The sequence below is a fragment of the Suricata suricatta genome, chromosome 7 (assembly GCF_006229205.1).
Source record: "Suricata suricatta isolate VVHF042 chromosome 7, meerkat_22Aug2017_6uvM2_HiC, whole genome shotgun sequence".
Classification (NCBI taxonomy): domain Eukaryota; kingdom Metazoa; phylum Chordata; class Mammalia; order Carnivora; family Herpestidae; genus Suricata; species Suricata suricatta.
Genome location: NC_043706.1, coordinates 48,962,074 through 49,105,394, shown reverse-complemented (window position 1 = coordinate 49,105,394; position 143,321 = coordinate 48,962,074). Strand labels below are relative to the sequence as shown.

Below are 143,321 nucleotides of genomic sequence, written 5' to 3'. Positions count from 1 at the left end.
TCATGATCCCAGAATGGTGAGATTGAGGCTCCACACTCAGTGGAGAACTTGAGATTCTCTCTCTGTGCCCCCTCCCCCACTCACATCTCTCTCTAAAATAATTTTTTCAAAGTATGTTCTCAAACTGTTCATATACATGAACCTAAATCATTTAACATTCCTAAATCAGTTTTATCAGATTAAAAGAAAAACATATATCACCACTTTCATATAGGTGTGTGCAAGGTTCTACAGCATGCTTGAGTTCAAACAAAATAGCTTCTGGCCCCAATATAACTCAGATGAAATAATAATTTATGAGACAGGTTTGAAACTTTATTTCTTTAAAGCCAGGAGGGAATTGCATATATTAGATCTTATTTTTTCGTTTATTTCTTCATTTGGCAAGATTTACTAAGAAATGTCATTTATCAGGTACTCACTAGAGCCTATCAACATGGTCATGAATAAAATACACATGGTTATTTCCCTCACAAACTTGGAGTCTAGTGAGGGAGAAAGCAATATGGTTTGTAGGATGAAAATTAGGCAATAAAAATGGTATACTAGAGAAAAAAGTGAAGACTTAAAAGAACAATATGGATGACAATAGAAGTCAGGGAGAAGGATGGGGATGAAAAGTGAGTAAATGAGGAGTTATATAAAATATAAAGAGAAAAGACACAGCCATATTGAACAGAGATATAAAAATCTCCAATAGGGGGCACCTGGATGGTGCAGTTGGTTACGGGACCAACTCATCTCAGCTCAAGTCATGATCTCACAGTTCATGAGTTGGAGCACTGCATCAGGATATGGACTGATGGCGCGGTGCCTACTTGGGACCCCTACTTCTGCTCACTCACTCTAAATAAGCAAATTTTTAAAATCGATTTTAATTTTTTAAATCTCCTGGGGTACCTGCGTGGCTCAGTTGGTTAAGTGTCCAGCGTCGGCTCAGATCATGATCTCACGGTTTGTGAGTTTGAGCTCTGCGTCGGGCTCTGTGCTGATGACTTGGAACCTGGAGCCTGCTTCAGATACTGTGTCTCCCTGTCTCTCTCTGCCCCTTCCCCACTTGTGTTCTGTCTCTGTCTCTCTCTCTCTCTCAAAAATAAATAAACATAAAAAAATGTTAAGCCCCAATAAATTATTAACAAACCATATTCAACCATATATTAAAGGGATCATTAACCATGATCAAAAGGGATTTATCCTGGGGATGCAAGACTGGCTCAATATTCATAAAATCAATGTGATTCACCACATTAACAAAACTAAATGATATAAGTCATATTATCTTACTAGATGCAGAAAAAGCATTTGATAAAATTTCATGATAAAAACTCTCAACTCTCAAAGTGGGTTTTGAGGGACTATACTACATCATAATAAAGGCTATCTATAAAAATTACACAGGGCGCCTGGGTGGCTCAGTCGGTTAAGCCTCCGACTGTGGCTCAGGTCAGATCTCATGTTTGTGGGTTCGAGCCCCACATGAGGCTCTGTGCTGACAGCTAGCTCAGAACCTGGAGCCTGGTTCTGGTTCTGTGTTTCCTTCTCTCGCTGCCCCTCCCCTTCTCATGCTCTGTCTCTCTTTGTATCAAAATAAATTAAACATTTTTTTAAAGTTTAAAAAAATTACACAGCTAATATCAAAACCAATAGAGACAAACCGAGAGCTCGCCTCTAGGGAAAACAAAGATCTCCACTCTCATCACCTCCATTCAACACAGTACTGGAAATCCTAGCTGCAGCAATACAAGAAGGAATATAAATAGAAGGAACCCAAATTGGTAAAGAAGAAATTAAACTGTCATTATTTACAGATGATAGGATACTATACATAGAAACCCTGAAGACTCCACCAAAAAAAGATTAAAATTAATGAATTCAGCAAAATTGAGGATACAAAATTATTATATAGAAATCAGTTGTTTTGTATATGATAATAACAAAGTAGAAAGAGAAGTTAAGAAAATAATTCAATTTACAATTGCATCAAAAACAATAAAATGCCTAGGAATAAATTTAACCAAGCAGGTGAAAGATCTACACATTGAAACCTATAAGACACTAATGAAAGAAATTGAAGGCAACACAAAGAAATATTATGGCTTAGGAGTTTGAAGAATATTGATTGCTAAAATGTTCATACCACTCGAAGCAAACTACAGAGTCAGTGCAGTTCCTATCAAAATATCAACAGCAATTTTTCACAGAACTACAACAAATACTAAAATTTGTATGGAATCACAAAAACTCACTAAAGTAATCTTGAGACAGAAGAACAAAGCCAGAGGTATCACAATCCCAGATTTCAAGATACACTATCAAGGTATTGTAATCAAAACAGTATGGAACTAGTATAAAAAGAGATGCATAGATCAATGGAAGAGAATACAGAGCTCAATATGGTCACTTAAATGGCCAATTAACCCACAACAAAGGAGGCAAGAATATACAATGGGGAAAATTCACTCTCTGCTGGGAAAGCTGGAGACCTACATGCAAAAGACTGAAACGAGACCACTTTTGATAAAAAGATCAACAACCCAATTTTTCAAATGTTTACAAGACTAGAACAGACACTTCACAAAAGAAAACATATGAATGTCTAATAAACACACAAAGAGATACTCAAGAGGATTATTTGTTAGGGAAATGTAAGTTAACTTTAATAAGATATCATTGCAAATTCATGAGAAGGATTAAAATTTGAAGAGTGGAAATATTGCATACTAGCAAGGATGTGGAGGCAACAGAATTTTTTTCAAATAGAACTTTTATCACTGCTTGTGGGCACGTAAAATGCTACAACCACTTTGGAAAACTAAAAATTTCTTAAATAATTAAACATACACCTCATCCTATGACCCAGCAATGCTAATGCTAGTGTTTACCCAAAGGAAATAAGACATAGGTCCACAAAAAGCCTTATATGAGAATGTGCATACCAGCCTTATTCATAATAACCCAAAAATGGAAACAGTCCAAGTGTCCATGAATAGAATAACTTGTATATTCATACAATATAATACTATTCAATAATAAAAATTGACAAACTACTAAGAACATGAATGTCAAAAGCTTTATACCAAGTGTAAGAAGTCAGAAACAAAAGTGTACAAAATTTATAATTCCAAGTATACGAAGTCCTATAGCTGAAAAAAATCTATTTCTAGGAAATCAGAACTGTGGTTACTTCTGTAAGTATTGAATGTTGACTGGAAAAGAGTGTGAAGGACCTTCCTGGCTGATGGAAATATCCCTCTATCTTGATTATCTTGATAGAGGTGTGAGTTTTATGGGTATAAACATTTGTAAAACTGATTTAACTGTACACTTCAGATATGTGCATTTCACTGTATATGAATTCTATCTCCACCAAAAAACAACTCACTTCCAGCAAACAGCTACATTGTGCATTCCCTAGCACTTTAATACTTTTGCTTTCAATCAAGAGTACATAAAGATTTGAAGTCTATTCCCATCACACCCACTTCATCTTTTTGCCTTTTAGACCACGATGAAGGGAGTTATCAGGAACACCATGTGGAAAATAGGGGTCCCTCTGTCACTGGCTATAAGCCACAGCAGACTAGAAGATCAAGTAACATAAACTGAATTACCAATTTCAAATAGAGACATAAAATAAAAAGGAACACTGTATATTTACAAAGCACACGTAATAAAGGCTAATGAGCTAATATGTAACTGTTTTTAAATGATCAAGCTAGATATTTGAAAGCAAAGGTCACTTGCCTTCAGTTTTAAGGGAGCAATGTCTTAAATAACAAGTCAATCTGTAACACTACTTCTGTGCTTCATTGGGAACTAATTAACAATGTGCGTGGTATCTAAACTAAAATACCATTCACAATATTTTTATTCATTTTAGGAGACTAGATATAGATGAAGTAAACAATTTATTTGTTTGGATTTTAGCAGCATACCATATGGACAATAAACCTAGTTTTGGGGGGTTAGAATTTAGCATTCATTTTGGTGGGTGGTGTAATTAAAATTACCCCTTCTCTTGTTTCCTTATAGTGTTCCTCTCCTGGTCTCAAAACTTCCTATGGAGATCAGAGTAGACATTTTCTCACTTGTTCTTTATTTTCTTAACCTATTGACAAAGATTCTCTCCTTGATCCAAACTCTAGCCAGGTTTCTCTGAGCCTTCTTGGCCTATAAAGACTTGAACAAATATTAACATATTTCTTTAATTTTTTTACATTTATTTATTTTTGAGAGATAAAGAGACACAGCACAAGTAGGGGAGAGGCAGAGAGAGAATGAGACACAGAATCTGAAGCAGGCTTCAGGCTCCGAGCTGTCAGCACAGAACTTGACAAATCATGAGATTTGGGGCTTGAACTTACAAATCATGAGATCATGACCTGAGCCAAAGTCGGATGATTAACCAACTGAGTCACCCAGGCACCTCTAGTTTCTAACAGTTCAAAGCCAAATCCCTAGGACAACCCTGGCCCCTCTTTTTTTTTTTTTTTAAATTTTGAGAAAGAGAGCGCACCAGCAGGGGAGGGGCAGAGAGAGATGGAGAGAGAGAATCCCAAGCAGGCTGTTGGTGCAGAGCCCAATGCAGGGCTTGAACCCACAAACCATGAGATCATGAGCTGAGCCGAAACCAAGAGTGAGAAGCTTAACTGACTGAGCCACCCAGGTGCTCCATGAACCCCTCTTAAGGTCTTAAAGTCTGACTGAAAAAACTCAAGGCTGCTGAAAGAATTTGTTTGTTCCAGCCAACGCTTGTAGAACAGACCCATCTCCCAGTGTCTGTGGGAGCGTAGGAGCTTGACTTCAGTAAGCGCCAAGTAGCAAACCCCAATGGGTTTCACATGGACATGTCCCGATGTCCCAGGCTTTCTCTAAGCGTCACTTGCCTAATTATATAAAGCCCTCACTCATTCTCTTCCCTATTCCTTCCTTCTCTCTTTAAAATGCCCAACCACCTCTGAATAAATCAAAGGTGAGTTCAGTTCACACTGGACTCTTTTCCCTGTTGCAATAATATATTACTGTTTAAAATGTATCCTTACCATTTCAACTAATGTTTGCCTTTGAGACTATTCAGCTATCACCAAAAAGGGACTGAGCAGAGTAGAGCCTACCAGGGTCACAGTCAAACAACAGAGACAGGGCACACATACATAAATATAAACACCGCTACTCTAGCAGAGAGACAAAAAAGTGGGCCAGAGATTTTGTAAGAGAATGATAGATTTGGAGCAAGAAAGCTTTTCGGAAAGGAAAAAATTTTTTATTTTTAATAGTTTATTGTCAAATTGGTTTCCATATAATACCCAGTGCTTCTCCCCACAAGTGCCCCCCACGGTGACCATCACCCCTTTCCCCTCTCCCCCGCCCTCTTCAGCCCTTGGTTCGTTTTCAGTATTCAATAGTCTCTCTTTGTGTCCCTCTCTCTCCCCAACTCTCTTTCCCGCTTCTCCTCCCTATGGTCCTCTGTTAGGTTTCTCCTGTTAGACCTATGAGTGCAAACATATGGTATCTGTCCTTCTCCGACTGACTTATACAATCAAACAGAACAATATTCATATCATAGGAGTTCCTGAAGAAGAAAAAGAGAAAGGTCCTGAAGAGGAAAAATTTTGAGAAAGCAATGAGAGTATACACAAAGTTTTAAAAAGAGCAAACTTACATACTGCCTAACGCAGTCCTATCAGATGGAAACCAATGGTGTGCATGGATATTGTCTGAGTGACAGACAAGTTTAGCATGAGTTGGGGGAGTGGTAAGGGTTATAATGGAACGAAGGAGTACTGGGAGTTAATCCTGAATGTTAGAAAGTCTGTGAGTCTCCTCAACACCTGATTTTGGATTAGTCCCAGAGCATTCCCCAGTGGTCGCCATTCTTAGCTGCACTGGGCCCTTTCCCAATACGGGCAAGCAAAAGACCTACTCAATCCCGAAGAAAGACTGTGTACAAACTAGAAAAAACTTTCCTGCCTCACCAGAGACTCTTGGAAGCATACTCTAAGAAGCAGCTAGGGAGGCAGGGGAGAGGAGAAGCTGAATCAGACTCCCTGGGCATTTCAACCTGAAGCTTTTGTATTGGGACTCAGAACACAAAGGACCCAAACTACTTGAGGTCAGTTACTTGAGGTCCAGGTGGACGTAGCAATTCACTTTGTTTCCTTTTACTTTTCATAATCTCCTGTTATGGTTTTGTTGTGTTGTTTTATTTTGCTCCTCCCCTAGTTTGCTTGGCCAAGGTGGCAATCTGAAAACTTAGAGATTCTCCAGACCCATAGCACAGCCCATCTTCATGTCACCTCAAACAAACACTCCGAGGGCTTTCTGAAGTGCCCAAGCCCTTCCAACCAATGTACTTTGGAAGTATCTCTAAAACTATCTCTACTTCATTTTGAGCCCTTCATTACCTGTAACCATCAACTTCAAGGGTCTTCATTGTTCCACTGTTTCTAGTTCTCTTCTCGACCTCAATCCCAGTATGGCATCGATCCCATCAATCATCTAAGACACAGATCCTTTTCTGCTGAGAAACCCTCAGTGTCTCCCCACTACTTCACTGATAAATCCAAACCCACCGCACAGAGGCATCTGGCCCAAGACCATCTTCTGCTAACAGCCCATCACTCCTTCCCTCTTGGACCAGCTCTCATCACCTACATCTCTCCCCTTCTGTCCTCTAAGTGCAAGAGAGCTGCCATTTTTCAATCACACCAAGTGTCTTCAGTTCTGTCCTTTGCTTGCTTAGTATCCTCTGCCCCTGTTACCTTTCTCCCCACAGTCCACCTCTGATCAGTACTCTGTACATAGCTCTCCACACCAGCTAAAATACTCCTTCCTCCACAAAACCATGTCGACTTTTCCAGGCAAAATGAATTCTTCCAGTGTGCCTCCCAAACTCACCTCTCTATTGCCATTTTTATTGCTTCAGCCATTATTTAACACTGTAAATGCATCCTTTGTTTAAATAGTTTCTTACCAGATTATTAAATTTCCAAAGGTAGAAATGGAAATTACACACTGAATCTGACCCATAATGATCTATTGCCACAAAATGTTTACCATTTATTAGCTCATAGGTCTTTAATCTTTCCATCTAGATTGTCAACTCCTTGAAGAGTTAAATCATTTTGTTCCCTCTTTCACGTCTTCAACTCTTCCAAATGTGATGAACCTAGGTTATTCTATCTGTGAAGGGCAGATTGGGTCTAACATTTGGTAATTCTAAAAGCAAATGGTGGGAATCCAAGAAATACATCATCCTGACTTCACAAGGGCTGCTTAGGCAATATTTATACTCAGGAACCAAACAGTGATTACCTCTTTCAAGTAGAAAAGAGAAATAGGAGCAATGGAGATCCCTGTCCTGTATGCTTGTGTTAACTTGCAACCTACCAAGTGCCCAACACTGATCTAGGCACAAGGGATATGGCAGAGAAAAAAAAAAAAAAAACCACATGCAGGCCCTGCCAGGTGGGGAGACAGACAATAAACAACAGCATATGTGACATGTCCAGGTGGCCACAATGTGAGGAAACGAAAACATTACCCACTATACTACTATTAACAAGAGAAAGCTGGGTAAGCAGCTAGAGAGTGATGAAGGGCAACGATATTTGCAAATGACAACCATGTAGGTCGCTCCCTCTAAGGGAATGTTAACCTGTGCAGGAAATGCTGCCAGGAAGTCCCCAAGGCCATCCTCACCCAGGTCTGAAGAGTGAGTCACCGCAGTGTCCTTAGAGCCCAGAGCTTTGCCAGTAACAGGTACATTTGACTGTTTAAGTGATACAGGAAAAAAGCTTAAAATTTAGTGAAGAAACAGATGATGGGTAAACAAATTATACCATAGCCACAACTGAATATTATATAATCATAAATGGTGTTTTAGGTTTTCTTTAATCTGAAAAAACAGACTCAATAAAATGTGGTGTGATTAGCCATACATATGTATGCTCTCATCCAAAATACAATTATAATTATGTATGTATGTCTGCAGAACATACACTGGAAGGAACATCACAAAATATTAATAGTGGTTATCTCTAGTGGATAGACTCACATATGGATTCCATTTTTCTCCTTAGACTTCTTTACATTTTTAAGTTTCTACCTCAAACATGTCTCATTTGTGCTTTTTCTTTTATTTTATTGTGGTAAGAATATTTGAGATCTACCCTCTTAAATTTTTAAGTAGAGGATACAATATTGATAACTACAGATACAATGTTTCCTTTCTCTTTTAATTTTCATTTTAAAAATGGGATGTGTGGGGACACCTGGGTGGCCCAGTAGGTTGAGCATCTGACTTCAGCTCAGGTCATGATCTCAAGGTTTGTGAGTTCAAGCCCCACATCTGGCTCTCTGCTCTCAGTGCAGAACCCGCTTCAGATCCTCTGCCTCCCTCTCTCTGTATTCCTCCCTGGCTTGTGGTCACTCTCTCAAAAATAAACATTTTTTAATGTGTTCAAAGTAGTACAGATGTGCATAAGATAAAAAGTCAAAACCTGCCCTCTTCTTACATTCTCCCCTTCTCTCCTCAGAGCCCTCTCTACCATTATGTGCCAACAGGTTTTCTCTGTACCCTTAGAGGACTCGTATATGCAGGCACAGACATATATAGTATATTCTCCACTGCCACACACCCCCATGGAATCCTAACATATATACCATTAGGTAATCTATTCTTTTTTTGTTTTGTTTTGTTTAAAAATACACTTAAATACATTCCTGTGTCAGAACATAGAGAGACACCTCAATCTTTTTCAACCACCAGGTAGAATGCTCTTGTTTGTTCTCTTGTTCTATAATTTATCTCCGTGGACTGTCTCCAGCATTTTGCTATTGCAAAGAGGGCTGGAAACAGTGGCTGTCTGCAATTCAAGGGTTTCTCTGGCCACCGGTTATCCGATGTTCAAGGCATCTGAGAAGACCAGTTCAGCACTTGCATGCTGCCCTGACTTCAAGGAGGCTGACTATCTTTGCACTGGTGGTGTCCTCACACATCTGGCCTCTCCAGTGATTCCTAGGGTAAGAGGATTTCTCAGAGCCCTTCAGCTACAGAGTCATTTCTGAGACTGGCCAGAGCGTCTGCTGCTGTCGTGAGCCACATGGACACACCTGTGCCATGTTCTCTTCTAGTTTGCACTCAGTACAACACTAGAGAATGTTGGTATTTGCTATATTCTGTTATGGCATCTGTCTCTGTCAGGAAGTGAAGCACTCTTGAGCCAACACTGCACAGAAAACCAAAGTCAATGAAAACAAGAAATTTTGAAAACCTACGCTTTTTTTGTCTCAAGATTAACTATGGAAGAACATAATGGTTCCATTGGCAACTAAGTGGACATGGGTCATGGATTTGGCAATGGTGGTAGTTGACTTTATAGCCAGTTTCAGCTAAGCATAATGTTCTTCAAGGAGTAAGGCAAAAATGGGGACACTTTTGAATTTTAAGATATCCTTGCTTAGAAACTTCCAGATGTCAGTAGAGCTCAGAAATGGTCTTTTCCAGAAGGACTGGAGTCCCACGTGGCTCTCCAGGGGCTCTCTGTGTATCCGAGATGCTGGTTTCTCATGACCAGGTTTTTCATCGTGCTTCTCAGACAGCCCTGTATATCCTTGGCTAATTGCTTACCAGTGTGGCTACTCTCTGCTGTGCACACCAGGACTGGACACTATCTCCAGGAAGCTGAGTGCTGCCTTGTTCCCATTACTACACACCAGCCACAGAGATGTAGCTCGAGATGAAACTATGTGTGTTTGCGATTCTCCTAGCCAGGACAGCACTGGACACCTTCTTAATAATAAAATCTGCCCAAGACAGATATCATATGTTTTCACTTACTTGTGAAATCTGAGAAACTTAACAGAAGACCATGGAAAGGAAGGGAAGGAAAAATAAGTCGCAAAGACAGAGGCAAACCATAAGAGACTCTTAAATACAGAGAACAAACTGAGGGTTGATGGTGGTGGGGGTTTGGAGGGGCATAAAATGACAGCTGGGCACTGAAGAGGGTACTTGTTGGGATGAGCACTGGGTGTTATATGTAAATGATGAATCATAGGAATCTACTCCTGAAGCCAAGACTACACTGTATACACTGTATGTTAGCTAACATAATAAATTATTAAAAAAAAAAAAAAAAGAAATGGTCTTTTCCTTCTTTCCAGCTGAACCTGATAAGAACTGATCACTGTGACCCCTTATATATGGTTTTTAAAAACACAATCACACAACTGAAGTTCTAAGTCTGGGATCCACTGAAGTGACCATGAGTAAAGTTTCAAAAGAGAAAAAATGTGGAGGAGATGGTAGGTGATTCCCTTAATTGCATACTCTCTGTATGCACTAATCTCCACCCATGGCTGTAGCCAATCATCAACCAGGAGACTATTGGGTTATGAAAGTATGACAACAGCAACTGGAGATTCTGAGCATCTAATCAAACAATGATAAATTCTCTGAAAGTCATTTTTAAGGCATGCATTGGATGGATATGTTTGATGGAATAGCCTCTGGTCAGGTCAAAATCCTTTATGAAATTCACAGCTCCTGGTACAACTCAAAGTCTACGTTAGGCTATTAAAATGAAAGCTTCTGCACTAGGATACTTTGATCAGAATTGGAAAAGTGGTGTGATTCCCTTGTCCTGGGCGTTTGTCTTATTAATGAAATGTGGCCAAAGGTCCCATCCCGACCAGACACAAAGGTCTAGGTATTGAGTAAATGTGTAACAGAGGGAAACAAAGACAACTCCAAAGGTGACCGGGGTACAAAGGATCAGCTGTTTAAATGTCAAAAACACAAAAAACAAAAAATGTGCTAAGCAAAATTAGAAAGAAAAATTAGGAATATATATGGCTATGGAATAAGTATAAATTGTGTTTTTATAAATGAAAAGACAGGAAAGAAAACAATCGTTATGATAGGTAGTTTGGGTTCTTTTCTTCAAACTTCAGCACTCTATAATTCAAGCTTTCTACAATGAATCTATATTACTTTTATATACCAAACCATACAAAAAGGAAATGGGATTTTTAAAAACTAAACAGATGTTCAATTCAAATGGCTAGAATCAGTGGATTTTTTAAAATTTTTTGTTTGTGTCAAGTAGGTTTCCATATAACACCCAGTGCTCTTCCTCACAAGTGCCCTCCTCCATGACCATCACCTCCCTTTCCCTTTCCCCCTCCCCCTTCAGCTCTCAGTTGGTTTTCAGTATTCAAGAGTCTCTCATGATTTGCCTCGCTCCCTCTCCCTCTTTTTCCCCCTTCCCCTCCCCAAGGTCTTCCGTTAGGTTTTTCCTGTTAGACCTGAGTGACAACATATGGTATCTGTCCTTCTCCTCCTGACTTATCTCTCTTAGCATGACACCCTCGAGGTCCATCCACGTTGCTACAAATGTCTAGATTTCATTCTTTCTCATTGCTATATAGTATTCCATTGTATATATATATACACCACATCTTTTTGATCCATTCATCAATTGATGGATGTTTAGACTCTTTCCATGATTTGGCTATTGTTGAAAGTGCCGTTATGAACACTGGGGTACATGGGCCCCTATGCATCTTGACCTCAACCCCAGCAATTTCCTACTCGACACATCTCCAAAGGCAAGGGAATCAAGAGCAAAAATAAACTATTGGGACCTCATCAAGATAAAAAGCTTCTCCACTGCAAAGGAAACAATCAAGAAAACTAATAGGCAACTGACAGAATGGGAAAAGATAGTTGCAAATGACATATCAGATAAAGGGCTAGTATCCAAAATCTACAAGGAGCTCACTAAACTTCACACCCACAAAACAAATAACCCAGTGAAGAAATGGGCAGAAGAAATGAACAGACACTTCTCCAAAGAGGACATCCAGATGGCCTACCAGCACATGAAATGATGCTCAACATCACTCATCATCAGGGAAACACATATCAAAACTACACTGAGATACCACCTCACACCAGTCAGAGTGGCTAAAATGAACAAATCAAGAGACTATAGATGCTGGCGAGGGTGTGGAGAGACGGGCACCCTCCTACACTGTTGGTGGGAATGTAAACTGGTGCAGCCGCTCTGGAAAACAGTGTGAAGGTTCCTCAAAAATCTATCAATAGAACTCCCCTATGACCCAGCAATAGCACTGCTGGGGATTTACCCAAGTAATCAGTGTATATTTAAAAGCCAAAAAAATGATTTTAAAAATTAAAAAGCAAAGGGGAACCCAGGTGGCTTAGTCGGTTGTGTCAGACTTCAGCTCAGGTCATGATCTCATGAGTTCGAGCATCGAGTCCGTCTCTGTTCTGACAGCTCAGAGCCTGGAGCTTGCTTTGGATTCTGGATCTCCCTCTCACCTCTCTCTCTGCCCCTCCCCTGCTCATGTTCAGTATTTCCTTCAAAAATAAATAAACGTTAAAAAATAATTTAAAAATCACTTTAAAAATTAAAAAGTGAAAAAATGGAAATTTAAATTTAACACTCTCTGCTATAGAACCCCTATCACAATTCTTAGCCAAAGCTAACTCTGGAAACAGGCAAAGGCTTTGGATGACAGATTGTGGGAAGTCTGGCTTGGCTAGTATTCTGAATAAAATTTTTAAATGTTTATTTATTTTTGGGAGATAGAGAGTGCAAGCAAGCAGGGGAGAGGCAGAGAGAGAGAGACACAGGATCTGAAGAAGGTTCCAGGCTCTGAGCTGTCAGCACAGAGCCTGACACAGGGCTTGAACCCTCAAACCAGGGGATCATGACCTGACCCCAAATCAGATGCTTAACTGACTGAGCCACCCAGGCACCCCTGGCTAGTGTTCCCAATAACCCTTCTAGTCCTAAGACTTACAAAGACATGAGAGTACAGGTCCTCCTGCTTGGTGGTCAAATGACAATAAAATTGAAATCAATAACTCATCAGCTCTTTTAGGAAACAGAATCACACCTCCTGATCTCAGTCTTCAATTAATGATCAACGTGTCATTAGAAGCCAGCCTCACAGTTATTGAATAAAGCAAAGATGCTGAGAGTAAGACAAAATTTATCGTCTACAACAACAAAAAAGCCAATAGAACCATGGACAATACTCTTAACTCTTCTGATCCTAGAGATGTGAAAAAATATTGCCAGGCTGGAAGAAAAGAGGCAACTTGTTATTCTGCAAAGGAAAGAGTCCACTACAAAACAGCATGAGGAGAGGGAGAGAGGGTCCACGCATTGAAACATTCCTGTCCAGAAAGGGCAGGAGCTGGGGCACCTGGGTGGCTCATTTAAACATCTGACATCTGATCAGGTTTGTGATTTCCAACCCCAAGTCAGGCTCTGCACTGAAAGCCTGGAACTTGCTTGGGATTTTCCGTCTCTCTGCCTCTTTCTCTCTGCCCTCCCCCTGCCCTCCACCTTTAAAATAAACTTTAAAAAAAGAAAGAACAGGAGCTGATGTAATGCTTGACATTTGCTGAAGCGTTTGTCTACTCTGAGGCAGTAGTTGAATATTTAAAGAAAAAATTAAAAATATACTATCTCAGAGTGTCTTAGTTGAACATCGGACTCATTTTTTTTTTAATGTTTATTTATTGAGAGAGAGACAGAGCGTGAGCAGGGGAGGGGCAGAGAGAGGGAGATACAGAATCCAAAGCAGGTTCCAGGCTCTGAGCTGTTAGCACAGAGCCCACTGCAGGTCTCCAGCTGAGGAGCTGTGAGATCATGACCTGAGCCAAAGTCGGAAGTTTAACCAACCAAGGTGCCCCAAACATATGACTCTTGATTTCAGCTCAGGTTCCAATCTCATAGTTGACAAGTTTGAGCCCTGCATCAGACTCTGTGCTGACAATGTGGAGCCTGCTTAGGATTCTCCTTTTCTCATTCTCTCTCTGCCCACCCCCAAATAAACTAAAAAAAAAAAATCTGTATCTGTACAAAAGTATCTGTACCTGTATCAGGCTCAACGAGGCATGAACTTCCAGAGACACCTATATATGTGGAAGAAAATAGACAAATATCATTAATTCGCTACACAACCTGGCTTCATTTAGTGAAGAACTTATCACTAACAGTTTAGAACAAACTGCATCTTCGTTTTTATCAAACAAACTCAGGAAAATAGTACCAAAAAACCTAGGAGTTTCAAAAGAGGTTTGTCCCAGTGCTTATAATGTCCCTGGCAGCCTTTAGAGAGGCTGCCCTCAGCCCCAAGTTGCCTGGGGATGGACCAGCCCAAAGACAGCCTAAACTATGGTGTTTTGGTCAGTGTTCAGGAACAGAAACAAGAGACTGCCTAAGTGTGCACACCTCCAATCTGCAAGGTATAGACTACAATAATTTGAAACCTCCCAAGTCAACTTGGCCAATATTTTTCTCAGCTGTTTACAGGCATGAATTTTCACTCACGTATCTGTTGGGGAACAGATCAAAAAAAGGCCTGATTGCTGGAGGCTCCTTACCCCCTCCCGTGTCCTTGAGATGTGGGTTCTGCTTGCCTCTCACAGAGGCTGCTCCAAGGACATAACCTTGAGATAGTGATGTGGTTATTGAGAACACAGACACTATATGCATGACTGAACCCAGTTAAGGCTACTTTATGAATTTCTAAGATTTGACCTGTGGGTGCAAGCCACAACTGTGAGGTATGATGACTGTTGCATTATTAGATTACTGACTTTTCATTTCTGAAAATATATTTGAGCATCACATCTGGGGAAGCTACAACTTTAAGGGAGTTCAGCTCATGTCCTTATCAAAGATGGAAGCAGAACCTGAATCACCTTAATTTTGCCAAGTGGATGTTATTGGGCTTATTGTTTAAACACCTTCAAGGAAATAATCCTATTTCACTCATTGTGGCTTCTCGCCTTAGGGAAACAGAGATGACTCCAAGTTCTGACAACCTCAGTGTGCTTCTCTAATTTAAAGCCATGTTGAGGGGTTCCATCCCCAGTTCCTAGGTCAAGGTGAATTAACCCCACTTTGGAGCACTAGAAACTGTTATTTGCAAAGATTACTGTTACCATCTAAAAATGTGTACACTTCTTAAGTTTTCTTTTGAGAAAAACTATCCACCTTAAAAAAAAAAAACCTGCCTGGACAAAACAGTTCTGGTTTGGCTAATCATTTTATTTCTTCAAATGATGGGTGTTATGCAAGGTGGACCCTTGCAGTGCCACGCTGGACTGTGGGTTTCCTATCTGTTTACAAACTGTTAAAACAGAAGGTGCTGTATACACAAATGTTGCTTTGAAGCAATATTTGCAAAACATGCAAACTTCCGTATCTGTGTTTGGAAAAAATAAAACAGGTGTCTGTTGCTAAGAAAATAAATAAAAAAAGAATTTCATCTTGCTGCCTTCCAACATAGGCCTTGTATGCAAGTCCCCTCTGCTTATTAAAGCTGCCATGCAGGAATCTGGCGCCGCCTGCCTCTTTCTTCTGTCTCTCCCTGCCCTGAGTACAGAAGCTGTTCCAGATTTCCCCAGGGAACCCCTGGAGCACTGGGAACCAACAGCCAACCTACTGGAAGGAATTCCCTAAGATTTTCCTAGGCTACTCACTACACTTGAGTGCAAAGAGTTAACACTTATTAGTATTTCTGAACTTGATTATTTCAATGGATATTTTTGGTATCTAAGGGGGAAAATGCCTTTTAATATAAAAATAACTGTATCCTAACCATCACAGCTTGCCCCTAAAGGACTGTAATCCTTTTCTTCTTTAGGTCTGGATTGTTCCTGTACTTCTCTTATGAAATATTGTATTTTACCTTTTATCATTGTTTTTGTATTTCCTTCATCAAGCTGAAAGCTATTTGAGGAAGGATTATTATTTATCGTTGTGTGATTTGTAACACTTAATAAGAGTAGGGACTCTGATAATGTGTATGGGGATGAATTAAATGTAATTATTTGGCATAAATGATAGGAGTTATACTGTCCTATGTAAATGGTACAAAATATCCAAAATTGCATGCATTATATCACTCACATCTGTCAGTCAAAAGCCTGTTCATTGCCCTGCATTTAAAAAAAATTTTTTTAACGTTTATTTATCCTTGAGAGAGAGACAGAGCATGAGCAGGGGTGGGGCAGAGAGAGAAGGAGACACAGAATCTGAAGCAGGCTCCAAGCTCTGAGCTGTCAACACAGAACCTGATGTGGGGCTCAAACCCATGAACGAGATCATGACCCGAGCTGAAGTCGGATGCTCAACTGACTGAGCCACCCAGGCACCCGCCCTGCATTTTTAAAAATGTTTTTTATTTGAGAGAAAGAGGGAGAGCATGAGTAGGGCAGGGGCAGAGAGAGGAGGAACTGAAGTAAACTCCACACTGAAAGCACAGAGCCCGATACGGGGCTAGAACCCAAGAACTCTCAGATCATGACCTGAGCTGAAGTCAGACACTTAACCGACTGAGCCACCCGGGTGCCGTTGCCCTGCATTTTTAATGCCTAATGCCACCCAATTTCTTCCAGATACCTATCACCCTCCCCAATACTCTCCATCAGCCACCTAGTTGTATTGTTTTTACTTGTGCATCATCCCTTTCTCTATTTCCTCTGTCCTGCTGTAGATTATTTTTTTTCTAACCGGCTCTGTGGAAGACCCTCCCGATTTGTCTTAGTCCTCTCTAGTGAGCCCTTCTCACCACCACCAGGGAAGCCTTCCTCATGCAGGTAAGACTTCTTCTTCCTCGAACACTTCAAAAACACTCTCACTTGCCCAAAACCTAAATGGCTTCTCCAAGGCCCTCTAGCATGATTTAGCCAGGCCTAATTTCCAGTTAATCAGCTCTATCAGCCAAGCCCCACACCTCCAAGCAGACCCTCCCTCATTCTATGTCTTTCCCCAGGCATTTCCCTAAAATTTCAAATGAAGCTCCGATTTATATAGTCAAGTTTAACAGGAAGAGTGAAAGGGAGGTACCTGAAACTTCTCCAGCGATTACTAGTCGTGCATTTCTGTAGCTGTGAGAGTACAGAAGAACTAAAGCTGGAAACCTAGACACTCAACATTTCCCCTATGCTTACACCATGCAGGTATCAAACTTCTGAAAAAACAAAATGATGATTATATATTTTGACGCTGTGAGGGCAGGAATTCTTGTCTGTTATGCTCCTTGCTCTCCCAAGTTCATAGAACAGTGCCTACCACATAGTTGAAACTAATTAAATACCTGTTATGAGGGAAAATGTCATGAGGCATATTGTATATGGAAGAAGTTGAGGTCAAGATGCATGTAATGTGTGCCCACTCTGTAGCTGGCAGTGCACAAATGCTGGCGACAGTGAAAGGCGCAGGGAAACCGTGCCTGCTCTGGGGCAGCTTCGACTTCATGAAAGGAGACCAGTATAGAGGGGATTCTTTGGAATAACCCAAGTGGTGAATCCTTGCTGTTAGGCCTCCATTTCCTCAGCTGTCAAGGAAGAAATCATCTCCATCACCTATGGTCCCTGGTGCCTTCTTGTTTTAAATGTGCTGTTTCTATTTCCCAGATGAAAGTCCCCAGTGGCCTGGGTTGTGCTCTTTCATCTTTTTATTCCCTATAGTACCTGGTGCAGTACCTTATAATTAATTGTTGCTATTCTCTGATTTTGTTACTCAACTGGGCTGCAATTGTGTAATTTTTAAAACAGAAATAAAATTAGGAGATAAAGAAGAAACCATCTCTGAACATTCTCTTAAGAAAAGGGTACCCCCAAAAAAGAAATCCTTTGAGGTGAGGCAGCACGGGACAGGTAGAAAAGCTTCCACATTCAGATAACGACTCCTACTTTGGGCATTTTCTTAGTAACTGAGCCTTGGCTTCCTTATACATACTCTAAGAATAATCCTACCTACCTCATAGGTTAAGAGAACATCAGCAGATAATGAACGTGAAACTGCTAAGTATGAAGAACATTCATTAACATTAGTAAATTCTATGACCACATGTGTGGCTGGCTACAAATCCACATTGCATCTTCACTGCTTTGTTTCCTAACCTAGTCTGTCAGGTCGAGTATGGAAACATTCTGTCTTTTGTCTCTTAATGTTCTTAGATTTAAACTAGTGGCTGCCTCACATCTAGAATTTAAAATGTAGCTAGAATTGAGATTATTCTTGTTGGAAATATCTGTTGAGTAATTAACATGGGAAAAGAATTCAAGAAAGTTAGGAAAATAGATTCAAAGTGATACATACTTTTGGTTCATTCCATTAAAAAAAAAATGACATGCCAAAAAATAAGGAAATTATCCAAAGAAGGAAAACAAAAGTTTACAAAGACATTGACTGCAAAATTATTTTCAATAATGGAGAATCATGACTTTCATAGTCGGCTTTAGTAAACCAGAATTTATGTAACAGATTCTTGAGCTCAGTAGATTTGATTCAATGCTAGAAATCTGCATTGAGCAACGTTGGCTTAAGCAATGATATGGTACAATTATTAAATGGATGGGTTTTAAAAGATAATGTAGCAACATGGAAAAACATTATAATTATATTTATAGGATTTAAAAATCTGTATTCATTCAGAACCAAGCAATATGTGGATTTGAGATTTTATCGATCCTTCAGCAAAAACAAACAGCTAATAGCAGTAGTTTCTGCCCTTCCCATAAAGACTTCCAATTAGTGTAGTGAGTAAACACTTACTGGACTTCAGTAAAATGGCTTAGATTTGTCAGTAGACAAGAGGACAAAACACAGTACAGATCATGCCATTTAACTTCTCAGAGAGCAGAGGGACAAACTACAGCAACTGTTCCAGGAAATTTAGAACCCAGAAATGTCGGCGTCATGACAATTTAGTGTGCAGATATTACAGTCACATGCATACAAGACCACTGTGGCTCTCCCAAAACCATCCAAAAGATTAAAGAACGTTGACTTTACCATTCATTGGTGGAGCTTGATTAAAAGGCTTCAGTATCTTTTTAATCCCTTGTCACCTTTACCTGAAATGTATTCCCTGCACTACAGATCAATGAATCAACAAGTTCGGGGCGCCTGGGTGGCTCAGCTGAGTAAGTGTGAGACTCTTGATTTTGGCTCAGGTCATGATCTGGTGGTTCATATGTTCCGGCCCTGCATCATGCCAAGCCTGGTTGGGATTCTGTTTTTCCCTCTCTCTCTGCTCCCCACTCACCCCTCTTTCTCTCAAAAGTAAATGAATACACTTAAAAAGAAACAAAGATGAATCAAGAAGTTTGCTAAATTTATCAAATAGTTGAGTTTTTAGTAGTCTCCTACTTTGAATCCGAATCCTCATAGTTAATCTCAGGCAACTTAAGCATTTAATAGACGAGTCCTTTTTCCCCATGCCTCTTCATTTCCCTGGGGGTCTGTGTCATGCTTATATGTCCCATTGAAGTGGGAAGTGGTGGGTGCTAGAATCATTACCAGGTTGAGTAAAACCAGCTGCTATTTAAGAGAGTCAAGCCAAAGTAGATCTCTATTTTCAGGTAATCACCTCTAATTCCTACTTTGAGAGCAAACCTAGCCGCAAAATGCCTTAGATATAGTGGTGCATACCAATAGCTTTCTTCTCAGAACCGACAAGAAGGAACAATGTACTCTAGTAAATTTTGATATCTAGAAACATAGAGAAAACTCTTAGCTGTGATCAAGCCAACATAGCTGGGGTTAAGGGTCAAGTCCCACCAAAGGCACTATTTATGCAGAGCTGGGATGTAGGAATTTGAATGGTGTTAAAAACCTTCTCCTTCATCCCATACCAGCATCCATGCTACACACAGTTGGTTCAGGAACTTTTGATAACTATTGAAATGGTCAGACCAGAGCATAATCTTAGGCCTACCAGGGATCTTTTAAAAGAACTAAGCCACACCAAACTAACCTGAAAACAGCAATAAATATAAATATACATACATAGTTTTTTTTTAACTTATTTGGTACAAACCTTTTAGCAGTTCTACCATGCTTCTGATTTCATTTGGGCAGAGAATGCCCTGTATTGTTTTGTAGAATATTAAACTCATATTTTGAGTATATGGATTTTTCTCCAGTGAACTTGGCTTTCTCCCCTTCTGGTCCCAGTGCCACAGCTGTTTTCAGCCCAACTCAGGTGAAATTTTAATTCTGGAGAGGTACACACTATTCAACTCAGGGTGGACATGGTGTTGTAGCCCCAGCGATGGCCATTCTTAATTTGGGGCAAGTCCAAAGAACCGGACTTTTCCTAAACTGCTGGAGGGTCATAAGGATGTGCTGGAATCAGGTCCAGGTGACTAGTGTAGCTCAGACCCCCAGGAACCCACAAGATCAGCCTGGAGACAGTTCTGGATCATGCATCTCACACTGGCTCCCCTGAGTGGCAAACCAAGTTAAACAATCAAATTCATCTCCTACTGCTGTCCTGTCACCTTCTCCTATACCTCTTGTCCTTGGACCCAGTGTTCTTTCCTGAGTTCGGGTCAGTACTTACCTGGCTTCTGAGTGATTGAAAATTCCACGATTCACAGGCCAGTGCTAAATGTGTGGAGACAATCCGTGTCCAAGAGCAAGACTGTGCCGGGACCATTCCAGAGAAGGAGGTTTCTACCACAGAGGGAATCAAGATGGAGGAGCCTTCCCAGTTTTATAGCAAAGATCACGTGGCCCTGGTTGAAAGCCTCCAAAGCTAGCGCTTCTTTAGAGAAGCTGGAGCAGATGGAAAGCATCAATGTGAACACCCTGAAGAAATCCCATGCCTGTGATTAACCTCGCCCGTGTCTCACCCTTGCCTCTCACCTCACCTGTACCTCTCACTGCAGATCAGAAAGCTCTTTCACACATGGTGCTCATTTGATCCCACAGCAATTAAGGAACATCACGCTTGGATAACTGCCAAGTTATCCCATTACTGCAGAGAAAACACCATCTCTAGAAGGTCCCCGTTTTCATTTTAATAAATTACATTTTAAAAAACCCTTCCCAGATTATTTCTATTGTGTATCCCACCCACCCCGCCATGCCCATCTGGGCTTTTCTGTACATATCTTTTAAAAAATTTTTTAATGTTTTTTATTTATTTTTGAGAGACAGAGAGAGACAGTGCAAGCAGGGGAGGGTCAGAGAGAGAGGGAGACACAGAATCTGAAGCAGGCTCCAGGCTCTGAGCTAGCCTGTCAGCACAGAGCCCGACGCGGGGCCGAACCCACGTGAGATCATGACCCGAGCTGAAGCCGGAGGCTTAACTGACTGAGCCACCTGTATATATCTTTTTTACACATAACTTATTCTGCCAAATCTTAAACACGTGGATTCTTCATAATGTGCTACCCTCTTGCACTCCTTACAAGAAGCCTTCCTGGTGCCACAGACACTAGTGAAACCTTCAGCACGGAAATTTACTCATTTCTCTTAGAGTCTCCATTGTCTAACCCAACCCAGTGCTGTTCAATAGAGCATAATAAGGAAGCCACATATATAATTTAAAATTTTTCTGCTGGCGAGGATGTGGAGAAATGGGAACCCTCTTGCACTACTGATGGGAATGCAAACTGGTGCAGCTGCTCTGCAAAACAGTGTGGAGGTTCCTCAAAAAATTAAAAATAGAACTCCCCCATGACCCAGCAAAAGCACTACTAGGAATTTACCTAAGGGATACAAGAGTACTGATGCATAGGAGTGCATGTACCCCAATGTTTATAGCAACACTTTCAACAATAGCCAAATCATGGAGAAAGCCTAAATGCCCATCTACGGATGAATGGACAAAGAAGATGTGGTTGATAAATACAATGGAATACTACTTGGCAACAAGAAAGAATGAAATCCTGCCATTTGCAGCAACATGGATGGAACTGGAGGGTATTATACTAAGTGAAATAAGTCAGTCAGAGAAAGTAAGATATCATATATTTTCACGCATATGTGGAACTTGAGAAACTTAACAGAAGACCATACGGAAGGGGAAGGGGGAAAAATCGTTACAAACAGAGAGGGAGGGAGGCAAACCATAAGAGACTCTTAAATACAGAGAACAAACTGAGGGTAGATGGGTGGGTAGAGGAGAGGGGAAAATGTGTGATGGGTGTTGAGGAGGGTACTTGTTGGGAAGAGCCCTGGGTGTTGTGTTTAAGTGATGAATCATGGGAATCTACCCCCAAAACTGAAAGCACACTGCATATACACTGTATGTTAGCTAATTTGACAATAAATTATATTTAAAAAATAAAAATTATCCTCTTTCTTCTGGGTCGCCAACATGCCTTCCAGACTGAGGAAGACCCGGAAACTCCGGGGCCACGTGAGCCACGTTCACGGCCGCATCGGCAAGCACCGGAAGCACCCAGGAGGTCGGGGTAATGCTGGTGGCATGCATCACCACAGGATTAACTTTGACAAATATCATCCAGGTTACTTTGGAAAAGTTGGCATGAGGCATTACCACTTAAAAAGGAACCAGAGCTTCTGCCCAACTGTCAACCTTGATAAACTGTGGACCTTAGTCAGTGAGCAGACAAGGGTAAATGCTGCCAAAAACAAGACAGGAGCTGCTCCTATCATTGATGTGGTGCGATCAGGCTACTACAAAGTTTTGGGAAAGGGAAAGCTCCCCAAACAGCCTGTCATTGTGAAGGCCAAATTCTTCAGTAGAAGAGCTGAGGAGAAGATTAAGGGTGTTGGGGGAGCTTGTGTCCTAGTAGCTTGAAGCCACATGGAGGAGGTTCATTAAATACTAAAAGTGCTTTTCTCTTCTGGTCTGGGTGTAAGTTCTTTAGCACCCCTACCTCTCTATCTGTACATTGGAAAGCCACCTAACAGATTCCAGGAGTTAAGGGTATGGAAGTGTATTTGTGTTGATAGCATATATGTGAATCTTAGAGTTGAAAGGCCTATTTTGCATTGTGTGTACTCTGAAAATAATGGGTGGGAGAATATAAAAAAATAAAAAATAAAAAAAATAAAAAATAAAATAAAAATTAAATAAAATAAAATATTTCTAGTAATAACATTTTTAAAAGTAAAAAGGAATAAGTGAAATTAATTTTTAAATATGGTAAAATGTATATAGAATTCACATTGTAACCATTTTTAAGTGTACAATTCAGAGACGTTAAGTAGATACACAATGCTGTGCAAATATCACCACTCTCCATTTCCAGAACATTTTCATTATCCCAAACAGAAATCCCATACCCATTAAGCTATCATTTCTCAATTCCTCTAGCCACAGGAAGAATTCTATTCTATCTACTTTCTGCCTCTACGAATTTGCCTATTCTAGGTACCTCATACAAGAGGAATCAAACAATGTTTGTCCTTTTGTGACTGGCTCATTTCACCTATTTCACTTCCAAAGTTCATCTATGTTGTAACATGTATCAAAATCTCATGCCTAGGGCACCTGGGTGGCTCAGTCAGTTAAACATCTGACTTCTGTGCAGGTCATGATCTCACAGCTGGCGAGTTCCAGCCCTGCAATGAGCTCTCTGTTGTCTGCACAGAGCCTGCTTTGGATCCTCGGTCTCCCTCTGTCTCTGCCCCTCCTCTGCTCACGTGCTCTCTCCCTCAAAAATAAACAAACATTTAAAAAATATTAAAAAGAAAAAGATTATGTTTAAAAGTTTTTTCATTCCTTTTTAAGTCTGAATAATATTCATATATTAATATATGTATCATTTTGCTTATGGATTCACCTGCTAGTAGACATTTAGGTTTGACCATCTTTTGGCTGTTATCAAAAACGCTGTTATGAACAGTGGTGTACAAGTAAGCATCTGTTTGAATCCCTTCTTTCAATTCTTTGGGTATATACCTAGAATTAGTGAAACTAACTCTAAAATATTTTTTACTTAACCCAATATATTCTAAATAGGACCATTTCAACATGTAATCAATAGAGAAAAATGAGGTCTTTTATAATCTTCTTTTCTGTAAGGTCAAAATCCAGTTCAGATGATAAATTTTCACCAAAATTTGTCTATATTTAGATTTCTCAAAATTTGTAGTTGAAAAAGTAGAATAATATATCCATGTTGTTCCAGATATACTTTAGGACATGTAAATTAATTAAAATTAAACAGGATTTAAAATTCAGTTCCTCAGTCACATTTCAAGTGCTCAATACGCACATGTGGCCAGTGACTTCCATACTGCCCAGGGCAGAACCAACCAAGAGGGTAGAAACACTTCTCTCCGCCCCCTGCATCTGCTCCAGCCAACCTTCTCAGCCTGCCTCCCACTATTCCTCAACATGTGGACATATTCTGAGCATTAATTTAAAAATTTTAATGGTTATTTATTTTTGAGAGAGAGAGATAGACAGAGAGACACAGTGTGAGTGAGGGAGGGGCAGAGAGAGAGGAAGACACAGAATCCAAAGTAAGCTCCAGGCTCTGAGCTGTCTGCACAGAGCCTGATGCGGGGCTTGAACTCATGAACCATGAGATTATGACCTGAGCTGAAGTCAGTTGCTTCAACTGACTGAGCCACCCAGGCACCCCCTGAGCATTAACTCAAGAAATATTTATTGAGCACTGACAATGTGTTAAGCATTGTGCTAACCACTGGACATGATAAAAAACAAAACTATGTCTGCCCAAAACAGGTGGGGCCAGCAGATAAAAAAAAACAAATCATTTCCCAAATAAATGTATGTTATAAATTGTTATAAGCCCTGTGAGAAAAAATGGTTCCATGACAGGACAGGCAGATATGAAAAAGATAATCACACAAATAATATCTTGCAAATTTGGTAAGTGCACTGGGCAAAAAAGGATCTGATGAGAGTTAGAACAGTGGGTTTTATTTAGAAGGGGAACTTCTCAGAAGAAGCAACTTGAAGCTGAGATGGAAGAATAAATGAGAAAGAGGTATAGAAAGGGGTCAGGGTAGTGAAATGACCCAGCAGAGGGGACAGCACATGTAAAAGGCCTGGGGTAAGAAGTCTCATCTCTGAGAAGCAAGGAGATGAAGAGTATGGTCCAAGTATAGACAGTGGTGCCCCAGGAGGATGGGCAGGTAAGCAGGCCCCAGTTCATGCAGGGCTTCATATCACAGGAGGGATTTGGGATTTAGTACCAACTGCAATGGGAACGCTATTAAAGGGTGCTTACGGATTCTGGGTTGGCTTTTTTTTTTTTTTTTTTTTTTGTCTGCTTGGTAAAGAAAAGCCCTGACGCTTCAGCTTGGAGCCTAAAGGGGCCTCTTCTCCTTCTGAGTTTGACCTACACTGCTTAGTGAAAGCTCATCCATAATTCTTGCCTCATACTTAGCTATTGTCACTTTATGTGCTGCCTTCCATTACTGTTATTCATACACTGGACTCAGTAATACGCTTAAGCCAACTGTGATCTTTTTCCAGCAGGCAGGAAAAGCATCTCACAGTACCCACAGCATGGAGCATGGAGCAGATCTACTCAGCCAATCTGTTAAATCAGATAGAGTTAAAAGTCTGATCATAGTTTGCTACTTTCTACCCCAAAAAGCATTCTGTGACCTAATTAACTCTGTCTTTGATCCAACTTTTCTGTATTCTGTTTGCCACAAAGACTGAAGTCCCTGAACAAGACCTGGGCAGCCTTCCAGCATCCCCGCTGGCAATACTTAATTACAAAAAGGGTTTTGTTTCAGGTCAAGCTAGGGTTGCAAAAAGCACCAGGCCATAGGTGACCCACGGTATTTCAGAACTTCAAGGAACTCTCCTTCCAGAACCTTTCAAAGTTCTGGCATGAAAACTATGTACTTAACAGAGTTCTCAAGAAACACAAACCCATCTCCAAGAGGTGCTTGCACTTGGCTAGATGCACTGTCTTTAGCTAAGAACTCCCAAAGCGTTAAATTCCTTTCCACCTTCTACTTACTGTGGATTGAAATTTCATCACCTGGGGGAAGGAAATGTGGACAGGGACCAAAGTTTGCAATTTACAAATTTGTGTTCTTGGCCAAATTAATCTCTGAGCCTGTTCTGACATCTGAAAAAAGTGATAATACCTATTCCTACAGACTGGTTAGCAGAATTAAAAAGGAGTGAAAATATCTAGCAGCAGTTTGTGGTCAAACTGCTTTTTGTGCCTTTAAGTGTTTTGGGGGCGGGGGTGGGAGGGAGTGAGGGAGTGACCTTTGCCACCAATAGAAAAGACACTAGGTTTCCTCTTTTCTTTCTGGTGAATAAGACGTTACGGAAGATAAATCAAAGGGGGGTGGGGAGGGCGCACATTTATGAAATAATCCAAAAGAAATATTTTCAATATCACAATTTATGAGGATACAAATAAATACAATTTTAACCTCGACAGGAGCAGCCTTTTGTTACATCTCACTCTCGACAGTGGACATACGTTAACGAAGTCTATACAACACAGATTATAAAATTCACAGATTATAACAAATGACTAAAAGATGAGTAACGATTTAAAGCTTCTCTCTAGAGGCTTTCCCCCAGCCCCAGACTTGGGCTGAGCTGCCCAGACACACATTTTTTTTTTTTTTTTTTTTTTTGCTGCCTCATCTCCCCCTTTTCTCCCGCCCCACGCATTTGCAGCCAGTCGCGCGTCTCCTTACTGGGAATGTAATACGCGCCCATCTGGAAGCTCTGGGCTGGATGTGAGGGGCGTGGGGACAGCCCCCGGAGTCAAGGCCACTTTCCATTCTTCTCCCAAGGCCCGGCCCACCCTCCGATCCCTCCGACCTCGGTAGTCCGGACCGTACAACTCTCTGCTCCCTCGTCAGCGCCTCCCCCCACCCTAAGTCCCCGGCCGGGTCAGAGCAGGGACTAGGGCCGGTCAATGCCCGGGAATGACCCGGCCCGGGCGCGAGCTCGAGGCGAGGGGCGAGCGCGCGCCCGGCGAGGCCCCGCCCTATCGCCAGATGCGGCGCCGTTGGTGCGCGGTGATTGGCGGGTGCGGCCGCGGGATGAATGGGGTGACTGCGGTGGGGGAGCGGGGCGGGGACGCGGAGGGCGCCGGGCGGGGGACAGCGACCGTGGGGCGCTGGGCGAAGGCGGCACCGCCCTGTGCCGCGGGCGGCTAACGGTCCCCACAGCGTGCGAGTGGAGGAGGGGACCCGGTGGGCGGGCTCTGGCCCCCGGGCTGGACGCGAGAGTGGGGGCCCGGAAGTGATGGGGGCCCCAGAAAAGCTGCGGTCCGTACTAAGGAGGGTGGGGGTGGGGAAAGGAGAAGCCGCGCCTGCTGCTCAGGCCACTGGCAAAGGGCGTCCCCACCCCAGAGAAAATCCCTCCTGGGTGCTCGGAGCACCTTGTGCAAAAGAGGGCCTCGCTCAGCGGAATAAGAGCTATGATTGGAATCCATGTCTGGACATCCCTGTCTGGACACGTGGCTTTTTTCCACCGGTACTCTTTTTAGACTTCATATTTTACATTCGGTCATCCAACAAGTATCTATTTTGTGCGTACTTTATGCCTGGCACACCCCAGTAGGCAAGGTAGACTTGTTTCGAACATCCTGAAGTTTAATTAAAGGCTAATTAGGAAGGTAGGGATAAAAATAACTAGAACAATTACGGATCGTGCAAAGTGTTATGAATTAAGTATTGACTAATGGCCAAGGAATTGGAAATGAAAAGTGGTGAGACTCATTTTACCCAGGATAATAGGAAAGACCTATCTGAAAAGGAGACTTCCTAAGTCGAAATCTGAAAAAGGGGGATTCGAAGTTTTAAGGAGAGAGTAGAGCCTTCCCAAAGGCCTTGCTGCTTCACTCCCTTTTTCTCATCCAATGCAACATCTGAATTTTCATGGCTCTTTTTTTGCGCTTCTTAAGGTACATCACTTTTCGTCAAGTATTGTGGTTTTGTTATCTCAATTCCTGGCACATACCAGGTCCCCAAAGAATACTCAGTAAGTATATACTTACCATCTACTGATTTCCAGGGTGATTTAAAAAGTGGAGAGAGCATTCATGACTGCTTCCTGAATATTAATTTTGTATTTATCCTTAGCCTTTGGAAATCTTTCTTGATTATTTAACCACGACTAAACTTACCAAACTTTTATACTTTCAGAGCTTAATTGGCTCATTCAATAAGCTAATTGGGCCTACCTATTAGTGAATGAAAGTACAGTGGATTTTTCTTCTTACAGAATGTTTGTGTTTGCTTTTCTGTTTGTGTTTTATGAGTAGCCTGCAATGCCTTAATTCAGAGTAATAAATGAAAGTTTGAAGCACTTGCCTAGCCCTCTCCCTGAGTTCAGAAATGTTTATTGTTGTTAAGCTGGGAATACAGGTCCCTTCACCTTAAGCTCTCATTCCATAAAGCAGTCAGTACCTTGATTTGTTTCCAAAGTGGCCTGCCTTGATCTCTACCTCCTATTGCAATTTGGCAACCTATTGCCATATGTGTAAATGTTTTTCTGTGATAGGAGAAATCATACTGGGAAAAGCAAATTTCTTGTAACTAAAATATTGACAGAGGTATCAGAATACTAGGCATACCTTGATTGTTCTGACAAGTAAATAAACTTTACTGTGATTATTCTGTCTCTGATTCTGTTTTAAAAAGTAAAACTATTGATTTTCTTTGTATCAATTATCTTTTGCTTTGCAACAAATTATCCCAAAACAGTGGCTTAAGACAACATTCTTTTCTCTCAAAGTTTCTGTAGGTGAAGAATTGGGGCATTGCTTACTTAGCTGGGTTTTGTTTCAGGGTTTCTCACTGGCTACAATCAAGATAACCATTGGGCCTGTCCTCATCTTAAGGCTTTGATGAGGATACACTTCCAAGTTCACTCATGTGGTCATGGCAGGATTCAGTCCCTCGTGGTGGTCATGGGCAGGATCCGATTCCTCGTGTGCTGTCATACTAAGGACCTCTACTCCTAGCCAGAGTCCATACATAGTTTCTTATCCTGTGAGCATCTGCAATGTGGCATCTTGCTTCACCAAAGAATGCAATCCAGGGGCACCTGGGTGGCCCACTCAGTCAAGTGTCCAGCTTCAGCTCAGGTCCTGATCTCACCGCTCTTGAGTTTGAGCCCTGCATTGGCTCTGTGCTGATGGCTCAGAGCCTGGAGCCTGCTTTGGATTCTATGTCTCCCTCTTTCTCTGCCCCTGCCCCACTCATGCTCTGCCTCTGTCTCTGTCTCTTTCTTTCAAAAATAAACATTTTTTTAAAAAGTGTGCAATACAAAAAACTAGACAGAGAATGCCAGTAAGATAGCAGTCAATTCCTTTCTAAATTAATCTTGAAAGGCCGTTTCATCATTTTTGCCATATTCTTTCTGTATGTTAGGAGCATGTAAGTCACTGGGTCCAGTCCATGGACATGAAGATCAGGTGCCAGAGATCTTTGGGAGCACTTTCAGAAGTTGCCAATCATATTATCAGAGCACATTAAACTGATGATATGAACTCAGGGCTCCAAAAATCTTTCTTGTGTATTGTGAAACAGCTTACTTTGTCTCTTTTGCTGTTTTTATTATCAAGAACATAAGGGGGGCATCTAGGGTGGCTCAGTCGGTTAAGCTTCCGACTTTGGCTCAGGTCATGATCTCATAGTTCGTGGGTTCAAGCCCTGTGTTGGGCTCTGTGCTGACAACTTAGAGCCTGGAGCCCACTTCAGATTCTGTGTCTCCCTCTCTCTACCCCACCACCCCATGCTCTGTCTCTGTCTCAGTGATGAATAAACATACAAATTTTTTTTAAAAAAGAACATAAATGGTCTTTGAGGATCTAGTTCAGTAAATATTTATTGAATGCCTACTAAATAGCTGGCATAGCACAAAGCTAGAGGAACAAAGATGACACATGATATTTTCTGGCTTTGATTTGGGGAAGAGAGGTATAAGCAAATAATTATAATGTTAATATTATAAGGGATAAAAAGAAAACAAAGGCCTGCACAGAGTACTCTGATTATGGGGAGAATAGGAAAGAAACATTCTGTTGCAGGTCACATTCAAGGAAGTAAAAAGGATAGGAGAGGCAGAGACCAAACAATGAAAAGATTACATGTAGTTTAAGACTATGTGGAACTTGGGTCACCTGGGTGGCTTAGTCAGGTAAGCATCTGGTTCTCAGTTTTGGTTCAGGTCATGATCTTGTGGTTTCATGAGTTCAAGCCCTGCATCAGGCTCTGTGCTGGCAGCTCAGAGCCTGCTTGGGATTCTTTCTCTCCCGCTCTCTCTCTCTCTCTCTCTCTCTCTCCCTCTCTCTCTCTGCCCCTCCCCCACGCACACTGTCTCTGTTTCTCTCAAAATAAATGAACTTTAAAAAATTAGTTGAATGGGGTGCCTGAATGGCTCAGTTGGTTAAGCGTCCGACTTCGGCTTAGGTCATGATCTCACAGTCCGTGGGCTCGAGCCCCGCATTGGACTCTGTGCTGACAGCTAGCTCAGAGCCTGGAGCCTACTTCAGATTCTATGTCTTCCTCTCTCTCTGCCCCTCCCCTGCTCATTCTCTTTCTCTCTCAAAATAAAGACATTAAAAAAAATTTTTTTAAGTTTAAGACTATGTAGAAGTTAATCTTGATCAGCAAAATGCAAAAGTAATGACATAATATTGTACCTTTTATTTCTAGACCTTAAATAGCCTAAAATTACCTCAATGTTCTACATATAGGGTATCTGACAGCTTGTTAAGTTTTATGCCTGAGTTTATTCTATTGAGATATATCTGATAGACTGTAGTATGCCATTTAATCATTTGGACTAGGAGACAATTCCGTAATGCTATTTAGCTGAAAGAGAACTGACTTAATGAGCCTAATATTGGGGCACTTGCTTAAATTTGAAAAAACAATGTGCTTCACAATCAGATGCCAAGCAATAGTTTGCAAAAATAATTGAACTGCAACACACACTTGTAGAATTTCAGAACTTCACACACTTGCCACATTCACTCTTGGCAAATAGAGAATTTAAGATTGCAAAAAGAAATTGCACTACTGGTTTTGTGACATATAGGAGCGTGTCTAATATTGCAGGTGCACACAAACCAGGCCATTTGTAATGCATATACCTAAAATATCACATGACCTAGGCTGACTAAATTATTTATGACTAATTATTGGAGCACTTGATTCATAAGTCATATAAAAGGGCAAATCCTATTCCGTACAACATCACCAGCACCAAAATCATTTAGAGCATTTGCAGAACACACTGCTTCACCAGACATATTCCTTAACAGCAGACCCCACGGGGCTATTCTTAGCCAGCTGCACATAATTTTTGACCGGAAGTTTGGTTATTGTCTGCTTTTGGCTACCCCCTAAAAATCTCTAGCTCTTTAATATGGTATAGAATTTTTAGAAATCAATTTGATAATGAAATAATGAAAGTTATCTGTTGATAGCCAGCAAAGTAAAAGGACATATTGAGAATCTGTCATGGTTTAAAATCTTGAATACAGCTAAGCATTTGAAAAAGTTGAGAACTGAGAATGGAATCAAATCTTAATATTAAAAGTAAATCAATAGTATGTCAGATATTGATAAGTGCTAAGGAGACAAATAAAACAGAGTGAAAGAGTTCCAGAAAGTGGGTGGCAGGGAGGGAGATGTTGCAAATTTAGAGAGCTTCAAAATAAAGCAAGAATGTAAGCCTTGGAGATTAATCTAGGCATGGCAGGAGAGTGAGTGTAAAGGCCCTGAGCCAAGTCAGTGCCAAGGAAGCTGTTGTGCATAAAGACAAAGTAGCGTTAGGTCAGAGAAATGGCCCAGTGCTAAGTCATGAAGGACTCTATAAGCCATTGTAAGCATTTTGATTTGTACTTTTACTGAGATGAGAGGTTGATTGATGATTTAAGTAGACAAGGAACATGGTTTGGCTTTGGTTTAAGAGGATCACTCAGGATGCTGGGTTGAGAATAGACTGTAGGAGGCAAAAGCAGAAGTAGGGGTCCAGACTATTGCAAAATTCTAGGCATTGGTGTATAGCGACTCAAACCCGTGGTTGTGGTAAATGTGGGGAAAAGTAATAACATTCTGGATATACTTTGAAGATCAAGTAGACAAAATTTTGCTGATGCATGGATGTAGGATGTGACAGAAAGAGAGGAGCTAAACAGAACGCTAAGGTGTTCAGCTTGAGAAACTGAATGAATGGAACTGTCATTTATAAAGCTGGGATAGACCATGGATTTGAGGGAAAATCAAGAGTTCATTTTTTATTTGCAGTTCAAGGTGCCTTTTAGACACCCAAGAGGAGAATACATTAATAGGCAGTTATGTATGTAAGTCTAGACTTCAGGGGAAAATACATTTGGGGAGAAATACATTTGGAAGTTAGCAGAAGTATAGGTAAAATCCCAAGCTGTGAAAGAGATGTTAATAACAGCTAGGAAGTAAATGTATATACAGAGGACAGATGACGCAGACCCCTTTCATTGTCCACTAATTCCTGAATAGAGTACTAAAAAGTATAAAGGGAAGGGGAGAAGAAAACTAGAGAATCCAGGAATAGTTCAAATTGTTCTTTCATTCAACAGATATTTATGAGCATCCACTATTTGCCAGAGGTTCTACTAGCCATTGGGAAAATGACATGGTAGACTAGGCCTGGGCAGTGCCTTCAAGGAATACGCAAGGACAGGAACAGAGATAAACCCCAGTACAATGAAGAGGAATAGCAGCAAAGTAACAATGGACGTCTAGAAATGACTCTTGTTCTGGGGAGGAAAGGAAACTGCTTTTAATCTCGATCTGCCTCCCACAAAGACAAGCCAGGCCAATGGGAACCCAAGATAACAGAAAATACAAATTAGGAGATAAGAAAAAAAGTAAGATCATTGAGAATAGGGAGAAAGAAAGCCAACAGAGACTTCATAGTGGCATCCTTAACATAAACTAGCTTATTCTTGGCCTATATTGTAGTCAACTTTCAAATGTCCACATGCAAACATTACCTCAAAAGTCAGATTTCATTATGCTATGCAAATATCCCTGAAGCACATATAATATTTCATCCTTAAATGAAACAAGTTTCATTTAATAGAATTGCATTCTAATGAAATTTTCAATTGTATTTCTTAATTCAACTACAGATGCTATAGCAATGGAACATATTTCCTAGGATGTTAAACACTTTCTTTCTCAAGAACAATATTGAAGTGACTTTCCCAGATGCTAGGAAGTACATGGTCACAGGAAATTTCAAGCTGCTGATGAAAACAAAGAGCAGAAGGAAAAATGCTACCAAAATTTAAAATAAAGAAAAGCAGGAGGAGGAAGATTAAAAGGAATAAAATACTTAACTATTTGATGAAAATAATCACTTCTGGTGGACTATTATGTGCACATTGTAAAGGAAAAGGCAAGAGTTACACGTTATTTTGTTTGTTTTTTTACTGCACCCCACCTGGGTTTACTTTGGATAGGCTGGTTGAAAGGACTCGGATGCATCCAGCAGAGTATCTAGAACTTCGTTGGTCAAGAAGCTGATTCTGACACTAACTAAAATACTTTTCTTGAAGGCTGGCATTGAATCCTAGACATTCTTTTGATTTATTTGAAAAAGAAAAATACCCACAGTTAAGTTGGGTATTTATTTCAGGTCTACTGCTTTCCTTGAAGTGTTATCTATGAATGTGATGGTGCTGTGATCTACAGAAATTCATACTGGGGTCATGGTAGCTTACACCGTAGGATGTAAGATGAGCTGTGGGGGGTGGGGGTTGTGTGGAAACTTTCCCTAAATCATATATGTATCCAGAACCCTAAGTCTCTGGTTGGAGGTAGAATGAGAACATGACTTCACTAATTTAGGGTTAAGAGGAATCACTGGCACATGACTATCTGATAGAGCAGGGGCGGGGGGTTTTGGAATTCTAGAACAGATGGAATGGAAGCACCAGGGGGATGATGGTGAGGATGAGGGGGAGTAAAACTTCACTCATTCACTTACTCAAAACATATTTACTAAGCTCATATATATCAGGGACTGTATAAGATCAGCAGATAAACAATGAGCAAAATTCAACATGTTTCCCCTTCTAATGGAATTTACAACCTAATGTAGGGGTACAAGCATCCCATGGATTGAACAAGATGGTACAGTCAGAAAGCAACATGCATAAAATAGAAGAACTTTATATTTACCTTTACCTTAAAATAAGAAAAAAAGTTTATTTCATGTATGACTTGCCAGTTACATGAGTCCATAATTTAAAAACAAATACAAATATTTTGGTAATATAGGCTTAAAACATTTTACTGATAAGTGAGCACAATAAAAAAAATTATAGTGTAAAACTTGAAATTTTTGCAATACTAAGTTGAACTTGAAACTTTTAAAACCTGGAAATACAGGACTTGGATAGGGTGATAGAGCACTGAGCCAGTTCTGGCCTTGGGCTGGTAGCAGAAGAGTGACAAACAGGGGCTCCTGAGTGGCTCAGTCAGTTGAGCGTCAGACTGGTTCAGGTCATGATCTTGTAGTTGGTAAGTTTGAGCCCCAAGACGGACTCTGCTGGTGCTAACAGCCCAGAGCCTGGTGCTTACTTCGGATTCTGTGTCTTCCTCTATCTCTGCTTCTTCCCCATCTTGTGCTCTCTTTCTCAAAAATAAACAAAAAGAAGAAGAAGAAGAGTGAAGGACAAAGGAAATACCTTCGCCAAACTCTTCAAAGCTTTACACATGCCCCTCGTTAGAAGTCTCATCTGTATATCTTGGGTTTCCATTGCAGCATTTACCACTGCATGGTAGTTGTTTCCTGACTGTATCACTTTAGAGGCAAGGGGTAGGGGGGTCCTTGAAGTTTTTTATTCCTAAAACTTAGTATAGTACATAACAAACAGAAACCATTCAGTGTTTGTGGAGTTGAATGACAATTGACTATCAAAAATCTCGATTAGTTTATGTTTAAATTACCTAATTTGTATACAGTTTGCACACCTGTATACTTAGCACAATGGCCCAGTGCCTGGAATAACAGCTGGCATGGATAAACATTACATTGTAATTATGTGACAGAATAATTTTGTCTACATTAACTGGTTGACTATGTTGGGCCAATAGACATGGATTAATAAGGAGAAAGGCATAATTTCTGGGGTTTGATGTGGGGAAAGTGTGGGATACTAGAATGAGGAAGGCCCAAAGTTACGCAATATCAATGAAAAACAGCAAGGATCTTCTATTCGTGCCTTGAGCACAATGCACAGTCTTAAGTGCTTTCATTTGTCTAGCTGAAAAAGATGTCGCTTACTTCACCTTTCCTCCTTTCAAACACCTTTGGAATAAATTCTGGAGCAGACATAAAGTTAGCAGTGACCTCTGAGAAAAAAGATGAATTCTTAATAAAAGTCACAGTAAGTCTATCATGAGGGAGAGAAGCTATAACATCAATTTTGAGTGCTTTTCGTTGTTGCCTATTCTTGTTAAATAGCGGACTTTCGCTCCGGCGGTCTCCCGTATGCGCTTAACCCTTTCAGCTAAAACCTGGGAGAACTGATCCCTTATCAGAAACATAAAGGAGATGCTTCCGAGAGTGGGTTTCTGCCGTCCCAAACGCGGCAACTCAACCTTGCCCTGCCTGGCTTGGAGAGACTCAGAGTTCAGGGCATCAGGAACTTCACTGCATCTATTGCGCAGGCTCTGCGTTCCACGCAGGCTTATAAGGAAGAAAGGGGATAAAACTGCCAGGACACACGTGAACCCCGAGGGCATCAACCCCGACCTCGGCCACCCACTGCAACGGGTTCTGGAATTTACAATCACGAAAGTTCTATTGTTTCGCTATTGGCTCCAGGACCGCATGACATCATAGCGCTTGATTCATCCTTCGGGCCCCGATTGGCTGGCCGCGCCATTGTGACGTCACGGTCAGCCCACGTTCTGATTGTAGATACCCGGCGCCTTCCTCTTCCCATCGCAGCGGTTCCCGGCTACCGGTGTCTCGCTCGCACATCTTCCTCCGCTCCGCTGCCCACGGGCGCTCCTGGCCGCCGGGCCGCCTCTTAAATCTGCCGCCGCGCTCTCGGACGACGAGGTAAGCCGTCAGCTCCTTGAAACTTCGCCTGGGGCCGCTGCTCGGCCATGACACCCGCGCGAGCGCGCGGCCGGGACGCGACGGCTGCGAACTGCCGTTAGGACCCAGACCCAGTGCCGAGTTACAGCTGCCCGCGCGGCCGGCGCTCCGCCCGCGTGGCGGAGAAGCCTGGCGGGCCCCAGCCCGGCTCCCCGAGCACGGACGGCGGGCGCGGGGCGGCTCGCCGGCTGCCGGGGCGAAGCTGGGCGTCTCGGGAGTTCCCAGCGCGCCGCAGTCTCACCTGTTCGGCTCCGGGAAGCAGCAGCGGGCGGGTTTGCACGCTGACAGGCGCCGTGGGGCCGCGTGCTGTGCCCTGAGCGCGGGCGGCAGGGATGGGTCTGTAAGCTCGGGTCCGCCCGCCCTGTCGGGATGAACTCGCGGATGGGAGATTCGGGGAAGCACCGTACGGGAAAACCAGGGCTTTCTTCGGGAGGAACAAAACCTGACCGAGTTCAGGGAGCCTCTTCGGGGTCGCGGGTCGAGTCGGCACCGAGAACCAGGGGCGGAGCTCATGGAGGGAGGTTCGGGGACCCTCTGGCCTTTCTTTTTTCTCTTCCTCTCCCCGCCTCTGCGTCCAGGAGGGAAGCCCGCTAGCCCGGGGCCACTCGGGTTTTATTAAAACCAGAGAACTGCAGCCCAGCGGTACTCCGGGAGGGTTGAGGCCGGCGGGGAAGCGGGGGCGGGGACTGGAGGGCGACCTGGGCGGCCCTTTGGGGAATCCTGGCGCGGGAGCGGAGGGTGGGTAGGGGGGCGCGCTGCGCGGGAGCGGCTCCGGGCCGGGGAAGCCCGAGGGTCGCGTCTGTTGCGGGTTGTAAGGAGAAGTGCCCTTGTACAGTGTCCACGCCAATAAGACCTGCTCCTCTCTGCCGGCTCTGCCCGCCCGAGTCCGGGTGGAGGAGGTCGTTCCTGGAGCAAGAGTTGTTCTTTTAAACGGTCTCTTGCAACAGTTCCGTGCTCTTGCACTTAAGGGTGTTGGTTTCCCCTTCTCACAACTGTAGTTAAACTCGTCTCCCGGCTTCTTGATTGCAGATTTGGAGAATACATTGGGCCAACTTTGGGGTGGGGGTCCCATATGGAAGCGCTTGTTAGCTGGGCTGGGGAAACCAGGAGGTTCCAGCGAGTGAATAATTGCGGCGAGCGAGCAGTCTTAATTCTTTAAGAACGGACCCTTGCAGGAAGTTTTTTTTAGAGATGTACGGATGTTGCTTGTTACGGTTTGTAACGTGTTGCCCTAACCACTTGGTAGATAACCTGTTGGTTTGCACTTGTTTTGCTTGCTATCTCAACCAACAACATTTGGTATAGAATCTGCAGATACCAAAGGAGCGGGTTTTGCATTCAGTGGCTATGGACAAACACTCTAACTTTAAATCTCCGGTTAGGACATAAGTGAATCACTTTTTTAGTCAACTCAGATGCTGCACAGGATTCTCCCAGAAAGCCCCGCATTTGAAAGAGAAATGTCACTCATGTTCCTTTTAGGTTCTTCCCTAGATTATAACTTCTCATTGCCAGGAGCTTTTCCTGTACAGTTTTTTCTTTTTGCGTTTTCTTTTCTCTTCCATTTCTAACCGAAGACAAAAAGGAAAATGTTATCGATGGCTACAGATGGCTAGTTTTATAGGATACAAAACTTTGCTGAAAAGTGAAAGTGGAAAGCATATTAAACCTTGTAACTTCAAACGCCATCGTCCTTCTCTGGACTCAGTTTCCTTGTGTATACGTGGGTGTTTTCTGATGCAGAAATTTTTGTGGATTTCAGGAGAGGGATACAAAATGAAAGCCTATCTTGACGTCCACGAAATAGTGGCTTAATAAATGCTTCCTTATTTTTCTCAGGGAAGAGGAACTGAGATTTATAAGATGTGGCCAACAATAAAGCTCAAGAATTTCAAATAACTGGAAAAATATTTAAAACTTTAGATTTTTTACAGACACTAATTTCAGGTATGTGTATGAAGTCACTTTTGAAAATGAGGCAAGAAGGCCCCCGGTAGCTCTCCGTGATCATATAGTGGTTAGTACTCTGCGCTGTGAAAATGAGGCAAGTTATCTCATTCCATTGGATCAGCAGAGCTTCTCTTTTTTTCCTTCTTCCTTGGACCTTAATTTTGGGGATTTGCAAGGATTTTTTTTTTTTTTTTTTTTTACTATCTTTTCTTTTACTCTCAGCATAATTATTGATTGTCCTTCTGCTTCTAGAGGTGAGTCTCAGTCCTTGGGTGTCTTACTTCCAACGTGAATTAAACAAATTAAGGCAAAGCAGTTAACTTCCTTTTTGTGGAACTTTGATGTTCAAATAGGTAGTAGAGAATGAGTGACAGTTTTACTTCTTTTATATTTGGCCACATTCTTCCTCTCCCCTAAGAAATCTTGTTTTTAAATTCCTCCTCTGAGCTACTAACTCTTCTGTTACTGATGGGATGATCTTTCCATTAGTTACCATAAATATGTCTTTTTTGGTATGCATTCAGTTTCAGGTATTGTTGATGTGAACACTTTTCAATTAATAGTTGTGCCGTATGTAATTCTTATAACATCCTTATCCTCTACCTCCTTAAAAAAAAAAAAAAAAAGAATTGAGACCTGGAGCCCCTGGGTTTCTCAAGTCCATTAAGTGCCTGACTTTTTATCTCAGCTCAGGTCATGGGTTCAAGCCCTGCATTGGACTCCGCACTGGGTGTGAAGCGTACTTTAAAAAAAAAAAATTGAGGCCTGAGGCCTAGAGATGTCAAGTGACTTTTCCAAATTCACTAACCTCTGTCTCCAGTAACATACTTGTGCCTTTTTCTATCCTTGTACTGCCAGGATTTGTTCAAATAGCTGTGTGCCATTTACGAAATTCTGTTACTCTGTAACTTAAAAACCTAAGGTAGTCAACCCATCTAAGGTTTTAACACTTTGTCATCTTTCAGATCTATCTAAAATCTGTTCCTGTCCTTTTTTTTTCTTACTTGATGCACTTTGTATAAATCCATTGGCTTGTTAATTAACGTGGGAGAGGTTTACATATGAAAGTTGTATGACACGGTTCTGACTCCAAAGGTCTTCCAGAATTAGTTTACACTTTAATCCTTTCATCCCATACTAAATCTGTGCCTTGGACTGAAAGGGGGTCAGAAGCAGGTTTCTGGGAGACTTGCGTAACAGTGTCTGGGAGAGCTTTCACATGGGACATGCCAGTGCCTAGCATCTCAAGATTGGTTAGGATGCTTTCAGTACAGGAAATCAGAAACCCAACCCGGATGGAGTTAAATGACCACCTGAAGGGTCCTGAGGGCAAAACTTTTTCTATCAGTTTCTCTGTGGTCCTTCCAGGTGTTGATTGCAGCCACAGGCTGATTTTGCAAGATGACTGCAAGCAATAGTCTGGACCCCCATAAAACATATTCTCACGTGGGAACTTCACTTCCCACCACCTTCCAAAGACTGTCCTTGGCTTTGAGGTGATTAACTTCAGTCTGGTTACTTGAAGTAATAACTAGAACAATGGATATCTGATAACCGAGGGGCCCATCCCAGAACTGAGGAAGTGGATTTAAGTCTCACCTCACTTGTTTGGCCAATGCCATATCTTCAATAAGGGCCAGTGTGGACATGGGGGAATTCAGCCACTATGTGAACTATAAAGGCCTCCAAGGATGTCTGTTCCAAAGAGATGAGTAGATTAAAGTAAGTAGAATTGAATCAACATTTGAGTGTAGCCTTACATTTCATAGAGGAATCTTACTGACTTGAAGAGATAAGATAGGCATTCTAGGAGAAGGGGAGTTTGGAGAACAGTGTGGCAAATCATTGGGCCAAAAGCAAGTAGTCCAGTTGACTGAAGCTGACAGTGCAGAAGTGGAAGAAGAAAAGGTTAGAAGAGCAAGTTGTTGATGATAATAATAATAATGGCTATCTTTTATTGAGCTCTTATGTGTCAGATCCTGCAATGACCATTTTATATGGATTTATCTCAATTACTATTATCTTATTAAAATATTTTTTAATGTTTATTCATTTTTCAGAGAGAGAGAGAGACACAGAACCTAAAGCAGACTCGAGCCTCCAAGCTGTCAGCACAGAGCCCAACATGGGGCTCGAACCCATGAACCGTAAGATCATGACCTGAGCCGAACGAAGTTGGGCACTTAAGCAACTGAGCCACCCAGGCGCCCCTATTTCAGTTTCTATTAATTGTTACTGTGAGCATTCCTCTTTTACAGGTGAAGAAATGGAGGCTCAGAGAAATTTAGACACCGGGCCGAGGTCACAAAGCATTCCAGCCCAGATCCTTTTGATCCCTTAACCTGACCTCTCTCCTGAGGTAACAGAGTAACACTGGAGCTTTTTAACTAAGGGTACATTATCAATGCTGAACTCCAGGAAGATGACTGTTACCAGAATGTGTAAGACAGATTGGCTGAGACGGAGGCTAAGAATGTAGAGATGGGTTGGGAAGCTGTTAGAGGTAGCCAGGGCAGTGAGACTGTCCCACCTGAGTCTATAGCCGTGAGCACAGACTGGAGAGCGCTAATTAATTGTACAAGATTATTTCTAGGATAAGCTCTATTAGACTTGGAGACCAACTGGATTTGAGGGCCAACAAGACAAAGAACACTAATAAGACTGGGTGGTAAAAGAAACATGGTGTTGCAGAGGGAGAAGGTTCCGGAAACTTTGTCAGGTGTAATATCCAAATGGCGCAGACACATATCCAGACAGGCTGCTGCTTCTCCCAGTCTTTGTCAGCCACTTTTTTTGTTGCCTGTCTGCATGTGTGTATTTCCACATTTCATCCATTTTCAGACAGTTTTTCGTATTTTAACATATCTTGGTAGAGATGCAGCTTATAATCAGTGGCATCTTAAAATCACTGCAGGTACTTCTCCACATTTTATCGGGCTGCTTCCCAGTTTTTAATGAAGTGTCATTGGTGAGAGAAGGAAAATCCAGTATTGGTAAAGCTCGTGCAGCCGATTGCTTGGCAGAACCGGAAGTAAGAACCGTGGCTTGTGGGCTCCATCCGTCAGCTGAGTTTCCTCAGCTTACATGATAGGTATTAAAATTGGTGGTGCCTCATGATACAGGATTATAGTAAAGCGTATGCATATTTCTTTATTACAACTGAAGTAATTTGAGAAGATGGGAAGGCGTAGTTTAAGTCGGGCACTTCATCCTTATATAGAACCTGCTGCCACAATTTCGTGTCCTAACTTGCCACCAACCATGAGCAGATCAACTCTGGGTAGTGTTCTCTTTTTGTTTAAAGACTAAGGTGATTTCTAAGTCCCTTTCAGAACTAAAACTTTTTATTTTCACTTTTGCCAAGAGCAAACCCTTTGTTGCTGTTTGACTAGGGCTAGAGAGTGAAAGTTTAAACCATTTAGGTCTTGGAAAGGCAATATCAAAATCAGTGATGGAAGTTAGTTTTTTCTTTAAGAGGTTAAGCGTAACTGCTGGATATGTTCTGGCCTAGCAAAATGAGTTCTTCAGGAAGATAACCTGACCTAATTTTGAGTTCGTGTAATAGACCCCCCCAACATCCTCGACCCCTATTTGAACCCATAAATGTTACCATTTCCAAACCGTTTGGTTCCCACTAGGTTCCTGCTGGCATATTTTCTCAATGGGAACTTTTTTTTCTCATGTGTATTTCCCTTCAGAATTGTGTGGTCCCTGGATATAAATTATTTGTACTTGCTGAATGCTCAGAAAGACTAAATTCCCACCCTTCTTCTCCCCAACCCCTGCCAGTTATATTTGAAGTAAAGTGGTATGTAACCTTCTTTCTTAAATTAGACTTTTGTACCTTTTATTTGATGTCTTTGCTGACAGGGATTTAGGAAATCTTTCTTTCGTAAAAAATATTTTCGGTGCTGGTACAGTCATGCTTTCTCTAGTTAGGAGAATAACCATTGTCTTGAAACACCTGTGATTTCCTAATACTTGGTTAGCACCCTCCTGCTAGCACATTCTGGTTAAAGTTTCCATCTCTGTGAAGTTCCATCTTTGCCCTTTCCTGTCCCCATTGTCACCAGTTTCACCCAGTCAGAACGAATATTTATAAGCCCATACTTTTTTTTTAATGTCTTTATTTTATTTTGAAAGACAGAGACTGAGTGGGGGAGGGGCAGAGAGAGAAGGAGACACAGACTCTAAAGCAGGCTCCAGACTCTGAGCTGTCAGCACAGAGCCTGACACGGGGCTTGAACCCATGACCTGAGCTGAAGTCAGACACTCAACCAACTGAGCCACCCAGGTGCTTCTATAAGCCCATACTAAAAAGACCTAATCAAAGCCACACTGGGGAGTTGGCCATTCAGGTCTCTTCTGTATCTGTTTTGCTGAACCCCAGAGTACCTGTTCTCCTCTCTTGCGTAGCAAATACTACTACAGAGTAATCATTAGGAATCTCTCTTTCCCCAAAGTACAGTTCTCATGATACCAAATTCAATAATTATTCATTTACTTCTCTAGTAGTTTGGCAGTGTGGTGTGTGTGTCTAGGGGATAGTGTTCAGGGTACCTCTGCTTCAGTCTTTGACAGAAGAAATAAATTACTAATATTTACAGAAGTTGTTGACACCACCACCTTCCATATTTGTGAGCTGATATGCACCTCTGAAAATTTGAATTTTACTTTCAAAACTTCTAAATACTTACTATGGATCTAAGGTGCATTTATAAGAGCTCTACCATGTTTTTTTTTAACTTTTAATGTTTATTTATTGTTGAGAGACAGCACAAGCATGGGAGGGGCAGAGAGAGAGGGAGACTCCAGGCTCTGAGCTGTCAGCACAGAGCCTGATGCGGGACTCGAACTCACAGACTGCGAGATCCTTACCTGAGCCCAAGTCAGACACTTCACTGACTCAGCCACCCAGGTGCCCTCATGCTTTTTTTTTTTTTTTGTAAGCAAAGCTGTAGGAAGCAATTGAAGAAGATGCCTTTTAGATTAGCAGCCACACATCTGGATGGGGTTCCAGCTCTGCCACTTAGGATCGGGTGGGCTGTGGTGGGTAAGTTCCTTCCCCTCTTTGAGACTCCCGTGTAGAACTTGAAGATGATGATATGGGTGCCTACTTTGGAAGGGTGTTCAAACCATCAATGTTTAAATCAAAGTTAAATAGGGGATTGAATTTAATGATTATGGTAAGATCTCTCCATTGAAGCATTGTTTATAATAACAAAAGATTAAAAGATACAATAAATGTCTTTCGGAAGAGTAAATTACAGCTAGCCAATGGAATGCTTTGCAGCTTGTAAAAACAACCTGTTCTTTGTGTACTAAATGTACCTGCTCAATAGCATATGCTAGACACTTTTTTAAAGATTTATTTGTTATTTAATTTATATCCAAGTTAGCATATAGTGCAACAGTGATTTCAGGAGTAGATTCCTTAATGCCTCTTGCCCATTTAGCTCATCCCCCCTCCCATAACCCCTCTAGAAACCCTCTGTTTGTTCTCCATATTTAGAGGTCTTTTATGTTTTGAACCCTCCACCCCATTTTTATATTGTTCTTGCTGCCCTTCTCTTATGTTCATCTGTTTTGTATCTTAAATTCCTCATATGAGTAAAGTCATATGATATTTATCTTTCTCTGATGAACTAATTTTACTTAGCTTAATACCCTCTAGTTCCATCCATGTAGTTGCAAATGGCAAGATTTCATTCTTTTTGATTGCCGAGTAATATTCCATTGTACATACATATCCCATCTTCTTTATCTGCTCATCCATCAATGGACATTTGGGCTCTTTCCGTACTTTAGCTATTGCTGATAGTGCCACTATGAACATTGGGGTGCATGTACCCCTTTGAAACAGCAAACCTGTATCCTTTGGATAAATACCTAGTAGTACAATTGGTGAGTTGTAGGATAGTTCTATTTTTAATTTTTTGAGGAACTCCATACTGTTTTCCAGGGTGGCTGCACCAGTTTGCATTCCCACCAACAGTGCAAAAGAGATCCTCTTTCTCTGCATCCTTGCCAACATCTGTTGCCTAATGTTAGCCACTCTAACCTGTGTGAGGTGGTAGCTCGTTGTGGTTTTGATTTCTGTTTCCCTGGTGATGAGCGATGAGCATTTTTTCATGTGTCTGTTTGCCATCTGGATATCCTCTTTGGAGACATGTTTCTAAGGTGCTCTCCATATGTTGATTCATTTTGGCTTCATAAAACCCCACAAGATAGGTACACCAGTTTTACAGATGAGGAAGCTAAGGAACAGAAAGGTTAAGTGACTTGTTCAAGGCTCCACAGCCAGTAGCTGGCAGAGCCAGGATTTGAACCCAGGCAGTCTAGCTGTAGTCACCTTAGCCACCCTGCTACGCTGTATTATGCATATTAGACCCTAAGTAGTCATCTTTGCATTTGCAGCTCTACCCGTAGAAGTAGAAGAAACAAAGTTGAGTTTTTTCACCATTACGTTCTGAGATGTTGACAGTAACTAAACAAAAGTTTATAGAAAGAAATCTAAAAGAATAATATTTATGATTAGTCCTTGAAAGAGTAACCTTTTGTTTATCCTATGAGTCTGTTTTTCAGAATTCTGCACTTAAGCCTTCTCTTCTTGGTGTATTCAGAAGCATAGACACAGAAGAACTCTATAATTATTGGTATAAAAAAAAAATAAGTGATCCAAAGCCCAGTTGCCAGTAGGCTGGACCAGTGTGACTTGCCAAGGACATCCAGCATCAGTTTCCTTACCTGGCCTTAGTTCCACCTGGGTTTGATTTACAAGGTGTATAAGACCTGAGAGGCGTGGGCTGGGAGGGAAGGGCACCCAAGTCCTCTAGGGAGCCTCTGTCTCCAGATTGTCTGATTTCCCTTGGACTGAGCTGTAAGTCATGTGTGTTTTGAAAAACATCTCCTAGGTCATTCTAACACAGGCCTCGCTAAAGACCACCTGTTCAGGCTCAAGATAGACACGTTTATCACCCTCCTTAGTTTTCTTGGGATTATTAGACTGTTTTAGAACGTCTTCATTTTCTTTCTGGGTTTGGGTCAGTAGATTTGACAGCATGACGATGATAAGTACCACAGTTCCTCAAATAAGAGAATCACAAAATTTGCAGAGTGGCCTCCATCATAACACAAAATGTAACCAGGTGATAACTGTTGGCTTTGGAAATACTCTATAGAAGAGATGAATAAATGACTAGATTGTGTTTGCTTCCTAAAATGCCACATTGTAGCAAGCTGTTTTTTTAAAACCTATTTTAACTCTGCCTCTCCCCATTCACCTCCTTACCCAATAACATTTGTAAAATGTGGGTGTTTAGATTCATTTCAAACAAAGAAATGTGTTCTTGTGTCACGTGCCTAATTTATGTGTTACACAGGTTTGAATTTAAATCTTTCAAGACCTCTTCTCTTGGGGGTTGCATAACTTATCTTTGTTAATTATGTTTTTGCACCCTCTTTTAATTTAAGCTGAGGCTATGATGCTGCCTTTGTGTATTTGTACAAATTAGCTTGAAGAACATGATAATTTATTTTGAATATTCAAGTAATCACATCAGTTAAGAGACTGCAATCAGATAAGAATTATAAGTAGTTGCACATGGCAGAAAATGTTGCATAAAAGCCCCTTAAATGTTTGTCTCCCAGTTATTTGCAATTGACAGTCTTAGATGTTTAGGAATATGAAGCGTTTCTCAGCCTCTTTAAGCTAGTCTTAAAGCAACCATTAGAGGCATGCAGAAGATTTTGATGTCCGTGATCTGCTTTGGCCGTTTATTTTTCCTGAATTGTGCTTGTAGAGGAGACCACGTTTGCCCTGAAACAGGTCAGAGCTTCTCCAGAGAACCCCTTAAACACAGGATGTCAGGACTTCCATGTGCCCAGGAGAATGCTCTAGTTACTGTGCTGGCTTCCATCTTCAGAGCAGCTCCTTTTTGTTTACTTCACAAGGAGTGGTAGTTTGGAATAGGCTCAGTGACCCCAAAGGAAGATGGCTATGAATGTAGCATACGGTGAGACAGGTGCTTCTCACTGAAATCGATATAGAGCCTCATGCTTCAGTTGATCATCCTTTTGAGAAATGGGACTGGCATATTTTAAAGAGCCTCCCCAAATCAAGATTTAGGTGAGAAGTTGCAAACTATTGTTGGAAGACTGATCTCGGTGGGTGATTTCCTTGTCTATAGATTTGCCTATCCGCCCACTGTCTATTTCATTTATATCTAATCCACTTCAGAGCTCCAGACTCAACTTCTCATTGGCTAGTTTTCAACTAGATGTCCTACTAACTGCTCTGTCCTGTTGGCCAGCCTGATGAAGAGCACTACATTCTCCAGTTTGCCCAAGCCTTCAGGCTGGCAGCAGTGTTTGAGTCCCTCTCTCTCATCAGAGTCTCCTTCCTTCCTTCTCCTACTCTAGCTGTCAGTCACCAAGTATTGTTCATTCAGGCTCTTCTCTGTCCCTCTCCAAGGCCCCTTCCCCTCCTATGGCCCAACCCTTGCAGCACATCAGTTCTTGGACAACTACAGTTTCTCCCTGGCTCTTTCCAGTCTCCCCTGTGGCCTGGTTCCTACTCTGTTATCACAGTGGTCTCCTGACATGTTAATAGGATCATTTCACTCCATCCTAAAAGTTTCATTTTCTCCCTCTTCTGGGCCATCCTTGATCCAGCTTCATTTCCTCCCACTTTCCTGCCTGCACTTCTCACTCTGTCCACACCACAGACTTCATTTCTCCAAACATGCCTGGTCTAGGGGTGCCTGGGTGGCTCAGTTGGTTAAGCTTCTCTGACTCTTGGTTTCAACTCAGGTCATTATCTCACACTTTGTGGGTTCAGGCAAGCCCCACATTGGGCTCTGTGCTGGCAGTGTGGAGCCTGCTCAGGATTCTCTCTCCTCGCTTGCTCTCTCTCCCAAAATAAATAAACTTAAAATTTTTTTTTTTACATAAAAAGGAAATAAAACAAATGTCCCTGGTCTGCTCCCATTTCTACTCTGCATAGGCAGTATTTGGATGCCTCCTCATCAGTGGCTCCCCACCAAAAAACGAACACAAGAGCAACGCAAATTTAATAGCAAAAAAAAAAGCCCTGTTCTCTAGGAGTTCTTCAAATCCCCACACCGTAGAGCTTTTGATCCTTCTGATTGAATCGGATGTTCCCAGTCCCTCCTGCTTGTATAACCTTGGTTCTGATTCCAACCTTCATGTGCCTCAGTTTCCTCATTCTTAAAGTGAGAATAACTAGTGCTTTGCTTTTCTTTTTCTCAGAGTCTGGCATGTTTATTTCTGTGTCCATGTTACCTGTGTGCCATCAGGCATTTCTAGCTATCCAGAAATTATTTGCACGAATGTGTCTCTAAAGATGTAGCTTTCAAAGAGCATTTCAGTAATCTGTGCTAATGGCTGTGTGAAGATGAGTGTACCTTGGTAGCCTGAGCATACATAATTCATGAATGAGGAGCCCACCTGGGCAGGAGATTCTGGAGGCCGGGCTTCCCTGCTCATAATGTTTCCGTTACTCCACTCCTAGCTGAGCGGGTAAAGCAGCAATAACCTTAGACCATACAAATTGCTAAATATCCACTCACCCAGGAGCAAAGGTGACATATGCTATTATTTTAAAGAGCTTTCTTATTTGCATATTACCCTTGGTAAGCATTCACGTAGAATATGCCAGTGATAGACCACACCAGTGGCACTGTGCCCAAGGAAGGAATAGTAAATTCTGATGTCTTAGACACCTGGCTGTTCCATGATAAAATAATGATGGAAACTGACTTACTTTTCTAACCTTGTTTTGGTGGGCCACAACATTGATCTCAGGTTGAAGTAGACCGTATAAGTTGGACAGAACCTATCTGTGTTGGTATGGTAATTAGTTCATTGATCATTCACACTCTCCATTGAAGAGTTTTGTGTGCTATCCTCAGCTAAGGACCATAAATCCTGCAGTAACACATGACCATACACCAACTGGCAAAGAGATCATAGTTCAGTAGAAGAGGTGTGGTATCATGATTATTGGTATTGCAGATATGGCCATTTCTATTACAGTAAGGTTTGGCTGTAAGTGATAAAGATTCCAAGTTAATAAGGTCTCCAGCTATGGGATTTCAAAATAAGGTAGAAGTTCATTATCTCCCATAAAAGGTTGCTGAGGGGCTTGTTTAACCCTCCATAGGCTCACCTCTAGCTCACTGTGCATTAGACTAGGTTGTGATCCCTATCTTTCAGCTAGCAGGCTGAAGGAAGAGACAAAGAATGGATTCAAGGATCACTTGTGCCTTCTTTTTATTTTATTATTTTGTAATACAATTTATTGTCAAATTGGCTGACATACAGTGTATGCAGTGTGCTCTTGGTTTTGGGGGTAGATTCTCATGATTCATCGCTTACGTACAACACCCAGCGCTCATTCCAACAAGTACCCTCCTCAATGCCCATCACACATTTTCCCCTCTCCCCTGCCCCCCATCAACCCTCAGTTTGTTCTCTGTATTTAAGAGTCTTTTATGGTTTGCCTCCCTCTCTCTCTGTTTGTAACTATTTTTCCCTTTTCCCTTTCTGTTATGTTTCTCAAGTTCCACATATGAGTGAAAACATATGATATCTTTCTTTGACTGACTTATTTCACTTAGCATAATACCTTCCAGTTCCATCCATGTTGCTGCAAATGGCAAGATTTCATTCTTTCTTGTTGCCAAGTAGTAGTCCATTGTATTTATCAACCACATTTTTTTTTATCCACTCATCAGTTGATGGACATTTAGGCTCTTTCCATAATTTGGCTATTGTTGAAATTGCTGCTATGAACATTGGGGTACATTTGCCACTGTGAATCAGCACTCCTGTATCCTTTGGATAAATTCCTAGTAGTGCTATTGCTGGGCCATAGGGTTCTGTTGTTAATTTTTTGAGGAACCTCCACACTGTTTTCCAGAGCGGCTGCTCCAGTTTGCATTCCCACCAGAAGTGTAAGAGTGTTCCCATTTTTCCACATCCTCACCAGCATCAGTTGTTTCCTGAGTTAATTTTAGCCACTGTGACTGGTGTGAGGTGGCACCTCAGTGTGGTTTTGATTTGTATCATGCCTTCTTTTAGGAGAAGCTCCCAGAAACTGCCCCTAGATAATTTTGCTTGTCTCCTTTGCCAGAACTTCAGCATGTGGACACATGAAGCTGGAAAAGTCTCCTTTGATTCTGGCCCCAGGCAGCCAGAAGTCCTGCTACTCTACATAGAAGTTAGGCGTAACACTCAGTCTGTACCACAGGTAGTAGGGGAGATTGACAGCCCTGCCAATGTGGAATTTAGACTCGGGGGGCGAGGGGGGATACTGGCAGTTGAGCAGGTGTCATTGCTGCAGCGATGGGGACGGGTACTGTGTGACTTCATGTGAATGAGAACAAACAGGAAGGACACCTAATTTATACGGGATCAGGAAAGCTCGCCTGGAGAAGCAGGAGTCTGTTGGGTGGAAAGAGGAATAGGCAGAGTATTCTAGCAAAGGCTCTGAAGAGAGAGGGGCCGGTGGCTGGGGGAGGAAAGAGCATGTGAGGAACTGACAAAGTCAGTGAGGAAAACCAGAGGAGGAAGCAGAGGCCTGGTCACGTGGGCCCTGGGGGCACTGAAGAGTTTGGACATTTCCTGAAAGCCTTTAACTGGTAGGAAGGAGGTGAGTTACCTAGAATGATGCTGTTTGGGGGCAGGGAGCAGAATGAGACTGGAGGCAGAGGTGATGCATCAGGATCATGCATCAGCAGAACAGCGGCTTTGGGGATGAAGAGAAGTGGATACAAGTCGTGTCGGTGTCACGGAGTTTAAGAACTGGGAAAGAATTTAGGAATAACTTGGTCTGCCTTTTCACTTGAGAGATGATGAAAGCAAGGGTAAGAGTTTAAATAGCTTGCTCAGGATCCCCCAGCTAACTGTGGAGCAGCACCTGGAAACTTTCTCTGCCTGAACTCGTTCCCTCATGGCACTGCTTAATATGCCAGTTTGCAGAATAGGGCATTGTGGGTGTTCTGAGAAGGCAGAGTTAAAGAGAAGGTAAGCTCCTCCGGAGCCCAGTCTTAAGAGACGAGAATAGTTTGCCCAGGAGAACGGACAGGGGCCTCTGGATAAAGCAGATATCGTGAGCCTGGGTATTGAGAAGCCTAGTTGTGTTTGGTGCGCCTGGGTTCTTACAGTTTGAGTGCAGTCCTAGGTTACTACAAGGAAGTAGGATGAGATAATGCTGCAGAAGTATTTTGAAATCATGGAAGCCTTTAATATAAGGCTAAGTGGATTAGACTTAATTCCTTAAGCAACAGGGAGCCAATTAACACTTAGTATCAGAGGATTTAATGTGATCTTGACAGCAATGTCCACATTTTGTTTAACTTTTATCTGTCTTGGTGCTTTGTATCAGGCGGTTGTGGTCAGCGGAGCAGCGGCACCCCGAAGGTGGCTGTGTCCTAATTCCCAGCACCTGTGCATACAGTCTATTAGATTACAGGCAAAGGAGATTTAAGGTTGCAGATGGAATTAAGATTGTCAGTCAGCTGACTAAAATAGGGAAAATAGCCCAGATTATACACGTGAGCTCAGTGTTATGACAGGTGTCCTAAAATATGGAAGAAGGAGGCAGAAGAGAACCAGAACAGTGGCGGCACAGGGAAACTGGGTCCAGTGTTGCTTGCTTTGAAGGTAGATGAAGGTACCGTGAACCAAGAAATAAATGCAGGCAGGAAGAGGATTCTCCTATAGAGGCTCCAGAAAAGAAAACAGCCCTCCTGCCACCTCTGGTTTTAGTCTATTGAGACTTATCTGGAATTTCTGATCTCCTGAAATGTAAGAGAAATTTGTGTTGTTTTAAGCTGCTTGCTTTGTGGCAGTTTGTTACAGTTGCCATAAAAAACTAAAACAGTGGTCAGTATTTGCCTGTTGGCTAGCTGTGCTTTAAAAAAAGATCAGTGAGACAGATTCACTTGTAATGGAATGGCTAGGAGGAGGTTCTGGAGGCCAAGTCTGGAGAAAGCTGTTCTGGTAGAGAGGTAATGGGGTGAGACTGGAGGGGGAGGGGACGGGGATGTGGATGGGTGAAACTGAAGAATCTTTATAGGACCGAAGCCAGGGTGGCCTGGGTAGTCAGGTAGCCAGGGCAGGCGAGGGTTGGAACATACTTGGGGGCTGGACTCCAGGGAAGGTTGTGGGACTAGTAACAGAAATGGGAATCAGGAGGAAGAAAGGTTGTAAAAGTATGATGAATTCACATTCTGGCTTACTGACGTTGAGGTTCAGGAGCACATGTGTGTAGGTGGAGAGAGATCAGATGCAAACTGGCCCTTGATGTCTGGGATTGGGACGCAGGATTGGGCCTCACTGGTCGTGATCTTTATCTATACTGTTTCTTGAAATTTCTCTAGTATAGAGACTTGGCAAGTCTTTTTTAAAAATCCGGTTATATTATATTCCTTAAAATTAAGGAGTTTTTCCTAGTATTCTACCAGGTTTTTTCTGCCATTTGAATTTCTTGTACCCTGAAATTCTTAAATAAATGCAATTAAGGTAATAGTAAATGACCAATACATTTAAATAAGCCAACTAAAAATAACATAATTCTGTGACCCTCTTGCATGTTTTGTTCTGTGCTGCAGGTCATCTTCTCAGAAGCCTCTCTGGCTCAGGTTGGTCTCTGTCACCCAGCCAGCCACTCAGGATCATATTTCCAGGTCCTGACACTGTCAGATCACACTTACTGAGTCTGGGAGGATGGGGCCCTAAACAACTTGGCTTGTGCTGGATGCTACTTGGTATATGTTTCCACAGCTGTTTCAGAAGTATCAATTTGCTGTGGGGCTCTGTGTCCACCTGTTTAGAGTGGTTACAGCCAGAAAGTTACGGTTTCCAAATTCCTTGGTCTTAATAATGAGCTTGGTTGTAATGACTGGAATTACAGCCTGCTTCTGAGAAATGGGAGAGAAACCATTTCAGGGCAACTGTGTAGAATGTACTGAGATTACAGAGATGTCGGTGCACCACATTGCTTTCCAACCTGTTGATGCTGTTTCATCTCTTTCATCAGTGTCCACCAACTTGGTGGCATTTGCACCATGTAATTGGAGCTTAAAAGAGAGAAGAAAGATGTTTCAGTGAAGACTGTATTGAATACAGTGTAAATTTTTTAAGCCTATAAAGATACGAGGTATGACTGATAAAGTAATGACTTCCGTAAACCAGACATGAAATCACTTTGATTTCAGTGAGATACTTCTTTTTCAGTCTCTAGAAAAGGAAAAAGGATTGAAACGAGATCTTATTCATTGACTGACTAAAATTTCTGTTCTTTCTGCCCTTTGATTTAACATTTATGCGAGCTAAATTGTGGGTTGTCATTTACATTAATCAGTATCTCTGTAAGACAAAGCTCCCGAAATATCCAGAAAGCAAAAACCGAGCACAACACAAGTTTGCAGCTCTGTTGAGAAGGTGAGGGAGTACTTTAACAGTTCAGCTCTACTGTGTGCTTGTAAATATGGTCGTGTGGGTTTTTTTCCCCCTTGAATTAAATTCTTGTTTCCCCTAATGTAACAGTCTACTGAGCTTATAGGCATTTTTCTATAATATTTCCCAAACTAAGAAAGCAAATAGAGGGGCGCCTGGGTGGCTCAGTCAGTTAAGTCTCCAGCTTCGGCTCAGGTCAAATCTCACGTTCATGGGTTCGAGCCCTGTGTCAGGCTCTGTGCTGACAGCTCAGAGCCTGGAGCCTGCTTCCGATTCTGTGTCTCCTTCTCTCTCTGCCCCTCCCCCTCTCATGCTCTGTCTCTCTGTAGCAAAAATAAATAAAACATTAAAAAAAATTTTTAAATAAAAAAAAAAAGAAAGCAAATAGAGAACACATTTTGTGGAGAGAAACTGACAAATACCTGCTCTGTGGCTATGACCTGAAGGTGAATGCTCTGAGCTCTAGTTGAAAAGCATGGAGTCTTCCTAACCGATGGGAGTGTGTAATGTACTCCCAGGTAAGTGTTAAGCTTCACACAAGATTTGTTCTCTCATTGACTCTGCTCTTTTCAAATAAATATGTTTCATACAGTGGAAGTCCTGCTTAGAGAGGTGAAATGTCACCCTCAGATTCTTATTTTGGAGAAGAAGGGAGTGTCATGTAATTTTCTCCCTCTTTCAGTCATATTCATTCTCTGTCTCTCTTTGCTGACCTGCTTTTTCTCCCTTCAGCCGGGACTCTGCTTTCCTTCTGGTAATTATATTCCTGTGCAGTACCAGGGCCATGCCTGCACCTGACACCCCATTTAGAGGAAGAAAGGAGGTGAGCCCCACAGGCCAGCCAGTGATTCCAGCAGTAGGTCCTGGTCGTGCTGCAGCCCGTGGCGAGGAGCTTTCTGTCTGAGGAGGCAGCATTTTGAAGTTTTGAAAAACCTCCTACTTGCTGGCTTAAACTGAATTGCTAAATGAGTCCAGGAAACTGGGACCTGGTGAAAATTGGACAACTGAGGTGACCGCAGGTAAATGGAAAGAAAGTGTGCTTTTTTAAAGGTGTTGTGTTGTAGCAAGTCCAAGTCAGGAAAATGAATTTGTGACTTTCATTCTCAGCAAGCATTATCTCTTTCTATAAAAATAATGTATAAAGACACCAGCTTTTTGTATAGTGGTTAATGAGTGAACATACTCTGTTTGCAGAATTGCCTAATATGATTTAGTGACAGGAAACTTGCATCTTACGTGATTTATGACTTAAAAGTTTAGTTTTTGGTGAGGAAGAGTTTCCACGAAGAGTGTCCTCATTTGACAGGGGAGTTAGTATCATGCTTTGACTAGAGAACGTTTCAGAGTTTCTCTGTCCACATGGTAACGTGGAAATCGGCTCATCCTGTTTGATCTGTGGAGTGTCTCATCGCACATACTGTGTATAATGTGATGAGCTGGTGAGCAATCAGGAAGGACTTAAGTATCTCTTGGAGTTCTTGAAAATCCATTAATTGTAAGGCCTATTCATTATTGTTAGCTTCCTTTCACAATGACTACATTAAAAAAATTTTTTTAGTGTTTATTCATTTTTGAGAGACCAAGCACGAGCAGGGGAGAGGCAGAGAGAGAGAGAGAGAGAGAGAGGGAGACACAGAATGGGCTCCAGGCTCTAAGCTGTCAGCACAGAGCCCATGTGAGACTCGAACTCACAAACTGAGATCATGACCTGAGCCGAAGTCAGACACTCAACTGACTGAGCCACCCAGGTGCCCAACTATGACTATATTTTAACAAGCTTCAAGTATTTGAGTCCTGACTTTTTTTTTTTTAATGTTTTTATTTAGTTTTGAGAGAGAGAGAGAAAGACAGCGTGAGCAGGGGAGGGTCAGAGAGAGAAGGAGTCACAGGATCTGAAGACAGGCTCCAGGCTCTGAGCTGTCAGTTAGCACAGAGCCTGATGCAGGGCTCGAACCCACGAACCGTGAGATCATGACCTGAGCCAAAGTCAGAGTCAGACGCTTAACCAACTGAGCCACCCAGACGCCCCTTGAGTCCTGACTTTTTAAACTTTGTGCTCCCAAGTTATATTCAACCCCTACGAAAGTATAAAGACAAATCTTTTTGAAGTGTATTTGGGATATTTGCCATTAAATTGGGAGGTTAAATTTATAATACCCTTTTAGAAATAAAACGTTAAAGGGAAGGAAAGACTCTATACACAACTAATCCATTAGCTCTCAAACTTTTGGTCTAAGGACCTACACCTTTAAAAAGTACTGAGACGTCAGCTCCTGTTTATGTGTGTTATATATTGATACTTATCAGAAAGTATTCTTAGATTATTTTTTAATAAATTAAAAAAATTTTTAATGTTTTATTTATTTTTGAGACAGAGACAGTGCGAGCAGGGGAGGGTCAGAGAGGGAGACACAGAATCTGAAGCAGGCTCCAGGCTCTGAGCTAGCTGTCAGCACAGAGCCCCACGTGGGGCTCGAACCCACGAACGCGAGACCATGACTTGAGCTGAAGTCGGAAGCTCAACGGACTGAGCCACCCAGGCGCCTCATTCTTAGATTATTTTAAGTAACAATTTGAATAGTAATACATCTAAAAATAATGTGCCCATTGCATGATAACATTAAAAAGCTATACTTCATGAAAAATATATGTTCCAATATAAGACATTAGTGCAAACAGGCATTGTTTTTACATTTTTGCCGACGTATTACATGTCTGGCTTAAGGAAAGACAGCTGGGTTCTTTTATCTGCTGCATTCGATGTTTTGAGCTATCACACATCAGGCAGTCTCTGAGGCCCTTTACAGTGATGAGAGGGGTGACACTTGGTAATGTATCACAAATAGTCTTGGTCCTGTGGAACCCCAAAAAAGAGTCCAAGGACCTCAGAGGTGTCTGTGCTATACTTTGAGAACCTCTGTTCTAATCAGATCCCATTTATTTTATTTTGAATTTTTTAGAAAGTGTGCAAGTTGGGGGGAGAGACTGGGGTAGCGGGGGAGAGAGAGAAGGGAGAGAGGGATGGAGAAAATCTTAAGCAGGCTGCATGCTCTGCATGGAGCATGATGCAGGGCTCAGTCCCACACCCCTGTGATCATGACCTGAGCCAAAAGCAAGAGTCGAATGCTCAACCAACCGCCATCCAGCCACCCCTGTTTTATTTTGAAATAAGGACTACCTTTCTACTTTGCTATGAAAACAACATTTTTTTTCTTATATCAGCACCAATTACCTCTTATTTCTCTCTGCCTGAGTACATTTTTGATCTATGCCACAGGATCTCTAAATGTCATCTTCCTATTTGAACATCATTAGGTAGACTGGTTTTGGTCATCTTATCAAATAAATGTGTGGGGTACCCTATTGAGGATAATATTTCAAAGTAAATCCATGTTCTCTAACAATATTGGTTGCAGTTGTGGGTGCACATGAAAGACTGTATTAGGCAGTTTTTTAAAATCCAAAGTAGAAAGGGGTTAAATTACAAGGTTACAGTCTCAGGGCACTTTGGTGAGTGTGCGACTTCGGCTCAGGTCTTGATCTGGTGGCTCATGGTCTGTGAGTTCAAGCTCTGGGTCAGGCTCGCTGCTGTCAGCAGGGAGCCTGGAGCCTGGTTCAGATCCTCTCTCTCTCTCTCTCTCTCTCTCTCTCTCTCTCTCCCCCTCACCCTCCCCTGCTTGCATTCTCTCTCTCAAAAATAAATAACACTTAAAAAGGAGATTAAGGTCTCAGCATAATTAGAGATTTGTAGGTGTTCGTTTTATTTTATGTATCCTGTTTGCTGTTTATGCAGTATAATATTTGGGCTTTCAGGTTGGGTGTCTGTTGGAATAGTTTTGAGAATAGCTAATTTCTTTTTTTGTTCATGGCTGTTTAATAGTACTTGACTTGTTTTAAACTGTTGATTTTGGACAGTGCTTTTGCTTTACTAAAAATTTGCTGCATCATGTCCCACTTTTCCATCTTCTTCTACTTACTCATTTAACCTTGATAATTTCATGTGTTCAAGGTTCCTCTGGCCTTTTTTGTGTAATATCTGATCACTTAAAGCTCTAGTTTGGGGACTGATAAACCCTACCTGTGCCTCTCCTTTATTTTACTTTAGAGGATTCTTTCAAAATGTTTATCATCTCCAGTACTATGTGGTCTACATGAGGTACATACGGGGCTGCACTATGTCTACATACCAAGATTTTGCTAAGGGATATATTTTGCACTGGCCAAGATAATAGTCACTGATAGCCACAGGTAGTTATTGAGCCCTGGAAATATCGCTAGTGCAACTGAGGAACTGAGTTTTTCCCTTAATTAATTTACATTTAACCCCATGGGGCCCCTGTCCCTCTTCTGGGCGGTGCAGCTCCAGGGATGTCGGCCAGCTGCTTTTTAATGACTCACGCCTGGTTCATTCCTGACCTCGGTTACTTGCAGGCTCATCTATTCATTTTTACAACCATTTTTGTGTATTTTATCAGTTTTGGAAGTGTTGTAGCAGTTAAGCCTCACTATCTGTAGACGAACTTATCACTAGAGAGGGAACTAGAGGGGAAAAATGGAGGCTGTTGATGTTGGCAGCTTTTTATGACCTGTTGAGATCCTTCTAGATGAGATTTAAGGAGAAAACAAAGTTAAAGGAAGGATTTTTAGGTTGGGGAGGCTTGAACAGATCTGTCACCAGGAAAAGGGAATTTAAAGGTAAAAGGAAATGTGAGCTGGGGCACCTGGGTGGCTCAGTCAGTTAAACATTTGACACTTGATTTCGGCTCAGGTCATGATCTCAGTTTGTGGGATTGAGCCTTGCATTGGGCTCTTATGCTGACAGCACAGCGGCCACTTGGGATTCTCTCTCTCTCTCTCTCTCTCTCTCTCTCTCTCTCTCTCCCTCCCCCCTCCGTCTCCCTCCCTGTCTCTCTGCCCCTCACCCATTCTCACTCTACCTATCTCAAAATAAATAAATATTTTAAAAAAGGAGAGTTGAATAAATTCTTGAAAGAGGCAGGAAAGGATCCAGATTGCAAGTAGGAGGATGGAAAGCTACTCTATGAATTTGAAGGTAAAGAACAATTTTTTTTTAAGTATTTGAATTTTTGGGGGGAGCCTGGGTGGCTCAGTCGGTTAAGCCTCCAACTTCGGCTAAGGTCATGAACTCACGGTTTGTGGGTTCAGCCCCGCGTCGGGCTCTGTGCTGACAGCTAGCTCAGAGCCTGGAGCCTGCTTCTGACTCTGTGTCTCCCTCTCTCTCTTCCCCTCCCTGCTCATGCTCTGTCTCTCTCTGTCTCAAAAATAAATAAAACATTAAAAAATATCTTAATTGAGGGGAAGAGCACTGGGTGTTGTATGGAAAACAATTTGACAATAAAATATTATGGGAAAAAAAAAAAGAAAAAAATATCTTAAAAAAATTTTTAAGTATTTGAATTTTTAAAAAATTCACATAATAACCATTTTAAAGTAGACAATTCACTAATGTTTAGTTTAGCCACAGTGTTGTGCTCCATCACTGTAAAAAAATTTTTTTTAATGTTTATTTTTGAAGGAGAGATACAGAGCACAAGCAGGGGAGGGGCAGAGAGAGAGGAAGACACAGAATTTGAGGCAGGCTCCAGGCTCTGAGCTGTCAGCACAGAGCCTGACATGGGGCTCAAATTCACGAACCGTGAGATCATGACCTGAGCCAGAGTCAGATGCTTAGCCAACTGAGCCACCCAGGCACTGCTTTGCTCCCATCACTTCTAATTCCAGAATGTTGTTATCCCCCGACAGAGGAGACCCTGTGTCCGTTAGCAGTCACTCCCTGCCCCTGCAGCCTCTAAGCAGCTGCTTCTCTTTTTATCTTTCTGGATTTGCCTGTTGTGCATATTTCATTTAAGTAGAATCCTACAGTATGTAACCTTTCCTGGGCTCCTGGGTGGCTCAGGAGCATCCGACTGGACTCTTGATTTTGGCTCAGCACAGAATCTTACAATTGTAAAAACAAGCCCCATGTCCAGCTCTGCATTTGGCATGGAGTCTGCTTGGGATTCTCTCCCTCCATCTTCCTCTGCCCCTCCCTGCTTGCTTTCTCATGCATGCTCTCTCTCAAAACAAAACAAAACAACCTTAAAAAAAAATGTGAACTTTTGTATCTGTCCTCTTTCATTTAGTATAATGTTTTCGAGGTTCATCCAGGTAGCAGCATGTAAAAAGTGGCATGACTTGGAGTTTTAAGGAATTTATCTTGACATCCTGTCTCAGCAAAATCGTCAGTTCATTCCAGCTGGAGTGACCTGGGATTAAGGCTCCATGGAGCTGGATGAAGATGAAGAGCGTTTATGGAGTGGCCGATGGTGCGGTCCAGTCTGAGCAAGAAGATGCATTCCCAGGGGCCAGAGTGGGCAGGGTGGGGCGCAGAAGTTGAGTCTCCTGATGGTAATGACTGCCATGGGGGAAATGGAAAGAAGGAGTGGATAGGAAAGAACTTGCTTTGAGAGGGAAAGGAATGTCCTATTTCAAAATAGGGTAATTTTAGGGTCTCAAGTTAGAGAATAGATGTAGAAACAGGAGCCCATGTTGTGTGGGGCGTTGATGTTTTGTGTTGTCAGTCAGTGTCACCCAGAACTGCTCGCTGCAGTGAGCAGGTGGGCAGACCCAAGTTTCTAAGGAGGCAAGTAAGGTGGAAGGCTCTTGATTGTGGCCTCCTGGGTGGTGACGCAGAGCCTGCTGCTCTGAGGTCTGCTCACTTAGTTGGAAGCAGGGTGGTAGGAAGCAGACCTGGAGTTTCTTTCTGCTTCCTTTGATGAAGTTGAGTCAGCCATTCTGGTTGGTGCTGAGATTAGTGATGGAGGCCAGTAGTGTTGACAGCAAGTCTGCATCTGTCTACAGAGTAAAGTTTTAAGGATTTCCGGGCTTTACAAGGCCTTCCCCATTTTGCCACAGTCTGCTCTCCAGCCTCATGACCCAGCAAACTGCCTATTCCACAAATACATCATGGGTACCCCCTGTGTCTCAAGCACCTAGCTGATGGGACGTGGTGTATCAGACCAGGTGCAGCCCTCAAGCCTTAGATACTAACTAAATATTAATTTGTATTTGGGGTGTGATTGGAGAGTAAAGTGCAGGACCCAACCTAGCCTTTGGCTTTTGGGGAGGAGTCAGGGAAGATTTCTCGGGGGTAACTTATCTTTCATAGGAGGGTTGCAGCCTAAGTAAAGGGAAGTAGGAAGTGGGGCAGGCAGACAACTGTGTTTCCATGCCCAAGATCTGCCAGAGTAAAGGTTGCAGTGGAGAACGGGGAAGGAAGGGGGAAGGAAGCGCGTGTGGTTGTGGTGCAGAACGCAGGAGGGGAGGGCAGCTGGGCTGGAGTTCGGGGTGAGACGGTGCATGAACAGGGTGCTCATAAGCTAAGTGAGGGATTGTAGACTGCATCCAAGATCAAGGGACATGGTTGAGAGGCTTCAGGCAGGAGTGGCCTGATCAAGTTTGCTGGTTTAAAAAGAATACTCTGGTGCAGTGTGGGGATGGATGGTGGCGGGGGTGGACAGGAGTGGGTGCCTGGAATCCCACTAGGGGTCCATGTGAAACACAATGGTGCCCTAGTCTGGAATTATTTTCCAGATGGGAAGTGGCTGTGGGAAGGAACGCAGGTGAATGCACCAGCAGGAGATGACTCAAGTGCTTTGCTGCCCTGCCCCTTCTTCCTACTGTATCTTTTCCTGCCTCTGCATCCCTTTCCAGGCTGTGCCTTCAGCTTGAAGTACCCATCAACACTTGGCCTCCTGGGCCTTACACCTTGTAAAACCCTTCATAACCTGGTCACATGCCACTTGTGTGTAGGCTTCCCCCTTCTCCTGTTCAGAAGCAGTCGACTTTACAGATATTTAGGGTCTGTCACATGTTTCAGAGTGGTTTCACTCATTGCTGACTTGGTCTTCTAGTGAAGGTGGAGTGTTAGCACTTGCATGTCAGTTATGCAGCTGCCTGATCAAGTTGAGGTAATATCTGAAGCATTCCTTAGGCCTGCCCAGTATTGTAGTTCCTCCCCCTGCATGGCAGCCCCCTTCTCCCTCCACACCTTGGTATTTAGAACACTCTTCCCTCATTCCTTGGGCTGCCCATACCTACTAATCTTGTGTCAGGTCAAGCTACAGCTCTGGCCTCTCTTCATGTCCCAGTGCCAGATCTGTCTCTTCTCACCACAGCCCTCACCTCTTTGGTTCTCCTCTTACTGGTTGCTTTTGTGGTGTTGACTTTCCATGTAGATGTAATCCCAGTTATGTTAGATAATTACAGACTCTTTCAAAGTCCTTTCCTTCCAAAAGAGTACCTGTATGGCGCCTGGTGGCTCGGTCGGTTAAGTGTCTGGCTTCGGCTCAGGTCATGATCTCACGGTTTGTGGGTTCGAGCCCCACGTCGGGCTCTGTGCTGACAGCTAAGAGCCTGGAGCCTGCTTCGGATTCTGTGTGTCTTTGTCTCTCTGATCCTCCCCTGCTCGCACTGTCTCTTTCTCTCTCTCAAAAATTAAAAAAAATAAAATTACCTGTAAATAGTTGGCATGTGCAAGGATCTACACATGGCTTCTAGTTTTGGTAAATTCCCATGAGTGATAGATAAAATATGGGCACTTCAGAAAAAAAAAAACAGTGTTTGGATATAAATATCATACATTTGGCTTGTGACACAGTAATGGGTAATTTAGCCTAGAATTTGTGTTTCAGATTAAAGATTAATGCCCAAATGATTCTACTTCGCTATTTCTTTCCATAAATTGTTTTGTGCTGGGAATAGGACATCTAAACATGTGAGAAGTTGGTCACTAGTAAATTGAGTGAGAAACAAATGGCATTTTGGAAGAGAAGTTGGAAACTGACCTTCCTGAAAGAACTTTTCCATGGAATAGGATTTTCACATTAAAAAGTAGACCTGGAGGGCGGGGCAAAGTTGGGAGTCTTTAACACAGTGCTTTCCTACCTTTTTTCAGTCTATGTGAAATAGGGTTATCTCTGTCTGAAAATAGTCCTAGCTTCAGGTTAATCTGTGCTCCCAGCTGTTGAAGAGTGGTAGGGTGTTATTTATGCAACATCCCTGTGGGCCTGTTCTAGTGTTTACACACCTCCAAAAGTTCTTTCATTATGTCAGACCTCAAGCTAATACTTTTTTATTTTCTTTGGTGATAAATTTTGATTATTTTTTTGAGAGAGAAAATGAGTGGTAGAGAGGTACACACACACACACATACACACACACACGCACGCACGCATACACGCATGCACGATCCAGAGCAGGCTCCAGACTTGTCAGCACAGAGCCCAACACGGGGCTCAAACTCATGAATCATGAGATCGGGACCTGAGCCGAAGTTGGATGCTCACCCAACTAAGACACCCAGGCACCCCAATTATTTATTTTTAATTTTTTTTACACTTATTTATTTTTTGAGAGAGAGAGAGCACACGTTGGGGAGGGGCAGTGAGAGAGGGAGACCAAATCCCTAGGAGCCTCCAGGCTCTGAGCTATCAGCACGGAGCCCAGCGTGGGCGGGGTTCGAACTCATAAACCATCTGAATCATGACCTGAGGCAAAGTCAGACACAACCCAGCCACCCAGGCGCCCCTTATTTTTGTTAAATGATAGCTCATCCCTCAACTTTTTGTCTTGCCAAAGATTAGTTATTCTAATGACTTTGAATATGGGTTCATATGAATATGATTAATTTGGTTATTAATCTTTTTGTATGCCCGCATATCAGTATTTTAAAGGGATATAGGAAAAACTTATTATTCATCCTGGCTCTAGCAACTGACCAGTGCTAAACATGATGGACACGTTTCTCATGCCTACCATGCTACCCTTACCAGAAGTTTTCACTGACTTTTTTCAGTTTTAGCGCCACTAAAATCACATTATCACTGTTATTTGCCTTTATGTCATTTCTAAGTAGGCCTGCTACCTGAGAATTAGTATGGCCTCATTTTTGGCTGTCTACAAAAATCTTTATGATGATTCATTTAGATAGGTCAAACGAAAGCCCAAGTCAGATGTGTGTCACAGAAGTACTGCCATCAGTTGTAACCATGAGCTCACTGACACTCTTCTTGTATCCCACTGTCTTGGTGTTAGGTGGCCTTGGGCATAAATTGCTGCTCACAAAACCTTTAGATTATTACTCAGGGCCAAGCAGTGTGTTACAAGAATTTGTGGGTTGCTGTTCTGATGTAATTGCTTATTTGCCTTGCAAAGCTAACCTTAGTGTAATTTCATTACAGGACTCAGATAACAACTCAAGTTGCGGGGGGTGCCTGGATAGCTTAGTTGGTTAGGCATCCCGACTTGTTTGGCTCAGGTCATGATCTCACAATCTGTAAGTTCAACCCCCCACCAGCTCAGAGCCTGGAGCCTGCTTCAGATTCTCTGTCTCCCTCGTTCTCTGCCCCTCCCCCACTCACGCTCTATTTCTCTCTCTCACTCTCAAAAATAAATAAACATAAAAAAAATTTTTTTTAATTTTCTGTGGAACCAGGAGGCCAGGATTCGAATCCCATAAACCAGGCCAGGCTCAGTGATAATGTGCAGTAACTTCTAGTGCAGGAGCCTCCATTTCCTTTTCTGTAAAGAAAGTAACCCTTTACAGGGTTACTGAGAAAATTAAAATAGTGCATGTGAAATCCGTGGTATGATGCTTAGCAGTAGTATTAAGTGTTTGATATTAGTTGCAATTATGATTATCATTGTTGTGTTTTCTATTTTTAATGATGTTACCATCTGAAGCCAGGGACTCTCTAAAGGAAGAATATTATGGTTTCATAATGAAATCCTCTTAAGTCATTAGTGAGGCATTACAGTCTAGAATGATGGGAGGTTTGTTTGATGCTGGAACAAATTAGGCCAGAGCTAATGCCATTTCATCCTATTAGACCTTGGATAGCTTATCCTAGGGCCTGCCCGACATTTTGCTGATCGAGTTTTCCTTTCATGGTGACTTAATTCTTGGATGGTGTGCTACTACTTGTCATCATGAGGATTTTTGTGACCCAAGTAGGAGGTGGTTCATTTCTAAATTGAAGCTGTCTTAGGCCACTTATTTATTCTGGATGTGGTGACTGAGCTAAAAAGTGCAGGCAGAGGACACTTTGGGGTTTTCACTGGCATCCTGTGAAATGCATATGAAATTTCTCTGTGAGCAAGTCAAAATATTTTTCTAACTGCTCACTCAGTGCCTCTGCATGGATTGAGAAAAATCAGGCTGGTTTATGATGCTTATTGACCATACTAGTAATGACATAAACTGAATTTGGCTGATTCTGGTACTGATTAGCAAAAATGACCTGTCTTCTGCAAAATATTATATACACAGTTAAAAAACCCAACTGGGAGTCTTCTTACTTCAAGTTATTAAATACATAAAACATTTGGGGCTGGGTGGTTTTTTTTTTAACATTTGGTTATTTTAAAGCTAGTTTTATGAGCCTCTCTTACTAGAATCAAGTTTACTGTTGTTTTATTGGGCTCCTTTGTGGTGGAGTTAGTAGGTAAAATTAAAAAAAAAATAGTCCATGTGCCTAGACAAAATAGAAACTCAAAAATGCTTTAACTATGCTTTTTAAAATCCATACTTGTTCTAGCTGAAGTTTAGCATGCAAAGATGTTCATTGCAATGTTATTTTAAAAGAGTAAAAATTGGAGGCCCCTGGGTGGCTCATTCGGTTAAGCATCCAACTCTTGATTTCAGCTTAAGTGATGATCTCACGGTTCGTGAGTTTGAGCCCTGAGTCCCATGTTGGGCTCTGGGCTGACATTGTGGAGCCTGCTTGGGATCCTCTGTCTCCCTCTCTCTCCCCCTCCCCTGGTAGGGGGAGCACAGGCAATTTCTCTCTTTGTTTCTCTTTCTCTTTCTCTCTCATAAAAATAAACAAATACTTTTAAGAGGTGGGGGGTCACCTGGGTGGCTCAGTTGGTTAAGCAGCCAGATCTTGATTTTTGGCTCCAGTCATGATCTCATGGATGGCGAATTCGAGCCCCCTGTCAGGCTCCAGGCTCACAGTGCAGAGTTTGCTTGGGATTCTCTTTCTCTCTGCTCCGCTTCCCACGTGTGCAAGCTTTCTCTCTCAAAATAAATAAACATTTAAAACAAAAAGAATAGTAAAAATTGTGCAAGCTTTCTCTCTCAAAATAAATAAACATTTAAAACAAAAAGAATAGTAAAAATTGAAAACAGATTAAAATGACTAATAATAGAGGAATAATTAAAGCATTTATATAAGTATTGTTCCAGAATTCAAATTAGGTTCCTGAGGAAAATGATGGCTACAGTGTTGAAATGCAAGATTATAAGTATGGGCTTTTAAATTTTTTATTTATTAAAAATTTTTTTAAGTGTTGATTTATTTTGAAAGAGAAAGAGAGTGTGCTAGCAGGGAAGAGGCAGAGAGGGAGGGCGACAAAGAATTCTAAGCAGGCTCCCTGTCCACACAGAGCCGTTCACAGGGCTGGTACCCCTGAACTGTGAGATCGTGACCTGAGGCGAAATCAGGAGTCAAATGCAGAACCTAGAATGGGCTTTCTTAAAGCACAGAAAAACGTAGAAGAAATAGATTCATGTTTTAAATATTTACATATTCATTATAGAATATTAGCATAGTTCCATGTTGAATGCTTTACACAAACCATCTCCTCTGAAGGTATGATTTTTATTCTTAGTTGAAGGAAATATCCCAGGTGAGCAGACTGAGACATACGAGGTTAACTTGTCCATCATCACTCCAATAAATGGTAGAGGAGGAATATGGATTCTGCTACATTCATGGTTGCTTTTTGTTTTTACTTTATTTTTTTTATTTTTTAATGTTTATTTTTAAGAAAGAGAGGCAGAGCATGAGCAGAGGAGGGCAAAAAGAGAGAGAGAGAGACACACACAATATCTGAAGCAAGATCCAGCCTCTGAGCTGTCAAGACAGAGCCTCATGTGGGGCTCGAACTCAAGAATTGTGGGATCATGACCATGAGGCCCAAGTCGGATGCTTAACTGACTGAGCCACCCAGGCGCCCTGTTTTTACTTTAAAATGATATCCTTTATGTTTCCAAATATCCTGCAATAAATACCCCTTTTCAATTTTTGCTGTAACATGGCAGAGGCAGTGGGTGTGGTAGTTGAGAGCCGGCCCTAGATTCGGCCTGCGGTTGGTGCGCCCCCGGATCAGTGGCTCAGCTGCTCTCTGCCTCAGTGTACTTGTCTGTGCGAAGGGCGTGTGTGAGAGAGCGATATTCTTGTACAGTTATAGCAGGAAAACTACTGGCTCCTTGCAGGGACTGAGTATTAGTTGCTATTATAATCATTATGATCTTCAAAGAAACAGATTTGAAAATAAGAAAAAAACCATTTGAGATGGTGGGCTCGTTGGGTTCTCAGTGGTTCTTAGCTTCTCTTGGATATGTTACTGTGATAGGAAAGCGGTTTGAGAAGCCCCTTGCAGCAGTCATTAGCAGGCCACTTAGTAAAGGGAAATAGCAACTTGCTAAATAATTCAGCCCTGAGAAGTGTGTTGCAATTCATGTTATAGCATAGCAGGCTTAAGGTGTTTTTTTAGGACTAGGGTACGCAAATCTCTAAATAAAGGTATGGCACAGGTCCTGGCATAAGCTCAAACTTCTTACACTTAACATTATGAACTCAGTGCACAGCTCATCTTCCAAATGTTTTCCCTGGAAGAGAACATGTCAGTATCGTGAATTTTCACTAATTGGCACCCCAGTAATTCAAAATGTATGGTGTTCCTCCTAACTCAGCAGGCACATACGAAGCTGTAGCAACAATCTGTGATTACTTAGATTAGTAGTGGAGTAGTACGTTTCTGGATGGTCAGAACTTAGGTTCCTTTCTTCCAGCCTGCTTGCCCTGGTGCTCCCTGACTCCTTGAGTAGCAGCACCCCATCCGGGATGCAGAGTGGGAAGCCAGAAGCTTGCACTCCTTCCTCTCCCTCACCTGGCCTGCCCCTGGACCTCTCTTCTCTCTGGCACCTGCATTCCCTCCCTGATATGGCCTTAGAAAGTCTTCTGTCCGCAGCAGTAGTCCTCTAACTGATGTGACCTTCATCTCCCCTTCTTTACAGCCTCCTGCACACCCCACTCTTGCTCTAGCTCCCCAGTTTCAAGCACTAAAGCCCTTGCCTGGGCTCCAGCATTTTTCACTCCCCTCCCCCTGTCCATCCTCCACCGGCAAGCCCTAACCCAAGCATTCCTCTGTGAAGCCTCACCTCACCCACTTGCCCCTACGTAAAATTGACTGTTCCTTTTTTACTCTCCCATATCCCCCTGTACGTCCTTTGTCAAGGCACCTCTGTCACTTTATTACAGTTATTTATCACTTCTCTCTCCCGTGCTAGACTCTGACCTCTCTGGAGGCAGATTTACTGTCTTGTGGATTTCTCTGTCACAATGCATTCAGCGTGTATGCTTGATAGATGTTTGCTGCTGATAATAAAAATAGCTGCGATGAATTGAGGTACATTTGCATTGTGCCAGGTATTTTATAGAATCTCGTTTAATTCTCCCAATAATGTATAGGCATTATTTTGCACATTTATAGATCAGAAAACTGATGTCTGTACAGGGTAGCAGCTTTCCAAGCCTTTTATGCTATAGTGTGTTAGTGCACAGGATTATAACTCAGTTTATACATATTACAGATTATATGTTCTCACAGAAATAATGAGATTCTGTGGTCCTGTAGGTGCCATTTCATTGAGTTAGGTGATGTGGGGCCAATCTGGAGATTGGTCAGCCACATACAGCTAGGATTCTTAATTTGGGGTCTGGGGGTCCCTAGGACTCAGAAGACTCTAAATGTTAGTTTTATCATTCGGGGGTAGAGAAAAAGTCTCTTTTGCTTTAGTCAAATTTTTACAATTGGTGTGGGAATCCCCAAAATGTTAATAACTACTAATATACGTTACTTCTATAGAAAATAGAATTTTCCAAAGACCAGAAGATTAGCTTACAAGTTAACGCCTGGAACACATCCCTTCACTCATTATGTGTTTTGATAATTTGAATGAATGAAAATTACTTCAGATACCAGTTTGTTTTTGTTTTTTGTTTTTTTTTTTAAGTATTAGTTTTCAGGGAACCAGGGTGGCTCAGTTGGTTAAGTGTCTGACTTTTGATTTCGGCTCAGGTCATGATCTAACGGTGGTGGAATCGAGCCCTGTTTCAGGCTCAGCATGATTGTGGAGCCTGTTAAGATTTTCTCTCTCCCTCCTGTCCCTTTGCCTCTCCCTGCTCTTACTCTCTCTCTCTCAAAAAAAAAAAAAATTAAATTAAACCTTAATGAGAATGATTGTTTTACAGTGTCTAAAGAAAACTTAGCTACCCAGGTGCCTTGTTAGATATTAAATGGTAAATTGCCTCTCTGTTACAGACTGAGTGTTTGTGTGTGCCCCTCCCCACCAGATTCATATGTTGAAGTTCTAACACCACCCCCAGCCCATCACCCCACCCCTACCCCCAGTGATTATTTGGAGGTGAGACCTTCGGGAGGTAGTTAGGTTTGAGGTCAAGAGGAGGCCCATGATGGGATTAATACCCTTCTGAGAAGAGGAAGAGAGACCAGAGTGCTGTATCCCCACTTTATGAGGGGAACCCTGGAAGGAGGCTCTCTCACTGCTTCGTAGCCTTTTGGCTAAGATCAAGTAGAAGGTGGCTCTCTCTATGCAGGGAGGAGAGCATTCAACAGGAACTGTATCTGCTGGCACCTTATTTTGGATGTCTCAGCCTCCTGAACTGTGAGAAATAAATGTCCGTTATCAAAAGTACCCGTCTGTGGAATTTTGTGATAGCAGCCTGAGCTAGTATCCACTCCCTTCTCTCCTCCTACCTGGTGCCATGTATTGTTCTTGTCTGTGAAAAAGATCACTGGAAAAAACCATAGTACATTTTAAACATGTCACTTCTGTTTGTAGTCACAGTAATTTTCTTCAAGCGACTATTTTCATTTGATTCTTCATAGGAAAATGTGTTAGCTTTTCCAGATCAAAGCAGGATATTAAGTATCATTTTATATGTATTCCCTCCTCCCACCACCACCACTAATTAAATGTTCTTGCCTTTCAGAGGGTAAGGGAAGGGTTGAGCTGTTGCCGATATGTGTGAAATTTGTGTTTTGAAATGAACTAACAAATGTGGATTCCAGCTGGATGACAGCTAGATTTCTGAGCTTAAGGGAGAGGACCATGTTCTCTTCTCTCTAGCACCTACCACAATCCCATAAACATATCTGGTATTCAGCAACGGCATATTGTTATTAAACATGCCATTCTGCAACGTAATTTCATTCCCTAAGATTTTCATCTGATCGACCTTCTCCCGGAATTTTTGACAGGTTCTGTGCACAAATAGGCATTTGTATTTTCCTCCTTCACTATGTTCTTAATTTTCATTTCGAGATTTCTTAGTGTCTCTCTCTTGGGGTAGGCGAGCACCTAATTGACTTCATGTTAATTTGATCTCTGGCTTCCCTTTTTCTCATTTTGTTACAGCAACATGGCTTTTATGACAGCTCAGAGTGGAATATCGGTACTTAGGGAGAATTGAAATGAAGGGGAAATCTTGTTATTAGGCAGTCAGAATATTCAGTTACATTCAGCTTGCATTTCCACTAAAATATAATCACCTTTAGGGCCTGATACTCAGCACTTCACCTTTAGTGGTTGTCAAGGGGGGGGTTAAACACAGCGGCACGTTTGTTGAAAGTAGCCCTTGGTGAAAAGAAGCAAAGCATTGCTAGTAAGAGATGGAGTCATGTCGGAGAATTTCCAGAGAGAGTTCCAGAAGAGGGCATCTCAGCCTTTTCTGGAGTGCCCATGTCCCCGGAGAGCCACGGCAGATCACACATGTGACCACTGCCCAGGGCTCACACCACTGAACTGTGAAAGCACATCGCGATAGGACTCCTCCACTTTATAAAAGTGCTTCTTTACCACTTCCCTTCTCCGTGCATTGACACGAAAATGATCCAAAAGATAGAAAGCACGGTTTTGATTTTTCATAGTGCAGTAAGCTATGTATTAATATCTTTCATCATCAGAAAACATCTAGAATCTGACAGCTCACAGCGATTGCTATCTGAAGTTTTCTGTATTCCATTTCTGAGAATGGAAAGTCGCGAGGAAATGGCAGTTCCCAGGAACTTATTTAAACTGTAGAGGCGAGTATATTTACAGGTTTATCCCAGTTTTCTATGCCTGCTCGTTTGCATTCCTGTAAAATGGGATTCAGCATTCATCATCCCGACTCTGAAACACGCAGAGATCACAAAATGCTTCAGAATTGTCAGAGATTAAATTTTATTTAGGAAGATTTTATTAGTTTTTGGTGGTGGTGGTTTAAGTAAGCTCTACACCCAGCGTTGGGGCTTGAACTCAGGGACCCGGAGATTGAGATCACATGCTCTACTTATTGAGCCAGCCAAGTACCCCTAGGAAGATTTTATTTGATATATTTAGTGAGTTTCTTATTCTATAAAAACTGGCCCATGTGAGCTGTATGATCCCTTGAGGTGAATCAGAACATGAGACTGACCCAAAAAGTATTCCTGTGGTACCTGGGTGGCTCAGTTGGTTGAACATCTGATTTCGGCTCAGGTTGTGATCTCGAGGTTGGTGAACTTGAGCCCCACATTGGGCTCACTACTGTCAGTCTCTCAGTGCAGAACCTGCTTTGGATCCTCTGTCCCCACCTCTCTCCAAGCCTCCCCAATTTGCGCTCTCCTCAAAACTAAATAAAATATTTTAAGAAAGTATTCCCCATTGCCTGGGTAGTCTGGATATAAATAGGCATTTGCTGAGAAGCTCTATTAGACTGAAAAACTTAAGTTAAAATATCAGTCTTTAGGTCAAGGATTAATCTTTCATGAATGGAATCATAGTTCATACAGTTCTCTTCCAGGACAAACCTTCCTTTACTGTTATAGATGTCAGAAAGTCAGAGCCATGTGTCATTGGATTGGGTGGGGGTATAGCAGATGATGTTTGAATTTTTTTTTGTAATCAAAAAGCTTAGTCTTATGTATTGGTTTGTTTTTCTTACTTCTGTGGGTCTTTCTTTTTTTAATTAAACTTTTTATTTTGAGATTATTCTAGATCCCTAAGCAGTTGTAAGAAATAGTGAGAGATCCCAAGGACCCCTTTCCCAGTTTCCCTTGTAGAATTGTAGTCTCATGTCACAAGCAGGATACTGACATTGTCACAGTCAAGATACAGACTTCTAGCCGCATCTGCTTCCCTCCTGCCTTTGCACCATCTCTAACCCCAGGCAGACACTCATCCCTTCTTCACCTCTGTAAGTTGGTCATTTCAGAATTACTATGTAAATGGATTGGCAATTTTCACTCAGCTTAATTCTCTGGAATTTCACCCAGGTTGTTAATGTGCATCAATAGAGTGCTCTTTTTTTTATTGCTGAGTAATGTTCATGGTATGATTTTTCCAGTTTGGGGCTGTAGTGAAAGCACTGCTGTGACCAGATACAGGTTTTTGTGTGAACATAGGTTTTCATTCCTCTGAAGACTCAGTAATCTAGAGAAATGGGCTTGAGTATGCAAAATTTTAAAGTCTTTTTTTTTAAGTTTCTCACCTTTTTTAAACTTTTTTTTTAAGTGCATCTAATTCCAGAGCATGTTTATTACCTCAGAAATGCTATATGCGCCAGCACTTTTCACTCCCTCTACTCTTCCCCCAGCCCCGGGCAAGCACTAGCATACTTTCTATCTGTACAGGTTTGCCGACTCTTGATATTTCAGGTAAATGAAGTTGTACAATATGTAACCTTTTTGTCTGGACTCTTAGCGTAATGTTTCCAGGGTTCATCATGTTGTAGTGTGTGTGTATCAGTACTTCCTTTTATTGCCAAATAACATTCCATTGTATGGATGTGTACTATATTTTGTTCATTCGTCAGTTGGTGGACATTCAGGTTGTTTCCATTTTCAGGCTGTTATAAATAATGCCACTGTTTGAATATTTACTTGTGTGCAAGTTTTTATTCAGACATATGTTTTTATTTCTCGTAGGTGTCTACCTAGAGGTAGAATTGCTGGATAGTAAGGTACATCTGAGTTTCACTCTTAGAGGACCTGCCAAATTATTTTCACAGCTCGCGTACAGCTGACAGTCCCACCAGCAGTGTATGAGTGTTCCAGTTTCTCCGTATCCTTCATACCCTTGCCATATCTGTAATTGTCTGTCTTTATGTATACCGCCGTCCTGCTGGGTTACATGGATCTTCCTAAGAGGAACAGGGCCAGCACTCTTTGAGCAGTGCTGACTTGCTGACAGGTGGCCCTCCTGACATATGAAAACCCTTCGCACACCACCGATGCTGATGTTCTCAGTGGTGCCAGCTGGCTGTCTCTGGGCTTCTGTAGGAGAGGAAACTGTGAACCTGCCTTCCCCTTCTGCCAGAGCACTTGACCTGTGTATACAGCTCTGGAAGGGGCCTGCCCAGGGTGGCTGGCAGCTCTTTGAGCCATGCCAGAGGGCGAGAGGACCGAGGGAGCCCCAGGGAAGGACTGACCCATCATTCCTGGACTCAGCGGCTATTTTGAAAGAGAAGATCGCAGAAACTCTTCTGTAGAAAAATGGCTGTGCTGTATTGTGTCATAAGAACAGCAATTTTATTTTTTTACAGAAAAAAACCAGACTTGCATACTGTGAGACATAGAAAGGTTTGTGGTTTTCATTTTCATAGGTGACATTTCAAAATAGATTTTGCAGGTCATAAGCTGGCAAAATGATAGCTTTAAAATGTACTTAAAAAATCAACTGCATGGTGATTTGCAAAGAGCCCAGGATGTGGATATAGTAATCAGCTCTTCTCAGTGTGCTTGGGACTTTTTTGGCTCTTTTTTCCCACTTGCTTTGTATCTCAGGAAACCCTGGAATTCCAATAACCAGGACAGTAGGCCATCCCCAGTTCTAAAACCTGCAGATAGGTAAATGTCTCTCTGTCTGTTGTTTGACCAAGTCACCTAAACTCTCTGAACTTTGTTTCCTCGTCGAAAACATAAGGATAATTCCTAATGAAAAGCTGGGTGCACAGTAATAAAAAAAATGTTAGCTTCCTTGTTTGTTAAGCCACAGGTCAGTAACAAAAGTATCATATTGTTTTCATAACCAAATTCTATACTTCAGATAACAAACCTTTTCATTTCCTTATCGGTTCCAATTCAGGGTGAGGGCAGCATTCATTCTTAAGGGCCACGCTGCCAGTTGGTGCCTTGAGCATGTGTCATAACCAACAGGGAAGGGAAGGAGGAGAGTCGGTGTTGCAGAACCTCCCCCCTCAGCCCCACTGACCTGTTAGTTTCTAAGCCGTGCATCTGTTGCTGAGTAAGCAATTATTGCAGTTGAACAGCTGAAGCCAGCAGTCCGTTATCTCCCTCAGTCTCCAGGGTTCAGGAATCCCACAGAGGCTTAGCCCAGTGGTTCTGGCTCAGGGTTTCTCAAGCAGCTGAAGGTGTGCTGGCTACTCCCTCCCCACCCCCACTGCCGAAGCCCCCTGAGGCCAGAGGTCTGCTGGCTCACTCAGGTGGTCTTTGGCAGAGGGCCTCGGTTCTTGTCATGCTGGCTTCCCCCAAAGGACTGCTCACAACGGGGCAGCTGGCTTTCTCTAGGGCTGGTGATCTGAACAAGAGACAGAGGAGCACAGGGACTGACCAACGTGGAAGTCACAATGATTTTAAAAGCCTAATCCAAACAGTGTCATGCCACCCTGTTTGCTATTTTCCGATGGTCATACACAGAACCCTGGTTCCCTTTGGGAGTGGATCCTTTGGGAGTGGGCATCTTAAAGGCTGCCCTTTCACAGATACCACATTCACTGAAAGGAACCTTGACCATCTAAGTTGTTTGGTTTGTTTTTTAACATCCATTTATTGTTGAGAGACAGAGAGAGACAGAGTATGAGCAGGGAGAGGAGGGGCAGAGAGAGAGGAAGACACAGAATCTGATACAGGCTCCAGGCTCTGAGCTGTCAGCACAGAACCTGGTGTGGGGCTCGAACCCACAAACTGTGAGATTATGACCTGAGCCGAAGTCGGACACCTAACCACCTGAGCCACCCAGCCATCCAGGAACCTTGACCATCTAATCCAGATAATGAAAGCAGTAAGAAATGGCTCAGTATAGGACTGATGGTAACAGGGGCCAAGCCAGAACCCACATATCAGCCAATGTCCACATTCTTCCATTGTCCACTTCGTCCCCTTCCAAGGAGTACACACAATTTGGTGCGGCGAGGTGTATACCATGATTTCTGGTGGAGCAGCCATTCAGTGGCATCCCACACTGCCCAGTTCAGTGCAGTTAAACAAGTAGTTGCTCATTTCCTTCTGTGTGCCCAGAACACCTGCTGAGTGAGCAAGAAGTTCACTGCCGTCAGTGAGCTTTGCACGTTTGGCCACCACTGATGCCTGCCCTGGCTCGGGAGGTGGTGGTAGGGATTCGGGCTCTCTTACTGACAGACATTCCAGACTGGGCACAGAGAGTTTAGAGTGCTTTAATGCATGCTGCTTATCTGTGATGTGTACTGTGTAACACAGTGTTTGAAAGATAAGAGAACTGATCTCTAACTTAATGGAGTTCTATTTCAGCTTGAGAGATGAGTTGAAAGGAAATGATTTTGTTGTTGTTTTCTGGCGAGTGGAGTTAGCGCAAACAGGGAATTGTAACAAAATTTGTTAGAATGAAAAATAGTTTGTCCTTGAGACCACAGTCCTTGTCTAGACTCTCTGGGTGTAATGCAATGTATGGATACTGTCTGGGTGACAGAAGTTCAAGAACTGCAGGGGATTTACCAGCGTCCAGAAGCCCAATTATATATATAATGGTTCCCAAAGAAGGCTGTTCATCTCAGTTACCTCAGTAACTTCTCAAAAAGACAAATTTCTCAGTCTCTAGACTGTTGAATCAGAATTTCTAAGAGTGGGTGCTAGAAATTTTAGGGGTGGGACCACAGCATTTTGTTTTTTAAAAGCTCCTGGGTGATTGTCAGATGCACACGAATTTGCGGACTCTGATATGAAACTCTAAAAGGCAGGAAGGCATTCATTCACTCATTCGTTCATGGTTTCCACCAGTAATCAGCCATCTGTCAGGCATCGATCCAGGCTCTCTGGAGATAACAAATGGGAACATCAGAGGGTTGCCCTTGAAGAGCTTAGCGCTTAATTAGGATTGTGAACAAATGAACAGATAATTACAGTATAACTGATAATCATGTCATTTAAAATATAAGCCTATAATTTTATCACGGATTGAGATATAATGGAGGTGCTGATGGGCATATGAAAAAGGCAAGGAGGATTTTGTTGCTCTCCTCCATCATCTTCCCATCTAGGGAAGGTATCTGGGGCCTCTGTTACTAACCATTATAGGTGAGGTTTTTTAAACTTGATAGTGTTATTTAAAATAAAATTAATCGGGGTGCCTGGGTGGCTCAGTCTGTTAAGTATCCCACTCATAGTTTGAGCCCACTTTGGGCTGTCAGCACAGAGCCTGCTTGGAATACTCTCTCTGCCACTCCCCTGTGCTTGCTTGTTCTTGTGAACGTGTTCTCTCTCTGTCTCTCTCACGGCCTCTCTCAAATAAATAAAATTTTTTTAAAAACCTAGAAGTTAATTATCTCATTCTCATAGATATGAACTCAGACAATCTTTATACCTATTGTCACCATGCTTCTGTAAAAGTTTACATGGGGTGTTTTAAGAGCAATAGATCATAGGGTAGGAAAACTGGCTTCACACTTTGTCTCCACCCAAGCCCTGTGACTTTTGTCAACTCAGCTACCTCCCTAGTTGTAATAAATGAATACATTCATTGGGCATCTTCCATATGGGAGTTGCTGGGCATACAAAAAAGGCATCTCAGATACAGACAGCTTTCCCCTCTATACTGAAGATGGTATGAACACTGAACTTTTCTTCCATTCACAGAGGAGTCTATGACAACATCCCCTTAACATTTCAGAGAAATTTATCTAGAGTCTCTCTCTTTTTAATTTTTTAAAAAATTTTATTTATTTTTGAGAGACAGAGAGAAACAGTGCGAGCAGAGAGGGTCAGAGAGAGAGGGATACACAGAATCTGAAGCAGGCTCCAGGCTCTGAGCTAGCTGTCAGCACAGAGCCCGACGTGGGGCTCGAACCCACAATAGTGAGATCATGACCTGAGCCGAAGCCGGACGCTTAACTGACTGAGCCACCCAGGTGCCCCTAGAGTCTCTTTAAAGTCTCCATATTCACAGGTGTCATTACGACATGTGATCCATCCAAAATATAGAATATCCGAGCTGTGAGCAGTAGATATGAGCATGCTTCATTGTTCGTGGCCTTTGAGGGGAACTCATTTCTGACTTTGCAAAACCTCTCTCATAAATAATTGAGTGTGAAATTGGTCAGTAACAAAGGTCTTTGTAATGATGATAAGAACATATATGCAACATGTATTGTGTGCTATGCACTCACTGTGCTAAGTATTTGGCATGTATTAATTTGTTTAATTATATAAGGAATGTTAATTATTTTATAAATAGCAAAACCAAGGCAGGAAAGGGGAGGTCCCTTGCCCAAGCTCCCATGGCTAGTAAGTGCTGGAGCAGGGATTTGAACCCAGGTTGTGTGGCTCCAGAGCATGTGCTCCTACCCACTGCTTCCCCGAAGTGATCGCCTCACACTGTATGGTACTGTACATTTCAAGAAGACAGGGTCATGTCTGTATTGCTTCCCAAACAAGCAGTGTGCTGTGTGGCACTTGGTAGGCATTTGTTAAATGTTTGTTAACTCAGATGACTGGTAGAGTGAAGAGCAGTCCCTCTGTGAGAATTTTTGGGAGTGCAGAAATAAAACCAGTCACGGGGATGACCCGATCCCACCACTTGATCTTTTGCCTTGCTCTCTCACCGCCACCTTATGGGGATTGATTATTTTTTGTCAACAAGACTCTGAGAGCAGAGTTCTGAGCCTTCTGCAGCCCTCTGGCCTTCGTCCCCAGCACGGAGTAGTCTCTGTGTACCTTAGCATGGTCTTTTCCCTGATGACCGTGTGCTTCACCCAAGCAGAAGTCATCACCGGTTCTGGTTTTGGTTTTAAGTGAGAATGGAGTTGTCATCTTTAAGGTAATAATTGTACAAGAGTAATTTTTTTTTTCAGTGAACCCCTCTCCAAACACTTGTTGGGTAAATGGGTTGGTGTGTGGGGTCCTTTCCTCCTGCTGCTGAGAACTGGGAGAAGAACTTTGAACTTGATGGTGCATTCGGTTCTTTAGCTGAGGATGAGAATTCCCCTAGAGGAAAGTTGGAAGGTTATATGTTACAGTGTTAATCTCCCTCTTCCCACTGCTGAAAAAACGTATCTACATCTGAAATCTCAGATTGAGTGTATTTTGTATTGCCTTCCAGAAGTAGAAAAATACATATCCCTCCATCCCTCCCTCTCTCTCTCTCTCCCTCTCTCTCTCTCAAGAAACCCCCTCTGCTGTTTAAGGGGGTGTGTGTGTTAATCATCATGGTATTTGGTTACTGTTTGCTTCACACCTTATGAGGAGAACCTCTCTGTCAGAGCTCCACATCCCTAGCACTGAGGACCTCTTCTCTGGGGAACAACTTCTATACCTCGGACTTAGTCCATGTTTTAGGAAGCTGTCATTGTGGGCCAGGGTGTGTCACTGCTTGATGCTGTCTTCTCTGTTTTATTTTGCAGTAGGTTTATCTCATTTAGGTATCACCAGTAGATAGTTATTGCACACATAGAAAACTTGGAGTACTTGCCCTTTGAGGGATGTGGGCTTTACCTGAGGAAGTTCAGAGTATGTTCCCATAATACCTGAAAGCATAAGTATCCAAGTTGAAGTTTGCTGGTTGCTAAATGAGTTGTCAAGGCAGCAAAACCATAAGAGGCCAAAGGGGAAGCCTTTGTAACACCTGATCTGGGCCTTGGAGAGGGGTTGGCAGTGAAGACAAGGGAGAGCAGGGAGGAAAGACCCATAGATGATTCACTGGAGAGCAAAGCGGGCGGGGGACTCCACCGCTTTGGATGACTGTCCTCCCGCAGTGGTGTGAATGGTACCTCTTAATTAACTGGGGACAGCCAAGGGGCAGGAGATGGGCACTTCTCTCTTAACCTGTCTGATCTTACCTGTGTGCTAGGGAAACCTGATTATAGACATTTAAAACCCACCCTTCTCTGAATTAAACATACCAGAAGGAACCTGTCCATTTGTCTTTGGCCAAGTGGCTAACCTGAAGGAGTCCTTCGTACTACATGTCAGTGCCTGGATTTGGCGGTTATTTATCTGAAGCTCCCAATGGGACTGTGTTCTCTTTCTACGGGTGTGATGTATGATAAGACACATGATTGTGCCGGAGTGTTAACAAGAGTTTCTTATTTCTTAGCATTGAGGTTAGAAAGTATGGGAATTTTACAGGAAAAAAGAATAAACATAAATTTATGTGTCGGCAGAGTGACAGTACCATGGTTGATGTGGCAGATAATTTCTCTCAAGGTTTAATCCAGAGTTATTATTTATTTAAATGCCAGCATTCTAAAGGAATTCTGTTGTCCATTTACTTTCCTAGCTTAAAGTTTGCTAGTACTTAGCTATTCTTCCCCTTATGGCCTTTATGACAGTGTTTTTATATTTAATATTTTAATTTTAACATTTCTGAGCAAGGTATCATTTATGTTTCTCCTCTCATTCTGTACCTGATTTTCTCCAACCTAGAAAAACCTCTTTACATTCCAGAAACAGTGTTGTGACTACCAAATTAAAGCACTGTTTGATTTTTCATGTTATTGGCAGCCAACCTGAAGAATGTTCTCATGCCTGCTTAATGCAAGTTGACTGTTAAAGAGATGAAGGGATAGGAGGAGAAAAAATGGAGGGAAATTTCATCCTGAATCCTTGTAGCTCAAATGACTCATTTTTAGATGAACTGTGACAATTCAAAAAATAAATTAAACAGGATACGATGAGGAAGTTCTACTAAACAGTAGTTAAACATCGCAGTAAACACATCTTTAAGCCAAAAGCAGTGTGACTCCACTGATACCACGGGAAAAGGAGTTTTTGCAGCAAGCTGACTGCTGCCTGCTACCATTGCCTTAGCTGAAGAAAACCCAAGACTTGACCCTGAAGAGCTTACTGCTGTGAGTTTAGAAAATTACCTTTCTTGACTAGCTTTTTAAAAAAATCTTGTTGTCTTCTAAAACCAATTTGCCCTAAGATCTTAGTACTTTGCAGTTGCTGATCAGCCTTGCCCCTACCTCCTGCTCCAGAGGTAAACAGCCAAGATGATTAGGGTTTGCATTCTTTTTGTTTTGTTTTGTTTATTTATTTTTGAGACACTGAGCATGAGCAGGTGTGGGGCAGAGAGGTGGAGACAGAATCTGAAGCAGGCTCCAGGCTCTGAGCTACCGGCACAGAGTCCGATGGCATGCCTGAGATCTTGACCCGAGCCAAAGACAGTCGCTTAACCAACTGAACTACCCAGGCACCCCAGCATTTGCATTCTTATCAAACCAAAAACTCATCTTAAGTACTGTGATGGGAGCAACTTTCTACACCATCTCTTATTTAATCCAGCACCCTTTTATTGTCACCGCCCCCATCCTCTCACATTTTGTTGCCCCTTTTGGGAGCCAAATAGAAAGAGGGGGTGCACTGATTGGCCTGAAGCTTATTGTGATGTCTTTTTTTTTTCCCCAACAAGCCTCTAGCAAACTCTGATACTAGATCAAAGAGAACACTAATGCTTATTTAACCTCACGCAGGTGATTCACCTGGGCATACACCTGTCATGGAGGAAGCTGACAGGTGGATTTTCCACATAAGCAAGGCTTCTTTGGAGGATGCCATTTTTGTCTTTTTGTGTTCTGCTTACGCCAGTATGTCCAAGTTTCTGCATTTTGTGCAGTGGTAGTTCCTATGTTTTCTCTTACGTTCAGGCCTGTGGCTCACTCATCTCAATCCTAAAACTCTTCAAATATGTGAGAGGAAATTGCCCCAGGACCCAGAGTTAATACTTGATTCAGGTACAGGTGTGTTAAACTCTCACACCCACTTACAATATAGTCATTTATGGAGAGTGGCCAGCCCCAATTAATCAATTTCCTTAGTGAAATACTTACAGTGAGGCACAATTATAATACAGTTTCATGGTTACCAAAGACATGTCAGAATTTGATAGGGGAAGTGGCTTTCAACTCAGGATGTCTTTTGGAAAATGTGCATAAAAGAAGAATTCTTTCAAATCTATTATAATTTACCTGCCTCTGTTTCCTACCCTTACCCATTTTTAGTGTCCTTGTTTTCTATGTGTGGCCTAGGAACTGTTGAACACTTTGAATACTGTTATGGTTGGAATTTTTTTTTAACGGGTCCTATTTCTCCCCGTCACGACGTGTAATTCTGGGAAGCCCCGTAGATTGAGTGGGCATCAGAGACTTAGGGTTACAGAGGACGGGGAAGCGATGCGTGGCTTGAACTCAGTGTGATCTGGTTCCTCAGAGGTGCTGACCATGCCCTTTTCCTGTCTGTAGGGAACCAGCCAGATAAAAGAATGGCTTATTCTGTTGCTTCATTTAGGACCCAAGCTCCTCTTCCATGGGCCCAGTGCCTGGGCTTGGTCCCTGCTAGTACAATTGTGTTCCCACTTGGCCCAGCTTGCCCAAGCTGCCAGCAGGGTGACTCGGGTCATTGAGAAGTGATGTCTCTGGCCCACGGGTGGCTTGGAAGACAGGGGACAGGCTGCAGACCTGGCAGTACAGTTGGATGTCTTATGCAAACTGGGTCTTGCCATTCCCAGGATCACTAGACAAAATGTCAGGTTTTGTAGGACTCGTTGCATCTCCTGTTCCTTTAGAAAAGTGCAAAACCATCGAGCTGGGCCCACAGGCCACTCAGCAAGTGTCCCATTCACCCAGTAGGGTGGGCCCGCCCAGCCTGGCAGCGAAGAATTCATTTCCTGAGACCTTTTGTACTGGTCCTGTGGCACGGCAGATAGCTCAGCAAGGGAGACCAGGAGAAAAAGGGCCTGGTACTGGCAGGCAGGCTCAGCCAGGAGGATCAGGGGACAGTGGCAGCAAGCACAATCAAGGTTTGGCATCTTCTCTTCTCTGCCTTTTGGGCACATGCTCTCTGCAAATGGTGCCATGTGGTTGCTTTCTGTGAACCAGCACAGAGTGAGGTCCGGGTTCCAGGCAGGGAGTGGGGGACAGGACGTCTCCCACACCACTGCCATCCCCTGCCCCTGGCCTCGCCTGCGGCCTGTGAGCAAGCCAGGCACCCGCTGGCCTTGGAGCCATTTGCATTCTCCTGTCCCTTTCCCTGGAATTCCCTATGCCCTGATGCTCTGTTTACCCACGTGTCTGCTCTCTTGTCACTTTCTCTAACTGCGTTTTCCAAAGTAGATCCCGCTCCATGAGCCTACCCACTTTCCCTTGCTGTATGATGTTCTTGCTGAGACTCAGTTTCCATAATGTCGCGCGCGCATGTGTGTGTGTGTGCATGCACACGCACTCGCGTGTGTTTCTCCACCAGCCTGGAATTCTGTCTTGTTCCCTGCTGCATCCCTCAGGGCCTTCATGCCCTTGGCATCGGGAGATGCTGGCAACACAGCTGGCTGGACGGAACCGGGAGCTTATGCTGAGTCATCAAGGAAAGTAAACCTTTGACGACTATCTCTTGGTAACCTGTGAAAAAAAACAACCGTGTCTAACGGGTTTCTGTATGTGTCAGGCTGTGGGCATGGGGAGAGGGGAGAGTTTGGGGAAAACATTTAACTCGTCAGAGTCCGGCCCAGAAGTGGGCCTGTGGTTCACGATCCGGCCGCCGCTCCTTCCTCCCCCTGCACCTCAGACGGTTCAGGAGTGATGTAGCACTCTCGTGTTCCTTCCATGCGTGTCCTCTCAGAGCAGGTTTGGCTGGCTGCTTCGCGTGTTCCTAAGTTAGCCTGGGAGAAGCTCTGCCAACCTGAGACAAGAATTCTCAAGCTCAGAAGAAGTGCAGTCTAAGAACAGAGGTGCTGGTTGTGAGAAATCACCTCTTGTGTGTGCTTTTGTAGAGGTGTCCCGTCCCAGAAAGACGGAGCAGTGCTCCTGTGCCTGCCAGCTTGATGGGCCTCCAAGCAGCGTGGGTTCAGACTGGAATTACTCAGGACAGATGGCTTGTGACAGAATTCTTTAATATCTCCAAATACTAAGTTTCACAGCTTCTTCTGGTAACCTGCTGCTGGCTTCCATATTCTTGGACTGAGACTTTACCTTATGTTTAAGCAAGCTGCTTTTCTGTTGCTGGGATGCTAGCCTGGGTTGTCACATCGAACTGTCCACTAGGCATCCGTCTTACAGCGGTATGCCATGCCACCAGTCCTGGGCCTCAGTGTTTCCAAGACCACTGATGTTCTCCCCCTCCCAACTCTACCCCATGCGTCTGTTTCCAGTCATTTGTAACTTTTTTTTACTTGTTTCCATCTTTTCTGTATCCTCCTTACATTAAAAGGGGGAGGGGAGGTACACCTGGGGGGCTCAGTCGATTAAGTTTCCAACTTTGGCTCAGGTCATGATCCTGTGGTCTGAGAATTCGAGCCCTGCATTGGGCTCAGCTTGGAGCCTGGAGCCTGCTTCAGATTTCTGTGTCTCCCTCTCTCTGCCTCTACCCTGCTTGTATTCTCTCTCTCTCTCTCTCTCTCAAAATAATAAATAAAGATTAAAAAAAGAAAAAGTGGTGACAGCCCCTCTGAAAGTCTTCTTGGTTAAAATTTAGAATGATTCCCTTGCTTTTGTCAGGTATTTTCCTAATGTTAGGTCTGAGAATACTGTTATTTGAATGTTATATTAATGGCTTGGTATTAAGTATACACCTTGTTTTAGTATGCATTATTCTAACATCGGCTTGTTTGCTAGATGAGTTTTGGTGTTGGCTTATAGCACCTGGCTTCTTTCCACACCATGAACATCTAGTTTGTCCTGGGTGTCTAGGTTATGCTCCCTTGTGTTTATCCCTATTTGGCAGTCCTTCGTACGTAGTAGGTAGGTGCCTGATAACATGTGTATCTGATTGGTACGTTCATTTTAGCCTTGTCTTCCCTATTTAGACAATGCCTCAGACTGACCAGCCCCTGTCTCATGTGATGTTATCAACGCATCCACCTTCCATTGCTGTCCTCCTGGCGGTGTTAGGACATGTAGGGAACATTGTGGGTGGGTTGTCACGGTGACTGGGGGCTCACTGATGGTATTGAGTGCCCAGGGGTCAGGGATGAAAGGCCCCTCCTAAAAAGCACGAGTGGCCACAGATGGTTGGCAGTATTCATTATGGAGTTGAACCATTGCAGACATACAGTAGGAGACCTTTATTGGAGGCTCACTGCATGCCTGGCACTGCTCTTATGTATATTACATCATTTGATCTTCTTAACCTTTGAGGCAATTACTCTACATTTCCCCCCACTTTATAGATAGAAGGTTAAATAACTTGTCAAGTCACACTGCTAGTATGTGGAAAAATGGGTTTCAAACCCAAGCTGTCTGATGAAGAGCCCAGCACTGAGCCACCTAATTACTGCAGTGCCCCTATACCTGCTCTCAGCCCCTTTGTGCTCAATACCTGAGTTTTATGTGTGTAATGAGTTCCATTGTAAGCTATATGCCCATTAAGTAATAGCAGGATCTAGATTTCAAACTGTTTTGGAAGAAGGTGGATTTGACCCCGGGGGACAGCTTCTCCATCAGTAAGTAATTCATCCAGTAGTCAACTTGTTTGTGCTTGTTTGCTCTGATTGGGGGTAAAAGGGACCCTGGGCCCTTAATATACATGGCCTGCCATCCATCACAAGTAAAGCTAACCATGGAAGAGTGATTTTGATTTCACAAAAACATGATGTTTGTCTTCTAAAACTTGTATGTTCTAGATGATTTTCAGAAGATGATGGAAAATAATTGGATATGGTTAAATTGTTTTTTAACTGCAGGACTTTTAATAGATAAAGCATTTCTTATTTAAGGATGGCATCCTTTTTAAGCAGAATTCTGCTTAGGAAGTGTAAAACTTAACCAGTTCTCATGATTTTTTAATGTTTATTTTAATTTTAACTTTGAGTGGAGGAGAGGGAGAAATACATTGTTTGTAATATTTATTTGTTTTTGAGAGAGACAGAGCACAAGTGGGGGAGGGGCAGAGAGAGAGGGAGACACAGAATCTGAAGCAGGCTCCAGACTGAGAGCTGTCAGCACAGAGCCCCAACGTGGGGCTCAAACTCACGAACTGCAAGATCATGACCTGAGCCGAAGTTGGATGCTTAGCTGACTAAGCCACCCAGCCACCCTTCTCAAGGTTTTTTAAGAATGTTCTGTCCTCCAAGGAGGTTCTGTCTGATGGTCTTAGGAATACAGTATGTTAAAAAGCTGTCTAATTTCTGAATATCAGAAGGGACCTAGTACTGTGGTGTGTACTTATTAAGTAAGGGACCTAACTGTTGACACTTGGACATGTGGGAGTTGGTGGCTTCCTGGTTTCCAGCCATTTGGTTGAGGGAATCAGTATGGTCCCCGCTCACCCCCACCCTGGAGCCAAGACAGATGTCAGAACAGAACCGGGTAACTACTGCTTTCTGAGCATTCTTGCTGATTCCACCTGTTTCTTTCTTACTCCCAGCTGGATTCTCTGTCTCACTATTGCCGGCTGTCTCACTACCCACTCCATTGTAACTACTAGAGTCCATGGATAAAGTAAGGCTTATCTGTGAAATTAGCCAAAGAATGCATACATTTCAGTGTTGTAAGCCAAGGAAGAGAAGTACTGTTAAGTTATTAAAAGCTTACTTAGTTAATAAAACCAGTTTTGCCTTTGCCCTTTGCAGGTGAAATACTTGTAGTTATTTCTGTAAGAGTACTAACCAGGAAAATTGAAAATGTATGCCTTTTAACTTTAGTATAGAAAATCTAGTCAATATGCATGTGAAACCAGGCTTAGCTATACTATAGATGTAAATCTTAAATGGGGAGGGAGTGGAGGGAGCTTTAAAGTCCTAGAAGATGAAGGTAAATCTATAAGTCCTGGTGTGAGACAGTATCTCCAAGATGTGTCGAGTGAAGGCAAGCAGGTGATATGTACTCTCCTTGATATAGCATTGTTTTCTGTTTAATTTTTTTTTTTACCGTGATCTCCACAGTAAGAATATATTTTACATCACAACAAGTATATAGTACTTACATTTTCATACTCATGTAATACAGTAACACTGAAGACTTAGGAAAATATTCATTCTCACTAAGGACAAAGCACTCTTGATTATTATTTCTATTATTAATAAAATTATTAGTGCCACATTGACCTAATCATCTACTGATGGATTGAAATTCATAATTGTAAAAACACCCGTTTGGCATGATTCCTTTTGTGCTCAGAAGAGAAAAGTCTCTAGGGGTATGTCCGAGAAAAGTGACCATTAGGTTCCTTTGAACAGTGGGGCTCTGGGATTGTAGTTGGAACAAGGGGATGAAATTTTTTTTACTGTCTCTTTTTTTATTTTTGATATTTAAATTCTTTTTCATGGGCATGAAGTATTTCTAAATAATAATTGATGCAAATAGCAAGCAGAGAAAACTATCTCTTTACCATGGCCTTCCTTTCCCTAACATAGCTCTTCTCGTCTTGGCCACAGTCTTTCCTCAAGCTTTGGTTCTTGCCCAGATGGGATCGTCTCCCGTCTGCCACCTTTCTCAGCCCAGTTCCACTCTTCTCCCCTCTGAGATTCCAGCTTCACGGGAAGCATTTTTTAGGAACTGTGAAAAGAAGTTCAGAAAACCAGCACTGCATTTATAACATGAATTCACGAGATTCTGTCTTTACTTTTGATTTCCAAATTAGACCTAGCACACAAGTTACTTTGGGAATTGAAAAAAAAAAGTTTGAACATAACCTTGTCCATAGCACATCTTTGAAAAGGATTTGTTCTTGTTCTTTTGTGAAAAAACTGTATAAAAAGCATTTTGAGTAGAGATTAATCAATGTCTATTTTTCTTAATAGGTTTTAAAATGGAAAATTTTGATGCATCGCTTAGTACCTATTTCAAGGCATTGCTAGGCCCCCGAGGTAAGGTGGTTTTTGGTTTTGCTCCCTTCCCCTTACAGGCACTTATAAATATTGCATGAAGGGATTCTAGAAAACATTAACGTCTTCTGTGATACGACCAACCCTTTGTCCCTGATAACAAGGGGCTCGGAGAAGCCCTGTGACAGTCTTGAAGCAGCACAGTGTCCCCTGGAAACACAGCTGCTGTGACCCTCTGCTGACAGTAGCTGGAGAGCAAATTATGCGGACAGCTTGTAGCCTGGGGGTGCTGCACACTTCACCATTGTTGGTGTGTGTTTTCCTCAATTCTTGTGAGTCTCCAGCTGGAACTGGTTTCCAAAATGCACTCCTGGGGTGGCTTAAAACTCCCCCCTTTTACAGTTTTAAGGGCCTACTGCTGTCCTTTCATGTTGTATCCCATCAGCGGGTAAACACATACACCTGATCTCACTTTTTATACTCAGTCATTTGTTTCCTTTAAGGAAGTAAATCGGCTCCATATTGTGTTCTTTGAATGTCATCTGTAATATCTCCTGATGTACCTATAAAGAAGGAACTTTATAGGTTTACAGAAAAAGTCATTAAAAAACTGCAAAAACTTTTAAACAAAGGAAAAGATTGTTTCACTTACAATCTTTAAAGTAGAAAAGAAAAGAAACGTCAGCTCTTAGTATGGTAGAGATGAAATGCGAGGGTGTAAAGAAAGAGCCTAATTGATATGACCTCTGGGAGGGTAATTGTGTCTTTATTGAAATTAGAAAGCACATGCCTTTTGACTGAACTATTTGATTCCTGAGACTTGATCCTTTATTGCAGTGATGTGAATAAGGATATTCCTTTATAGCATTGCTTGTAAAGACTGGAAATAATGTACATGCACAACAGTAGGGGACTGATTAAGTAAGTAAGCATACAACCAAAAGAGCAAAACCAAGTTAGATCATTTTATATATACTTGTGTTGAGATAATGCCTTATTTCACCTTTATGGGACAAAAAAAGTCTGACTTTAAATGGCGGAAACAGTAACAAAATGATCCGTTTACATTGAGCAACTCCTGAGTTATTTCAGGGACCCAGGACTCTTGTTCAGTCATTTTGTACTTCGCATTCTCAGTATATCAGCAGTTCTGTCCTGGGAAAAATCCCTCCGCCTTTCATGGTTACGGGATGACCACAGCACCTGCGGAGGAGGAGGAGGGAAGACGCCATATATCTGCATGCTTGCAAGAAGAAGGAAACCCATAACCCAGCTGCCATCTCCTCAAAGCTCAGTGGCCACAGTTGCTTCACATGCCCGTGTCTGAACAAGTCACCAGAGAGTGGGCGAGGTCTACCACGGTTGGCTAGATCCCTAAAAGATTTGCTGCCCAGGGGCACGGTGGTGGCAGCCACCCTGGTAGCACTTGGCAGTATGGAAGGAGGCTGGATACTTGCAGATACGGCCTTAAAAATTTAAAAAGCCAGGTGTAAAAAAAAAAAAAAAAAAAAAAAGGAAATGAAAGGTTTTTGTGTGTGCATTTATTCTGTTTGGGTTATATGCTTACACACACATATATGTAACAGTCTGATGTTAGTTGCTAAGTGGGAACTTGCTCTCTCTCTGTTGACAGCCAGGGCCTAGAGCTGAAAACAAAAGGTGATACAAATCTCCTCCCAAGTTCACTGTGGGCCAGCCACCTCCCTGCAGGACTTCTAAGAACTACCAGTTCAGCAGAACTGTGGTAACCCACTCCACCACCTTAGCATAAGTAGTGGGGAGAGGGTGGAGGGCATCTCCCTCTGAAGCCAAGGGAGGAGCATGACAGAGACACCTCGGGAGAATTTAGGATGTCTGCAAGAAAGGAGACTGACCCTCCATTCCCCAAATGGACAGTGCTTCTCCTTCAAGATCAAAAGAAAAAGCATTGGAGAAGTAGCAGCATGGTCCAGTCAGGAGGTCCAAGAAGGGACAGAGACTGTCCCCACTAGCTGCTGCTTGTCTGAGGATGCAGGAGGTGAAAACTGCATGTGAGTCTGAGCTCCCAGGTCGGTGGCCTCGGAGGGCAGATCAGATTGAGGAGTGATAGGTTTTGGGGGCTCAACAAAGCAGCGTGCAGACGGGAACATGCAGCAGAAGTGGCTTTCTGGGAGTTGGCCATAGGTGGAAGTTGACTCTTGCAGGGGACAGATTAACACCTAGGGGGTCTGGCTGCCAGGGAGTTTACCCCCATCCAAGGAGAGGCTGTCAGATTGCTGAGGAGAAGGGGTGGGAGGAGAAGGGAGGTCTCTCCTGCACCTGTAGCCACCCCCACCCCCGAATCAGCATAGTTCTTCCCTCTCGAGCTTCTGCTGCTCACATGGTTTTTTAAATAGTCACTTCACTGTCATTGCTGCTTTGTCTTTTTTTTTCTTTAAGACTATTGTCCCCTCTGCTGTTGACCATTGCACTCCTAGCAGATGCTGCCTTTCTAGTCAGTAATCGTGGCTAAGCTGGATACATAGCACGTTTTCTCTGTGTCTGCACATGCTGGGCAGACCCTTGCCCTAAGACAGGACTTCGGAGCTCACAGACCACCAGTTCTGGAGTTTCATTACTCTGTCTGTGCATCATTCAGTAGATCTGGTCCATAAATACAGTTAGTAGAAATGTTAGCTTTCCCCTTGCTTTCTTTTCAGATGCTTTGGAAAAGACTTTTTTTTGTTGTTCTTTCTTCTTCTTTCTTCTTCTTCTTTTTTTTTTTACATAAAAGCCATGCATGATATACATGTTATTATTCAGAACATGTAACAAGGAGCTGCATATTGTATGACAGATATTGAAAACTCCCGCTTCATCTTCCAGCTGCTTTGCTGGCATTCAGAGCTTGAGTATTAGCTGACTGTTACAAAATTATAGGGAGAGAAGATTTTTAATGTTTGAAAAAAGCTGTGGTTTTATATCTGCCTTATTAATCAGTGTATGTTTTTTTCTTCTTATTTTCCAGATACCAGAGTAAAAGGATGGTTTCTTCTGGACAATTACATACCTACTTTTATTTGCTCTGTCATATACTTACTAATTGTATGGCTGGGACCAAAATACATGAAGAATAGGCAGCCATTCTCTTGCCGGGGTATTTTAGTGGTGTATAACCTTGGCCTCACATTGCTGTCTCTCTATATGTTCTGTGAGGTAGGTCTCTTCCTTCAGTGTGCTCAGGTCACTGTCCTGAATTGTGTACCTACATGAAGAAGGGCAGCTTGTCGGGAGTGGGATGGGCGCCCCCGGAGAACAAATACGTTCACTCCATTTTGAGTATGTTTTACAATTGATTTTTCAAAATGCAAGAGTTGTTTGTATGAATATGCCTTTTAGAACATCTAAAATAGAAGCCATGACTATTGATTCTTTGGTTATGTTTCCTATTATATTCAGACTTGAATATTTTCAGAAATACTTTTATGCAAGCAGAGTACAGGACGGCAAATGAACAAAATGTGAAAAAGACAGATCTGTGAACATTTTATGATGGAACATTTAATAAATGCAGGATTCTCCTTTGGAGGTGGGGAGGAAGGAAGTGGGTGGCAGTTGTGTTCAGTGTTTTACGGCAAGTCAGCCTCTCGCCTGATCTGATTACTGTAAATAGGTTTGAGATTTGACAAGTTATTTTTCAAAAACTGAGAGGCTAGTGAGATCTGCGTTTAGGATGTGACTGGTCTGTAAGTTTGGCCCAAGTTATTTCTTTCCGTGTAACTGGGATGTTGAAAGCCCTATTTGATGATCTCAAAGGCTAACATTGTAGCCAAAGTAGAAAGGAAAGAGATTGGCATCAAAACTGAGGTCCTCCCTCTTTTCCACTGTTATGTAATAAGCCTTCAAAGCTGGGGAGGGAAGCTCCCCTCCAAGGGAAAGCACAGTGTCTGTACATTTTTAGGGGAGGGACTTCATCTTTCAGGCTTGCAACGAAATGCCTCACAACACAAAACTGTTACTAAATCTCTGGGTGAGGAATTAAGCCATACATAAACATTTGCAAGCACTCCCATTTAAATTTTTAACTTTTGATGGTGACCTTAATACTCCAATGGGTAGTAAAGAAGAAATAAGGGGGAGGAGAGGGAGGTGAGAAATCAGGATGAATCTTAAAATCAGTGCTTAGAGGAAAGCATGCACTCCATCAGCCTCAGGCCTCTTCACCTCTGCGTGTGGTTGTGTGCAAGAGCGTGTCTGGGTGCGTACGGCAGGTTTTTCAGAGTGAACTGTTTACTTTCCCATAATTGATAGATAATACAGTCATTTTCTTTAAGAAAGCTTTTATAGAGTTTATTATTATGCATAACAGTATTCTAGAGGAAAAAATATTTAAGATTATTAAATCTTCTAGTGGTTAAGGATCTGCCTTATATGTTTCCCAAGCCCTGGAGATAGAGCTATAACCTCATAATTTCACCTCTCTTAAACAGATAATTCTTGGGTAAAGAGGGGAAGCAAAGTATTGTATAAATTGCTGCTATGTGCAGGAGACTGAACTTGGAGGGTTCCAGAAGCACCGTAGTAGGAAACACAGATTTTCCCTGAGAGTTTGATGAGAACTAGAGAAGACATTGAGCAGTCTCAGCACTGGATAAGAGACTTGAGAAATGTACAGTCGGAAAACAGTTCACTCCTGATTTAGAGTGAGTACATAGAGCAGTAATAATAGTAATTCCTTGGGGGCACCCGGGTGGCTCAGTTGGTTAAGCGTCCGACTTTGGCTCAGCTCGTGGGTTTGAGCCCCACATTATACTCTGTGTGGGGAGTTCAGAGCCTGGAGCCTGCTTGGGATTCTGTGTCTCCCTTTCTCTGCCCCTCCCCCGCTTGTGCTCTGTCTCCTTCTCTCAAGAATGAATAAACGTAAAAAAAAAATTTTTTAAGTGTCTAAAAAAAAAAAATCATTCCTTAAATTGATTTTCTAAAAAATATACCCAAATCAGATCTGTCGGAGTTTAAAATAAGCCCTAGTACCTCCCAAGTTAGATGCTATTTACATTTGATGTTTGTGTGACTTTTGTTCCTGTATTTACACAACCCCATCAATAATATCACTATAACATAACCTTTGTCAATGTTTTCATTTCATTTTACCTACTGTGTTTTTTTTTCACTTGGCATTTATATTCCATTGAATTTTAAAACCTAGGAGGGTAGTCATGGGGTTTTATGACAGAACAAAGTGCAGAGGGGATGGATCCCAGGTGGGCCCCTCATTTCAGAGAAATGTCCCAAGAGCTGGAGCCATTTGCCTGTGGTCACACAGTTGGCAGGGTCATGATTCTTCATCTTTATTTACCCTTCTGCTTATCTACATTTTTGGGTCTGTAAGGAATTTAGAAAATAAATATGTAGTCACTGATATTTGTGTTTATTTAGTCCTGTGGCGTGAATTCACAGCTGCCTTGGCAAGTTCTAGACTAATACAAATAAAATTAACTGTCACAGGAGACAAAGAAAAATCTTGAAAGAAGGGAGGTAACAAGGAAGTAAAAGGGGGAGAGTCCCTATAACTTTAAAATTACCAGAAGAAGGAAAATAACTGTCTTAAAACTGTGAAACAGAGTTTAAAATGTAGAAAAGTTTAGACTTGTTTATAGTTAATGCGTTCAATGGCAAGGAAGTTAAAAGGAGAGACATGGCATTACTTTGAGTTACCTCATGAATTTGGGAAAATGGTTCTGGATCCCTGATTGGAAGTGTATTTGAACATTGGTATATTTGAGATTGGACGTCTAGGGCTTTATGGCAAGCCTTTTAGCCTTTATGTATTAAATTAGGTATTACCTGAAATTACTGTCAGTGGTGAGGCTCAGAAATAAAATTTCAGTTAATAGAAAACAGCTTAGTGTGTGTTAGTTACTCACCATTGTAAACCTCTATCCTTAGTAGCAAATACAAAAATCTTATGTGCCTCTGAGAGGCAGGGCATATTTCATGCTTTATCGAAGCCCCACTGTTTCTCCAAATTATCTGTATGTCTCCAAGGTCCAGATTAAGAACCCCCAGCCACACAACGCCAGATGTGGCTTTTTCTCATTGTGCAATGAGTGTCCAAGTTGGACCTGTTTCCGCTGTCCCCTCTAGCTAGCTTTCTGAGACACTTCTGACTCCTTTGTTAACGTGTCCCATGTGGGAGTCCCACTCAGGCAGCTGCTGTATCCCACTCATTTTGGTGTATCTGCTCTCCACCCGCCTCTGGCCTCTTTTCCCCCTAAGCTGAGAGGACCTAATTGCTTGGTTTGTTACAGCCCAACAGGGAGCCTCCCTGGTGATCAGCCTGGGTCTCGTGCACTGATCCTGGGACTCAGCAGTAGCTGCGGAGAAAGCAGGGTTAGTTAGAACTGCACAGTACACTAGGCTTTGAACTTTAAGAACTTCAGGCCCCTTCCCTCAGGAGGAGAAACAGCCTCAGCCTGCACTTTCTGCCTAGCTCTACTCAAACCCCCCCCAATACCAGTTTCTTGCATTCTTCCAGTCTCTCCTCCAAGAAACTTCTTTCAGACCTAACCAAGCCCACCTCTGTTTTATAGTCTCCATCTCATTCTTGAAAACTCTACTCAAGGGTCAATTCCCCTATGAAGCTAGGGGAAGAGTCAGAGGACTTGAGCTCTACAGGGCTGTAATCTGTGTCTCTTCCCTTTGTTAGGAGGGCTCCATCAAGTGAATCCTGAGCACTTGGATAGAACAAAGCAAATGCCAAAAGAAAAAAAGAAAAGGCCTAAACCACCATTTTTCATTACTAACAACGAAAATCACAGATGACAAACAAGATTGTCTTTTGACCACTTATGTATCTGTATTCCCTTGCAGTTAGAACTGTTCAAGCATTCATAACATTTAAAATGCAATTTTAATACAACGGTTGAGGAGCACCTGGGTGGCTCAGTTGGTTAAGCGTCCAACTTTGGCTCAGGTCATGATCTCACAGTTCATGGGTTTGAGCCTCACATCGAGCTCTTTGCTGACAGCTCAGATCCTGGAGCCTGCTTCAGATTCTGTGTCTCCCTCTCTCTCTGCGCGCCCCCCCCCCCCGCCCCGTGCTCACACTTTGTCTCTCTCTCTCTCTCAAAAGTAAATAAACATTAAAAAATTAAAAATAAATAGATAAATAATGAAACAATGATTGATAGCTGACTGGATATATGGATCTGGATTGGCATAGATCTAAAACATTCCTCTCTGAATTTTTTATTTTAAATTGTAATTTTAGAACTCCAAAATATGAAAAATAAAGTCACATAAACATCTCTATACCTCACAAATATTGATTGATCCTTTATTATCAGTTTGAATTGTTTAAAGAAGAAAATATTATAAAACTGCATCTGAAGTATAGCCCTTTACCAAATATAACTACCTTCTAAAGTTCTTATGTTTCTTCTCTGGATATGTTTTTATACTTTCAACACATGTGTTTGTATACACGATAGTATGTAGTATATTCTGAGGAATTTTTTTTAACTTAGGTCTTTTAGTGGGTAAATTTGACCCATTTTCATTTAGCATAGTGATTATTTTGTAATAATTTCTTTCACCTATTTTGTGTGTGTACATTTCTTTTTTTCATTTTACTGATTTAAAAATCATTCCTTCTAAACCTATATTTTAATGTTATCCATGGTTTTGAATATGCCCCTTGAGTTCATGAAGTCTAAAGTGAATCCCCGTGTCTGCCCAGGACCTTAGAGTCTTCGGCTCTGACCCCATCTCCCAGGCCTCCTGTCCTGCGGAGCCCCTGCGTGGTCTAAGGCCCTACGCAGTCGTCTTCTTTACACTCAGTGTAAAGTCGGTGCAAAGACAGTGCTCACTGTCGACCTGTGAAATGCATTCTTTCCTTTGAGGCTGTTCTCTTCTGGAGTAGTTCTCTCCTGTGAAGACTAAATTCTTAGTTGCCATTTGAGCATCATTTTATTTGTTTCTAAGCTTGAATAATATTTTAGTGGGGCATAGAATTCTAGATTAAGTAAGTCATTTTTCTTCAGCACCTTGAAGATTTATTCCAGGGAGGTCAGCTGCAGTCCTGTTTTTGTTCATCTGTAAGTAATCTATTTTGTTCGGGTACTACGTTGCATGAAAACCTAAAAACAGTTGCCTGGGAAGTCCTCTGCTTTCATGTAACTCATTCAGGACTTACGAGCCTTGGTCTGAGAGTTTACATATGCCATTAGTTGCAGAAAGTACTCTGCCATCATTTGCTCAACTCTGGCCTCTCCTCCTCTCTCCACTATTACACACATGCTAAATAGTCCCAGACTCCACACATCCTGGCTTTTGAATATTTGTGCCTCTTTATCTCTGTCCTCCGCAGTCTTCTGATTCACCCACATTTTCATTTGTGTCTCCTGTCCCATTCAGCTGACGAGTTTTGAGTTTAAATGACTATATATCACTTATTTTCTGAAAGTTTGCCACTTGTCTTTTGTTTCATTCCATATGGTAGGAACCTTGCGGGTCTTCTTTTCTCTGTGATCTAGGTATGACGGTTCTCTCTAGACTTCACCATTTGCTTTCAACCACATCTGTGGGGTCATACCTCAGGGAATAATTATTAAATCTTCATCAGGTCTCTTCTTTGAAAACAAAAAGAGTTTGTCTGGTCTTCTGGATAAGCATCCCAAACTAGTATTGCGGGGTGGGGTCATCTCAGGTAATATGTCTTCCCCAAATCAAAGAAAGATTTTATAAGGATTTCGGTGTAAGTGAACTTCCTCTTTTCTGCATGGTGCATTGGGCAAGTGCCTCACCTTATAGTTGCGCATCATTGGTGAGGCACTTGTTTTGGAAGGTTTCATGCAGCTTTTCTGTGCATGAGTTTGTAGTGGAGGAGCTGGTTCTGTTTTTGTTCAGTTTGCTGCATTGCCAGATGTCAGTGGTGTTTTTGGTTTGTTTTTTTTTGGTTTTTTTTTTTTTGCATCTCCTTTTGAGGACTTCTGACGCTGCTTTATTGGAAAGATGAAAGACCTGTGCTGGGGTGTGTTCTGCTCGTGTTCCCTCTCCATAACTGCGGGGCTGACACTGTTGAAGCAGCAGGGCAGGCACCTGACAGCCTGTTCTTCCCAGGACTCTGGCTTTGAAGGTCCTGATAGAACCGCAGAGTGGTTGCTTTGGAAACATTATATTCTAAACTGTCTTGTTTTTCTTTCCCTTCAGGCTTTCCTAAAATAGAAATGTTATCATGGGGAAATAGGATTTGGAAAAACACTGGAAAGACCTGGTAGTTGATTATTGAATTTTATTTTTAAAAAAGGGGGAGGGGTAATTTTGTTTACTAAAGTGCTTTGAAAATGATATTTACTATTCTGCGCTTTCTCATTTAACAGAGGTACAGAGAAATTGAAACATCTGGTGAGATGAATGCTTCTCAGAAAGGCCTGATGGTTGCCTTAAAATAGTTCTCACTCTCAGTTCCCCTGCAAGTGAAGCTCCTTGCTCAGAAGGAAACTTTCCCCGGCGGGTAGACACGCTGCACACAGTTAGGTGCTCGTCAGTCAGTCTGGCACTGCCCTGAGGGCACGCCTTGTATTGGGCAAATGGAGAAAAGGATGCAGCCCAGACCACCTTCCCTTCACTGCTCACACTCAGCAGAAAGGGGAAGGTTACCTGCCAGTCAAGAGCAAGCTTTGGACTTGGTCCAAAGCCAGGCCTGACCTCTCTAAACTGACCCCACAGACCTTTGGTGTAACTTGGCCTGACCCACCGGTGGAATGAGGAACACGTTACTTTACAAATCCTCAACCAAAGCAGACTTTTATCTGCAAAGCAAGAGTCAGTAGGTGGGCCGGAGATTTCTCTACATTACTCAGAGATGCCCTGGCTGGGGCTTCTGTAACAGGAGGAGCAACACCACTCCAGACCTGCTCACGGGCCTTCATGGTTTGGAAGCAGAAGGAGCAAACATCTGGCTGGAATCCTGGCAAAAATTTATATAAAGCCTGCCTTGTGCCAGGTCCTGGGCTGGCTCATTGATTGTTGAGCACACTGTCACCGCCCTTCCTGTGGACGGAGCCTTCCCAGGTAGGCCTGAGATGCAGGTCTGTGCCTCAGACCATGGTGTGCTGTGCTCAGGATGCCGAATGTTGGCTTGAGGTTTTGCTCTCCCTAGCCATTAACACCCCCGTGAAATGTAAAATGAGCATTTCTGGCAGATACGTGGAAGCTACTTAGCAGATGCCACTGCTCAGGAGGCCTAAGAAGTGAGAGGAAAGGATTACCAGCCTAAGAGGGCACGGTGTAGGGTTCAGGGAGAGATGCCAGACATACCTGTTTCAGGTTTGGATGAGGACAGGCTGTTCCTTTGTGCTTTGTTCTGGAGACTTCTAGTGTACAGAGCCTGTCTTTATGACTTAACAAGACTCTTCCATTCAGCAGTCACCCAAGGGTGTTCCTGGTCATAAGGGAAAAAAACAAAACACTTTTGGAGGTTAGGAGTGTGAATTATCTTAAATAGGCATCCTTATGGTCTGGACATGAAAGATTTGAATTTCAAAGCCGCATGCTTTGACCTGACCCTATTCCATAAAACACAGCCAAGAGTGGCTAGCCAAATCCTGGAAGAAATAGGTACTTGGAATTTTGGAGTAGCTGCTGGTTAATTTCAAACCAAACAGCTGCTGAAGTAAAGATGCAGGTAAAAGGTCTACTTTTCCGGAGAACTCTTCATGGATAGAGTTCCCCCATCGAAAACAAGGCAGGTCAGGAGTGTGGAACTTTTGTTTGAGATTGCAAGTGAACTGAGAGCCAGAATTCTGGGTGCCCAGTGGTACCACCAAAAAGCTATATGACTTTCGGGCACCCATTACCACTTCTCATCTCTGTTTCCCTATCGAAAGCATGAGCTTATACATAAATCTAAAAAACACACACTTGGGCATTCACATGGAAACAATGAAAGCTGTGAAAATGTCAGCCACACACTTGGTGTTGCTTAGAAATGTCCTTTGGGTCCTCTAGATGCAATTGAATTCTACTCTGGACAGTCTCTAGGCTCATTATCCCCTGTTGGATGGATGTCTGCCTGGGGTAATGACTGCACAGCTGACCAAAGCCCTGTCACTAAAAGCAGCCAGCCCTTTTGGAAAAGGGTTATCTTGTGGCTCTGACATCTTGGGAAATTAGGGTGAATGGCAGATCATAGCCACCCAGGATGACACTCTTCTGCTTATCCTTTAAATGTTAAATGACCTTGTTTCTTGAGGTGCTTTGGTGGCAATCCAGAAAGTGCCCTGGAAATGGTTATCATGCTAGAGGTTATTATACGTCATTTGTGGCTAAATGCAGTGTTAGGTGAGAAAAGTCACCTCTTACCATTAGAAATGATTCACTCCATGAACTGAGTCATCCAGACCTAGCTATGCTATTCACCTAACTTTTCTTCTTCCACTGAAAAGATGCATGAGACCACCTTTGGTTATTGAATTTGTCTCTTAAGAAGAAAAAGCTTCTAGCTCAGCTTTAATTATAGCTCTTTCCATGCTCCTGGCTTAATTAAAGTCTGCTTTACTCCAAGGAAGGAGAAGCACAGACAGTTTCTAGGAGGGCTATTTGTATTTTACTTGAAGAAGCCAGGTAGCGTAAATGGCAAATGCTCGGTTGCTCTTGGAGTAGTTGTGCCACAGGCAGTGGCAAGCTCTTTGTTGTGGCCTGCTTTTTCATTGAGGTACAGCCCTGCCCTCTTTCGAGCTGAGTCCCAGAAGCCAAAGGCAGAGAGATCTATGCTTACTTCAGTGCCTCACCTCTGTCCAGCCTCCTGGGCTCTCACTTTACAGTGTCTGCAGCAGTGTGTTGAATTTCTGGGGAACTGACTAAAGCAGCTCTGGAAAGAAGCCAGGCCTGAGCCCTGAAGGGAAGTGGTGGCTACGGTGACTTTGACTAGAGAGCGTTGTCTCCTCTGATGTGTTCCTAGTGGGGCTGGAGGGAGTAGCCTTGAAGAGCCCCTGTTGTTTCCCTCTGATGCGGGATGGAGGGAGCAGAACCTCTGGCACTGGCCCGTTTTATGGAGAATTGCTAAGAGTCTTAGCTGAATACACTTCAACTCAGGAGCCTGGTCTTCATTTGTTCAATTGTTCTGTCCCTTCTGAAGCCGAGGATATTGGAGAATTCAACTTTCCGTGTCCTCCCAGTATGACATTTGATGGGGACTTGTTTTTCCATCCTGTGAAGAGAATTCAAATGAATATTGTCAAATTCAAGTTTCACTAAAATGCTTTGTTTCGGTTTCTCCATTTGCAAAGCAGAAATGACATCTTTTGGGGTTTTGTTTTTGTTTTGGGGAGATCAGGCCTCCATTTGGGGAGCAATAAGCCATGCCTTAAACTCTTTGTCATTAGTTTAGCAAATTCTTATTCAGCACCTCTAGCATTCCGGTCCCTGTGCTGCGTTCTGGGGATGCAGGAGCGGCAGCCCCCGCCTCTGTTAACTTACCAAAGGGCGTAAGACAGACCCTCTAACAGGGGCTGAAAGGGATCATGTGAGCACATACTACAAGCCATGGCAGGCTGAGCTTCGAGGAAGGAGGCGAGACTTCAGGCTGGGATGCCCAAGTGAGCGATCATGAAGAAAGAGTGTTTTAACCAAACTTTGAAGGTAAATAGAATTTTTAGAGCTAGAGATGGGGGTGGGGGGGGGACCTTGGTGCAGACAGCACTTGGGTTGAAAAGAATAAGCCCATGGTCACTGCAGACTTTATTGTGTTTCTCCCATGTGCCAGCTTGGGTGGATAAGCATTTGTACACTCCATCCATGTCATTTGCTTCTGAGGGTGGCCTTAAGAGGTAGGGCTGCTCTTTTTGTCCTGTTTGGGGAGTGAAGAAACTGAGGTGTGTAGAGAGTGAAATATGTTGTCTAAGGTCACCTAGCCAAATGTGGGATGCTAGTGCCCAAACCTGTACTCTGTGCCCTTGGCCACTGCGAGGTGGGTGAGGAGTGGCATGCTTGGAGGAAGGGGCCCTGTCTGACTGTAGGTGAGGGAGCGGGGAAGCGCAGCTTGGGGGAGTGTGTGGAAGAATGTGAATGCTCTGCCTAGGGTTTAGGATTGGATTCGGGAGGCACTGAAGGGTTTTAAACCCAGAATTCAGTGGTTTGGAAGACCCCAGGGCCCCAGCGGCAGTGCTGAGCGGCAGTGCTGAGCGCGGGAGAGCTGCCCATTGCTGGGGAGGGAGCTGCGGGGAGCCTCTACTGGGAGAGGAGATGGCGGCTCAGGGCACTGAAATGGCCAGGATGGATGAGAGCTCCTGGTTGGGGTATGTGCTTTATGCTTCAGTATTGGGGAAGTTCATCCTCCCTATGACCTGAAGTTCTTGAGCTTCAAGAGATGGTGGGTATTTTATTTTATTTATTTTTATTTTGTTTTTTTTAATAGTTTATTGTCAAATTGGTTTCCATATAACACCCAGTGCTTCTCCCCATAAGTGCCCCCTCCATCACCGCCACCTCCCCTCCTCCTCCCCCCTTCAACCCTCCCCCTTCAACCCTCAGTTCATTTTCAGTATTCAATAGTCTCTCAAGTATTGCGTCCCTCTCTCTCCCCAACTCTTTCCCTCTTCCCCTCCCCCTGGTCCTCCATTAGGTTTCTCCTGTTTTCCTGTTAGACCTATGAGTGCAAACATATGGTATCTGTCCTTCTCTGCCTGATTTATTTCGCTTAGCATGACACCCTCGAGGTCCATCCACTTTGCTACAAATGACCATATTTTATTCTTTCTCATTGCCATAAAATACTCCATTGTGTATATATATCACATCTTCCTGAGATAAGGATTTTTATCCCCATCTGTAGGAAGAGGGACAAATGGAATTTTAAGGTAATTAGCTTAAGGCGCAAGGCAGTTGAACCTGGTTGCCTTCTGAAAGACATTTTAAAAGAAAGGCATGTGTCAATCCCTTCTGCTAGAGTTACCAGACCCTTCCGCAGTCATGGTGCCTCAGGGTTACAGGGAAGGATTAGTCCTCTTCTTCCTGAGAGAGCTCCCTTGCTTTTCCCCACCACACCAAGGCAGGCATTCACAGATGCAGACATCTGTACCTTTGCGCGCGCGCACACACACAGACAGACACACACACACACACACACACACACACACACACACACACCATCCTGTTCTCAAGTTGGCAAAAGCAAACCAACCCAGGGTGTCTCAAGACACTAGAAACCAAAATAGTAGCTGGAAAACAGTGATGGTAGGTCCTAGAATTTTGAATTAATAAGATGCTAAAATTTCAAAAAGATGTCCTAGACATATGAGACATTTATTGTTTATAAATTTTAACAAGGCTGTCGTTCTAGATGTATCTCTTAAATGGCATACATTTATCTTAATGAAGAACTTTGCTGTGTTGTCCTTCCTTTTTATCATTTTCAGGAGTCCTGTGAAAACCTCATCAGGAACCATTAGTTCCCTTTCTGTATCGTCCAGCTACAGAATTCATCGGTTCCCTCAGGGGGAAGAAGGAAGGGTGGCAGAGACCACACTTCTTCTCTCCCCTTCAGCTCTCCTGAGGGCGCATGCCAGCACCCCCCTCTCCCAGCCCCTCTTGGGTTCAGGCTTTTGTGTCTTGATTCTTGGAACTTGAGATAAAGTCTGCATGTGATGTGTGTAACTGGCCGTGACTTAAGAGGACAGTATTGTCCAGGACAGCAGGCCTAGTAAATTACCTCGTGGATGTTGGTCTTTCAAAGGTGGTGCAGTGTAGGGGTGCCTGGGTAGCTCAGTCAGTTAAGCGTCTGACTTCGGCTCACGTTATGATCTCTCTCTGAGTTCAAGCCCCATGTCAGGCTCTGTTGCTGCCAGCTCAGAGCCTAGAGCCTGGAGCCTGCTTCGTATCTGTGTCTTGCTCTCTCTCTCTCTGCCCCTTCCTGCTCTTACTTTGTGTCTCAAAAATAAATTAAAAAAAAATTTTTTAAGATAGTGCAGCATAGTTTGTGTGTGGTCTGTTTTTTTAAAGTCTTAACATAGAAATTGTAGAAAGAACAGAACCCTTAGAGATAATTTAGTCCATCCAACCTTATCTTTTTACAAAGAAGTACCCAGGGCCTGAGGAAATCAGCGGGCTCACCTCGGGTCCTGAGCCTCGGTGGATAGCCGTCTAGCTAGGCCGGTGCCCAAACCTTCTGTTTCCTAACTCAGATTCTTCATCATAGAACAATGCCTCCATCCCTCATGTGTGCTCCAAACCCCTGTGCTGGTCTTTAGCCATGAAGACTGTGTTAATGCTTGATGTGTTTTTATGTATAGACAATGACAAAGCCGTAAGACAACCACAGAAAGGAAGTTAAAGAAGAAAAAGCAGTTTCTAAGGGCGTCCAGGGTTGAGTGCAATGGCCACACCCACTAGCAGCATTTCTGAGGTCAGACTGGTTGGAAGTTGAACCATTTGTCTTCAGGCCCTTGTCATCCTTTGTGGCTCACCCACCATGACACCGTGGTTCCCACTCCTAGTTTTATGTTGGAAATAGCTTGAGAGCTTTGTAAAAAGCCCCTCAAGATTATGGTTTAATGATCTAGGGCGAGGCCAGGCATTAGTTTATAGAAGTTCCCAGGTGATCCTGTTGTGCAGCTGGAATGGAACCACAGCTTTCAGCCGGTGGTTCTCAAACTTCAGCTACATCAGAGTCACCTGTAAAACAGCCTGTTGCCGCACCACTAGCTTTGCACCTGGAAATTTCTGATTCAGTGGGTCTAGGGTAGGGCTTGGGGGTTTGTGTTTCTAACAAATTTCTGGGTGATACTGATGCTTCTGGGTTAGGGCCCACACTTTGTAAACCACAGTATTAGATTGTCAAAAGGTCTGTGATTGTGACTCTCAAGCCCTATCTGATGATCTGCCCCCAGAGTTTTGATTCTGAAGGTCTGGGGGAGGCACAAGAAGGTCCATGGCTTGTAGTTCCCATGAGAAGTGAATGCAGCTGCACGGGGGAACACACTTTGAGACCCAGGGCCCGTGTTTTATGTTGGATACCAGATGAGACCAGGCACAAGGCAGGCCCCCAGATTTCTCCCCATCCAGTGCCAGTTGGCCACCAGAGAGAAAGTCACCAGGAAAACTCAAGGTCACCGTAGGCTTTGGGAGGAAGCAGTGAGCTACAGTGTACATGGACCAGGAATGGCACCCCACAGGTGTTTGTTTAGAACACAGTGGCTTGGTTGGTTGAGTGTCCAACTTTGGCTCAGGTCATGATTTCACAGTTTGTTATTGAACCCCACATCAGGCTCTGTGCTGACAGCTCAGAGCCTGGGACCCTGCTTGGATTCTGTGTCTCCACCTCTCTCTGCCCCTCCCCTGCTCCTACTCTCTCTTTCTCTCTCTCAAAAATAAACTTAAAAAAAAATCGTGTGGATATGCACAGGTGTTCAAATTAAACCTCTTCACTAGACTGGCATGGTGGATCCTTAGGTCTCATCTAGACCAGGTGTCCTCACTGTGTGCAGGTGAGAAAATTGAGACCCCCCATAGTGAATTGGTGATACCTGGAGCCTCCAGCTCAATTGGGGGTCCTTTCTGTGACCCTGTAGAGGTTTGCTTCATGGACCCAGGGGATGACCCAGCAACAGGGAATAATGAAAGCGAGGCTGACTAAATGATCGTAGGTTTTACAGCAGTGGTTCTTGTAGCGCAGACTCTGGACCAGCACCATCCATACTGCCTGGGAACTTGTTAGAACTAGGAATTCTTGGACCCCACCCAGGCCTATTGGATCAGAGACATTCCCCAGGGATCCTGTTTTAACAGGCCCTTGGGCTTAAGGGAAGGGCTGATGGTGAAGGTGTGATCTCTGAGGCTGTCTGCGGGGCAGGACCCGGAGAGCCTGCCATCCTGCTTGCTGAGGCCTCGTGATGGCCTAGGGAATTGAAAACCGTGGAGAGAGCCAGCTTGGTGAGGCAGCACCCTGGAGTGACTCTCCGGCTCATTTGTGAAATTGAGACTTAAGTCGTTTAAACTCCCCTTTGTTCAAACTCCCTGTCTTCCAGAGTTTTGCTCAGGAGCAAAGTGCCGATTTGCCTCAGCCAGCCCGAGGTCACTTGTCTTAAATTCAGAAACTAATTGAAGCTTAACTGAATAGGGCTTTACATTGTTCTGATATTGTTGGTGATTGGCTTTTTCTGTTTGTTTTTTTTAGTTAGTGACAGGAGTATGGGAAGGCAGGTACAACTTCTTCTGTCAGGGTACACGCAGCGCGGGAGAAGCAGATATGAAGGTACGGTCTCTTATTTTTAATAGTTTTTCTTTTTAATAAATTGTCCAAAGAAAAACACAGTTTATGACTTCGCTGCCCAAGGTAATCCCTATTGACGTTTTTAAAAGAATTGTTTTTAATGTGCACATAGTATGAAAATTAGAAAAATGTGAAAGGTGTAAGATTAAAAATTACAGCTTCATTTAGTAGAATTAAGTCCGATTAACAAGTTTCGGGGGGAACGGGGAGCATGCATTTCTCAGCGTTTATATAAACAGGATCATGAGAATAATGTCCTAAATACTGTAATCATCCCTCAAAGTGCCCTGTGAGAGTGGTCTGTTTGTAGATTGTGACTTCACGCTGAGTGTCTTACATAAAAGGCTGCTGCTGTGTGTTCAGCATAGGCAGTCATCCCCTTGGAAGTATTTGAACAGGGCACCTGGGGGCTCAGTGGATTAAGCGTCCGACTCTTTCCACTTAGGTAGTCATCTCATTTTTGAGTTGGAGTCCCGCATCAGGCTCCAGGTCGACAGTCCGGAGCCCCTCCCCTGCTCACTCTCTCTCTTGAAATGACTACAGAAACTTAAAGAAAATTTCTTTAGAGAACTATTTGACAGATTTAACTGGGCAGGGACCTGACATGGAAAGTTCTGATTCCTTTTCTTATTTGCCTCGTACCCTGTCCCCTGCTCCACGCCAGTCCCTGAAACCAGAAGCTGCTCTCGGAGGTTTTCCTGTGCTGACAGCTCCTCAGGCTCCTTCCAGGGGGAACAGGCGGGCTTGGGGGGGTGGGGGTTGACCTTTGATCCTCCTGTTTTTGTTCGACTTGAGGGATGGCCTGGTTCTTTAAAAATTTACTCTGTTATCATTTAAACGTCCTTGCCCTCTGCCATCACCCCCAGTATTCTATGGCTAGAGACGCCCTCAGAATGACCAGAGCTCCCAGCTGCTGGAGGACTTGAGGAGCCAATGGAGTGCTCAGGCTTCGAGAGACCCTGGGATTCTGGGGTGTTAGTAAAACAGGTCAGGGGGGATACTCCAGAGAAACACTGACCACCTCTTCCCCTTAGATTATCCGCGTCCTCTGGTGGTACTATTTCTCCAAGCTCATCGAATTCATGGACACCTTCTTCTTCATCTTGCGGAAGAATAACCACCAGATCACGGTCCTGCACGTCTACCACCACGCCTCCATGCTGAACATCTGGTGGTTTGTGATGAACTGGGTGCCCTGCGGCCACTGTGAGTCTCGCATCGAAGTGGGGCCTGGGAACGGGTGTGAGCAGAGGGGCTGAATTAAACCCGAGGCTTTTGGGGAAGGTGCTGCTTCTGTAGATTTCTAGGTTGAGTTGCTTTCATGACAGTTAGTGTGGCTGTGCACTCAGTGAGCTGACAGCACCTTTTTCAGTTAGTAAACTGTCCTCTGCTGACTTGGCAAAGTGAGGGAAAGACCAGATGTCCAGCCTCGGGCATATTAAGAAATAGGGACAGTGTCCTCTGTCATGGAGGGCAGCTGTTCAGGTGATTTCGAGTCCTTGTTTCTCTACAGTGTAGGAAGCAGGCCGAGAAGACGGAAGCACACCCTTGAGGGGGTACCAGGCAGTAAGTGCTGGTGAGGCACGGAGTTCGCCGAGCGGCACCTAAGGAAGTCCTGCACACACGCTAATACAGTGGCTGTCGAGGCGGGCGGGGGGCCTCAGTGGCAGAAGGACGGGTGGTTTTTAGAAAGCCTATGGCCTGAAGTCTCTCATAATTTTCAGAGATTAAGTTGTCACCATTAAGTTTAGCTTGGGAGTTCTAACAAATGTTCCAATCAAAATTTCTGCCATCCAGCACCAAAGAATCTGAGCACCTTTGGGTCCGATTCGTGTGTTTTTCCTAGGATAGCACTGCCCTTGATTAACTTGGACCACCAAAGTCACACAGTCATAGGATTTTAGGACTAGAAAGGGGACTTGCCAAACTCCGCTCCCCTTAGGTTTTGGGAGAAATGGAGATAATAGAAGGTTTGGAAGAAATGGAGACACCAGAGCTCAGGTTCAAGGCCCCCTTTCTTATGCTCCCTACCACCACCACCACACATCTTTCGGCTCAGGATTAATGACAGTATCTCCTTGCATTTGAAGAGTGGGTTACGTTTTGCAAGAACTGGCAGATTTTAACTAGCTCCCCTGGGCCCATGAGAAACCGCCACAGGAACTGGACACAACTCGCCCAAGGTCGCACAGCCGGTTACTGTGCTAGCCAGAGTGGAAACGCACTCCCTGTTCCCAGCCTTGGTGCCTCTGCTCGTGGGAAGGCTGGAGAGCTCTGTTGGGTTGCCCGCTGTGGGGGGAGGAGGACGGAGAGTCTAAAAACAGAAGTGGTGATTCTACTGAAATTAAAAATCATGTAATAAGAGTCTTTTATCACTAAGAAACTGAACTCTGGGTTGTATTACTGGGAAAAAAAAATATATATATAACCTCAGGGGAATATAAAAAGCAACTTTCAAAGCCTCTTCAAACCTAAGCATGATGTAGACAGCTGTGAGCATCCTGCTCATCGGCTCCCTTCCCCAGGCCTCCAGCACAGGAGTCTCAGGCACTTGAGGGTGTCAAGAAAAGCAGCTAGTTGTTGGGAGTCTGGCGACAAAACCCTTAGGTGCCAGAAAGGGGTGGCAGCCTCTTGACTCTTGCGTTGGGCACATGCCTGGCTGCTGCAGCTGACCCTGGCCTTAGAGGGTCCCAGCCGCTGCCTGCCCCAGTGCACGCTGCAGTCCGAGTTTGGGTCCGTGAAGTGCTTATCGCCTCAGTATCTGCAGGCCCCTATTTGAAAGCATCATTTTTCAGATTTGAAAATAATTTTGGATTTATTTTTTAACTTGTTATGTGTAAAACACTGATGCATTCTCCTTCCCAAACCCCCTCTGTTCCTTCAGCTTATTTTGGTGCCACACTTAACAGCTTCATCCACGTCCTCATGTACTCGTACTACGGTCTGTCATCCGTCCCCTCCATGCGCCCATACCTCTGGTGGAAGAAGTACATCACGCAGGGCCAGCTGGTACGTACAGCCCCTCCTCCTAGGCCTCGCTGGCTGGCGGGCCCAGCTCTTCCTGACTGCATTGTTGTCTTATGGCATCTAGGGGGCGCCTGGGGGGCTTGGTTGGTTAAGTTCCCCACCAGCTCAGGTCATGATCTCGCAGTTCATGGGTTCAGGAGTGCTGCGTCAGGCTCTGTGCTGACAGCTCCGAGCCTGGAGCCTGCTCAGTTTCTGTGTCTCCCTCTCTGTCTGTTCCTCCCCAGTTCGTCCTCTGTATGTGACTCTCTCTCAAAAATAATTAAACATTAAAAAAAATTAAAAATAAAATAATAGCATCTAATATGTGCCTCTCACACCCTTTCTCATTTGATCCAATTAAACTACTTGCAGAGCGGAGAATTTTCTTAATTTTAATTGGTGAGGAAATTGTGCCTATGGGCACACAGCTAATTAATTGGGTTGTAGAATGAGGCCTAGAATCTAATTTCCTGACTTCAAGTTCAGCCCTTTGTCCTTAGTTTGTGCACAAAACGTGCGTGTGGGGGTGTGTGTGTGTGTGTTCCCGGGAGTTTTAGAAGGACCTGGGGTGCAGGTAGGAGTCCCGGCTGCTTGGAGCTGTTCGGCAGCGAGGATGTCTGGTAAGGCACCAGGGGACCCCTCAGCCCCCATGTAGCAAAGCACCTGCTGGTGAGAATGGCACCTGCCGTGCCGCAGATGACAGCCTCCTCCTCGGGTCCACCCCACCAAGGCACCTGTTGCATTGGTGGTTATGTCTCACCATCCTTTGTTAAGCTTCCCCGAGCTGTCAGCAAATTATAGATGCATACTTCTCTCCCTTGTGAATTTTTTCGTGAACTAATTATTAATATTATTACTACTACTAATCTTAAGCACTGACACTTGTTGAGTGTGTGTAAGGAAGCAGTTTTATGTGGACTATTCCAGTATCCTCATTTCATGTTGTTATTCCCCATTTTGTGGATGAGGACACTGAAGCAACAGACCAACGCTAGCTGACTGAGGGGTTTAGACCTTAAATGCTTAGCCCTAGCCCAGCCTTATCAACATGTTTTTCTAAAGAAACCAAGCCAATTCCAATCTTTCCAAGTCAGTTGTGATTTTCCAATATTTAAAAATAACAGTCTGGAAAAAAAAAGTCTGAGAAGATGATCTGAGCGCTACTTGTGTGTTTGACATTTCATTATCACCTCTTTGCCAGCTGCCCTGTGGTCCTTGTTAATTTTTTTCACCACCTGAGAGAAGGGATAATTGTTCTTTAACCTTCTTGTTACACTTGAGAGGTGATGTGGAGATGGATTTCTAGCGCCCGGCCCTGCCTCTGCAGAAGCAGCACTGCCGAGAACAGACTGAGGAACTTGGTTCCCCTTAAGCTCTGCCCTTTGAGAGAGAAGATTGCACTCAGTTTGTCCAGATTTAAGCACTCCTCGTTATTTCTTAGCCGAGAATGCTTAAAAAAGGAGAAGCAAAAAAGGCAGAACCGTTCTGGGAGCTGGGTTAGAACCCTGGTGGGCAGAAACCTGCCCTGCTGTTTTCCTTTAGAAGACACGCCCTTCAGGAGCCACACCTCATTTTAACTCCTTTTCTCTGTTTCTCCAATCAATTCCACCGGCTTTTCAAGATTTATTCATCAGCAATAATCTGTGGATTTAGCATTAGATCCCAGTAGAAGTTCAAACCTGTTTACCAGCCTTCTTCAAACCCAAATAGCACATGGATAAGGAGTCAGAGAAGTGTCCAGTGGGATTGCGTAGCCCACAACAATACCACTGTTCTCTTTACACACACCCCACACCCTTCCTTTCTCCCTTAAAAATGTAAAGCAAACAAAAATATACCTTGCATCTCTATGAGGCACCTGGGTGGCTCAGTCAGCTAAACGTCTGTCTGGCTCTGGATTTTGGCTCAGGTCATGGTCTCTCAGTTTGTGGGTTCAAGCCCTGCTTTGGGCTCTGTGCTGACGACACTGAGCCTGCTTGGGATTCTCTCTCTGGCCCATCCCACTTGCTGTCTCAAAAAAGTAAACATTTTTTAGAATACTTTGCATCTATACAGGGTCCCTAAAGTTTATGTGTGGGGGGAGGATTATGTTTTCATTTCTTTACCCAGCTTCATTGGGATATAACAGACTTGTAGCATTGTATGAAGTTTATGGTATAATGATTGGATATATGTATGTTGTAAGATGATTAGGACAATAAGTTCAGATAACCTCCAGAGTCACTATACATAGCTCCAATTTTTTTCTTGCTTTGAGAACTTTTAAGGTCTACTCTTTTAATAGCTTTCAAATATACAATACAGTATTGTTAACTATTCTCTGCATTTTTTTTTAGTTTATTTTTGAGAGAGAGCACACTTATGCATGTGCTCGTGAGTGCAAGCAGGGGAGGGACAGAGATTGAGGACAAGAATCCCAAGCAGGCTCCGTGCTGTCCCCACAGAGCCTGACATGGGGCTCGAACCCATGGACTGTGAGATCATGACCTGAGCCGAAATCAAGAGTGTGATGCTGAACTGATTAAGCCACCCAAGTGCCCCCCTATTTTCTGAATTATAGAGAAGATGGTTTAAGTAGCCTGGAAGGGGAGAAGAATATATATAAGACAGAGGCACAGAGTGCCGGGGTGGCTCAGCAGGTTAAGCATCCAACTCTTGGTTTCGGCTCAGGTCATGGTCTCACAGTTGGTGGCTTCGAGCCCTGCATCGGGCTCTGCACTGACAATGTGGAGCCTGCTTGGGATTCTCACTCTCCCCCTCTTGTCTGCCCCTGACCCCCAAATAAATAAGCAGTTTTTAAAGACAAAGACACATATACAGTGTATGATAAATTTATGCATAAATGTGTGCATAGTGTTGATGAAGTGACTGACTTCTGCGGCAGACGGGCCTGTGGCTGCCGGTTCACAGACTCGGGTGCGCTGGAGGGCGAGCCCATCTGGCGTGGCACAGCTGAGCAGCCCTGTCCCCTCTCTCCTTCCAGCTTCAGTTTGTGCTGACAATCGTCCAGACCAGCTGCGGGGTCATCTGGCCGTGTTCGTTCCCTCTCGGGTGGCTCTACTTCCAGATTGGATACATGATCTCTCTGATTGCTTTCTTCACAAACTTCTACATTCAGGTAAATCTCACTCGTCTGTGGCAGTTGGGACTTGTGGCCTTTGCTGAAAAGGCCCTCATCTATTCATTTCAGGGAGCCAACACATGGGACCCCTGCTGTCACAGTGACAGGGAGTCCCCCCCCCCCCCCCGAGCCCCCCATGTGGGAGGGGGTCTGCTGCCAACACAGGAGGTCCCGAAATCTGTCCCAGACCTCTAGAGGGCCCCATCTTCAGAAAGCAGGCTCAGGACTCATGTGGGAAGGCAGAGCTGTTGAACAAGCCTCCTGCAGACACGTGATGGGTGATTTCAGTCAGCCTCACAGCCCTGCTGCTCAGAACTTCATGATGAAATTAAACATCCAAAGAAATTACCACCACAGCCCTCAGCTGTGGATAGAAATCTGCCTTTTTGTCCCAGTTTTCTCACATGTCCACTGCTCGGGTTTGGGGGTTCTGTTCATTCCCAAGTGCATGATGTGAGGTGAGTTTTACTCACAAAAGGGTCCCCTCAGGGCAGATGATCTCCCGAGGGTCACTCTGCAGCTCCCCGCCTCCCCAGGTGACGTGAGTTCCTGCTCCTGCACAGTGCCTGGTTCTGGGCAGGCACCAGGGGGCGGGAGCAAGGGCGCAGGCCCCAGATGTGGAGGCAGGAAAGCCCAGCCAGTGGAGCAGCCACCTGGGGACTCAGCCACATTCCCCTTCCCTGTGCCCACGGGCACCTTTCTTCCCACACCCCTGCACATGGCCCGTGTGAGTGAGCTCGTGTGCGGACGTTAAAGATGAGAGGTGTGAGTGATGGAAGAGCTACTACAGAGAGGGAGAAACTGGTATGGCCACGTGACCTCGATACCCTGCCATCTGGATACAGACAGGGCGAAGCCAAATACAGTGCAAATTGAATTTTCTACTTAATTTTTAGAATAGCATTTATCGCAGCCCATACCTCTCTGAACTGACCTCAGGCTATGCCTCAAAAAAGAAAGAGTGATTAAAACCAGTGGCAAAAAATGTTCCCAGGGTCACCTGACTGCAGACTTCATGTCTCAGGGCCGTTGGTGCTAGCAGGAAGCCCGTCTGGAGTCCTAGGGAAGCAGGGACTCCCATCCACCAGCCCAGCGCCGACTCATGCGGCCCGTCCGCCCTTCTCCATTTCAGACTTACAACAAGAAGGGGGCCTCGCGGAGGAAAGAGCACCTGAAGGACCACCAGAACGGGTCCGTGGCTGCTGTGAACGGACACACCAACAGCTTTTCTTCCCTGGAAAACAATGTGAAGCCAAGGAAGCAACGGAAGGATTGAAGTGAAGAGCTGGAGACCTCCAAAACCCATCGTCTGATTGTAAGCACAGTATGAGTTGTGCCCAATGCTCGTTAACAGCTGCTGTAACTAGTCCGGCCTACAATAGTGTGACTCGTGTAGGACCGCTTTCATCAGTTCAAACCCCTAGAAAACGTATACAGATTATACACGTAGGCATAAGATTTTTAACATTTCTGGGCTCTCACCGACCCCTGCGCTAGACTGTGGAGGGCGTATTATTGTAGTATACGACACTGCTGTTGCCTTATTAGTTATAACATGATAGGTGCTGAATTGTGATTCACAATTTGAAAACACTGTAATCCAAACTTTTTTTTTTTTTACTGTAGATCATGCATGTGATTGTAAATTTGTACGATGTTGTTACAGTAGAAAAACACACATGCCTTAAAATTTAAAAAGCAGGGCCCAAAGCTTATTAATTTAAATGAGGATATGTCTCAAGTTTTTATTCATTTTTAATAGCTCTGTTTAGAAAAATCAAAGACCGTGATTTATGAAAATAGTGTGTGACACATAACGTCAAGTGACTTGTATATGTGAAATCAGAAACGGCACCTTCAGTTTTATAATATTGGCTTTAAATCAGGCAGACTCAATTCTAGTGGTGGAACAGTCAGTTTAACTTTTTAACAGATCTTATTTTTTTATTTTGAGTGCCACTATTAGTAATGTAAAAAGGGGGGGTGGGCTCCAAGCAGTCTTGATGAAACCTAAGTATGTATTCTTTGTCTTCAAGATTTTAGGATGTAGGGCAAGTGGGACATTTAAAATTTCTGAAGTGCTAAGTGTTTTATACGGGAAACAACGCCCATTTTGCTTTCCACTCGTCAGAGAGAGGACATACACTTTTCAAAAGAGATGATTGAATATTTACCATTTGATAGAATCCCATTGGTGAACGAGGGGGAACAAGTTGGCCAGGGTCCAAATTTGGATTGATTCCTGTACTACTGTCTGTTTTGACACAAACTTCTTTTAAAATGTGCCTAGCTTTTAAAATCAGTAAACGGGGAAAAAGGGACCTTAAAGAATTTTAAGGTAAAATTAAACAGATAGCTACAGCCTAAGAGAACTGGCAAATTGGATAGAGATAATTTGTTTAATGTAAATCTAAAGGTATCTGTCATTTTTTTTCTGCTTAGAATCTCAAGATTTGTAAAGAACTGCTTATTTAAAAAATAAGACTGCTTATCGTAAAATCATGTCTATCACACTTGAGGCAGTGGTCAAACAGATAAGGACTATTGTGTGTGTCATTTTAAAGTGTTGAAATTTAGTCTCTGAATATCTTCTCCATTCGGAGAAAATACCGTCATTGAACCACTCATGACACATCTTAGAAGGTCATCCACAATGTATAAACTAAATGTTGGTTTGATATTTATGTAAATATCAGTTTATCATGCTTTAATTTTGCACATTCATATTACAGGGAGCCAGTTGGTTCTCTTCTTAGTCTTGTGGGTTTTCTGTTTGGAAGGAGTCACAGCATCTGTTTACATTTACCTGATCAAATCTAGAACGTGTATATTTGTAAATGTCTTCCTAGGTACTAGTTTGTGAGTGTCTTTACATATTTCAATACAGAAACTATAACATTCAATAGTGTGCCATCAGAGTGTGCTTCAGCTGATCTGTGTATACCCACACTGTTAAATAGTGTCAGACATTAATCATTAAAACATTTTTGATTACCTGTGCTTGCGTTTTACATTGTTTATATGCTACCAGTTTGGACAGATTGGGGGAAAATCCACTTTTCTTCACCTTGTAGGAACTCACCCAGATAGATGGAAATAATTAAATAGGAAAAGTTATTCTGTTGCTCAGCTCACATGAGGAGAGATCCCCGTAAACTAAGGCATGGGCGGTCCACCCTAATGGTTTCCTCTTTGCCTTTTTCTGATGTCCCAACCGAAGGTCCCAGCTTTCTAAGCACCCTCCCCTTTTCCTCTCCTCCTCCCCTCAGTGCCCCCCTTCCCCCTTCCTCCCATCCTCCCTTCTCCCCACCTTCACCTCTTCTCCCGCCCAAATTCTCCTCTTCCCCCCTTCCTCCCATCCTCTCTCTCTCTCCCCACAGTTTCATGGTTTAAAGTTTAGTCACTTTCCTAGGTTTGGACTAGAGGTCTGCAAATTTTTTCTGTATATAGCCAGAGAATACAATTTTTAGGCTTCACAGTCCATACAGTCTCTGCCACGACTTTCTAGTATGCCATGGTGGAAAAAAAGCAGCCGTAGACAGTCTGTGTATGGATGGGCGTGGCTGTGTTCCAATAAAGCTGTACTTGCAAAACAGAAGGCCTGCGGCAGAAGTTTGCTGATCCCTTCTCTAGAGTAACCAGAGCCCATCGTAGTTTCACTTAGTATCACTTTCTTTGCCAAAGGCCATTTCCTATCCCCCAGCCTGCCCCAGTCTGACTTACAGATCCAACCACGTACACAGAGCACTGACATGTTCTTTCCGTCTACTTCGTACCACACAGTCCCCAGTGTAGGCTGGAATCCTAGCTTTTGAGTGCCTTCTAGTTTATCAATATCACCTTAAAAATGTCATGTGAAACTGCATTCAGTATTTTAGATACTGTCTGAAAAATACAGAGGACTATGGGGGTTTGGTGATGATTAGTCTGATCCTTGCCCTTCCTTTCTACGTCCAGAACAGTTTGAGGGAAAAAAAAAAAAAAAAGAAGAAAGAAAACAAGACCTAGAAATCAGATGAATGAAGATCAAAATAGTCCATCTCTTACTGGAAAGACTGGATGGGTGAAGCTAAGACTACAATAGAGCTTACTTATTACCCTGGCTGATAACCTTACTGACGTAAGCTCACCAGGGCTGGCTCTCGCACACCAGTGGGTTGAGGTGTTCGTCGGTCTGGTGATGAGCTGGTTACTAAAATATTTTGAATTGGCCAGTAATTGACCCACCCTAACTCCAAGCTCCCCTGGTGACGTCAGACTCTGTCCCGATGACGCTGCCGTGCTGGGAAGGCATGCTCAGTGTATCTCCCAATCTCGGCAGCCAGAGAGTCGCCCTCCTCCCCTCGGAGACGCAAGTGGGTAAGAGAGCAAACAGAGTGAGGCCATACGTGTTCTCATCCTTCTCTCTCTCCTGTAGGGAATTGGAAGGGGGAGGGGAAGATTCACATTTTTCCTTTTTCTTAGCAGCCTTGCCATGCGTGTGGAAGGGCAGCACAGCCTCATGGGAGAAGCACAACCTGGAGGCATAATTGCCTGCTTGGAGTTCTACCTTTAGGCAAATACAACACAAAGCCCCTGGAACCACATCAAGCACAGAGTAAACTAAGTGTTAGCTGTTACCTTCAAGATCGTGTTCTGTTCACTCCACTCATTCCTTAAAACTATCAAATTGGGGCACGTGGGTGGCTCAGTCGGCGTCTAATTCTTGATTTCAGCTCAGCTCCTGATCTCACAGTTGTGAGATCGAGCCACACATTGGGCTTTGCACTGGGCACAGAGCCTGATTGGGATTCTCTCTCTCTCTCCCTCTCCCTCTTTCTCTCTTGTCTCTCTCTCCTCTCTCTCTCTCTGCCTCTTCCCTGCTCATGCTTTCTCTGTCTCTCAAAATAAACTTGTATAAAAAGCTTATTTTTGTCATCTTTAATGTTTTTATGAGTTTCCCTTTCTGAGGAATATGTGATAAATATGCTGAGTGCCCGCATATTTACGGCACTCACCCGAAGAAAGCTCCTGGGACTGACTTTTGCCATAGTTTTCGTGTGACGTCTGGACTCTGCTTGTGGTCTGAGTTGTGCAGTGGAAGTTGTAGGAATAAGCAGACTGGAACTCGGTACCTGACGATAGAGTGGTGGCAGAGAACCAGCCGTACGGTTGTCACTGGCTGTCCCCTTTCCCGGACCATCCCTACTCCCTGAGAGAGTGCTTGGCACAGAGGGCTGAGGGAGGTGCACTGAGCAAACAGAGGTCTGAGTTAATACATCGGTTCCTAGAGAAGCCTCCGTTAGATCAGGATCACATACACACAGATGACCAACAGATGGTTTGTGGTGGGTTCTGTGAGGTGGATGTAAACCGACTGCTGTGACAATCCGGGAAGAGCGAACCCTTCTAACAAGGTGGTCGGGAAGAGCTCCGTGGAGGTGGGGGCTTAATCTGAGCCTTCACGGACCACCTGGAATTCGGTAGGCGGGGGCTGAGGTGGCCTGGGGGACAGTGTTGTGACAATGGGAATGAGCAGAAGGCTGAGCCCAGGAGACGACACACTGTGCCCACCATTGGCTGTGTGAGAGAAACTGCTTATTTTTTAAATAAGGTGAAGTGGGAAGAGGGTGGAACTTGGGTGTTCCCATTGATGAAGTGTGTAGAATGTTGCTCAGCGTTCACAGGGGGAGGTAGTAATTATGCCTTGAGAAGATTATCCCTAGCTGGCCTCCTGCCCACACGCCCCCTCCTGCTCCCTCTGACTGGCAGTGAGGGGGCAGGGCCAGGCGGGGGTGGTGACAGGACTTGGGGGACTCTCCTGTTAGGTATACACCGATGGGAGTCTGTTGAGCAGAATCAAAGGGGGCCTCAGCCCCGGTGACAATTGCTTCCGGCCAAAGACCTAGCACCTGAAGTGTGAATGAATGGATCGCGAGTGGGATGCCAGGTTGGCTTGTGAACAGATTCTTAGGTGATTATGTCAACACGTATGACTACTGGCGTTCTGTGTTCAAACGATGGGCATAGATGCGGGTTTCCCTTGACTGAAGAACTCGGCCACGCTTTAGCCAGTCTAGCACTTGTCAGCAAGTCGTGCGTCCTCCCCTAATGTCCCCAGTGAAACAGGTGCCTATTTGTAACGGACCATCAGCACCAGGCTCCAATAGCCTCCCGCCCTCCTGTACTCCCGCATTGCTTGTCAGTCCATTGTAAGGCCATGTGACCAGGGGCTGTCACAGCCCGTTCTCCCTGCTGACGGGCTTATCCAGAGCTCGCTCTACTGGGTAAAATGTAGTGGAAGACCAAGGCCCAAAGTCATGCCATGCCCTTAGCAAGAGAGCAGTCGGAATCCAAATCTTAAGCTTTCCTGCAGGCTTCAGAAGAGGGAATTGGGGGCCCCAAGCAAGACCCTAATTCCACCTTTATTTTAGCACTGGGTGCAGTGGGATACATGTCTTAGGGTACAAAAGGCACTCGACATGTTCTAGAAGGGGTCCAAATATGTTTGGAAGTGGCACAGCATACACATCAGAATAAAGGCTTTGCCATTTACATGCAATTGCAAGCATCACCTCGCTCTTCTGAACCTGTTTCCCCAAACTGTAAAGAGAGAGAGATGCTTCGCATAGGCAGCTGAACTTAAACGCAGAGATGACGGGCGCCCAGTGGGCTCAGTCGGTTAAACATCTGACTCTCGATTTCGGCTCAGGTCATGATCTCACGACGTGTGAGTTTGAGCCCTCCGTCTGGCTGTGCACTGACAGTGTGGAGTCCGCTTGGGATTCTCTGTCTCCCTCTCTCTGCCCCTCGCCCACTTGTGCTCTCTGTCTCAAAAATAAATAAACATTTAAAAAACTGTAACAGAGATGAAATATTAAGTGTTTAGCACAGAGCCTTACAGTAAAAGTCACGTATTATGAAGAGTGAAAAGACCACATAGGTAAGTAAACAAGGAAGAAGGCGCATGCTGATCAATTTTGTGTCCAACTTTAAATCCATCCAATACAAATTATTTGCACTAAGTTATCCTTGGTTGAAGCTCAGTTAAGAATAGCTCTTGGTGGGGCCCCTGGATGGCTCACCTCATGATCTCAGGTTTGTGAGTTCAAGCCCCACATGGGCTCTCTCTCTCTCACTCTCAAAAATAAATAAGCATTAAAAAAAATAATGGCTCTTGGTAAGGAACTCAGGTTTCTTAGGAAAATGGAAGAATTGAACATCTTAAATGGAGTTGCATTGCAAAATGATATTAAGTAAGGATAATAGTCTAATCTTAATTGGTCACTCAAAAATGATTATAGCACCAACTGGCATGAAATTCTGGTAGGATACATCATGATTTGCTGGGTCTTTCATGTATAAATGAGGGGGTTGTGGGAGTGTTCTGGTCCCTTCCTTCCTTGAACATTGTGTGATTGCAAAGTAGGACTCTGACAGCCTGCATTTGTGTTTAGCTCCTTGCCTTCTCAGGACATTGACATAAGGCAGAACGTGCTTGCTGTTCACCTCTATGGTGAGAGTCTGAACACACAGAGCAGGGTACAAAGAATACTATTCGGCTCTGTGGGACCGTAAACGGTAAGGCCTTTTCTATGTATCTCAACACTTAAGAAAAGCAGCTTGGATTTAATATAGCAAACTTTTATGGGGCCCTTTTTTTGTTTGTTTGTCTTTGAGAGAGAGAGGGCATGAGCAGGGGAGGGGCAGAGAGAGAATCCCAAGCAGACTCCGTGCTGTCAGCACAGAGCCCGACACAGGGCTCTATCCCACAAAAACCGTGAGATCATGATCTGTGTTGAAATCAAGAGTCGGACATTCAACCAACTGAGCCACCCAGGTGCCCCTTATTTGGACTCTTTTAAATTAGTCCCCAGTATATGGACAATTTAAGAACTTTATTTTTTTCCAGCATGTTTTAAATTTACCACAACGCTGAAAATAACTCCTGATTTAAGTGTGGCTGTTTGTGAAACGAGGTCAAGGAATTCAGCAATTTCTCTGGCCCAAGCATGGACCATGTCCCTGGCCCTGTGGGCAGGTTTGCAATGAGGTTTCTGAAGAAACAGAGGCAGGAAAAAATTAGAAGACAAGTCCAACGTTTGGATAAAAGGATTAAAAGTGACCCATTGGTGCATTAAAAGCACCAGAGAAGGAGCACCATTTTGGAGACAGCAGTTTTCCTTATGATCTGAGTTAAATAGAAATGGTGTGCTCACCGGCCTTCTAGAACGCTGAAGGCATTCAGATGGGGTCAGGCGTCCTAGAAGAGAGTCAGGTGGGGACAGTGCTATAGCCCAAAAGTGTGTCTCCCCCCCTTGTCAAATTCACATGTCGAAGCCTAATGCTCAGTGTGACAGCACCTGGAGGGAGGGCCTTCGGGGGCGATTGTGTCATGAGGGACGGCGCCAGTGCTCAGGGTTACTGCCTTGTATAGGACACCCAGAGAGCTGGCTCCTCTGTCCTGCCATGTAGGTGACACGTGTAGGTGAGAACACGACCGACTCTGAGGAAGTAGACCCTCACCAGACACCGCATCTGCCGGCACCTTGATCTTGGACTCGCCAGCCTCCAGAGCTGTGAGCAATAAATGTTTACTGTTTAAGCCACCCAGTCCGTGTGTTCTGTTAACAGCATCCTGAATGAACTGGGCTGCGTGCTTAGTACCAAGTGCAACGGAGTGAGGGCAGAGGTGCTTCCCACCCTGAGTCTAGGTGTGAGCAGCCATCCTCCCGTTTTACAGATGGAGCTAAATCCCACAGAGGATGTGTGACCTGCCCGAGGGAAGCGTGGCCTCTGGCAGGAGCTCTCCTATTCCCAAACTGATGCCCTTAGAGCTCACTGTGCAGGGAGACCCCCCTCTCCCCCGACAGCAGCCCCTCGGCAGCTTTTGCAGGGCATTTACAGCTGCATGGACTCGAATCATGCTGGCTACTTCCTTTCCAGCCAGGGTGAGAATTTGCCCACAAGTTCTATCTGTCCGACTTTCTATTATTTGAGAACTACCCATTGTCAGTTAATGGATTAGAACGTTGGGAGAGTCACTCAAAGAGATCCTCAGATATTAAAACATCTTTGGATAGTGCTGTTTCCCTGCTTGGCATTCTCTCTCTCTCTCTCTCTCTGCCCCTCCCCCACTCACACTCTCTCCCTCTCTCTCTTTCAAAATAAATAAATAAACTTAAAAAACAATAATTTCTGTGGGGCTCCTGGGTGGCTTAGTCATTCAAGCATCTGACTTTTGATTTTGGCTCAGGTCACGAGGTTGAGCTCACATCGGGCTCTACATTGAAGGATCAGACTGATTGGGATTCTCTTTCTCCCTCTCTCTCTGCCCCTCCTCTGCTTACTCTCTCTCAAAATAAATAAACACTTGAAAACTAAATGTCTGTTTGTAAGCCACCTAGTGTATGGTGCTTTGGTATTGAACTAAGACCCAGTATGACCTTGTCAGGGGCTGGAGGAAATACATATGGGTCACGTGGCCTACCAGGGAGACTCAGAGGAGTCACCCCACATAATGATTGATGGCTCTGCATTCCTTAAAAATCTCTGTTTCCGATAGACCTAGGAAGCCAGAGCAGCTCATCTGAAATGTAAATCCCCCAAATCAATAAAAGGGGCAGCCCCAGTGATCAGGACCCAGAAACGCTCCTCCAAATCCCTAGATGCTTCCAGCTTGCTAGGACCGGAGGTGGGCACTGTTGGGCTCAGGGACCAGGAGCATCTGCGTGAATCAGCACATGGGAAAGAGCGTGGTAGAACAGACTAAGGGTCCCTAGCTTCCCCCTGCCTCAGGGCCACCCGAAGACCATTGCTTCACGGAGAATCCAATGCTAAATCTTTCGTGGCCTATCCTCCCTGAGCTGGCCCCAGCCTCCTCATGTCGCCCCCTGCTCCCCAACTGCATTCACCCACCCTCAAGGCTTTGCAAGTCTCTGCTGGCTCTCTGGTGGGGCCTTTCCCATCTTGAGGACCTTATTTTGCTGCTCCCCGCCAGATAGTTACTTCCATGACTGCTCCCCGCACTTAAACGCCACATCCCCAAAGAGGCCCCTTCTCTAACCACCAGATCTGAAATACCACCTTACCCCAGCACACACATCCCATTCTCTTAACTTTATTTTCCTTTGTAATATATTCATTCAGTTAAATATTTTGTCTCCCTCCTGGAAGACAAGATCTTCTTCCCTTGCGGGGCACCTAGGAAAGTCTGAATGAATGAACTTGAGATGATTGGTGGAGAGGTTGCCTGCACCCTCCCATGGGGGGCGGGGGGCTTTAACCTCATCTAGCACAAGTAGGGTGCTGTGTTGTTAATAGCCCTGAGGTTATCAATAAGACATCTTAATCATCTCAGAAAAGCAGGCCAGATATATTTCAGAATGGAGCACATGATAGTGAACAGTCAAATCCCACCAATGTTAAGAATTAATGAGCTGTCTGTTCTCTTATGAACCTAATGTACAAATTCTGCTGCTCTGTGCCATTCAGATTTAGAATGGAAGACTAAAATAAATGTGAAGGTGAAGGACAGCATTGGGAACTATTTTTAGGATCCTGCAAGGAAGGTGTTTGTTCTTGTAAAGCCTTCAGTTGAGTCGTCCTTGATTTTATGACCTTTCTTACGTGCTTCTCGAATGATAGGTTGGAAATTTGGATCATCCAAATTTTTCTGGTTATTAGAACTCACAAACTCTTAGCGCCTGATGAGGAGGGAATGGACTGATGGTACCTTCATCCAGTGAAGAAATTAAAGAAATCAAGAGATCACACTGTTGTTAATTTTCTTTGAGATTCTTACCACTTCCCTAGCCCCCCCAACTGGGGGGTGGGATGTCACAGGCAAAGTGGCACAGTGGTCTGCCGAAGAGTTTTATAGGCATGACCTCACACAGTGAGCCGAGGAGTCTTCATTCACTGCTCTTAACTTTTTGGGGGCTCCTGGGTGGCTCAGTTCATTGAGCATCCAACTTTTTTTAAATTTTTTTGAGCATCCAACTCTTGATATCAGCTCTGGTCATGGGATCGAGCCTTGAGGTGCTCCGCACTGAGCATGGAGCCTGATTGGGATTCTCTCTATATATGAAATAATAAAATGTAAAATAAATAAAATTTAAAAAAAAAGAAATAACTTTTAGGACAGAGTCAACATGCAAAAAGACCCTCAGCAGCCGGTGAGACCAGGGAGGCTCTGATGAAGTAGTTTCCAGGGTAGTGATGAGGCCGGCAACAGCAGCAATAGCAGGGTGGAGAGGAAGCAAAGGACCTGCAGAGAAGCGGAGGTCATAAATCCCATGGAAGTCAAGTTGGAGAAAAAGAATTAAGAGCGCAGGGGAAGGAAACAACAGTACAGTGAGAGCACTTGAAATCCTGACCTCGCCTTTGCCTGTGCTCCAGAAGATAAATGTAAATCAAGTTGATACCTAGCCAACTTTCTCTGTTTCTTCTACCCAAACAACTAGGCAGAAATATCACTGTATATAATTATAAGACCAAGCATGCCCATCACAATGGTGTTTGTAACAACTACAACAACAACAAAATCATGGCAACCTGAAAGTCCAAATGGGCTGAGTAGATTAGGGATCTCATTTGTAGGATGCTGAAAAAAATTTATGACATGAGAAAACAATTATGGAAATATTAAGTGAAAAAACAAGTTACCTGTCAGTTTACACCCCATTTTCTTCTAATTTGTCAAAATATGACCATATGTGGGGGCACCTGGGTGGCTCAGTTGTTTAAGCTTCTGACTTCGGCTCAGGTCATGATCTCATAGTTCGTGGGTTCAAGCCCCATGTCCGGCTCTGTGCTGACAGCTCAGAGCCTGGAGCCTGCTTCAGAGTCTGTGTCTCCTTCTCTCTCTGCCTTTCTCCCACTCGTGCTCTGTCTCTCTGTCTCTGAAAAATAAATAATGTTTAAAAAATTTAATAAAATACGGCCATATGTAGTATGACTGGGTGGCTCAGGTGGTTAAGCATGTGACTCTTGATTTCAGCTCAGGTCATGAGCTCATGCTTCATGAGTTTGAGCCCTGCATTGGGCTCCACACTGACAGTGCAGAGCCTAATAGGGATTCTCTCTCTTCCTCACTCTCTGCCCCACCTCTCTCTCTCTCTCTGACTCTCAAAATAAACTTAAAAAAATTTTTAATATGGTCCTATGTGTATGAAAAAAGGCAGACAGGATACATATCAAAATGTCAACAGCAGTTTTATCTGAGTGGGAGGATTACAGGTGATATTATTGTCTCCTTTGTGTTTTTCTAACTTTTCAAAGTTTCTGCAGTAAACACTTATTATTTGTATAATTGGGAAATCATTACATTTTTTGGAAAGAATCAATCAGTCCACCATGGAGTGATTCAACCTATCTGAAATAAATGCCTTTGCAAGAATGAGAGAAGTCTTTTTTTTTTAAATGTTTTATTTATTTTTGATACAGAGAGAGACAGAGTATGAGAGGGGGAGGGGCAGAGAGAGAAGGAGACACAGAACCAGAAGCAGGCTCCAGGCTCTGAGCTAGCTGTCAGCACAGAGCCTGATGCGGGGCTCGAACCCACGAACGTGAGATCTGACCTGAGCCAAAGTCGGAGGCTTAACCGACTGAACCTCCCAGGTGCCCCAAGAATGAGAGAAATCTCATTTCCCCTTAAAGATGCGGTCTTGCTTTCTAAACCATGGTTTTCTAGAAAAATAATTAAGTTTTGCTCATGTAAGTAATCTCTACACCCAACGTGGAGCTTGAACTTATAACCTTGAGATCAAGAATCGCATGCTGTATCAACTGAGCCCGCCAGGTGCCCCATTAAATAATTTTCAAATGAACTGATGGCTCCTCGTGTATAAGAAAAGACAGAAGTCAGAAGTCCATGCTCTTGCACTTGGGCCTGGAGTAAGACAGCCTCTTAGAGTTTCCCCATCTAGAAAATGGGGGCATTGCTGATTTTCTGTTCACCTCACAAGATTATTTTTGGGTCTCCAAACTCCATATTACATTCTGTTCTCATGGAAGTACAGTCCAGACTCCATTTTCAGCATAGGGTGTCTTGCTAGAAGGCCAGAGAAGAGGCTGGTTGGGAGGGAGAAATTGCAAGGAGCGAACAGCTGGAGATGAGCTGTGAGTCACTCAGTGAGTCACTGAAGGAAATGGCAGAGGCGGCAGGAAGAGTTCTCGGACCGGAGCCCACCAAGGTCTGCAGCAGGAATGCCAAGTTCAGTCTTTACCCAAACACAGTGTGGGCTTCGCAGCTCAACATTTTGTCTTCTCCACCATCTGGCAGTAGCGGTTTGCAGTCAGCCTGGTTCTGAATATCTCTTTGTGAGAGATTCTTGGCCACCTAGATACAGAGAAGTGGGGAGAGTTTGGTTTCAGTTCTACTCAGCCCACACTCAGGGTCACAGCTAGGCAACTAGTCACGCTGCCAGTGCCTGACATGAGCTCCCTCAGATGCCCTTGACTCCTGCTACATGCTCGCCATTCATCACCTCGAAACATTTTCTGGTAGTCATTTACACATTAGTAAGAATTTGAGTCCCCAAATCTCTTCTCCCTGTAGCATGTTAAGCTCATTCCTTATGGTACACTGAAAGGCTTTGTCCAGTGCTAGGAGAACTGAAGGCAGTAGTAAATGAGGAAAAAGGGTGAGGTCAGGCAAATTTAAGGAAGGCATTGCTCACTTCCTCTACCCCCAGTGCAGAAGCACCTACTCTCATTCTAAACTCCGGTTTTAAAGCAATGTCAGGGATGCCTGCTCTGGGAAACATAATATGCTACTGGAATAGTCATGGAAATAAGTAATTGCAGTCCTGAGGGCTTTTCTTAAAATTGCACAGATGAAAATAAAATCCAAACTTTTCACATGGGCCTGTGACCCCATGTGATCTGGTCCCCTCTCTGGGGCCCGGCCCCCCCTTGTTCCAACATGAGGCTTCCTGAACAAGCCAAGTTCATTTCTGCCTGGAAGTCTTTGCCCTTCCTGTCTCCTTTCCTGGAACTCTCCCCCACCTCATTCACGGGGGTCTTAGAGGATAGAGTTAGTTACAAGATAAAATACAGGACACCCAGTTAAATTTGAATTTCAGATAAATGACAATTTTTAGTACTTGTATGTCCCATATATTGCACGGGACATGCTTATCCTGAAAAAGTTGTCAAAGTTGTCATTGCTTCTCACAAACTCAGATTTAATTGGGTGTCCTGTATTTTTATTTATTAAATTTGGACACCTGACCTAGGACGCCTGACCAGCTGCCTCATGAAAACACCCCCACCCCAAGCAACTGCCCTGCCGCTCTCCTCTCTCCTCACCCTGCTTTGTCTTTGCAAGGCACTTAGAACCACGTGAGATTCTATGTTTTATCCTCACGCTGCTGGTTGGAAAGAAAGTTCCATCATCTCAGGTATAGAGAGACCCCATGTATCCTGTTCGTGGCTCTCTCTGTTACCTCTCTGATAGCAAATACCATTCCCTGTGAATGAATGAATGAAAGTCTAAATGAGTGAATTTTACATATATTTTCTTTCCTTGAGTCTTTTACTTGAAGGAAAAAGCAGAATACTTCCAGCATGAGTTTTTAGTTCAAAGTTTTCTGCTCTTTGCCTCCTGAGCTCCCCTGGTCTCCTTCATGTGCTGCTAAAGCCCTTTCTAGTGTCTGTCTTCCTCTCTGAAGACGCCTGTCCAGCTCGCCCCAAACCTTCTTGCCCATCCCTTCCCAGCCCAAATGCTCTGACATCTGAAAACCTGCATGGAGACCCATTGTTTTTATTTTAGGTCTTCGTAATGCAAGTGCTCCCCAGAAGCCAAGAGTTTGTTCATTCTCAGGGCGCCTGGGTGGCACAGTTGTTTAAGCATCTGACTCCTGATTTCAGCTCCAGCCATGATCTCACGGTTTGTGGGTTCTAGCCCCACATCATGCTCTGCACTGGCAGTGCGGGGCCTGCTTTGGATTCTGTCTCCCTCTCTCTCTGCCCTTTACCACTCTCTGTCCTCCTCTCTCTCTCAATAAATAAACATTAAAGAAAAAAGTTCATCCACCCCCCCTTGACGCTAACGAACGTATCAGATTCTTCACTGGGAGCAGCTACTTGGTTTAGAGAAATGAGAGAAGAGAGAAGCTCTGGGGCAGATTGGGTACAGGACCCTCGGACAGAAAGAAGGAGCCAGAAAAGTGAGGTCGGGAGTAACCTTCTGACATATTAGGCCAGGGCCCTTTGTCCACACTGCCCCTTCCCAGCCCAGGCTCCGTGAGCATTGTCGGCTGCCCGCACTCCCTCCCTGTCAGCCCTCCGCCCTTCAAGAGAGAACAGGAGTTTCAAACCTCTTAGCTAATTAGTTCGTTAGCACCGTGCAAAGCCATTTTTATGAGAGGTCAGATTAGCATCTCCTGGCTGCTCCAGAAACCAGGGTTTGGAGAGGACAGTGACACAGAGTCATCCCTGGGCCTGGCTCTGGGTTTAGGTCCCCCTCCGCACAGTCTGGGGAGGGGGAGGGGCAGGGCCCTAACTGGAACATCGGTGAATCCCAAAGGATGAAGCATCACAGCAACTGAAAAATAAGGCTTATGTTCCCGTAATCAACCAAAGTGCTCCTGCCGGGCCGCCTCATTGATCTTGGTTTTCCTTGTGTGCAACTTTGAATCTCTGTCTCATATTTGGGTCAGAGCAATGGGAGGGACGCATGACTTGCTTTAAAATTAGCCTCAAAACTCATTGTCTAACAGTTCTCGTTTTCACTAAATAGAACGGTTTTTGGGGAGGACGAGCGTAGCATTTGTAATTCAGTCTGTCTGGTTGGATTAACTTGCAGTAAGCCCTTTGGATTCAGCAAGACTCAATGTTTCTACCTGTAAAATGGGGGAGATTTTTGTTTGGAAGAAAAGAGATAAAGGGTAACAAAACCAAAATAACCATGTCAACCAGATCTTCCTCTAACCTCTCTCTCTCTCTCTCTCTCTCTCTCTCTCTCTCTCTCTCTCTCTCTCACACACACACACACACACACACACACACACACACACACACACACTATATTTGAGTTTGTCAGCAGATGAGGAACAGTCCCTTCTAATCCACAAAAGACAGAACAAAAGTAGAAAAGGAAAGAAATGCTTGTTTCCTAAATCGCACCATCACCAGAGTCCAGTGTTGAAGTTCTGAAGGCTTAAGTGAGCTCAGAGAATACATTTTAAGTCTTAAGAACACAAACTTCTCTTTCTAACTACTTCTCCTGGGACAGTGAGATAGTCTTAATACAAATTCAAAATCAGCAAAAGAAAGTAGCAAAAATCCATCCTGACTGCCATCCCTCTCCAAGGACAGTTTCCCCAGATTTCTGATTCATCTTGGCAACATCTACACATAAACCCGAATGACCCAGAGGCTAAATAGATGTAAAAAAACTATGAGTGATTGTGTATGCCTAAAATGTTTCTTTATGACACAGAAAGTGTTCCCATGATCTACTGGGTTGGAAGAATAGTCCATTGTAATTTATATCTCACTTCGGAGCCGTGGTAAAGAGCCCAGGGTTGGCGGAGAGCGTGCTAAAAGAATCATTCCCCTTTTTAAGCAGAGGGACAATGACACCTTAGCACAAATGAAACCACCACGCATGAGGTGCATCTCAGTTGCCGCCGGGTACATGACGCAGCAGGGAGGTTTCGGTGTGAGCTTAAAGGTCCTTGGAATCAGAGACCTAGGTTCAAATCCCAGCTCATCACCCATGTGGCCTGGGGCAAGTTACTTGGCTCATCTGAGCCTCACTTTGCTCACCTACATACAACGCTCATCTGTGTAAGTTCTTCTCCCTCCCTCTCCTCTATTTGTCTCCTGTAAGGACACTAGTCATGGTACTGAGGGCCCACCTGGGTCATCCAGAATGATTTACCTTGAGATCTCTAAGTTACCACATCTGTTAAGACCCTCACTCCATGTAAGGTCAGAGTCACAGGTTCTAAGGATTAGGACATAGGCATGTCTGTTGGGGGCCACCATTCAACACACCACAGTAATATTTAGACAGTGACTTAGCAAGTCATCCAGTGCTGGCCACAAACCTGGGCTGGGCGTCCGAGGGCCCATCACTGGAAGAGGCCTTGTGTCACATGGCTCAGTGCCACCTATCATCCTGAACATATGCTGGTGGCTGACGCCATTCAGCTCCCAGGCAAACCTCTAACTTTTGCTCTGTGCTCCCCAAAGCATAGGTGAGCTCACCCAAAGCTGCCGATGTCTGTGCAGCCCACCGCTGCTGCTGCTGACACCGGAAACAGACGCAGCCGTGGAGAGCGGGGAGGACCCGGCGGCAGAGGCCCCTGGCAGGGAGGAGGGACACTTAGCTCTCCAGCCCTTCCTCGCCCACGGTGCTTTGCTCCTCGTCACCTGGTTCTGGAGGGTCTCCTGAATTCGTGGCACTCACACATAGCTCCTGTTTCTCTTCCGTGTGTGCGGACGTGGGGACCCACATGATATGCATGTAACATGCATCTACTCTTTACGATATTATACGCACTTAGGTTTTTTTCAAAATATTGTTCTTTAAGTCGTGATATAAAATAACTTATAGGATGAAATTTCAGTGTCTGTTATGGTGTCTGTGGTAATGGCCATGGATCATGCAACCCCGTTACAAAGCTAGATATTTCAAATTAAGAATTTTATTGACAATTTCAATCGTTGCTGACTCTGCAGAACAACATTTATCCAATTCGAAATTGGAAACAACCTGAGAGTTAAGAAAGTTAACCTAGTTTGGTTTTGCTATCGAGTACAAATTATATGAAAATCTTTATCATAACATACTGATTTTGTTGAAATTAAAGCAAAAAAACATCAATTTATGGATATATAGTTATACATGAATTGTGTATCTTTATGGCTCATTTTTAAATAATATTTTTATTTTTTATTTTTTTTTTTGAGAAAGAGAGAGAGAGAGAGCCAGCAGTGGAGGGGCAGAGAGAGGGGGAACAGAGGATCCAAAGCAGGTTCCGTGCTGACAGCAGTGAGCCCAATATGGGGCTTGAACTCACAAACCATGAGATCATGACCTGAGCCAAAGTCAGAGGCTTAACCAACTGGGCCAGCCAGTCGCCCTCTTTAGTGCTCATTTATACGTGTCACAAAAATATCCCCAAGTGTGCAATAATCACAAAATCATTTAAAAAATATTTGCACTTTCAATCAGATAAAACCCACAGATTTTGCTTTTTTCCCCAGTTTTGTTGCTATGAAGATATATTTGCTCAGGAACCAGGATGGAGCAAATTTTCTTTAAACATCACACCCGAGCCCTGCGGGCCTCCGCGTGCGAACTCTTAGCCCTGCAAATGGTAGTGGCTGGTCTGACTCTGGGCTTCAGGGTCTTCGTGTATCACATGGGAATGTCTGCGTTCACTGCAGGTTTTCTTGATTTAGAATCTCTCTGCCCCTTAGCAGGATGACACCTAGGCCATCCAGGAAGAGAGTTAACACCGCTGGTCTTCTGGGGTCATTGAAGGAAGTTCACAGGAATGCAGGCCATAGATCATGATTGATTTGCAGAATGGCATTTCCTAAACGAGAGGCCTTGGGCCATCGGTATTTGAAACTTAGGAGGGCTTTCACTCATGAACGCCCTGCTCCCTTATCTGGGGCACCTGCGTGGCTCAGTTGGTTAAGCGTCCGACTGCTGATTTCAGCTCAGGTCTGTGCTGACAGCACAGAGCCTGCTTAAGACTCCCTCTCTTTCTCTGCCCCTCCCCTGCTCCCTCTCTCTCAAAATAAATAAATAAACTTGGGGCACCCTGGTGGTTCAGTTGGTTAACCATCCAACTTCAGCTCAGGTCATGATCTCATGGTTTGTGAGTTTGAGCTCTGTGCTGGACTCTGTGCTGACAGCTCCGAGCCTGGAACCTGCTTTGAATTCTGTGTCTCCCTCTCTCTCTGCCCCTCCCCTACTCATGCTCTGTCTTTCAAAAATAAATAAATGTTAAAAAAAATTTTAATAACTAAATAAACTTTTTAAAAGGCACAGATTCCTTATTTATTTCTGTGTCTCTCTCATCACTTAGTTTCTACATTTTATAAATGAATAGTCCAGACACACAGAGGCAAATAGGTACAGCCTCCTCTAGCTATGCATTCTGCTTTCTCCTCCCTTAGAAAATTCCTAAACCACCTCCTGCTCATTGCTTCATAATCTATTGCCTTCGTTTCTGACCATAAGTTGTAGGAAAATTCTATTTCCGATGGTAAAGTAGCTTTAGGACATCTTGTAGTTAGAGATCCCAACGTCATGTCTGATTCCAAGCTTTACACACATTTCCTGTGATATGTAATGTGGGACCTTCCAGCCCAAGGGATTGGCACATGCTCACGGTGCAGGGCGCCATGCTGAGTGGGGCCAGGGCTACCGATTAGGTGCCATCTGCTCTCCCAGCCCCTCTCTTGAGCAGACCAGAGGGACACCCACTTTGAATTCAACCACAAAGGGTGCACCTTTTCTAGTTTGCATCAAATCATTGGCATGGCTTTGAGGTGGCCGGCTTGCATCAAGAATTTCTCCACGGTCATCCTTTTTCCTTCTACGAACCAGGGATCCTGAGGACTGGCAATTAACCTAGATGGTGACACAAGATAATAGATCCCACGCCGTTTGCAAACGAGCATATCACCTGCCCAGATGAATTGCCTTTTAAAGCCTGTGCTTGCATAACAAACGGACAATAGCCAGAGTGCAACACCTGAACAACTTGTGCTTGAGTTCTTCTGACCTGGAGGCCGCCACAGTCAAGTAAGAGACCAAAATGCAAACCAGCGGGGAGCTCCTCATGGCTCCCAGCCAGCCCACGAGGTCCAGCAAGAGGTCCTGAAGATGGGTCCCTTGGTTCACATCCTGAAAATCTCTCTGGGCTCTTGGGTTCCACCTCCTGGCTCACTGCTTCTCCTCACCTATTCTCAATCTATACTAGTGGTTCTCAACTGGGGCAGTTTTGTCCCTTCAAGGGACAATTGGCAATGCCTGGGAGAACTTTTGGTTGTCACAATATGGGGAATGGGTGTACTGGCATCAGATGAATAGAATCCGAAAATGCTGCCGACTTTCCTACAACACACAGGATACTCCCCCACATCAAAGAATCATCTGGTTTTAAAGGACAAGCGTGTTGAGGCTGAGAAAGGCATGGTGCACACCCTTCACTGGGGTACTTTTACTTGCATTTAGTTCTTACCATCTGATTGACCTTTGGATGATACTTTGCCCGCCCTTGGCCCTGGGCTCACTCTCACCTTGAATGTAAATATCGTGTTTCTTTTTGTTCCACATCCAGAAGCCACTAAACAAAGGCAAGACTGTCCTCACCTCACCAGGTTCCTAACAATTATTTCAAACACTGTCTGGGGCTCTGCGCTGACCTCAGACCATTCATGGGGCTCCCTCCGCCATGTTTCTCCAGTGAAAGTCAAGCAAAACCATGGAGGACCAACTTCAGTAAAGCTGATGCAGCCTCACGTTTGAAACTGTGTGAGTTTTAGGTTTTTAGTTCTGTTTTATGAAGGTATGCTATATAACAGAAAAACAATCCCACACTAAGCCTCTGATCTTTGCTCAGGCTTTTTCACAGAGAATTAATGCGTATCTAACACTTGACGATTTTTGTTCCTATTGTAACTTATCTGCTTTCTTGGATTTTTTTTCATATCAAGCATTTCTACTTCTTTTTACCCATATATTATGAGGTCTATTTTTCATGTCAGCATCTATACCTCTTTCTTTCTTTTTTCTTTTTTAAACCTTTTTTTGGAAGTGAGAACAGTCTATTAAAGATAGACAGGGGTGCCTGGGTGGCTCAGTTGGTTGAGCATCCGACCTCGGCTCAGATCGTGATCTCACGGTTCATGAGTTCGAGCCCTGCATCAGGCTCACTGCTGTCAGCATGGAGCCTGCTTTGGATCCTCTGTCCCCCTCTCTCTGCCCCTCCCTCACTTGTGCTTTCTCTAAAAAATAAACATTAAAAATTTTTTTTAAGTTAGAAAGTGTAGATATGAACAGAGTGTTGGGGAGAATCAAAGGAAGTAGAGTGAATCTCAACACTTGCACTTCTTTAAACACAGAATTTCAGGGGCGCCTGGGTGGCTCAGTCGGTTAAGCGTCCGGCTTCAGCTCAGGTCATGATCTCACGGTTCGTGGGTTCGAGCCCTGTGTCAGGCTCTGTGCTGACAGCTCAGAGCCTGGAGCCTGCTTCAGATTCTATGTCTCCCTCTCTCTGACCCTCCCCTGTTTGCGCTGTCTCTCTCTGTCTCTCAAAAATAAAAACAAAAAACATAAAAACATAAACAATAAAACATAAACACAGAATTTCATCCATGTAGAGGACAGAATAATGCCCCTTCAACCCCATGGATGGGAGTCCTCAGAACATGTAACCATGTTACCTTACATAGCAAAGGGGACTCTGCAGATGTCCTTGAGGGGGTAGTAATCCTGAATTATCTGGGTCAGTTCAAGTTCCTTAAAAGGGGACAACTTTCCCGGCTGGGGTCAGAGAGGCAGACGTGACTAGGGAGAATGGTCAGTAAGATGCAGTGTTGCTGGTTTTCAAGACGGAGGGAGGGAGCCAGGAGCCAATGAATGTGGGCAGCCTTCAGAAACCAGACAATGAACAGAAGTGAATTTTCCCCTAGGGCCTCCAGGCAGGAATGCAGCCTTGCTGACACCTTTGCTGAGCCTGATGAGACCCATATTGGACCTCTGACCTCCAGAACTGATAAAAATTTGTTCTTTTTAAGCCACCAAATTTGTGGTACTATGTTAAGCCAGCCATCGGAAACTAAATGCAATCCCACATTCTCCATCTCTAATGTAGCCTGATCTCCTACAGATCTTCTTTTGTAAATAAGAACAGGACACCTCCGAAACAGCAAAGGGCTGGTCAAGTTCATGCAGGTACCACTCAGCAGACAGGCACCACACCCTTGTCCTGCCTCACCCGCTGTTCCTATATTAATTTCCTTCCTGTTAAAAAAGACAGACTAGGGGGCACCTGGGTGGCTCAGTTGATTTCAGCTCAGGTCACGATCTCACGGTTCATGGGATTGAGCCCCAAGCTGGACTCTGCACTGACAGCACAGAGCCTATTTGGGACTTTCCCTCTCTCTCTGCCCTTCCCCACACACTCTCTCTCAAAATAAATAAATAAACTTAAAAAAAATAGAACTACCCCACAGATCCAGGAAGAACCTATTTGCTTTTTCCACTTTGGGGGGGATCTGATAGGGGACACTGTATAGATCAAGCTTTCCTGGGAAGTCTGGTGGAACTTAATTCAGGGAGATGGTCCAGGAAAATGTTTAAAAAGCCTCTGTGGTCAAATGCACTTGGGAAATGCAGCATGTTTATCCCACCCCAGCCTTCCTACAATCTGAGCCTCTGGGGGTGGGGCCCAGCCAGCTGTGTTTTAGCAAGCCCTCCTGGTGATCCTCAGGGACACGAAAGTTTCAGAACCACTGACGAGTTAAACACATCAGCCACAGTGAGTCCAAGCCTATGACAGGTGAGGCACTTTGAATGAAATGAGTGAGTCTGAATAGCAAGACCCGTGCCAGCAGCTAAGAAAGCCCAGGCTCTTGGGGAAGAGACATCGTGCCAGGCCTTGCCAGTCCAGAGGGACACGTAGAAGTAATGACGACAGTGGTGGTAAAGAGGAGCCACTGCCAGTTCTTGCGATTAATCGTGGTTTGCATCGGAGCACTGGGGGTCAGGGTTGCAGTTCTCACAGGAAGCTTTTACTTTAGCTTTTCTTTTTTCTTTTTAATGTTTATTTTTGAGAGAGAGAGAGAGAGAGAGAGAGAGAGAGAGCGAGCAAGCGAGCTGGGTAAGGTCCGAGAGAGAGGGAGACACACAATCTGAAGCAGGCTCCAGGCTCTGCGCTGTCCGCCCAGAACTCGACACGGGACTCGAACCCACCAACTGTAGGATCATGACCGGAAGTCGGGTGCGTAACTGACTGAGCCACCCAGGCACTCCCTATTTAGCTTTTTTTAGTCATATACTGTTTCCTGATCTCCAGCTCAGGTCACAGAACAACCAAATCAGAATGGAGATAAGATTTGTATAAAACTCAGCAAATTAAGAATGTGCATATGTGCTCACTACCAAAAAAAATTATATGTGAGGTGATGGAGGTGTTAACTAACTTAACTATGCTTAATAAATCTGCAGTATAGACATGTATCAAATCATCGTCCTGTACACCTTAAGCTTGTACAATTATATCTCAAAAAAAGTGGAAAAACAAAGAATGTGTAAGAGCAGGTTGAGGGTGTGATTAGAAGTGATCAGTGTGTCTGGGCACGTTATGAGGATGCCTCAGAGTCTGACGTAAGATCCCTTTACCTGAGATCTCTGAACCCACTTTATGTCACCCCAAGGTGACTGCTTTCCTCCTTCTATTAAACAACCAATTACTGATGACTTTCAATTTTCCAAAGGCTTATATATTGTTTAATCGTGAAGATCCCAAGAGGCAGTGGGTATTTGCTGAATTCTTGGAAGCAGAAGAGGCCAGGCCCTCCTTTCCCTACTCTGCCAGCACAGTGGAACCTTCAGGAGACAGAAGTAGTTGTGATTCATAACAACAGCTGTGGTGCTGGGAATTCAACTCGGGCAGCCATGTCCAGTGTCCGGTGGAGATGACATCAACACTGGTTTCCTGACCAGTCCATCCACCATGCACAACATTTTCTGCTCCCAGGCCTCCCTCTATTGTGCGAGTTGCCCTGAATTTATCTGGTAAATTCCCCTTTTGTCCAAGTAATCCAGGGTTGTTTTCTGTTGCTTGCAACCAAGAGGTCTGACTGCCATATTATTACCATCTTTTTCAGATGAAGGAACTGAGACTTGGAGGTTAAGTAATTTCTTAAATGTGGGGTGAGCCCCAAGATGACCCCCAAGGATCTCCCCGTCTTAGGTGTTCACTCCATGAGTGGTCTCCTCCCACGTTTAATCAGACTGGTCTGTGTAGAGTATGGCAGAGGTGATGGTGTGACCTCTGAATCTAGATCGCAAAGATCATTGCAGCTTCTGCCTTGCTCTCTTGGACTGCTTACTCTGGACAAAGCCAGCCACTGGGCTGTGAGGATGCATTAATCCTGCCTTTTATTTTTGTATTTCCATGCTTTGACATCTAGGGCTTTAATGACCCTGGAGGGACTGCCCCTCCCAGGGCAAGCCAATTCCCAGAGACAACAAACGACTTGTCTGTGAGCACACTTTTCAAATGCAAGTCAACCAGTTAGTCCATGACCCACCTCCGCACCCATTTCCTCTCTTGAGCTCCCACACTCCGGCCACTAATCACCCCATGGCTAGGTACTAGACAACCAGGGAACAGCCATTGTGCCCCAGGGCCCATTGCAATATTTCAAACGAACGAATTCTAATAGGCCTACTCAACCTACCTCACCCCTTCTTTCCCACGGAAACCACCATAAAGGCTCTTGCCCACATTTCCCCTATTGCCTTTGCCCTCCAGACTAATCCGAGTGCCCTCCCCTTGTGACCTGACTGTATAACAAACTATCTTTTCATTAGCATTCATCTCTTGATCTGTTAGCCCTCTCATCCTGAAATAATAAGATCTTTATTTAACAGAGGACACTTGGGGCACCTGGGTGGCTCAGTCAGTTAAGCATCTGACTCTTGGTTTCGGCTCAGGTCATGATCTCACAGTTCATGAGTTCAAGCCCCATGTCAGGCTCTGCACTGACAGCATGGAGTCTGCTTAGGATTCTTTCTCTCCCTCTCTCTCTCTCTCTCTCTCTGCCCCTCCCCACTTGCACTCTGTCTCTCTCTCTCTCTCTCTCTCTCTCTCTCTCTCTCTCAAAAATAAATAAATAAATAATAAAAAATAATAAAACAGAGGCACTCAGACAGTCCTGTAGGGAAGGGCAGATAGTGGGGAACTGAGGTCTCCCACCAGCCACATAAGGGAGCTGCTTCAAGCTGATCCCCCATTTCCAGCTAAGCTGTCAGATGACTGCAATCCCAGCCAGCACCTATTTACAATCTCAGGAGAGGAGAAAATCCAAGCCATCCCCCAAATTTGCAACATATAGAATTTGAGAGATAATATATGTCTAGTGTTTTTTTAAAGTCATGAAGTTTTAAACTAATTCGCTCCTCAGCAATAACCTACGTGGAGGAACTAAGATGTGAGAGCAGCCCCTCAAACTTCTAAAGCCCAGGAACCTCCTCAGCGGCTCACCAGTGTGCCAGCACGAACTGTACTGTGATGTTTTTGGCTTCTGACTCAAACAGGAAGAAAAAAGTGATCTCATATAGCTGGAATTCAAGAGGTAGATGGGTTCCAGGCAACTCAGCTCTATCACCAACGATCCAGGTGATTCTTTCCATTTGTTCACTCAGTCTGTCAGCTTATCTTTCTCATTTTCAAAGTGTGGCCATGGCATTTAAGGCATTGCACGCTGACATCACAATGTGTGTTTTCCCAGAAGTCTCTCAAGTGATCTCCCCCACATTGGCCAGATCTACAATTCCGCCCATACCCAAACCAATCACTAGTGAGGATAACAGGAGAATGGGAGCAGAGTGCCTGGCTCACACCAGTCAGGGTTTTCCCCTGGAGCTGAGGCTTGGGAGCCCTTCACTTAGCAACCTGTGGCTGGGGGCACCCTTGATCACAATCAGCGTTTTGGCAACAAGGAAGAGTGAGGGTGAGGGTGAATGGCTTTGGTACATTATCTTCTGTGTGAGTCCACAAGAATCCAGCTTCACTACTCAGAAGGGAACTAAAGGTCCAGAGAAGGTGTGGGGAAAAGCAGAAGCAAGAGGCAAAGGCAAGTGAATAGAGGGCAGTTGAAGGGATTGGGCCCTGACACAGAGCCAATAACCTGAATGAAGCTTTTCCCTCGATCCGCTGTTCATTCCCACCATTCTCCCTCCTGGGATGGGTTACGTAACTGCTGGCGCATCTGACTGCTCTCCCCTTTGGCCAAGTTGGGACCCAACTGCCTCCAAATCCTCCCAGTCCAGTGCAGCTGGAACAGACTGCAGACACAGGTCAGCTGGTGCCTGCTGCTTGGAATTCATCCGCATTCCCCCGGGGGGAAGGCCACCCGGCCCCTGTGTAAGCTTCTCCTCCGTGGAGACAAGGCAGGGTTATTTGTCTCAGTGGTGGTTGATACGGCCAAAAACGTGTGGCCTCCTTTATCTGGAATAATCCACCACAGATCATCAGAGATGTAAGGACACTACAAATCCAACTCCTTTATTTGGTAATTTTAGAAATCCAAGGTCACGGTCAAGGGACGTGGCCAGGGTTAGAGGCAAAACTGAAACTGAAACTTAGTCTTAAGTGTCTTGCTCAACATTCTTTCTCATTTCACCTGTGGAAAAACCTTCGATGCCAGATCTCTCACTTCATTGCTCTGGCACACAGGGTTGCTGGACAGAGTGTTCTAACAGTCATTTGTGTCCATTTAAAAATACAAACTCTGCTTGATATTAGGACATTTATCTTGAATGTTGTCTAATTAGACTTTTAAGCTCTACCCTCAAAACATTTTATCTGTATTTATCAAAGCAGGCCAAAAGTCCTGCTGATGACATTCAGCTGCTTTTGTTGCTCTCCAATAAATTATATTACAAATTATCAAGAGCAATTCTTTTCCATGTGGCAGCAAAAATTAAGGACTTCAAGTGTCCAGTTCAGGAGTTCATTGGACTCATCACTTCAAAGAGAATATAAATAAGCTTCCTGAGATGATCTTTCTAAAATAACTCTTCTCTCGACCAGCTGACTTGCAGAACTGACTCTGTGCAGCACAGGTCCGCATGACTGGGTGAGATGGGCTTTGGGAGAATATTACAACTTTTGCCTTCTTAGATGATTTTCGGTCTTGATTTCTCAGTTTGTTTGAAGAGGTCAGTGGGGAGCCACATATGCCAACTGAGTGGGTCTTCTTTTCATTATTTTCTGTTTTCCTTTACAAGATCTATTACGACTTTGGAAATGTGGTGACATTTGTCTCAAAGGACTAATAAAGACACAATCCAGTAAGGTGGTTTTAAGGGGTTTGTGTGTGTGTTTGTGTGTGTGTGTTTGGGCATCAGTTGCATGAAGGAGAAACTTTTGAATTTATAATTGAACTCCAAGATAAACTTTGAAGTTCAATTATAGCACTTGGAACCACAAAAAAAAGATGTTTAGCGTATATCCATAATAAATATGGCCATCATTATGTTTATTTTTTTCATATTTAATTACTATGTGATCTCCACAAAAATAATATAAAGCATTCCTAGTTCAAATAAATGATTCATAGAAGGTAATCAAAGGCAGTCTGTTCAGTAACTATTGTTTACTTCCCCCACTAACTTTCAGGTTGCCAAATCACTATCAGGAAACTATTCTTAGTCAAACAAACTATAAGATTTATTTGTCCTTATCTACTGAGGCACATAAGAGTAGGTGAACATGGTCTAGATGCAAACTCTGATTGAACAATGCATCCACCAAATGTGCAAAGGACACTTGCCGTGGGATAGCTTTTGTGTTACTATAAAAGTAAATAGGAGGGCACCCAGGGGGCTCCGCTGGTTCAGTGTCCAACTGCAGATCAGGTCATGATCTCAGGTTTTGCGAGTTTTGAGTCCCAAAGCGGGCTCTCTGCCGTCAGTGCAGAGCCTGTCTCCCTCTCTCTGCCTCTCCTCCACTTGCTCAAGTGCTCTCTCTCTCTCTTAAAAAGAAATAAACATTTAAGAAATATTTTAAACAAGTAAATAGGAAAAGGTGAGGGGTTTGATTTGGTGTAATAGTGCTGTAGAGGCCAGGACCGGGGCATGGACACTCACGGGTGAGCCACCGGTCCTGAACTGAGCAAGTAGATGGTCCGGGAAGGTTTTCAGGAGGAGGTGACATCTGAGTTAAATGTGGAAAGACCTCTCAGAGTCAGGCAGACATGGAGGCAAAGAGAGAAGAAAAAACAAAGGCTTGGAGGTGTGAGGAGGGAGTGTGGCACATTCGAGAACCTCAAAGTCAGTATGGGAGAGGCATCAGGAGATGAGGTGGGTGGATGCACAGAGCCTGGGAGCCAGCCCTGAGGGGGCTGCGTCTGCCTTTCCAGATCAGACTAAATCCCAAGAGAAGTGGGAGCTGCTGAGGAAATCATTTCAAGCAGAACCGACTTGTTTGGGGTTTACTGGAAGAAGGGGGAGGTTGATGTTTGCCAGTGATGTGAGATTAAACTAGTTTGGACAAACCTTAAGCCCAGTGAAGGACAATGTGAGGTACTTGAGATCAAAAGAAACAATACAATCGATCACTCACTATTGCAACATTTTCTCATTCCCTAAGCACATGATGAATATGTTCTCAACAAATATTTCCTTCTTCTTTAACTTGAGAGCAGGGAGGTTTGGTGGGAGAGAGAGCAAATAAAAGAGACTCGTAGTTTCAATGACCTTTTTTTTTTAAGTCCCAGGATCTCACAGCTAATGTTTCATCTGAGTATTTCACACTGGCTTCCTCAAACATTTTTGCATTAAAGTCATAACAACAACCATCATGACAACATGTGACCCTAAACACTGTTCACAAGGCACCTTTCTGGGACAATGTATTCAGGGGAAAGCAATCTCTCCCTTTGTCTCCCTTCCCCCCACCCATCTGTGCCTCTGCCCAAGTACTTTGTATTTCAGTTTCACACTGTGTTCTTCCGAGCTCCAATTTTATTGCTACGAGTCATGTCAGAGAAACTGAGAAATTCCTTTCATGACTTGACTACTTGAAACTTTGCAAAGAATGAACAGTAAGACTTCTTATCACATTCAGGCTTATTTAAAACTTGCTCTAAAGAATTAAAAGACAAGTTATGTTTATTTAAAATGTTAATCATTCCATCTCAGAAGCCACCAAATCAGACTCAATATGCCTCTAAACACAGTGCACTAGGGGCGCCTGGGTGGCTCAGTCAGTTAAGCCTCTGACTTCAGCTCAGGTCAGATCTCACGTTTGTGGGTTCGAGCCCCGCATCAGGCTCTGTGCTGAGAGCTAGCTCAGAGCCTGGAGCCTGCTTCTGGGTCTGTGTCTCCTTCTCTCTCTCTACCCCTCCCCCTCTCATGCTCTGTCTCTCTCTGTATCAAAAATAAATAAAATATTTAAAAAAAAAAGAAACTTAATCTCAAAGATGCTCATGGATTTTGATTTACATCTAATTTTGAAAACTATAATTTTTCCCTCTGAGATTTCTTTGTTAAAATTGGAAAAGGGTAATTTAGCAAAAACAGACCGCAGAGTGAAGTTAGATTTTGAAAACATTTTGTAGATTTGTAATAAATAGTGACGGCATCTGCCTACTCCATGAAAGACCCTGGGAGTTTCAAACAAACCCGCCCAAATACAGAGCTCTGTGCTTCTCTTGTCCCTTCATCCCTACTTCTGTATTCTGATGACCTAAGTCAAGCCTGAAGATACATGAAGTCATGTTTTCTAGACACCAGAAGGGTTAAACTGGACTTTAAACATTATTAAAGGTATCTCTCCCCAGGTCATCACCTCCCAGACAAACCACTGTCCTGGAGACTCAAAGGAGATGATTTCCATAGAGGAGGGGGAAGAGGTAGAGACAGAAGATGGGGCGGGGGAGGCGTAGATTGAAAATGATTTTTTAAAAAGGCATCCGGTCTCTGTTTGTGTTGAAAGTGCGCTTGCTTCCCCAGCAGCAATTGGAGAGGAAACACTAGGAGTTAATCATTCAAGACACAGGATGAAAGCAAGAAGGAATTCTAAAAATAATACCTTCTCCTTCAAAACTGAAGCTGTCTGCAAGAAGCAGAATTGGAGAGCTTATTAGCATGACTCCTTTGCCCTCTGCCGCTGATGCTCCCCGTTAAAATCCTGGCACAATCCTAACGTCGGAGTTCGCTCTGCAAAGGTCAGAAGAATCAAGGTCACCAAAGGACATGTATCACGTGAGTTTGGTGGCCCCAAACCAAGTCACCATTCTGCATCCGTGTCGGGGCTCCGCCGGCCTCTCCATTCTTGCTGCCATCCCCAAAGGAAAGGAAGTGGCCAGAGCTGTCGCTGAGAGCTGTCCTCTTGTTGAACTGCTTTGTCATCATGGAATATTGGTTGCTTCAGGAGGAACAAGGAAAGGGAAGGTTGCCTGGCATTGGGCCGTACGTACACGCAATTCGATTTTCTGTGCCCTTTATGCAAAAAAGACCCTCACTACAGGTCCCATTGCCTCCTAAAAACCTTGCCACCCGGATCCACCCATCTCTCAACAAAGCCTGCAAGATGTTTTTGATCGTATCGCTGATCCCATGACTGGTATTACCTGATGAATCCCTTCATTCTTTCTTCTCCTCCTTCCTATTTCTACTCTCAAACATTTTGGGGCTCCGTACTAGATGCTAAACGTATGAAGAAGGGACACCAGGGAGGTTCAGTCAGTTAAGCGTCTGACTTTGGCTCAGGTCATAATCTCATGGTTCATGAGTTCAAGCCCCACATCAGGCTCTCTACCATCAGCACAGAGACTTCTTGGGGTCCTGTCCTCCTTTCTCTCTGCCCCTCTCCTGTTCACATGTTCTCTCTCTCTCAAAGTAAATAAACGTTAAAAAAAAAAAAACTAACTAAAGGTATGAAGAAGACCAGAACATTCCCTGCCCTCAAAATTATCCTCAGTTCAGAGGAGGTAGAACCAAGAACTGAAAAATCTGAAGAGTAAAGAAATTTGTTCTAGACTTCCAGCTCACATGGGAAGGAGAAGCTCTATATTCCGACTCATAATGAAGACCTCTGTGCTCAATGCCCCTTCCAAACTTGTGCTATTTATAAATTGATGACTTCCATTAATAAATAGGCAAATCACTTCAGAAAAGGCCATTTGTGCCGAGAGAGCAGAATTGTTAGTCCTTACTTTTCTTCCCCCGACTCCGGAAGCAAAGACCTTCTCTGAAAGAACATGAGTGCCCACCACAGAGAGGTTGCCCCAAGAGCTCAGGCCTCTCTGATTGGACGGCTTGGAGCATGTGTGAGGAGGTATGTTCCTCTTCCCGGGCCACACTCCCAGCACTGTCCCACCGGCCGTGCAAATGTGACCAGTCTCATGTCTTCTGCGCCTCAGCCTCCACATCTGTGCTGTAGGGATCATCGTTCCTTCTTCATGGGTTGTTGTGATATTTAAAATGGGATACTGGCTGGGGCGCCTGGATGGCTCAGCCGGTTGAGTGTCTGACTTCGACTCAGGTTATGAGCTCACAGTTCATGAGTTCAAGCCCCGTGCTGACAGCACAGAGTCCACTTTGGATCCTCTGTTTTCTCCCTCTGCCCCTTCCCAACTCACAGTCTCTAAGACAATAAATAATATGACATTTAGAAATAAATAAAATGGGATACTGGCGCACAGGAAGTGTGCAAGAAGTGGATAGCATTGTTATTAGCACAGAGATGTCTGCCTGGCCTCCCATTTAAAGCCCTCTTCCTGAGGAAGACGGGGAGAGAGGGCCTGGCAGGCAAGTATTGCTTTCTGGAGGGACCAGGGTCTTGCCAGTATTGTGGCTGGTGATGTAAAAACAGAGGTCCAGGTTTCCCAAAAAATTCTTCCATTTGTGTACAACACATTGTCCCCCACAGCTGGGCTTCTGGGGGGAGCAGGCCCATAGCAACACCAGGAAATTCAGGTTGTGGGGATGGATGCCCGAGGCCAAGAGAGGAGCTAGGGATGAAAAGTTTACAGGTGTATAGATAGGCTGGTCACACAAAATGAGAGAATGCATTGGGTATGTTTATTTATTCCCTATCAGCAATTCTCAAATCTTTCCGCTTTCAAATGCTACAAATCCATGCCACTGCCAAGGCACCCCCACCCCCCACCCCGAGACGGCAAGGTCTCCGTTGCTTAGTAAATACTACTCCATCTACTACCTCTCAAGCCTAGCTAACCAGGAGCTGTCAGGCCCCTCCCCCACGGCCATGGTGCAATGTCGGGCAACTTGTGCTAAAGCTAGGTGCTGAAGTTCAAACATCATTTCAGTCAAAAACTGCTTCCTCAATGGTTTTGGTTAGCTACACCTGTGTAACAAACTGCCTAAAACAAAAACATGGTGGCTCGAAACAACGAAGATTTTATTTGCTGGTGATTCCGTGAGACAGGAATCAGGCACTTCCTCTGGGTTCACTCAGTTGGGGTCATCGACTCCCTCGCATGCATTCCTCTGGTGGCTGGCTGGGCTGCACTAAGGGGCCTAAGGGGGCTTCACTCACAGGGCTGGTGCTTGGGTGTTCCTTCTTGTGGCCTCTCTCTGTCTAGGTGCCTAATTTGAACTTCCTCACAATATGGTGGTCTTACAGTAACCAGACTTGGCCTTCCTATATGACAGCCGGCTTCCAGGGGAAAACATTTCAAGCAACAGAAGCAGGAACTGTGAGTCTCTTAGTGCCTAACCTCCGGAGTTACACAGTCTCACTTCCACTCCCCTCAATGGGTCGACACAAGTCATGGGACCAGGCTAGATTCAGAGGGAGGGCAGATAGACTCCACCATGGAGAGACGGCAAAGAATTTGCAGCCATCTTGAATTTACTACAACGGGGCAGCTTTCCTGAGACCTCCAGCCTCAGACCCTATCACAATCTCTCCTTGTCTCTTGAATTTCTTTCCACAAATTTATCACTTAAGTGATGAACTGATGAACTGACTCCCTCACAGGAGCCTTATGACCAGTGAGAGCAGAGAATAAAATGAATCTGTTAATGCTTTTTTTTTTTTTTTTTTTGAGAGACAGAGAGAGCGCGAGCAGGGGAGGGTCAGAGAGAGAAGGAGACACAGAATCCGAAGCAGGCTCCAGGCTCTGAGCGGTCAGCACAGAGCCCAATATGGGGGTCGAACCCACGAACCGTGATATCATGACCTGAGCCGAAGCCAGACGCTTAACCAACTGAGCCACCCAGACGCCCTTAAAATGAATCTGTTAGATTCATCACCACATACCCACTGCCTTGGGCAGTGCCTCGCACATTGTAGGCTCTTGAAAAATGTTTGTTTAGAGAATTGGTTAAAAAATTATCAGGATAATAGAAAAATATCCAGGGAAAGTCAAGACAGTATAACGTAGTTCATATGACATAGGTCTTTGGAGATGAAAAGATGAAATAGTGTACCAAGTCTTTGAAATTTGTCTTTTTGGATACCAAATCTTTCATTAACCACCTAGGAATATCATATTTCCTATCCCTTCCCCCATGGAGGAAACCATGTGACATGCTCCACCCAAGCACCTTTATATGAGAGTTTTAGGACGATTTATACATTTTTTTAATTAAAATTTTTTTAACTGTGGTAAAACACACAAACATAAAATTACCAAATTACCATTGTAACCATTTCTTTTTTGTTTTAATTTTAATGTTGATTTATTTTTGAAAGAGAGACAGAGTGCAAGTTGGGAAGGGCAGAGAGGAAAAACAGAATCCGAAGCAGTCTCCAGGCTCTGAGCTGTCTGCACAGAGCCCAACATGGGACTCAAACTCACAACGAGACCATGACCTGAGCCAAAGTTGGACTCTCAACCAACTGAGCCACCCAGGCACTCTGAGAATTCCCTTCTTTGGGGGACCTGGGTGGTTAAGCATCCGACTTAGGCTCAGACCATGATCGCACAGTTTGTGGGTTCGAGCTCCGCATCGGGTTCTGTGCTGACCGCTCAGAGCCTGGTGCCTGTTTTAGATTCTATGTCTCTTTCTCTTTCTCCGCCCCTCCACTGCTCGTGCTCTGTCTCTCTCTGCGTCGCAAAAATAAAAGAAAAATGTTTAAAAAAATTAAAAAAAAGAATTCCCTTCCTTAATATTCAGAAGTATTTATAATTTTTTAATGTATGTTTATTTTTGAAAGAGACAGAGAGGGAGACAAAGGATCCTAAGCAGGCTGACAGCAGAAAGTCAGATGTGTAGCTCGAACTCGCAAACCACAAGATCACGGCCTGAGCCAAAGCTGGCTGCTAGCCAACTGAGCCACCTAGGTGCCCCCTAGAAATATCTATAATTTTTAACTAGTTTTTTTTCCTCTTACCTGTAAAATAAAGGAAGTGTGTTCTAGGAAGTTCTGAGAGAATGGTGATGCCTAGAAACGCATAACTTGTCCACCCATCCGTACTGGGAAGTCTCACTCTTGCATACATACTGATGTTGCCTTCTTTGATCCATTCAAGAATTAAGCCATATTTCTGTAGCAAAATGCCTGCAGATGAATGCTAACCTACACTTTAGGCAATAAGTTGTGGAGCTTAGTGCAAAATGAAAATACAGGGCACCTTGTTAAAGTAATCAGTACAAGGCGAAAGATTTATATGATCTAAAGAGATATCATATGTTTGCACTCATAGGTCTAACAAGAGAACAGGAGAAACCTAATGGAGGACCATGGGGAGGGGAAGGAGGAAAGAGAGTTGGGGAGAGAGCGGGCACAAAACCTGAGAGACTATTGAATGCTGAAAATGAACAGAGGGTTGGAGGGGGAGAGGGTGGGGGAAGGGAGGTGGTGGTAATGGAGGAGGGCACTTGTGGGGAAGAGCAATGG

At 43.7% G+C, this 143,321-nt stretch overlaps 1 protein-coding gene and 1 pseudogene across 6 annotated transcripts; both read left to right on the top strand.

The window, feature by feature from the left end:
* Positions 1 to 22,153: 22,153 nt before the first annotated feature.
* On the top strand, positions 22,154 to 22,802 carry LOC115296308 (annotated as a pseudogene).
* Positions 22,803 to 35,712: 12,910 nt separating this feature from the next.
* On the top strand, positions 35,713 to 111,756 carry ELOVL5 (ELOVL fatty acid elongase 5). Of its 6 annotated transcripts, none has more exons than XM_029945653.1 (9): positions 39,953 to 39,992; positions 40,104 to 40,204; positions 85,379 to 85,444; positions 88,389 to 88,576; positions 102,534 to 102,611; positions 103,664 to 103,835; positions 105,514 to 105,638; positions 108,619 to 108,753; positions 109,889 to 111,756. In XM_029945653.1, exons 3-9 carry the CDS (start codon positions 85,387 to 85,389, stop codon positions 110,030 to 110,032), a joined length of 900 nt encoding a protein of 299 aa, XP_029801513.1. In that variant the 5' UTR covers positions 39,953 to 39,992; positions 40,104 to 40,204; positions 85,379 to 85,386; the 3' UTR covers positions 110,033 to 111,756. The 6 variants fall into 6 exon arrangements, with proteins under 6 accessions (XP_029801512.1, XP_029801513.1, XP_029801514.1 ...); XM_029945656.1 differs by lacking the exons at positions 39,953 to 39,992; positions 40,104 to 40,204 and adding exons at positions 52,783 to 52,847; positions 53,062 to 53,348; XM_029945652.1 differs by lacking the exons at positions 39,953 to 39,992; positions 40,104 to 40,204 and adding an exon at positions 35,713 to 35,856.
* The last annotated feature ends 31,565 nt before the right edge of the window (positions 111,757 to 143,321 follow it).

Coding starts and splice junctions, on each gene's coding strand:
- ELOVL5 (XM_029945652.1), top strand. CDS start 85,387: ATGGAAAATTTTGATGCATCGCTTAGTACCTATTTCAAGGCATTGCTA. Junction 105,639..108,618: donor ACATCACGCAGGGCCAGCTG/GTACGTACAGCC, acceptor CTCTCCTTCCAG/CTTCAGTTTGTGCTGACAAT. Junction 108,754..109,888: donor TCACAAACTTCTACATTCAG/GTAAATCTCACT, acceptor TCTCCATTTCAG/ACTTACAACAAGAAGGGGGC.